The 144,179-nt window shown below is 41.5% G+C and overlaps 2 protein-coding genes and 1 long non-coding RNA gene across 4 annotated transcripts; 1 reads left to right on the top strand and 2 right to left on the bottom strand.

The window, feature by feature from the left end:
• Positions 1-2,942: 2,942 nt before the first annotated feature.
• Positions 2,943-23,598, bottom strand: ATAD1 (ATPase family AAA domain containing 1). Of its 2 annotated transcripts, none has more exons than XM_082222104.1 (10): positions 23,379-23,598; positions 16,358-16,533; positions 14,462-14,560; positions 13,772-13,892; positions 12,458-12,658; positions 11,160-11,266; positions 9,353-9,442; positions 8,825-8,875; positions 8,376-8,509; positions 2,943-7,447 (listed from the first exon to the last, which is right to left on the bottom strand). In XM_082222104.1, the coding sequence occupies exons 1-10, from the start codon at positions 23,389-23,391 to the stop codon at positions 7,327-7,329; spliced, it is 1,113 nt and encodes a 370-aa protein (XP_082078230.1). In that variant the 5' UTR covers positions 23,392-23,598; the 3' UTR covers positions 2,943-7,326. The 2 variants fall into 2 exon arrangements, with proteins under 2 accessions (XP_082078230.1, XP_082078229.1); XM_082222103.1 differs by lacking the exon at positions 23,379-23,598 and adding an exon at positions 20,216-20,372.
• A 10,369-nt stretch (positions 23,599-33,967) lies between these two features.
• Positions 33,968-90,746, top strand: PTEN (phosphatase and tensin homolog). Its single transcript, XM_082222098.1, has 9 exons — positions 33,968-34,762; positions 55,496-55,580; positions 58,333-58,377; positions 61,466-61,509; positions 62,403-62,641; positions 80,399-80,540; positions 82,131-82,297; positions 86,370-86,597; positions 87,914-90,746. Exons 1-9 carry the CDS (start codon positions 34,684-34,686, stop codon positions 88,097-88,099), a joined length of 1,215 nt encoding a protein of 404 aa, XP_082078224.1. The 5' UTR covers positions 33,968-34,683; the 3' UTR covers positions 88,100-90,746.
• LOC309532221 lies at positions 37,416-40,645 on the bottom strand. Its single transcript, XR_014219666.1, has 2 exons — positions 38,488-40,645; positions 37,416-37,618 (listed from the first exon to the last, which is right to left on the bottom strand). It is a non-coding gene; the product is annotated as an uncharacterized lncRNA (long non-coding RNA).
• Positions 90,747-144,179: the final 53,433 nt, after the last annotated feature.

The raw sequence follows: 144,179 nt of genomic DNA, 5'->3' as shown, positions 1-144,179 counted from the left end.
AAGATGCTGTGATGTCATGGAATGTTCTGTGTGGCACTGTGTCATGCTCAGTGTGAAGTTGCCAGCGGCAGAATGTTGTCAGAGTCCAACTTGGAAGAAAGCGAACTTCATTACATAGGCAGAAGAGCTATGTGCTGTTACTAGGAGGCAGGAACAAACAGGGTGTGCAGAGTGAAGGCCGAGAACAGAATAGGAGGCAATCACATGGCAAGCTTTTGCTAAAAAGCATGATGTTAAGTATTTTAAATCAAAAGGAGAGCTAATGGAGTCAGTAAGATGATTCCATGGAAATGTCTCAGAAGTACTGAGCAGAAGCACAGAGAGCTGAGGGAAAAAACCAAAGGCGAGACAGAAACCTCTGGCAGCTGATTTTCCCCTGCTGCTTCGTTATGGCAACACTATCACTGGAATGAAGTAACCTGGTTTTAACCTGGTTTGAAGGGGGAAGATGGCTATATGGAATGAGACTGGAACTTCAGGTAGGGAGGGCTCTGCACTGAGACTGGGTTACATGTTCTACAAACCCAACTCTTCTCCACTTATTCCCCACTTGTCTCACATTCAAACAACCAGTTTGCACATGACAGGTTGTGCTTGGGCAGCCCAAGAATGTGCAGAAGGGACTGGGCTTGAAGCACGCATGCAGCTATGTCCAGTCCCTATGCTCTGTCATCCACCACAGGCGGGTGAGGCATAGATGCATGGAAGGATGCACGTAAAAGTCCAATCCAGGCAGTAGGCTTTTGACATACGGTGAGGGGAGATGTGCTAACCTGAGCCCTGCTCTTGTGCCTTGCCATATCACACAGCAAATCAGCATGAAATGGTCCAAGACCTCTAGTGGCTTATATAATTCTTTTAAGGGAGAAAAACGAGCTCCTCTTTAATGAAAAATGAGATTAGGAAGGGGGGGGAGTGGAAGTTATTTTTCCATGTACACACTTCGGAGATTTAACTGCTCACGTGAAGGACAAGCACCTTTTGGACAAGTGTTTTAAGCTCTAGAGCTCTGTAATACAACAGATTTCTTTACAAGGGATGTCTAAGACCAGAAGTAGGTATGTTTGTGCACTTTACTCAGGTATCTGGCCTGGGTACCATCTGGCACTTACTACCATGAAGGAGAAAATGGGGGCTAAATTGAAGATTGTGCTCAAACAAGTTTATGCAAACATATCTCCCTTTCTAGGGTGTCCTCGTCTTGCAATACACTCAGAAGCAGTGTTAGAATGAAACAAGGAATATTCGGAACAGTGATACTGACTCCAACCTTCCTTTAGGACAGAGTATACAGGAAACTCTAGTACAGAGTGTGTTAAAAGAGGAGTGCCACTCAAGGTGACCTGATTTCTCAACAACACACAAGACCCCAAATTCCTTCCTGCTGGCATCGCTTGTGCACAGGCAGCAGGGTGTGGCAGCTGCCTGGCAAGCCCTAGAACACTCAAGTTCACTGAGATTCCAGAAATCACAAGGCAGTGCTGATAAGAACAGCATTTACTGGCACAAGGACATACATTATGCTTTTGGTCTCCATCCAGAGGAACTGATATTAGATCCTGCACTCTGAAAGCAGGATTTAAATAGCATTTGCATGTAATTAATATGCACCTAGGCAAAACTGCTGTGTTGGACCATAAATATAGGTAAGATTAGAGTTGGAGGAATCTTGTCAACTTCTTGCTGGAGCTGGAAAGTCCAGTTTAGAGCAGCCTCACCCAACTTGGTGCCCTCCACGTTCTTTGGACTACAACTGGACCACCGTCCTCAGCCATTAGTCACACTGGCTGGGGTTGATGGGAGTTGGTCCCAACACCATCTGAGAGCACCGGGCTGAGAAAAGCTGGTTTAGAACATCTCCCAAGAGATGGCTGTCCAGATGCAGCTTAAAGCCCTCTAGTGAGGCAGACTTCGCCATCCGTTTAGGCAACTGGTCTATTGTTGAACTGAGTTTACGGATAGGAGAACTTAATGGTCAACTGAAAGCTACCCTCCTGAACCTTAAGTCCATTAGATCTACTCTGCGCCCTCTAGTAGCAGAAACAAAGCCTCTTTTATGAGACAGCCCTTCAAGTATTTTTAAGAATGCCATCATGGTCTCCCTTAGTCCTCTCTGGGAAAACCACACTCAGTTCCTTCAGCCTTTCCTTATCAGACTCGTTTTCCATGCAGCTGACCATCTTTGTTGCCCTCCTGTCAATCCATTCCAGTTTGCTTACAAATTTCACAGTGTAACACTCGGAACAAGAGACAGTCCTCCAGCCTGAATGAAACACTATGAGCTTAAATAAAGGGTCAGAAATAAGTTGCAAAAGCAAACCAATAATTCTCCTGAATTTTGAAAAGACAAGCAAAGGCCTTTGGGGAGGTCAACATTACAACTTTCTACAAGGGTCGTGCAAATTATGCTCGGGCATTCAAGGAGGCAAACTTAATTCAAAACGGCATTAACTCAAATCCATCAACATTCTGCTTGCCATCACTCCAATGCAAGTTTCTTTTTATAAAAGGTATGGGACTTCCTAATTTGGATTATAACGGCAGCAGGGAGAGAGCCGTGTTAAACCAGATGCCGCTCTAGTCTTGGTAGCCACTGAGGGAAAAGCTTACTACTGAATAAAGCTGCACTGCAAAATCTTATTATGTTCAACCAACTTTACACCTTTGCAATGGCAGGGGAAACATGCAGGCTGAAGACTGTAATCCTGAACACACTAACAGCAGCAACTCAAGCAGGGGGATCTGGAGCAGAGCTCACAGCAACACAGACAGAACGGGGTAGACCTCTATCCCCCACCTCCACCCGAGGCCACCCACAACTTCTTTTACAAAATGAACATTACATTTGTGTGCAGTTTACCTCTTACTTGGGGGGGACGGGACCCATACCACACTAACGGAAGAATCTGCTTGGGAAATGAAACGGAACACAAAGACAGAGCTGGACTTTGAAAGGAGGCCAGATAAGAGTTTTATTTCTTTTCCCCTCATTTACATTTCACCATTAATACGTGTACTTTTGCTTGATCCTAAAAAACCATGTGGAAAATGTTTTTGCTGCGGCAGCACACAGAAAAAAAAAGCACAGTTGCAAATGTTTTGCTACAATCATCATCAAGCTTATTGCTTCGTCATCCATTTAAGCAGCGCCAAGGCCAGTCTCATTTGTCACAACATATTTTTTTTGGATTTGGGGGTTGGGACCGTACAGATAACAATTCTTGGTTAACGGTAGTAGCTGTATTGCTTTCTCCTGAGACCCGAGGAACTCTGCTTTGCATTCAGGTAGGAGCAGGTGTGCCTTAGAGACAAAGCACTTTGTTCGTTGCTTATATGTTAAGTACCGTATTTTTCTGTGTATAAGACTAGGTCCCCCCCCCCAAATGTCAAAAAATACGGGGCATCTTATACACGGATGTATCCTCCATTTTCTTAAATCTTATACATGAGGGTGTCTTATAGACGGAAAAATATGGTAACTCACCGAAGCAAAGCTTCCTCAAGCAAATGGGAGAAAGTAGTGAAAAGAAAGACAACTTTTCAGCTTTCAAAACGAGGAAGGATAAGCAATGGCAACCCACAAAAATACTGTTTGCAGGTCCACTTTAGACATCTTTGTGTGTTGGAGAAACAAGTATAGACTCCTTCCCTCCTCCTCCACACACACACACACACACACACACACTCACACACGGCAGGAGCTCCATGTACAGCTACATGGTACATGACATATACACCTGACCTTTTCTCTGTCTCTTTTCCAAGAGGTGCACACAATGAACCCCAACCTCACATGTTAAGTGCATGGTGCAGGGGAAAGGTGTTCAAACGTTCTTTCACTGTGCAAAAAAAAAGGTTGCTGAATCAATCTACAGTGTTCCAAGAAGTAGGGTAAGCCATGAAGCAGCATAACTTGACAATTCCACCACCGCCAACAACAACGACCAAAAATCCCAAGTGGGCTGAAAAGCTCCACAAAGATTTCTCCAGAATAAGTGACTGGATACTGGTTAAGACTGAGCCTTGAAAAACGTGGAGCAAACGAGCTGAGCATTAAGTTGAAATTAATGTAAGGAAGAGATAGCTTGGTTGCAGTGAAGGCAGTTGTTTCAGCAAAAAGGCAAAAAAACATTGTTAGGGTTTACTGGGGTATTTGAGGGAACAATAAAAAAACACACAATGTTATCACAGTAAAGACTTCAATCCAGAGAAAATGTGATTTGCCTGATTTTTAACTGAGAGAGAGAAGTGCCCAAAACTCAGACAGACACCTGCTGGACTGAGGCATCTCTCCTTTTTGAGGAAGTAACCAGAAACTTTAACCTGATCCTATGCAGTGAGAGAGGGTAGGGAAGGATGCTGCGAATAACAACTTAGTATAGCAACTTCAGAATCTACATGTATAGTGAAGAATTAAGTCATTGGCTGGAAAGCTAGAGACATACCAGCAGACAAGAGATAAACGTGCGGAACATGCAGTGACAAAGCAGGTAGAAATATAAGTATAAAAGAATTATTTGGAAGGATAAATGCCCGAAGAATTGTTCTGGGAATTATTATGGCAGAATGGTCCATTTTATGTTGCATTAGTAATTTAAAATCTTCGTATGGTTTACTGCCCTCAACCAGTCTAAATCATGCCCAGCAAACAAGCACTATGGGAGAAGGGGGGGGGGCACAGGACACAAACACTTTGAAATTTCCAAATAATGTATCACATATAGTGATATAGCTAGGTTTCTTGTTTCAAAGGCTCTATTGTTTGAAATCACAGGAATACTGAGCAGGATCCAAAGAAACTTGTATGCACACTTAGTATTTCTGTGCATGCAGAGTGACGCTGCTGAGTTTCCTGAGCTGCTACTACCTTTGGAGCCTAGCAATTGCAAACGAAATTTGATTTTCGTCCAGGAAAATTGGCAATTGTAAATAACTGGAAAAGGGATTCAATAAAGCCTTTCACTTTGTTGGGGGGGGGTAACCTTCCTGTTGAATGGCACACCTTCTATTATTTGGGGTTGCGGCTGCTTTGCACCTGAGTTAACAAAAGTGTAAATTAACATATTAGGTAGAATGCAAGCAGGAACAATACAACGACAACTTCTTATTTTTGCAGGAAATGGTCATAATTCTTTTTTTTTAAGGCACAAATTTTCTGATATGAACTCATTATTTGGAGGTTTAGCTCAATTTGTGACCTTTTTATTCACAAGCAATAGGAAATGGTAGAAAGAAACAGCACGCCTATGAGGTGCTCAGATAATTATACTGATTTTGAATTCTGTGCTTTTAATGAAATTCAGAAAAATTAAATGAAGGGCATGGACAGAAAAATGCTATTCACTCTCTCAAAATATACACTCATGATTATCAAAAGGAACTGACAGGTGACAGACTGTACAAAGCAGTACTTTTGCCATAATTCTACCTATGCACTCCAGTGTCCAAGGATTCAGTTTTGCAAAAGCAGCTCACATAAACCGCTCTTAAAAGGATTCAGTAACACAGATATATCGGTAGACACTAGCTGCAAGAACAAGTAACAACATTTCAGACAAAAAATGGCTGAAATCCAGAGGAGCACATAAATAAGCATCAGGATTTTCCTCTAGAAGTTGTTCCACAAAATCGTCCCCAATAACCATTTTGGGACTGGATGAAAGAGGTTTTGAAAGGCAAACAGAGTAAAAGAAATCACATACTGCAGCAATATTTCCCCTTAAAGAAGGAAATGCTTCATGCAAAACCTCAAACACCTATTCAATCTAACCCAAATAGTAAAACGGATCTGGGGATTTTCTTACAGGCTCCTTCTGGGAAGAAAAACTGAGAAAAAGTGATGTAAACACAGGTTATAAACCCACACCCACAAGCCCCTCTGGATCTTGACCTGAAACCTGCACTGCACTTGGTTTTATTTAGCCGCAAACCATTTGCTAACTTCCTTCCTTGAAAGAAAATGCAAGCCTATGAGCTGAGATGCAGGAACATTCTGCATTTTATATAAACGTGTTGTGCCCAAAATAGCACCTGCAAGAATAACCATAATCAAGTTATAAAATGAGTTGAGGGAAGTCTAGAATTAATCAATTAATCATTCCTTTCATCAGTTTTTTTACGCATCTTTTTCAACACTCATTTAAATTACTAAAAAAAAAAAAAAAAAAGCTTATGAAGGCTGTGACTGTTTTGGGTAACTGGCTACTTTGATTAGTGTGGATTCATATGACCATTGAACAGCTTTAAGGGTGAAATTTTTTTTACTCTTAATGCTGAAATGCCACCTCACCATTATTGAAGAATATCTGAATGTTATGTCATTCCCTCTATCCACCAGAAGACCTGTGGAGAGCTTCTCAATTGAGCAAAGGTAGGGGAGAAATGAAGCAAATGTTTAAGATCATTGTACTTAATGTTATAATGTTGTGACCACTTATAGATACCAGCAAGTGAGACAATATAGTCTTACAGTGATAAAGGAACTTCAGCAATAGGAGCCCTCTAGATCTTTGAAGTTCAGAAATTCAGAAATAGAAAAATAAATTTTGGTAATATGCAGTTACTGATGTACTGTAATGGTTATCATGTGACCATATAAAAAAAGTTATTAAAAAAAAAGTACTGGATTCATATAAAATCAAAAGGTTCACGAGGCATTATGTGCTTTTTCTACCTAAACTGATTGGCACCAGTGGATACCATAAGTTAAATGGAAGAAGTCAAATTTATCTGCGTTCCAGAAATTTATTTTCCTGAAGCAGGTTTTCTTCCTTCATATTAAGGTACTACACAAAAAAACAGATGTTTACTGAAAGATTTAAATCCCCTGACTTGGTTTGATCCTGAAAATGAGTTGTTTTTTTTTAAGGGAAAAGAGGGAAAAGAAAAAAAGAGAGAGAAGGCTTTTCATATGCAAGTTATCTACACATTATGTCTATATATAAAAACTGTGTGGATATATATATATATATATATATACATATCATACACACACTCATACATATATGTACATGAACTGAGTGTGCTCCTCCCCAAAGAAACAATGTGCCATACTTGAACCAACCAACAGGCTTTTAAGGCTGAAACCATGAAGCAAGACATTGTTTTCGAGCTAGACTACATTCTCCCATGTCATGATCTGTTACAGAGGCCATATCCAATTTTGCAATATTATCAGATTTCAATAACTTAAGATATCTGCATATAAAAAAAAAACCAATTCTGTCAACACTTATTAAAAGGATATTTCTGCTTCCAATTCATTTCCACTATCTAAATGACAAAAAACAGTCACCAAATGAGACCGTGTGAGGGCATTCCTTAGCCTTAATCTAAACTAACGTGCATTAGAACACTCTGATTTGTCGCATCCTTGGACTTCCTCATCTTCTCAATTGCCCGGTTCAGATCCCTCTGCTGCACGGGTCGAATTTCATCTTCTTCATTACTAAAAAAACCCAAAAAAGCGTAAAGAGGATTTAAATGCTGTGCAACACAAGTATGGTAGTTTAATCCTCAGTAAGGAAACACACAAAGAACATGGTACATATAAAAGGTGAGTGCTTTGAATGACTCTCACTTCCTGTTCTTTGAACTTCTCTGTAAAGTCCAATGTGGAATTAGTGAATATTCTACTGCCCATAGGCAGAGAGATGTGCACACTGTTCCTGCCTCAGATGCACACGGATCCCACCAGGGAAAGTGAAGGGATAGGAAGGATGTCATTCCCACTTTTGTTGTACTCTGTGTAAGGTAAAGGGACCCCTGACCATTAGGTCCAGTCGTGACTGACTCTGGGGTTGCGGCGCTCATCTCGCTTTATTGGCTGAGGGAGCCGGCGTACAGCTTCCAGGTCATGTGGCCAGCATGACTAAGCTGCTTCTGGCGAACCAGAGCAGCACACGGAAACACCGTTTACCTTCCCGCTGGAGCGGTACCTATTTATCTACTTGCACTTTGACGCTTTCGAACTGCTAGGTTGGCAGGAGCAGGGACCGAGCAACGGGAGCTCACCCCATCGCGGGGATTTGAGCTCACCCCGTCGCGCGTCCTAGGCTCTGTGGTTTAATCCACAGCGCCAGCAGTGTCCCTGTACTCTGCGTACATTTAACTAAATGTGAAGTTGTACTCTCCAATAAAACATCCTGAGATAGCTCAGTTGGTAGAGCATGAGGCTCTTAATCTCAGGATCATGGGTTCAAGCCCCAAGCTGGGCAAAAGATTCCTGCATTGCAGGGGGTTGGCCTAGATGACCCTTGGTACCCCCCTTCCCACTCTACAATGCTATGAGTCTATGCTTTCTGTTTTTAAAAAAACACTTTAAAGATAAGGTTAGAGATCATATTAAAAATCTCTGTAGTTTCAATAAAAGTTACCTGTCTTCATATGTTGAATTAACATATTCCCTGACGCAGAGCAGCGCGGCATCACGGCACATTTCCTTCAAGTCGCTTCCTGAGAACCCGTCTGTTTCCTTAGCAACTTCAAGGAGATCGACACGCCTGTCCACCTACCAGCAAACAAGCAGCAGCCTATGAATGCCTTGAAAATATTTTAACAAGTTCTAACAGCGGTTCAGATTGAAGGAGGATTAAGAAACGTTATCTGTTCCAACATGGACTTTAGCAAACAGCAGCAACAACAAAACGCTATGGGCACAATCCACAGCGAAAGCTATGCCCTTTCAGCTTAACTGGCATCCATTAGAGAAAATTAAGCACCATGACTGGGATGCAATAGCTGGCTGAAGCCATAACAGATTCTACAGCCCTTCCAATAATGCAAACCATTCCAAGTTCTGCTGCATAAGAAACAACCGACTTACATTCTCATTCTTCAAAATCAGCTTCAAGATTGCCTCTCTCTGCTTCAGTGCCTTGAAATTGAGAACAAAACATTTGTTACAAAGAACAGGGTGGCAGCATTCTCATTGATTTTGGATAAACAGAAATTGATGTGCTGTAATGGTACGGCATCACGTTTGTGTAATTCCCATTCGTGTCACTGGGCCTACAGAAGGACAGCAGAGTGGTAATGTATTCACAATCTTCAAAAGTAAGTGAAGACTACCCCTTGAAGCAATAGGCTTTTACTCTCCCCCCATTAGCAGCGCCCAAAGTTCCCTTCCCTCTTCAAGGAAGAACTAGGACTAGCTGGGACAATAAACACCAGGGAAAGGAACTTTAAACTTTTTTTAACTATTCGATTGTATTACATTTTTATCAGTATATTGTATACTGTCTTAGGGATCCTTTGGTCAGAAAAGTAGCTATAAATAATAAATAATAATGGTCAACAGATAACTGAGGAGTCAGGCCATACAATTCACGGCTGTGAATCTTCTATGACTTACAGGTTGATTGACATGAAATCGTGTGGGCATTCTTCTCATAATAGCTGAGTCAAGATCCTGAGGGCGATTGGTAGCTCCCATCACTATCACCTAAAAGAAGTCAAAAAACAAAGGAAGAGCAGAAAGGTTTTTTGTTGCAAGATGAATCAGAAGTCAATACAGGCCAGACAAGCTCAGGGAATATATAGCTCCCACGAGTATTTAAAACCAAAAGTGATTAGTGCCCAGGATTTGGGTGAAAAGTAGAGATACACTTCCTGTTTCGAAAAGACAAAAAAAGTTCACCACAGCTGAAGATGCAAATTTTGGCTTGACAATCGAGATTCTGAAAGGTTTGGCTCAGCTCAATGTACTTTATGAAGCAGTATGTTCCATAATATATTCCTCAATTCTCCTCAAGTACTAAAGTGCTTTGGTGTAATTGGTTTTCTACTGCCCAATATGAAGCAAAATAGGTCAATCTCAAAAACCTGAGGAAACAGGTTGATTAAAGATGCCATCAATAAATTGCTGGGGAATAGTCTTAGAAGCCTTCCACCCCAAAAGTTATCTGTTAGTAACAAAACTGGTACCTGGAGTCAATTGTCACATTTTCAAAGTTGCATGTGGTTTCAGAGATATAAAATAGTATCAGATCAAATGGGGGAAAGTTCTGATGTTCACCATCTACAACTGATGCAAAGTAATATTTAACGATTCTAGGTTATGTGTCTCCCAGCAACCATTTCCCAAACTAAATGAACTTGACCAAGCATAAATAGTGAGACTTTTTGTGGAGTGGGGGTTTCTTTTTAATTCATTTAGTTCGACATTCATCCTCAACTACTGCTTTCTCAGTCTTGTACCCTTGCCCTGCAAATGCCACTGGCTTAGATCTGTTCCAAGCATCATCACTTTTTGTACAACACCCACAATGAGACAAACACACATTTGTGCCACAGACAACCCTATACAGAGAAAAATGCAATGTGTAAAGGAGCCCTGCTTCGAAATATTGCTGTATTTCCTCTGAGAGGGAGAGAAAGAGAGAGAGAGAGACTGCCCTCTAGAGTTGAAAAGACAAACCATGCCAAAAGAATTCCCCTTTATGCAGAGGAGAAAGTGAGGTACTGGCCTGCCAACAGGACAACACTAGTCATTAGTAGTGGGAGCCAAAGATATCACCAGAGCCTCTGAGCATATGAGATCTCATTGAAATTTTGGAGGCTTCCTATTGTAAGCCTATATTGGACAGAGAGGCTTTATCTGTAACTTGCACACCAATTTCCCTCCTACAAAGTTGACTTGAGGCCTTGTCCCTCTCTGATCTCTGTGGCGGCAACCACAAAATTCTGTGGTTATGAGATCACCACCTCAAGTTTCTTAATCTGAGATGCTTCAGAGATACAGATCTCAACTGCCAGAGTCATCTACTCTTTTCCTGAATAAGGCAAGGCTTCCTTACGCACACAACCAAGCCAAGTAAGAGTGAATCCAATTAAATACCCAATATGACAATCATCTCAGGAAAGATCGGTGGCCGTCTACAGAACACTGAAGCCAAAGTCCCAGGAGCCTGCCTTGAGAGGGGCATTCCTGTCCAACCTTTTAAAACCTCCACATGGGAAAGTGAACCTTGGTGTTAATTCCTTGATCTCAAGGAAAAGAGAGCTCAAAGAACGGCAAAAGGGTAAAATAAAATACTAGTTTAGCTGCAGTTAGCAGAAACGGATGAATTTTGCATTTCCTTGCTCTTTAGCATTTAAATTGTCCTGGCCTTTTTATGCATATAAATTTCTGCCTTTTTCTCTTAAAAATTATTACTTACTTGGCAGTTATAGTCGGTGTCCAGGCCATCCCAGAGACTCATGAACTGGGCTTTCATCATAGCTGTGGCTTCATGATCGGAACTTGAACGACTTCGTAGAAAGGAATCTGAATTTTAAGAGAGCGTTTGAATTAAAGCTTGTGCTCATGGCTATTTTATCTTATCTATCTTATCTATTGTATTGAACATTATTGAAGAAACATGCACCAACTACATAACACTAGAAGATTCCCAGAAACCATACAACTAGTTCTATATACTTAAGGTGGGCATCTTGACTGGTGTTTCGCAAGCAAGAAGCCCATAGTTCCTCTCTTGCCATAGAGTAAACTACTTCTGATTGTGATATGGGAAGAATGGAGAGAAGACTGCAAGGAATGTCAAACTAAGTGGATTTTGTTCAGATCCTGCAATACAAGCTGCCTCACCTAATGCTGTTCATTTTGCTAGATGAAAAGGATTAGTCTCTCAGAGAACTGGATGTGCCATCATAAAAAAGAAGAATCTGTCATATCTACAAAGTAGCATCACCTCCAACCATTTCCCCTAAACAATACATTCATCTGCCAACACACAACTACTATTTTAAAAAGTAAATGAAAAAGTGCAAGTTCAACAAAGAATGAAGTATGCAAATGTACAGAACTGCTAAACCGATTAACACAAACTATTGTTGATTTCTTCTGGGCAAATAAATTGTATATGCTTGGTCCAGAATTCTCCCCCCTCTAGTATGCCTCCTGCCTCACTCTTGTAAGAATTAAGTGGCATACAACATATAATATTCACACCTAAGCGCAACATTAGGCAAACGTTACTTTAATTCCCCCCCACACCATATTTTAACTGTTCAGCTCCTGGAATAGCCAAATTGACAATATGTAAATAATAAATTAAGAGCTAAAAAATTAAAATATGCAAAAATTTAAAGAGGTTTAATTTTTACATTACTTTTGAAATTTGGAGTTTCATAGTGAATGTAAATGAAGGTTGAAGTGGGTGAGATAACTTGGTTACATCATCAATATCTACATCCAAATGAAAGCATTTTTCATTTCTTCCTGTAGTAAACACCAGATATTGAGTACACATATACTTGGCATTAGCAATATAGATCTTTGGCTACAACCAAGTTAAACTTGTGCTATCAAGCATTTCCTTATTTTCAGAGTGACTGCCTTCTTAACATTGATATTTTGCCAAATAAGGCGTGCATACTTGATGAGATTCATTTCATTTTTAAAACTTCAATGCAATTATATTTTCCTATGACTACATACAGAAAGTACATATTTTACCTATTTCATCAATAAAGATGATGGAAGGTTGAAGCTTCATAGCAAGAGAAAAAACAGCTGCAGCCAGCTTCTGAGACTCCCCATACCATTTGTCTGTCAGTGTTGAGGGTTGAAGATTAATAAATCGGCAACCTGCTTCCTTTGCTGTAGCTTTGGCAATCAAGGTTTTACCACAGCCTGGAGGGCCGTAGAGTAGTACTCCTAAAAAGCAACACATTGTTAACATTTTATTGCCGCTTCGTTTGACATACACAGCATGAACACCAACGGAGTCACATTTGCTATTAATAAGATTGCTCCTAAGTGCCTTTGGATACTCAAGATTTGCACCGCCATTCATATATGGCTCCCATACCCAATGAATCCTGAACATGTTACTTTGTTCAGGCTACAATCTTTCTGTTAAAAACAAAAGTGATCTCAATGGAAGAGAAAGGGAGCATCAGAGGCATAAACTGTCACTAAGATCTGTTCAGCTGAAAGTTAAAGAGTACTGGTCCCATACAGCTTAGCATTGAAAGGTGTATTTGGAAATAAATTCCACCGAGTTTACCGGAAGTTGCTCTCATGTAAATACACACAGCCTTGTGCCTTAGTTTCGCCAATATTCATAGGAAATGGTCGTAACGTTTCAATCTGCATTCTTCTGTTCACATAGGGTAATAGAGGATCCTGCGACTCTCCAGATATTGCTACACTGGAACTCTCATCAGCCCACGCCAGCATGGGGTGATGGGAAATGTAGTCTAGCAACACCTGGAGAAATACAGGTTCTGCAACTCTCGACATAAAGGGTTCTTGCTTTTTGCTAAGGAAACATCTTTTAAACCTTTTGATTACTACTAATTGAATATTTGAAATCTTAGCCCCTGCCTCTCCGGAAGAATAAGATGGCAAGGGGCAGGACAATCACTCCACCGGCCAGTGAAAGAGCGGCTGCTCTACTGCTTGCTTTCCTCTTCTCTTCCCCTTCTTTTTCCTTTTGTATGTCTACTGGATTACTAGATCCAATGTACAATCAGTACAATGTATATGCAGAATCAGTGTAAGTGTTAATCATAATAATGGCTTGGTAATCGTGGCTCATGCCAAAGCTATTAACCAGATTCCTGGTTCGGAAGAAAGAAAATTGTAGTTAAGAGAAGACTTCCCGATTCATTTTCTCACTTGCTCTGAAAATGGGCTCTGTGTGTGTGCTTGAAAAGGCTTGTTCATGTCTCCGTTTATTAAGATGAGATATAAGTGTCTGAATGCAGCTGAAATCTAGCATGGCCAGTTTCAAGAAAACATCCTTTATGACCTCTCCATACCTACCTTTCGGTGGCTGTAAGAGTCTGGAGTTCTGAAACAGATGTTTCTTCCTGATTGGCAAAATTACTGTGTCCTTCAGGTCTGTAATAACTTCGTCTAAACCTGCAATGTCATTCCATGTTACCTGAGGCACAAATACAATATTAAAGAGTCATCATCAAGTAAGAAAGCAGTCACATTCTCAGCTAAAGAAGTTTATGGCTATCTATAATTGTGTGTATTCAGATATAGCAGATAAGAGTGGAGCCACAGTAAGATTTGTGGTATTACTTTTTTGATTATCATGTTTTAAATCAATTTAAGATGCAATCCTAAATCATCTCATTGAATTAAGTGTGGCTTACTTCTGAGTAAACATGAACAGGATCACATTATCTGTATTGTACAGATCTGACTGCAATTATAATTAGTTTTGTGATATGCAAAGCAGATTATAGTTGGCCCTGAAGTAAAGTCTCCTGGCCCACTTCCTGTTCTGGAAAATATAGAAGATGATTTCCTGCTAGAAAATAGTCAGGCGCACTTGGAAGTTTCCTAAGTTAGGAAGACTCTTAATTTATTAGCGTGTAATCCCTGCATGAGTAACAGCAGCTGCATTTTACCAAGTTTTATCCCAAATATTACACTTTGCTGTCTCCCCGAAGCACCATTTTTCTAAATGAATAAGAAAAAGTGAGAAAGAGAGATGCTTACGTGCATGCTAAGAGGGTCTACGAGATGTGCAGCAATGCTCATTTCATACTCCGTAAGCTTCACATTTTTCACGCCTATTTGCTTCATTAACTTTTCTGCCTATAAAGAGTTTATTTAAAAAATAAGTTAACATTCAGTAACATTACACTGTTCACTTTTTAAAGTTAATAATTTGGAGGTGTGTTGTTACTTGAAAACATGGACAGCCAAAGAATTGAAATTTGAAGATCTTTACACAGAACTGTCAAATTTTTCACCTGTTTGAATGTAGCGTGACTTCACCCCCACCCCTTTTAGTTAAAATGTGACTCCTCTGTATTTGATAATTGTTCAACAGGTTAAGTAAACAGAACGAGGCCACTGTCTCAGGGTCTTCCTCTGTGATAAATGAAGGCAAGCCCAATTGCATTTTACTACTGTTAGAGTAAGGCAGCAGCACAACATCCTATCAAAACATAACAGATTGGGGCAGGAGGGGGGGAAGGGGGGGAACAGCTTTGATGCAAATTTCCTTTGCCCTGTTTACGAACAATATTCGAGGGAGATGCTGTGACAAAAAACTCAGCTGACTTTCATGCAGGAATTAAGACAGCAACATACACTATTGGGGGAAATAATATTTCCTCAGCAAAAAAAACACACCTGTGGTTTCAAAAAAGGAACAATGCAACACCCACGTAAGAAGACCAACTGATGCAGGGCAGACGTAAATCAACGCTTGGGGAAGGGATATAGCACAGTGGCAGAGCAAGGGCTTTGTGTGAAGAATGTCCTGGGTTCAATCCCTGGTATCTCCAGGTAGGACTGGGAAGACTCCTGTATGAAAGGACACTGCCAGTCAGCACACAATGCTAAGATAGATGGATCAAAGGTCTGACTCCTCTTCCTATATTTCTAACTAGCCCAGGAGCCGAGGACCATTTATAGCCCTAGGGCTTCACTCACTCATGGCTAGTTGGCCATCGGCCACACGTCCTTGGTGGGTGAAGCCACTTCACACTTACAGGTGAATGTACACACACCTCTTCCTGCTCCTCAGCTGATTTTTTTATCAGTTAGATGGTGTGTGTATGCAGGTTCGTGATTTTTTTTTGTGTGGATCAGAAAAAGAGGGAAGTGATTCATGGGAAAGCACATCAGGCTTCTAGCAAAGGCACTGTGTGTGTGTAAAACTGGCTTCTGCTTTTCCTTCCTTCTTCCGTCTTTAGTGATGCAAATCCAAAAAATGTAGCAAGTACTTTCCAGAAGCTTGAAGGGGGGAAGCAAATCAAATGTGCTCTTGCGTCTCAGACCATGCTGAGCAGCGGGCATAGCAAAAAGGGGCTTGACTGTCCTGGTAAAGGGGAGGGGAGCTGAATGCTTTGCCACCACTTGCTAAGGGCAAATTTGAGGAAATGCCCCATGAAAGTCAAGCTGGAAAGCAGGCAAGTGCCTTACTGCTTACCCTCTTCCTTTAAAAAATCCTAGGCCGGGGATGTGACAGGTGAGAGTAGGTCCAGGCTCCAAACCTCTCAGCTGACAGGTGCTGACTTCAAGCTTTGTGAGATCTAGCAAGAACTGGAGCGTAACACTGGCAGTCACTTTAAAGCCCTGTTTGTTTGGGCTTGGATTTTCCTTTCTAGCGTGGCTTAATTCACTACAGCACATAGGAAAATTGGTCACCTGACATCAGATGATTGACTAGTTCGTACCTCCCCTAAAAATGGCCCACCATTGACCAGATTCAGTTCCTCACTCCCAGTCTAAATATTAGCAGCCATTAATGACAACAATAATAATCTTATTTGGAAAACCTCCTTGAGCACCTGGCCTTCCCATTCATAAGCTTTTATGTTCCAAAATGTACATTCTGAATAATTGATATTTAGGAAGAAATATTTTATTATATGCTCCTACCTGTTTCTGAGCTTCTACTTTTTGCTTCCTTGTTGGATCAATTGCATCTACCATCCACTTAATAGTAAAATAGGTCACAGCACCAAATATTGTCAATCGGAAAATTAAACCTACAACTTCATTCCGGCTAAGAGGACGAGAGAAGGCCTCTGCATGTACCATTTTGCTTGTTTCACCTACAACAAAAGAAAGAGAAAGTTCTTATAAAAGGGTGTCTTCATATTGTGTTTAACTGGCAGAGCGGCAAGACTATTGACGTGTCCAGCTCATGTGTCTTTACTCCTACCTGCTATCAATGAACTGCAGTCATCTGAAGCACTGTTCCCAACTTAAGATAAACAATATTTAAAAACAGTCTATACCACTAAAGTCGTACCTTGTTTTGCGACCAGGATCCGTTCTGGAGCCCCGGACACTAGATGCGCACGGAACGGTTTGCGCTTCTGCGCATGTAGCAAACCCGGAAGTAACCTGTTCCGGTACTTCCGGGTTTGCTGCAGATGTTCAACAAAATGGACACTCGATGCGGCAGACTCAAAACGAGGTACCACTGTATGAAGCCTGCAGAATGTCCTCAGTCTTAGACGCACCAAGCAAGAATTACAGCTGCTAAGTTCTGGATACTAGAGGGAATTGCAAACTGCAAACATCACCTGAATTCATAGGCCTTGCACTGTGAAAATGCTGCTTTCTACTACTGCCTTTACAAATAGAGGTGGCAACTAATTTGCGTGAGGATTCCATTCCTGGCCCCTGCATGTCTTGGCCGAGCGTGCATAAGCCTGCTACGCCCCTTGTTCTACTCTTTTCTGGGTCCAAAAGGACTCGTGCATCAGTGGTTGTGTATCAGGAGCCAGATCTGATACATGGCCCCAGAACTACATAATTTTGGGGACCTGTGGGCATTGCCCTTAGAATGGATCCTCCAGATAAAACATGAGAATGCATTACCTTCATATATGATATTGATACAAAAATGTACTACACCACTGATGGGACAGAAGCAGTACAAAAAAGCCATACAACGTGGATGGAGTTCCAACCAAATCTCACATACATGGAAGGAGCTGAAGACCAAGAAAAACAAAGACCAAGAAAAACAAAGAAGGCACCTATTAAGAGCCATTGTTCTCACTTTCCACTCTGCTTCCATACAGCTTATGCTCCAACTACTGATTGCAATTAAAACACATCAAATTCAATGGCTTCAAGCCATAGGCCAACCTAGAGACTACTGCAACGGAAGAGGATAAGTGGAGAGAGGCACACGGCAATCAACTTGGTATTTGGGTCAAATTGATTATTTGCCCTGTGGATATATTATGCCTGCATTTCTTACAAGTACTTATTGATCAGAATTATTCATTTATTGTCACTTTACTTCATACCCTGCTCTATGGTCCCCCTTCCCTCCCTGCAAGCAACAAGACTGATAATTTTGCATTCTGAACTAATGCAAAGCAATTCCATAGAGACTGAATCCTGATGCCCAAACATATTTCCTAATCTTAATTCAAACTGAGATTTTGTGTCAACTAAACACAACCTTTTTATCTTTTTCTCATAGCATGCGTCATTTCCCCCCCTTTCAACAGTGCTTAATTTACTATAAGCAGAACTTCTGGTACTAAAAATAGCTTTTTCAGTGGAAAATGTTTTTTCCCCCCTGAAGAGCACCAAAGCCCACAACAAGGATATTTGAGAAGACAGAAGGAAATTTACATTATCTCAGTGTTTCGTCTTACATTCAAAACAACTGAGTTAACTTAGCTCTAAATGTTTGTCCATAACATAATGGGAATGTCAACAAACAGCTAATTGCCTCTCCTAGCTCTTCAGTGAAAAGGAGAATACTGTAGTTTCATTAAAGTTGAGCCAATTACATCACTCAATATTATATATTGACTTAAAGAGTTACATTTAAGTTTGCCACTCTTAAGTCTTCTCTTTTCTTAAATAGGAACATTTACATAGAAGCAAATATAAATCAAATGTAAGGCCAGTAGACTACAAGAGGTACTATTTATCTGCCAGGTAGTGGTCAAGTATCCATAGCTAGTATGCCACATACAGCCAAAAGCTGAAGCCCTCAAGCCATATACAGGATATTATTAATAAGTTGTGGCCTGTCAGGTGCATTGTAGTCACAATTCTTGTTGCCTGCTCAGAGTCGCAAAAATTGGATTCATCAAGAATGTGACAGACCTCACATATCACCAGCGTCCTATGCTGCCAGGCTACTTAGCTAAGATGTGCCAAGTGCATAGGCATTGTATGACATTCTCTACCTGCTTTCTGAGTTTCTTTATAAAGCTGAATTAAAAGAACCAAGACCACAGTACTATTAACCTGCGTTGTGATAGCTCCAACTTCAGTGAGAAGCATTAATATGATGAACAGCACGTTACAACATTTGTAGCACAATTCTAACCATATCTACTCAGAAGTCCCGCTGAATTCCATGGGACTTATTCCAGGTAAATGGGAGTTAGGACTGCAGCCTTGGACAACTATTTGGAAACTCAGAGAAGCAAGGCAGGGAGTGCTATTTGTAAAAAAAAAAAAAAAAAAAAAAAAAAAAAAAAAAAATTATATACCATTGTATCATAGAAATATCACAGTGGTTTACAACAATATAAAAATGTTAAACCATACAGTAAAATAATAAAAAAGGAAAATAATTAAAAACAAACTTCAGTAGACAATTATGGGGGATGTACTCTTAATTGCCTGCATAGGCCTGACAGAATAGAAAAGTTTTCAGCAGGCGTTTAAAAGTTGTTACAAAAGGCGCCCACTGAATTTCCATTGGCAGCATGTTCCACAGGGAGGAAGCAGCATGGCAAAGGCAAAACAACTTGAACCTGTGCCTAGAAAGCAGAGAACAAGCAGAAGTGTTAATGAGCCCTTGGTGGCTAGAAGACCTTTTACTAGCTGCAACTGGTAAACTACCACCAGAGTAGTTCTTGTATTAGCTAGTTCAAGCCTGGATTACTGCAATGCACTCTATACGGGACGTCCCTCGTGCTTGGACCAGAAGCTTCTATGACTGCAAAATGCTGCAGCAGGATTGCTGAAAGGAATGAGACCATGCATGCATGCATACAACACCTCTCTTCAGAAACCTGCACTGGTTGCCAATTTGGCTACCGGGCCCAGTTTAAGGTGTTGCTATCCGTATATAAATCCCCACAAAAGCTTGGAGCCCGTTTACCAGCATGGACGCCTTACCCCCCCCCCCAGCCTGCATGGCCAATGGTCAGGGAGGGTAGGAGTTGTAGCCCAAACTTTCTGGAGGGCACCAGGCTGGGGAAGGCTGCTTGCAAAGCAATGCATAGATGCCAAGTGCTCTGAGCGGTACTAACGACACCCGTACAGGCAGCTTTTGTGGAGGGATGCGGAGGGAGGAAATGGAGAAACCAATGCCTGGTGTGACCTTGGGTCAGCGGGAGGAGAGAGACTGGCCTTAAAGCGGGGTGGGTGGGCTTTGAGCCTGGCAAGCGCACAAAAGGGAAGGCAAGGGGGGAGGACACAATATATTAATAATCATAATAATTTATTATTGATACCCAGCCCACCTGGCTGCGTTTCCCAGAGACTCGCCTCCCCCGCCCCCCCTCCAAGTCACCCAGGGTCTGAGGCCTCTCGAAAGAGGTTGCACAGGAAGGCGCTTGACACGGTCCCGTGAAGGAATACGAAAGCGAAAGGAGCGGCCACCGCCGCCGGGCTCCCTCGCGGTGACCTTCCCGTCCCGCTTCCTTTCCCCTTGCAGCGCCTCCTCCTCGGCGCCGGGACAAAGGAGGAGCAGGGCGCGGTGCCCCCAAAGGGGATTGGGCTTGCAGCACGAGGGACACTCACCCCGACCGGCCAGCCAGCGACGAGAAAGGAAGCGGCTTCCAGCGGCACCGACAGAAGCAGCAGCAACAGCCGCCAGTGCCTCGTAGGCCTCGCCTCTTTCCCCGCCTGCGCCAGGGCCGGCTGCGAATTCCCTCCGCTTCTGCCCCGGAGCCTCGTCGCAAAGGTTCCGCTCGAGACGGAAGGGGGAAGAGCTGCCGCTGTGGCAACGGCGAACGGGAGTGGTTTCGTTACTAGGACTTCCCCTGCTCGCGCTGCGGGGTGGGGACGCGCATTCTTGAGGCAGGAAGTCAAGAGCCCAGGCTAATAATAATAATAGTGATGATTTTATTATTGGTACCCGGGGCCCATCTGACTGGGTCGCCCCCAGCCACTCTGGGCGGCTTTGCAAAGTGTGTGTGTGTGTGATATATAAACATTACGCGTTAAAAGGCTTCCCTATACAGGACTGTCTCTTCGGATGCAAAGGCAGCACAATCCCAAATATATTTATTGAGTCCTGATTTGAAAGTTGGCGGGTGCTTTCCCTGTAGCAAGTTCCTGAGCGTGCATAAAAAACAAAAAATCATTTTCATCCCGACTTTCCTCCAAGGAGGTCGAGGCTTCCCAAATGGTTCCCCCTTCTCTCCCTCGTTTCATTCTCACGATACATTGGCTTCGTGGCTGAATTTGGGATCACACCTGGGTTGCTTCAATCCTTAGTCTTCTAACCAGACCTTGTCTGTAACCACTACATCACCAACAAGCAGAATTCAGCAGGTGAAGTTCTGACTTTCACTGTACTTCCAAGTTGTGAAAAGCGGTCTCTTTCAGGCAGCTGATGGGAATCATTGGCATTATGGTGGGGACCTGCGGCAACTCTATGTAACCCACACATATTTTCTACTCTGCCTTTTATTAAACAGACAATTTGTTCTTATTATTTTAAAAAAAAACATTTTCTTTTAGAGTTTCGTCAGATTTTAAAAGTAGATTATTGGGGTGGGTTTGGTGTTCTTAGTTCATTTCTACATCCTCTAGATTTCAGTGGGATATTCTTAATAAATACAGGTCAGGTGATAAATTGAATGGAATGAGGGTATTTTAGAACGAGGCACGGGATCTGATTTCGTAGGAACTGTATGGCTATTGAGTTGCACTCTAGTTAAATGCTAATTATCAGGAAGTATTTATATTTTTAATAGGATAAGGGTGTGATCCTGTACATGCACACTACAATCTAAGGCTGCAGTTGTTTGTATGTTTTCTCAGAAGTCCTGTTGTGTCTGTGGAGATTACTCTCAGATAAGTGTACACAGGATTGCAACCTTAAATTCCTTTGGACATGTTGGAACTTACTCCTGAGTAATCATGCCTAGGATTCTACTATGAAGAGTGTTACATTATTTTATTGCTTGCCCTGAGAAAAAACCCCCACTTTGGTGAGGTTGGCTAATGTTACAAATCCCCACCCAAATTAAGGAACTGAGGTTGAAAGTGACTTATCTAAATGAGTCATTGTCTGAAATGAGATTAGGTCAAAATTTCCCAGGAGCAATACCAATACTTTACCAACTGGTCTCTAAAAGGAAGTAATTCATTCCTTTTAAGCTTTCGTGGTCTCTCACCCTGACAGTGTACATGATACAAAGATGTCACCCAGGGTGAGTGCTATGTGATTCCAGAAATCCCTATTTTACAGTTGGTTTGCTTTCAAAATATCACAGTTCCAGCAAACATGTTGGATGACCTTAATTACACAGTATATTGCACAGGCACGACGTTCCAAAATGGAATTGTATTTTTAACAATGTGGGGCCCAATAATGAATGAAATTATAAGGACTAATGACATGGATTGGGTTTCGTGAACGTTTCCCACCATTTCTCCACAATCATGAGAGAAAAATAGATTTTCTACAAGAGGTCCACACCATTTGCTGCATGTTTATATATGCAAATATATGGACATTTGTATTTGTAGTTGTTCTACTGTGAACTAGACTCTACCTGGCAATATTGTAGCCTACCTTAAATATATCTTAAGGAAAGATTACAACTACCCATCAGAATAAGATATTATAGAGAAATCTATTTTCATTGAGCTTGCCTAACTTGGTCCTGATTCTCATGGTACCCCACCATCAAAATCTACTTTCAGTCACCTCATTCTTGTCTTAATGTAAGGAGTCTGAGGTGTCACAAACAAATTAGATGAGGGGGGATAAGTATATTGTTTTGAGTTTGGGGTAGAGAAAGTAGGCTGTATGCACGATCCAGCAAGTGTTAAAATATAACCCAGGCTAGCTTCCTGTGTTAAGGTGATATACTGGGTGATGGGCCATTAAAAGAAACAAAGGAAAGCCGCTCTATGTGAGACAGCAAATGGGTGGGACCCCAGCTTGTGGTTAGTTAGAAGAAGGAAGCCAGATTTTGGAGTTGAGAGTTGCAGTGATGTGACCTAGAAGTAAAGCAGCAAGCTGGAGAAAGAGTCAGAGTAATGTTTGATCTCTGTTTGAATCCAAGGCTGCAGCTATGAGAGAAACAAGTCCCTGTTGGGATGCTAATGCTGTGAACCCCTCCATTATAGGCTCCAATTGTATATATGTGTAAATAAACCATGTATTTTAAAAGACACCACTGTCTCCACTATGCCTTTTTCCTGAAGGAAACATGAACCCTGGATAAGCCCCTGGAATCTCGCACTGCTCAGAGATTGGGGTTGGTGTACAACAATATTAAATGAATGCACTCATGGCAGTGCTTCTACAATCAAAGCGTTGTAGCCAACTAGCAGCAAAATCCGAATCATGTCTACTCAGAAGTCCTACTGAAACCAGTGGGGTTTAGGCAATCAGCGGGGTTCTGGGGGGGGGGGAGGTGCCGGTACTCACCATGAAGTTGTTACACTAAGTGCCACATTTTAAACCAGTGCTTTTCTTCCAGAAAAAAGGTGCAGGTACTGCGTACCCTTGAGTGTCCCCAGGAAAAAATCACTGGGTTTAGGATTGCGGCCTATGTCACATGCAGAATAGTCTCATTGAAATCAGTAGCTTTGACTAACTTAATCAGTGTGTCTAATCTCACTTACCTGGTTACAACTCAGAAAGATTGAACGGCTTTGCTGCCCATATGTACGTGATACAATAAAAGGGAAAAAACAATATTTCAGATATTTCTTGCCTTACCGAAAGATTCCATGTTTTTCTAAGTGGTATAATCACTTGCTGTCTTAACAGTTGAGAAAACTAACTAGTGAATCCCCTCTTCCACCTCCCATTTTCTTGTTTTGGCTCCTCATCCCATCCTTCTTCTTTATTTGAAAATTTAGATGGTTTATGTAGTCACAGTACATTATACCTAATCTACTTCAAGACATTTACACAGTGCATTGAACAGGTTTTAGAAAATCAGCAAGGCCATATGTTAAGGATGTGTGATCTGTACATGCATAATACAATGGTCTTGTGACTACCACACGCATAATAATACAGTAGGTATGGGAGCAGCACAGACATAAAACAGTAGTATTTTAAATATCTTTAAAGTTTGACTAATGTGTCAGTCTTCTACAGAGATACGTTGAGCTGAAGCTGATTCTGTTAGCCTTTAATCTGCAGTCTGTAAACTAAAATCATAACTTTGTTTCTAAGATGCATATGCCTCCCTTTAACATAAAGGTTGGTAATCAGCTACGTTTTACTCAGAGTACACCCATTGAAATGAATGAATATGGCTAAGTTAGGTCCATTAATTTTAATGGGTCTACTCTGAGTAAAACTTGGTTGAAAAGCACCCAAAGTATTCTCAGGGTGCCTCCCAAGTACAAACAGGCAATACAAGGTTGAAGAATGACCCACAGAATCAATAAGAAAAATTGAGCAGTGGGTAAATGTGGCATAAAATTTAACCATGGCATTCGTTATCGTCATAGGCCTCACCGCAGGAGAGAAAGGGAAGTTCTGTTGCGCAATAGGAAATCCTGACGGGACTTGTTAGAATACTGCCCCGTGACTTAATCAGTACTTTCTAGTATGAAAAAGACTGTCTACAGATTTGTGGGTGCTTTGTTTGCCCCCCACTTCACTGTCCTTATGGTACAGTATAAGTATTTTCCCTCCCAGATTTTTATCAAGTAGAACTACTGGGATCAGCTGCTACTGTACCCAATTTTGACACCGTATAGACAAACCCTTACATTCTGCAAACCTTTCGTTGGGAGATAACATTCTATGTAGCACCTTGACCTTGTTTTATTGGCCTAAGCTCCTGTTATGCAAGTAGTGGCTTGTGCCAGTGAAGGTGAATTCAATGCTGAGCGAGTTGAGACTGCCCTGCTTCTCTGGAAACTCCAGTCCCTGTGGCTGATGCAGGACTGTGCAGATCTCTACAGCTTCAATGAACCATAAAAGCCTGTAAGAGTAGATCCTGCCCTTCTCCAACGCTACATTGGTGAAATAGTGGGTTGGGATTGGGGATGAAGCAGTATATCAAATATATTTCCTATAGCTTGGCCAACCTGTTCCAGCATGACAAATAGTTCTTAATACAATACTTCCTCAATGTGTCTTCATTTTGGGGGGGTAGGGGGTGGGGGTAGAAATCTCAAATAATACAAGAGCTACACTGTATGACACCAAGCCTCTTAAGTTGTGCAGAAACTCTTAACTTTGAAATGACTCTTTAAAAAAACACTGCTGCATTTATCTGAAGGTATTCATGGGTTTTTTTTTGCCCCCCTGCTGTCACTGAGAAATATAAGCTTACTGAGATGTTTAAAAGACCTTTGGAGATGTGGAAATGTGGGGTTATATTGGAATATTTCTTACAGTCTCTGCTAACTTTATAACATATAAAATTTTATTGCAACTTTTAATTGAAAGACATTGGAAGGTAGTTACCCATGATCCTTCAATGTGACCTCTGCAGATGTCCATCCGCATTGCTTTGGGGTGAAGTAATGACCACAGTTCTGGGATATATCAGTCATGAAGCAATGATGTGTGGTTTGAAATGTTAATTCTCCAGTCCCATAAAGCAGATTGATAGATGAGGCATAAAATGGTTCCAGATGCTGTGTTTTCCTAACTGTTCAGCTGTGCTCGCTTTCCCTATCTCTATAACCCGGAGCTATGTTATTGTAAGTAGGCCACCTGCAACTTCTGATTTACCTGCATGTGGAAGAATGCCCTTGAATGTATTTGTAAAACAGTATGTCACCACTTCATTTTATTTCTGAGTGGTTGGAAAGCTATGGCAAACTGAACTAGGTAGTAATTATAGAATTATTGCAACACTCTTGCATTAATCATATTTATATATATTCTTTATTACTGTACAAGAAAATCAAGGTGGCATAGATATCTGTCTCCCCTCTCCAGTGTATCCGTACAACAACCCTGTGAGGTTAGTTAGGCTGAGAGACAATGGCTGGCCAAAGATCAAGCAGTGAAATTAACGGTTGAGTGGGAATTTGTACCCAGATACCCCCAGATCTGAATTTGACACTGTCTGACCACTACAATGTACCAGCTAGTTGCAAATTCATATGATATATGAATAGCAAACTCGTTCTCTGAGTGTTGATCCTTGACACCATCCAGGTACAAGAGAGAGGTATCAGCAGGCTTGTACAAGCCCCAAGATTTGCAGAAATATTCCCCCCCTTAGAAAAAAAGACCCTAAGGGGGCAGCCCCCCTACCCCAAATATACCAATTCAGTGAGCATGCTCAGTGGCTATGAAATGCCGGTTGTCTGTTGGGTGGGTGGGGAACAGGAAAAGCAGAAGTGTGGGTGGCGGAAGGCACAGCAGATGGGTTTCCTGAGTGGTTTGTGCCCTGACTAGGAGTACTATACACAACAACTTTTGTTGCAGATCCCCTTGTTAAAGCTATATATTATGATGTGAATATTATGTACAGTATGGCCACAATGCAGCCAAAGTTAAGTCCCATTTATTTAAATAGGAGATTTATAGAACGATCCTATGGGGCTAGTGAAGAGGGAGATCCATGAATGAAAACGTTTGTCCTTGGGAATCTCCCTCTTGCATGTTCAGAACTGCCCTTCACTCTTCTTGCTGTCATGCTAGTGGCAAAAAGAGGGAATGCTGGATCCCAAAGTCCTCTCAATCCTGAGAAGGGGAAACAGGGGGCGGAAGTAGCAGCTGATTTACTAATTTTCCCTCTCACTGGGACCATTGCAGGGAATATTTTGAGTAAAGGGGTCCCACGGATGCAAAGGGGGGGGGAGGAGGAAAAACACTGCCTGCTCCCAATTCTATTTCAGATTTGTTAGTGCATCCACCATAACTCTTTCCTCCCCAAACCAGGTAGGATTGCTTAACTCTGCCCTTGTAATCATGTGACCTGTCTTTTTTTTTACTGAACATATTGGAAGAAATTTGAAGAATCAGAAGGATGAACTGTTAGTTTACTTGAGCTGCAATAAGATGGAGCTTTCTATGGAGTCCACAGTGTGAACTAGGATAAGTACTAGTTAAGCAGCTTTACTAATGAGAGTTGGACCTTGGCCAACTTTTAGTCTCCTCTTTTCCTTCTGGGATAATTTATACACTGCAGTTTTGAGTCTTGTGAGAGACGTGGAATATATAAAATTTAATTCTGTAATAAGCTCCCACAACCTTCCCAAACCAGAGTAGGATATGAAAATCAAAATAAATAAACCTTTATGATTCTTCCATGTTTTAAAAACTCCAAACTAGTCACCCTTACCAAATTTTACGTGGAGCTGTCATTGAAAAGCATGAGGTCCAAAAGATTGCTGTCAGGTTTTTGTCTGGGGCTGTTTGGATAGAGCACATTACTATGCCCCTTTGTAATTTCCATTGATTTTCTGCTTGTTTGGGGGCTTAATTCAAGGTGTCTGGAAAAACACTGAATGGCCTAGGGACCATATTCTATACATTCATTCCTGAGAACTCAAGAGATCCTGCACTGGGTTCCACCATTGACTTTGTGAAAGAAGGCCATTTCATTTGCCATGTCAGGATTATGGAATACCCTTCTCAAGTAAGCCTTCCTGTTTTGTTCTGCTGTCTTGTTAAGATGTGGCTTTTAACAGGCAGGCTTTTTACTGTTTTTTTGGTGGAGACTGATAGATGTTGTTGGACTACCTACCATCTGACCAAGCCTACATACCACTGGTCTATATCTGCTAGACTACATCCAGAGGGCTACTCCATATTACTCTACTAATAATGAAAACGCTGGTTTAACTACAGTGGTCTTACTATTGTATGAAAATTGTGAGCCTTGCAGTTTGCAAATGGCAAGCTAATTTCCATTTAATATAGTTTATTATGTAATTCTTCACAGTCTTTAGTCTCTTTTGTTGACATTCCCGAAAAGAGAGTTGTGTGACTCATCTTGTCGTGTTCTGTAAAGTGGGTGGGGGAAAATGATGGGGGAGCTGTTACCAAACCAAACAAAAACTGGCTTGGAGGATTCTATTTCATCCCACTTGAGAGGCAAACAGTTCATTATAAAGCTCATACAGCTTTATTATTCCCGGACATTCCACTTTTACAGGACTTTAAATTTACACTGTGCTTTGCAAACACAGATTAAGATGTGTTCTTTACCCTGAAGAGCTTGCTATATAAATAGCTGCTGCTAAAGGTGACTTGTAAGAGAAAATCCTGAGTTGATACAATTTTGCCCCTAGCAAAGTTAAATTTTTTTAAAGGCAAGTATGTGTAGTAAGTCCCTACACTGTACATCTGATTTAATGTTTGTTCTACTGTTTCATGGTTTTGCAGCTAAGGTCCAGCACGGGCTGAGCTGTTGGATGATAATATATTTAAACTGAGACAAGTAGGCCTAGAAATTAAAGCCATTTGCTTTTGTTAATGTGGGTACTGAGACACATTTTCAAGTGGCGAGCTATATAGCCCATTATAGGTCTCTGAAGTATTTGCTTTCTCACTGTACCTCAGTTTTCTTAACTATCAGTTAACGGTCTTCAGCTGCTGGTTTGGAACATGCTACCTAGCATGGCTTGCACTGATAGCATTGTTCCATCATTTTTGTTTTGGGATTTAGTTTTTATATAGGGAAATAATTGGGAGGTAAAAAGCAGTGAATACAGGTGTACATAGCAATAATTGGGTTACATATTTTGGCTTAACAGTGATTTTGAAAAGGCTGAAAGGCTGAAGCAAGCGCTAGGAGGTTACTTAACTTTTACATCCTCACTGTAGATGTGCTGAGTTTTTGCAAAGAATGAAAAAAATGTAGCACTTATACAGATGAGCCAAGCACCTAGTATAGGCCAGTTTCATTCTATTGCAGTAATCATATACAACCATTGAGGAGGATGTGGAGTGCATTCCACCTCCTTCTGAAACCAGCTGGTTGTTTGGAGCTACGGTAGTTATAAATGATGTACCAGAACTGCCTTGCTTGAGCTGTGATGTCAACATGCAGTGTTGCTGCAAAGAAAATCAGACAGTATGGCTGTGAATAGGGGCTTCCCCTCTTCAAACACTTCAGAAATGTTTGTAGACAAAAATATGCAAATGGGACACCAGAGGCCTCATCTGTGACCAGCTTGTTCTGTTCTTGCCCCCTCCTTAGTTCCTGCCCCATAACGATTCCTTGTTACCAAGGTGAAGCAATCTCCCCCCTCCCAATCTTTTCTACCCTCGTGCAATCTGAGGCGTGCATTAAATGTGTCTCTCGAGGCTCCTAGATAGGAAATAACCTTGAAAATGCAAAACCATTTTTAATTAAAGCAGGTACAAATGATTTCAATGAATACACAATTGCACAATTCTCACAGTAAGCATCTGGAGGTAGAAAGGATGTAGGAGAACCAACGCCTCCCTAGGAATAGCTGAAGTTGCCTTAGAAAAAACAAAATGTATGTGAGCATGCAATTATTTCCAAAATGCATGGTGATGAAGTTTCCAATTATGTTATGTACGCACCACAGCAATTTCACATGATATGTTCCAAGGCACAGAAGCTGGAGTTGGATCTTCTCTTTGAACCTGTTATTACATGTAGCATCTACATGCAGTTCTCAAGAGCTTAAGTTCATGGGCTTTCCCAAAAAATATTCCTAGAACTCTACTTACAAGTCCAATAAAGTTGGACTGCGAGCGAACTCAAATGTTATTGTCTAAACAATTCCTTTATAGCAATGATGTTTTGACGACAGTAACAATGGACTTGGGGTATTAGTGCAATAATAAAGACTGGTGGACTGATACTTAGAATAGCTATTCTCCTCATGAGAGCATAATGCTATGAGTTTGTGGGTGCCAGACATCCATAATACATGGATCCAGGAAGTGTTAGAATTTAATCAGGGCTTGGGATTAAACTGGGTGCCAGACCTTTTAAATCCCTGTATCGAAAAGTGCTAAAAATATAAACCAGGCAAGCTTCAGGCAATCTCTTAATAATGGGCCATTAAGAAAAGAGCAAAGGAAAAGTGATAGGCCATTAAGAGAGCAAAGGAGAGGGGGGACTCTGTGCTAGACACCAAATGAGTAGGGCCCTTCCTCCAGTTTTTAAATAGCAAAAACAACAAGGTCAGAGTTGAGAGTTGGCTGTAATATGACCCAAAGAAAAAAAAGGTTGCTGGCTGATGAAGGCAGAGAGCGCTGTGGCTGAATGCAAGGCTGTAGCTATGGGAGAAACAAGACCCTTTTGAGGTGTTAATGCTGTGAACCTCTCCATTGCAGGCTTGGGCTGTATATATGTGTAAATAAACCACATACCGTATTTTTCATCCCATAGGATGCTCCGTCCCATAGGACACACCTAGTTTTTTTAGGGGGAAATAAAGGAAATTCCCCCCCTTTATTTCCCCCCCAAAAGCAGGTCGGGGAAACCGAACCAGGTCAAGGAACAGCGGGATGGCGGCGCTGCGCCTCCCTGCTGTCCCCCGAGCTTGTGGGGTTGGCCCATGTCTGCCCGGCGCGAGGGGCGCTCTGCATCAGGGCGCCAGGCCCGCTGGGCGGCAGGCTGCTATCCGCAGCGTGGGGAGCCTTGCGGGGAACTCCTGCAAGGGTCCCCATGCTGCGGATGTCTGCCGGGCACGGGGGGCGCTCTGCTTCAGGGCACCCCTCGCGCTGGGCAGCAGGCTGCTATCCGCAGCATGGGGAGCCTTGCGGGGAACTCCTGCAGGGCTCCCCACGCTGCGGGTGTCTGCTCGGCGCGGGGGGCGCTCTGCTTCAGGGTGCCCCTCGCGCTGGGTGGCAGGCTGCTATCCACAGCCTAGACATCCCTGCGGGACCTCCCGCAGGGCTGCCTAGGCTGCGGATGTCTTCCTGAAGCCTGGAGAGCGAGAGGGGTTGGTGCACACCGACCCCTCTCGCTCTACAAGCTTCAGCAAAAGCCTGCATTCGCCCCATAGGACGCACCCAGATTTCCCCTTCATTTTTGGAGGGGAAAAAGTGCGTCCTATAGGGCGAAAAATACGGTAACATAAAGACACCACAGTCTCCACTATGCCTCATTTCCAAAAGGAAACCTGTACCCCGTGTAAGCATGGAACCTGGAATCCTGCACCGTTCGGGGATTGGAGTGGCGTGCAGCATTATTGTTGTCGTACAAAGCAGTCTCATGGCATGGCATTCATAAATGGTGTAGCATCAACTTAAATATCTACTGTCCTAAAGGTTTCTCCCTCATTCTAAAGTGAACTATGTCTGTGAAAGTAGTTACAATGAGATAGCTGCTAATGTGCAAAATAAGGAAATAGATGCAATTCCACTTGTTTTGTTTAGGAAACCACTGTGCTCTCCCCCTTTTATCGGAGCCCCAAGTGGAGTGGATTCCATAAGCAAACTATTAGCTGGTAGGAAGTTGCAACCATTATTATAAATGAATAAAATACATTTCTACATCTTTTGAAGAAAGAGGAGAAATCACAATCTTCATTACACTCTGATGTGAGTTTAGTAATAAAAATGGTAGGATAGTAATCAGGGTTTAAAAATAGTGCATGTTCTCTAGAGTGTTCTGTGAACCCTTTTAGAATCACCTGAGCCTTTTTAAAATTCAAGTTAGTTTAAAAGCTTTTTAGGGATGTTTGATGAGGGAGTTCCTGGAAGGGAAGCAGGAAAACTAAAGTGTGCATATTAATGGTTCACAGCCACAGTTTATAACAGAATAACTAAAACGAGTAAAGTCCAAGTGCTCATACTTTCTCATGATAGAAAGATACATTAAAATTCACTAAAGGCAGGAAAATTACCAAAGAACTAGCCAGGCCACCAGAGCACCAAGGCATGAGACAACCACTTAAGACAGGAATGTTGCAGAAAAGCTAATGAATTCTCCCCATCTGTCCTCACAAAGGGAGATGGTGATGGACCATCAGCTGAAAAATGTTCATCAGCCTGAGGGGGGGGGGGAAGACTGTAAACTGATGCAAAGCAAAGTACTGCACAGTGCTGTAAAAGACACAAGATCTAGTTTGCTAAAAATTATCGGTTGGCAGCCCTAAATCTGCAGCATGTGCAAGATAAAATTCCACATAAGACCATGGAATCCTAAGGAACTGATAAATATTTTAATGCCTTCTCTAGCCCACATAATGGAGAACATTTTTTAAAGGTTGGGAAAGCAGAGGTGATCAGTTTTGCTTTTCGCTGTTGTTTGGCTTTGAGCATTTTCCCACCCCTTCTCTCTAAGGAGTAGCCCATGTATTTCTTTATTTTTTTGACGTGCAAGCACTGAAGCATAGCTTGGGCGCCCTAACGAGAGGTGGGTGGGGCCGACTGGGCCGGTGGCCCTGGGAATTTTGAGGAGCAGGACGGCGGCGGGGTGAGGGCGGGCGTTGTGGGCGCTCATTGCAACTGCGGTTTCCTCTTCCAAGGCAATAGGTGGCGCAGCAGCCCTGGCGACCGGTGCATCCGTTTCTTGCCATGCTTCGCTGTTAAAGACCAAGCTCAGACGGAAGCCATGGAGCGAAGGGTGGCTGCTGATAGTTCGCGCTGCATTGCAGCCACCTGGGGGCCACCGCATTCAGGGCTGCTCTTGGCACTTCCCTGTATTCGCCCCGCTGCTTTTGATCACTACTTGCTCTTGCACGATCGCCCCGACTCGCCTGGCCTGTCTCCTCTTTTCCTGCAGCCACTTGTGACCAGGGCGACTTTGCTGTCAGTTTTTTGAGCGCCGAGTGACATCAGCAACTAGGCACGCAAAGCCACGAAAGGCAACCCTTCCCTGTTAAAAGTTTACAGGTGTCTACAGGACTGAGAAAGAACACTTTTTTATTTTTTAAAGATCCAGCACCACGCAGGAGGCTAAGAGCCAAATTGTAAGGATCCAACGCTCACATAACGAGCCCCGGCTGAAAGGACGACGCAGCCACCCATTTCGCCCACCGCTTTCTATCGAATAATGCTGCTGAAGGAACCAGATTTCCAAGGCCCAATCTGTTAATTTTACCAACATTAAAGCACACACACACGTATCTGCAGACGTTATCAGGCGATAACCGTTGCAAACTTCCACCTGCCGATTTCTACAAAAACCAAACTGCTGCAAAAAGCGCAAGAGCAGGCGAGGTCAGGCTACCCCCCCCCCCGTCACTGGCTACCATATTTGCAAACGGCCCGGACTTCAGCGACAAGATTTGCAACGGCCAACGTCTAATATCTCCAGTCCCTGTTACTAAAGTACAAAAAATCTGACCACTTAAGTGGGGGGGGGGGAGCCCCGTCGCTGCATAGGAGCGCGGTCGAGGCTGGCAGCGGCGGTGGTTAGGAAGACAGGGAAGCGGGAAGTCCCCCCGCTCCTAGCGCTCGTCACGTGACTCCGCAGGGAATTAGCCCGTCATTGAAATGAGGCAATAGTCTATTGTATCCTTCCGCCACTCAGTACGTGTGTGTGTGTGTGTGTGTGTGCGTGTGTGTGCGCGCGCTCTCCCTGTTCCTCCCCCCCCCCTCTTTTGATCGGTTATGTCTCGGCCAGACCCTTCCGTGTGAGAAGAGCCAAACCTCCTCTCGTTAGGCGCTATAAGGAACCCGGACGGCGGCGGCGGCAGGGGGAGGGAGTTGCTACTTGGCCAGAGCGCGCAGCGAGCCCGCTGGAGCCGAGGAGGCGGTGATGTGGCGGTGGAGAACTAATTTTTTCGTACGCGGCGGCAGCAACGGCGGAAGGACCTAAGCGAGGAGTGGTTTCGTAGCTCCGATTCTCTCTTTCTCTCTCTCTCTGAGTCTCCCCCCCCCGCTTCTTTCTCCCTCTCTCGCTGCCGTTCCCTCTTCTCCCTTCCCCCCTCCCTGCTTCCCTTCCCTCATTCTCCTCCTCCTCCTCCTCCACCCCCCTCCTCTCGGAAACTGCAGCCATGATGGCAGTTTGAAGCTCAGGCGGTTGGCGCTGGGGCTCGGGAGCCACAGCCCAACGGCTGGGGAACGGTTGGACGAACTGACGGCAGTGACGCTCGTGGAAGCCGGGCGTGCGGCGGAGACGGCAGCAGCAGCAGCAGCGGCGACGACGACGCGGGAGCGGCGGTGTGAGGGGGGGGGGTGGCGCTTGCGCGCTCGCGGTGACAGAGATCTGGCGCTGAGGCGACGAGGGAGCGCGCTCGCCCCGATGGACTGAGGGAGAAGGAACTATAACGTCGGCGGCAGCAGAGAAAAGGAAAATGACACGGGGCAGCCTCCAGCCCCGCGCGCCCCTCAGGACCTGAGCTTGCTCTTTCCCCCTCCGCTTCCCTCCCTCCCTCCCTCCAGGCCCAGCCGCCTCCCCCTCCCTTTCCTTCCCCCCCTTTCCCCGCCTGCTGCCCCCCCCCCCCAACCACCGGAGGTGCGAGCCAAAGGAGCACCGAAACTTTCAAGCCGGCCGCCTTCCGCGGAAAAGCCTCAGCCTGCTCGCCTGCCCGCCCGCCCGGCCCCGGTTCTCGCGGGGTGCGGTGCTCGGCGGGGGGCGCGGAGAGAAGGAAGCCAGCCGGGGGCCCAGAGCCCCTCCGCGGCCGCGGAGCTGCTGTCACCGTTTGTGCTGGAGCGCCGCCGTTCGAGCGAGAGGGAAAGGGAGCGCGGCGGCGGCGGCGGCGGTTCCTCTTTCTCGCCAGGCAGCAGCAGCGCTAAGGAGACTCGGGGCCCCATTTCTCCCCCGCCGCCGCCGCGCTCAAGGTATAGCCTGCCTGAGCTGAGGGGAGCCGCGCCAGTGGCGGGAGCTGCAGCAGCGGCAGGAGGACTTTCCTTGCAGCAGCAGCCGCCGCCGCCGCCTTCTGGCCAGGGCCCTTGTGCTGCTGCGGGGCCTTCGCCTGAATTGCCGCCGCAACCAGCAGCAGCGGGCCCTGTCCGCGGTGCCGCCGTCCTCGCAGCGCCCGAAGAAGGAGCAGCAGCAGCAGCATCGCTTTCCAGCCGCCGCCGCGGCCGCCCTCTTCATCACCGGCGGCGGGGAGAGGTGGGGGAACAGCCTCCTCCGCCGAGGCTCCGAGCCATCTGCGCCCTGCAGCCGCCGCCGTGCCTATCCGCGCTGTTCCTGAGCGGCTCCCGGCTCCCAGACATGACCGCCATCATCAAAGAGATCGTCAGCAGGAACAAAAGGCGATACCAGGAGGATGGCTTCGATTTAGACCTGACCTGTATCCCAAATTTTGTGCAGGCCTGGCCTGGCTGGGCCGGGGACGCTTTTCATTTTTTCTTCTTCCTTAGGGGAGGTGGAACCCATATGTCTTAAATTCCCCCCACCCTCCCTTTACTCCCCACCCCCACACTCAGTCAAAGGGAGACCTGTGTCCCCCTGTCCCTCATCGCTTTCTCTCCCCCCCTTAGGTAATTCTTTCAAAAAAGCTGCTGTGATTCCCCCCTGCCTCGGCTCCCCTCCCCCCTCGCTGATTTGCAGCAGCTAGAATCTGGCAGGCTCAGGCCTAGGCCTGGCACTAAAAGGTAGAGATGAAATTCAAGTGGAAAGCAGTAGTGCACATACAGCTGTTGCATCAGAATTATGCAGCGATTATCTAGCATGTTTCTTTCAGTGTCTTTTGTATAATGCGATACATGGTGTAGTGCAATCTAGGATTGCAGCTTCATCTGTTTAAGACTTTACCAGTTACAGTGACAAAGATGTGGTTGGTTAGATTGTAATTCCTTTTGTCTTCTGGAAAATGCTCCTTTTTGGAGTATAGAAAATGCACACTGAGTCAATTTACAGTACTTAGTGTTGTTCCTTTTCTTGCCTGTAGAATGAGTAGATTGAGGGTTGTTCATAAGTTGCAATTTTTGTGTTTTATTATAGCTAGTAAAATAAGACTCCTAAATGATAATGCCACATAGATTAATGCATATTTATATGTTTAAAAGTATGATTGCAAAGAGTATTAGTGGTCATTTGGAATAAAATTATTGCGTGGCATTATTTAACATGCATTTAATGTGGGGTGTTACATCCTACTTAAAAGTACCTAATAAGCTTCAGACTATTACTGCAGTAACTATTTTCTGTTAAAGTGTTGGGGTGGTTGATGTACCCATGGTTGATGGCAGCATCACTTTAAATACATAGGGATGAGAAGACAATTTTCTATAACAGTCCTAAAATACTGCATTGATAATATGACTCCAAAGCAGTTAGAACTAGGAAGTTGGTTCTTAACAAAACTTTCATCCCAGTAGTTTATGTTGCATCTGCAAATGCCTACATTGTTTAACATTGTGAATTCTTTCACCTCCCCCAATAGAAACAGCATGTTACAGGGAAGTGATTCTGTGTTAAATTGTAGCCTAGTAAATTTGAGAAACAATGAAAGTGGGAACACTTTTTCAGTACAGTATACTAGCATTAGGCTAATATCTCTTCAGAAAGAATACTGATGAGATAGGTGGTTTTATGGGGCGGGAGGCTGTTAAATTTGTAAAGATTTTGTATTGAGAGGCTCTGTGGCCTTACTCTAGATTTCTCTAATTGGAATCTCAAGTGTTCAGAACTGCTTACCAAACAGTTTGTTACATCTGCTTAACCCTTTGGTGGTTTTTCTAATCTTTTGAATGTTAGGTATTCTTAATTGGTGAAAGATACATATTCTTATAAAATACTCGTTTAAGCAACAAAACTTAATTTTTTTTTGTTAGCTCAAATTACATTCCATCTTTCAATTAGTTTACCACATTTGCAGTACTTGTGTATGTTTCCTCAGAAGTATGACTATGTTCAGTGGGCTTACTGCCAGGTAAATGTGTATAGTATATTTGTGCTTCTGATATTGTAGCAAGCAATTCACACTGCGTGAAAGTGATAACTTAATTACTGATCATTTCACTGATCATTTTAAATATATGAATAATAGAGCTGCTTTTACATGGTAAGATTTTTGATCATAGAGCAAGAAAATTCAAATTATCTTGCCACTGGTGTTTCTGCTAACAGCATTAAAAAACATTTAAAAATGAAAACTTGTTAGTTCTTATTCCAATACATAATTGAAAGACAGCTCTTTTAACTCACAATTGGACAGTGTGTGTGAAGTTGCAGCACGGAGAATCTAAAGGTTAAATATTTGATACTGGAACAGTAAAGTGTCACCAGTGTATTGGAGAATCCTCCAGCCATTTAATAAGTTGAAATCTCTTCACACATCACAAGGTTAAAATGAATCTCTTAGGCCAGGCACAGGCAGAAGTTAGATCAGAATCTACTGATAGATATTCTTGATCTACTGCAATAATCCAAAGATCTGAGTCTCAAATTGTTTAACAATAAGAACAACAAAGTGCCCCCTCCTCAAATAAGTTGCTGACGTAAGCAAACCTTTGGGTAACCAAGAATAGATTTTTGTAGGAAGTAACTGAACTCATTTTTGGTTCTTTTGATCAGTAGCTGCTCAGAGACATCCTTTTCTTTAATTCTAAGTGAATGTCTTTTGTACCTGGCTCTAGTTGTTGGGTCTTGGAGTTAAGGTAAAAAATAAGTAGATTCTGCAAACCTGAGGTCTGCTCACCACTGTCTTAGGCTGCAATATTAGCAACATTTCTTAGAGCTTGAGGTTGCAAACTTATCCCTGGGAATAAGCTTCGCTGAACACAGATTGCTTCCAAGGAAATATGTATAGTGTTATGTTGCATGTCCCATTGAACTTAGATGGGCTTATTTCTGAGAAAACATACCTATGGCTGTGCTGTTAGACAAACAAAAATAATCCAAACCATTTGTTAAGCCAATAGATTTTAAATTAAATCAACTCATATATAGAAATAACCTATTGGTAAGCATAGAAATATTGTACAAGGAATTTCTTAGTCATATATACAAAAAGCAATAAATGAAAATACCTATTTCAGAATTACTCCTCTGGAATCAATTACGGTACCTAAGGATTGTAGTTGTGCTGTGGCATGGGTATTTCTTCCTCGGATGTAGCCTGGAAATATTTCACTTCTTCCATTTGTAGAAAATTGTACTTCCTACTTAACTTGATGAGACAAGTAATTATATGTCCTGTTCGCTAATATGAAAGACAGTGTACATGATCAAACAGAAGTTAGTTGCAGCTAATTGCAATCCTGTTCATACTTGGTTGAGCTTGTTTAAACTTCGGGAGACTTTACTTTTGAGTATACATGCTTAGAATTACGTATTGTAAATCCTCTTCCATTGCTTTCAGTGGAATGTAATACCTAATGTAATGGGGCTTACTCCCAGGTAAGTGGGCTTGGGAGACTTCAGTCCTAAACTCACGTACCTGTGAATAAGTCTCATTGAATTAAATAGAGCTTGCTTCAGAGTAGATATGATTAAGGCAGTGCTGTAGTTTGGATTTTGTAAATTTAGTTACCTAACTTTAATGAAAACAGAACGGGATGTCTTGATTTCTCATACATAACTTCGTATATTTTAAATTCTGTTTCTGTAGTATATCTGTCTTTTCATCCTCTCTTTTTAGGAGGGGCATTGTTATCAAAATCTAAATTGCTGTACACTTCAAATACCCGATAAACGGAGTAATTGTGGATATTTTCATGGAAGTAAGATCTTCTGTGTTCAATGCAGTTTACATGTTCATGTGTTTAGGACTGCAGCCTAATATAGGTAGAATTTCTAATCTGAAAGATTGTATGCTTTTTTAAAATTAGCTGTTACTCTGTATATGATTACAATGTAAGTCATAGTATGTGAATAAGAGTGGATATTTGATCCTGAAAGAGGTAGTAGAGTTTACCTTAATTTCCTTAAGATTTACATTTTATTTGCAAAAGGTGTAATTATTCTACTTTGCCAATTTGAAAGTCATTAAAATAGATAGTTAATAGATTCTCTTATTGTGTGTACGTCTGAGATCATATAATTTTGGTACATAGTGGTAAATTTAAATACCTGATTGATTCTTGTTGTAGTTCCTTTGAGTGTAGTTCCTTTCCTCAGTTCTTTCAAGTGATGTGGAATGGCATCCCCTTCAGCTGGAATTACTTAACTTGTGTTTTAGAAAGTTGTATATAGAATGTGCAGATTTGTAAAGTTATACAAGTTAAACATGAAGTTAACAATTAACAAGTGTTACTGTGTACACAGTTTTAAGTCTCAACTTTTGGTCCTCTTTTCGTCAGTAATAGTTGTAGTACAAGCAGTACCTATATGATCTGTGTTTTAGTAGAAACTTTGAAATGGTGAGTAACCTATACATTAATTTGCACTGAAAATGGCATTGTTTTTTTCCTGATTATGACTTTGTGAGTGTGTATAAGTTAGGCCATTGCTCTGCCTAGATTAATATTGCTTGTTTGGACTGGCAGTGGCACTCCATGACCTCAGGAAGGTGTTTCTCAGCCTTACTGTTGAATACACCTTTTAATTGGAGTTCTAGGTTTTGAACTTTGGGCCTTTATGAATGCAAAATGTGTTATATTCTGATGCTTGTGCATCCGTCTTTATAAACTTACTTCAAACTGCTTTTTAAAGTATCTCCTCCCATATTGAGGATAGATTAATCAGAGGCTTTATTTTAGACGTAGGAGACACAATGCATTTTTACAGCAATATTTTAAATCTCTTTAGATTCTGAACTGTGTTACAAATTACACATTTAATATCTGTAATTTACAAGTCAATCTGTGCACTCATAAGCATCTTCAGCATCTGTCAAGTAGCATGGAAAACACCACTTTCTGCCCTTCCTGGTGGGTAAGGAGTACACTTCCCATGTCCCACTGAAAATAATTTTTTGGCATCTACAGTTTATTTTCACTAATTCTGACACAAAACCACTATTTCATAGTAATGATACATATAATGGATACCTATAAATATCATGGTTTTTAGATATTGCATAGAAGTGCTTTAAAGCTGAGTCTTCCCCAGGATTTCCCTATACCCATATTCCTAAGAGTTTAGGAATAAAATAAACATTTTAGTTTGCAAATGTCCAGATTATGGTGTGCAGAAAGTAGAATGGCTTACTCTGTCAGTAGTGTCCCTTGTTAACACAAGTGTTTCAAAGATGGAAAATTCGTAGAAATTCAGGGTGTTAACTGCACATTTTCATTTGCTGTCTTGGGTCTCAAATAATGTTTTACCTGCTTTGAGGTGAGCCAAGTACCACACAAAGTAGATGGTAGTCTGCAATGGAGTGTACCTTGTCAGTTGGATTATATAACACAAACACATCATCTCTAGTAATAATCTTTTTCATACTTTTTTTTTTAATTTAGTGAATATAATGCAGGCTTCTGGGAGACTGTTTCTCTATCTGGACTTCTTTCTGCCTCTGGGAATGCTCAGTGGCTTACTGTAGTTTTCCAGAGAGATGGAACTCCCTTCACTTTGTCTCTGTTTTTTCAGCATAGGTTCAACAGGTAGTTACCTCCCCCCCCCCAAGTAGCAAAGCTCTCCCTTTGAATTGACTGTTGGTCATGCAGTCTTGATAGGTGCATTTTGAGTGGTTGATTCTCAGGTTTTTTTAGCCTTTAGAGACAGATCCTGCTTTTTGTCTTGGGAGTTTAGTTTCCCTCTGCATCATGAATGGTGTGGGTTTAGCCGGTTGCATCCTACCACAAAAGGCAAAATCAAAATGGCAACACTGCTGCTGTGCAGCTATGAACTGCCTTTTGGCTATATTTGGCTTGCTGATTCAATAGGATTTTGTTTAACTTCAATAGGATTGTTTAACTTTTGTATTTGTGAAAATCATGAAATATTATTCTTAGTATGTCAATTTTATCTTGCTTAAAGAGTTCAAAATATTGTAAATCAACCTATAAGTGTTGGTATTGTTGATTTAGGTTGGACCAGCCTAAAATGTAATTCCTGTGTAAAATGGATCCAGAAATAACCTGCCTTTTTATAGGACTGGCTAAATTGAATGCATTTTCTGTGCATACTTGGCTATACTTTAGCAGTATAGAGTAGTATATAATCTGAGATAGATTAGGCTGAGAGAAAGACTTGCCCAAGGTCACCTAGTGACTTTTTTGAGTGAGAGATCTGAAGCTATGTCTTCTCCCCTGTAAGTCAGATATCCTTGCCACTAACTATACCACAATGAGTGTATCTGAAGAAGTGTGCAAGCTCATACCAAGAACTAACTTAGTTGGTCTTTAAGGTGCTACTGGAAGGAATTTTTTTATTTTTACTATGGCAGACCAACACGGCTACCTATCTGTAACTGGAACAATGACTTTTGTGATTGTAGTATGTCTTTTCTGACAGATAGGGTGCTACACAATCTGTTCCAGAATGAAAGGCAGGGTTTGAATGGAAGCAGTGTTTGGAAGAGCTTTCCACTTTTGATGCTTATTTCCATGTATGCACTTGCACTTTCTTATGACAGGCACTTAAAATAGAAGACACAAGGTTGCAGCATGGAGTGCCTTCCATTCAGGGTGTCAGCCAACCAGCATGCTCTTTCTAGCCTACCGCTAGGATTTGTATTTCCCCCCTGCAACAGTCAGTCTGCACTCTATAGCTGCTGAGCATGCTCAGTCGTCCTGATTTTTGAGTACCCCCCACCTTAGGGATTTCCTAATTTGCTTTTACTTCTACACAACTTGGTTTTCCCCCAAGCCTGTTGATGCTTCTCTCTGGAGTGTGTATGATCCTGTTTTTGCTATGTAAGGATATTCACTTTGAGAACTGGATTCATTCTGTGTTTGTTTGTGCGCACAGAGATATACACATACATATATGTCTTAAAACAAAATGCTTCAGATTGTAGATTTTTAGCTGCTCCATTTGTAAGATATATCTAACTTAAAATACAGTGTTTGTCTCTGTCTCTGTCTCTGTCTCTGTGTGAGTGTGTATCAAGCAAGTATGTGATGTACATGAACAATATTGGTTCTGTAGACGAAGTTTCATTCAGAAGGGGTACACTGGTAAAGGCATTAGTTTTGTGGTGCCAAAGAAAATGGGGTGGGGAAGAAGAGTTCTGAATAGCAGAACCTTCCCATTTCTCCAGTGGTTGGGCAAACAAGGCTAAATAATGTTTCTAATCTGTACACTTCCTCTCAGAAAGGATGCGTCGTTTTCATAAAGTTCGACACTATGTACAATGTGCATTTACTCTTGGCAGCAAAGAAACCAGAAATAATTCTATTGTAAATCTGATATTTATCTGCATTTCCCACTAGTTCCTGAAAACTGCTGAATGCCTTTCCTATGGGCTTTGTGCTTAGCAACACTGGTCAGTGCAAATTAAGCACAGTTTCTCTTAATATTATGTGACTTGGCCCCCACTAACATGGTTCTTGCAGAAGAATGTCATGTAGTCTTCTAACTGTAAGCTAACATAGCTTACAGAAGCATTGTGTCCCTTGGTATTCCTGCAGTGTATGGGTCCTTTGCTCACATTTTTTGTTGTATATTGTTACTAATACCTAAAAAGAAGTGGGGTTAAATACTTTAAAAAGGTAGTTTCAGTGCTATTTGAACAAAATTGTTTAGTTTGTCAGCAGCTGCACTTTGGAACTCCTTGCCTATTGAGATAAAGCAGGCACCTTCACCATACTCTTTGGCACCTGCTAATAGCATTCCTATTTAGACAAGGCTACTAAAATGCTTAGAAAGTTGAGATAATTTTAGTCTGTTTTATTACTTTAACTTTTGTAGGTTTTAATGTAGGGTTGTAATTTTTTTCTTGATTTTACAGTTTTGTTTTTTTGTAAAGCGCTTTGAGATTTTTTACAATCATACGGTGTATAAATTTTTATGGAATGAATAAGTAAGTAAAATAAATAAATTGGTTCCTTTGGTGCAATGAATACAGTCATCCCATGCCATATATTGGTATGTGAAAGCTGTTACTCATTTTTTATGCTTCTAATTCTCCTGGATTTTTATGAATTTGGTAAAGTTCATATTACACAATATAACAAGTTTCACGTAAAATGGGAATTTTATTTTTCTGCCATAGAAAAACCATTATGGTGGGCCTGCTCCCTGGACAGGCTTTTTTGATGGGTAGATGCAGACTATGCAGTAAATGTTTTTTCTGCTATGAAATAAATTAAGTCGGGTCATAAATGTTCTGAAAGTTGCACCAGATGTTCATTGGGAAAAGAGCAATATTATAGTTTAAGACCATATATTTGACATCCTCAGTGGATTGAATTTTTTTGGATTTAAAAAAATGTGCCTGTACCTACCTATAGAATACAGTAATATTTTAATGCAGAAAAGTTTCCTTGTGGTAGTGCATATTTTTAGGGAAAGTAGTGATGACTCTGAAAAAAAATATGCAAAAGGAATAATGAGTTATAAAAAGTTCTGGTTTGGCTTAAAAAGTGTATTTTTCCTGGCAGGGATTTTTTTTTTTTGCGTGTGTGTTATGCACATATATATGAGTTATCAGTGGTTAATAACATCATACTGCTGCTTTGGTAAATATTCTAATGATACAGTTCAGTAGCTTTAAGAAGACTTGATTGAAAATTCAGAGAAATGCCATTTTTGCAGTAAGAATCCATTACTACTTTGCTGTTTGTTTTAACAGGCCATTTGTGTGTTCCCCAACTAAATGAAAATGAGTCCTTAGTCTCTAGCAAATTTAAAATCCTTACATTGATAGAGGGACAGTAGAATAAAAACACCTAAAAGGGTGTTTTATTATGTCTTATTCACATGATGTCTGCATAGAACTTTCCAACTGAGTGATTTTCAAAACAAGTAATGCCCAGACCTTTTTCCTCCCAGAAGTTGGTGTTTACATGCATGCACTAATGTTCTGGAATTTGATCTTTAAGGTTTTTTAGAACTTAGATTGAAATCTATACATGCACACTTGGGCATAAATATCAGTGAACTCAGTGAGGTTTACTGCCAAGTAAGTCTGCTGTAAGATGTATTAGTTCAGTTAGAAAGTGGTGGTTCCTAACTAGTGCTGTCATTCTAAATTTGAATATAATGTAGGAGGGCCCATGCTCTCCTACTTGCCTTTATCTCTTTACTTGGAAAATATTGCCATCAGAGTAAACTAATAAAGACTAGTTGCTGGGGGATGATGAACAGTGGGGGATGGCTGTTACCTGCATGACCTGGTAGTGTGCTTTCTGGATGTATCTGACTAGGCAGTGTTAGAAGCAGGATGCTAAACTAGATTGATCTTTGTTCTCATCCAGCAAAGCTGCTCTTATTATATTATCAATCTTTTGCAGTTTATCTACATTGTTGTTGACTTCTGTTGCCCAGAATTGAACACAAATGAGATCTTCATCAGTGCTGAATAGAATGCTATGGTTATTCATTTGTATTTTAAAGACAGTATTGCTCTTAATGTGGTCTATAATGGCATTGCTATTTTGTTCCACTGCATCACATTGACTTATCCAGTTTATTCCCTATAAGCTGAAGTTTTTAGAAGTGCAGTTGTTCACCCAGTTAAATTTTTTCTCCCTCGTCTTCCGTGCCCACAGTATTGTATGTACAGTTCTTTGTTTTAAATATACAACTTTTTTTGTTTTATCATATTGCTGTGCACCTTACTTTTCATAGATACATCTAACATTTTAGTGTTTGCAGTCCCTTTATTTTGGATCCAACATGGTGTATGGTCATCTTCAGCTGTGTTGATTAAGAAATTGAAGAGAGAACTACCAGCACGGCTGGAAATCTCTTTACAATTTGATACTGATCTATTTTATTTCTTTGTGCAGTTTTTCAACAAATTATATCCCTCTTGCGATAGTTTGTTGTTTGTTTGCTACCCTCCCAAATAACTTTTCTGGTGTGGTTGTCATGAAGACGGAGATCAGAAGCCTCGGCATAGCTAAGATATATCAGTGGGTTATTCTCTACCTAATCCAGTCTGGCTTCTTAAAAAAGCAACTTCGTTTGGCTCAGTACAATTTATAACCATTGAATGCTAGCCACTCATATTCTTCTCTGTGCTTCAGTATGTGCTCCAATTTTAAAATGCAGAAGCCAGAATAATTTTTCTGCTTTCCTTTTAAAATAAAAAAGATGCACTTTACTTTTGCTCTGTAGCCTTTTGGGACCATGCCATTTTCCATGAGTTCACACACATAATTACTAGTGGTTCTGAGAGACCAGCGTAACTCCCATGGGATCCTTGAGTGAATGTCATCAGGACCTGCTGACTTGAATATGCTTACATTCTCCAATATTTCTTTGATTTCCTCTTTGGTTATTTATATACCACTTGATGGTAAAAAAAACCCCTCAAAGCAGGGTGCAAAAAATAAAACAATAAAATTGAGAAAAATTCATAATCATACATAGAAAATTTAAATTACTAAAACAAATCAAAAATTACCTCAACTGTCTAAGTACAGTGGTGCCCCGCAAGACGAAATTAATTCGTTCCGCAATTTTTGTCGTCTAGCGAATTTTTCGTCTTGCAAAGCACGAAATCCCATAGGAATGCATTGAAAATCAATTAATGCGTTCCTATGGTCAAAAAAAGTCCAAACAAAGCCAAATTTGGTACAACAACAGTTTATTAATTGCTCTTTAAAGTCACACATACTGTAAAGAGCAGTTCAAAAATTTAAGGGAAAATAAATTAACTTTATAAACAAAACATGTCTTTGTTTTTAGTCAAAGAAAAAAAGTCGCGAGACGTTTTCGTCTTGCGAAGCAAGCCCATAGGGGAAATTCGTCTTGCGAGGCAAATCGCGAACGGAAAAAACTTTCGTCTAGCGAGTTTTTTGTATTGCGAGGCATTCGTCTTGCGGGGCACCACTGTATCTCAGTAGGCTTGTCTAGACAAGAGTGTTTTTAGCAGATGACAAAAAGAGTATGGTGAAGAGTTATTTATTTATTTCATATATATCTATATCTATCTGTCTATCTATCTGTCTATCTATCTATCTATCTATCTATCTATACTGTTTGATTGTTGAAAAAAACTTCAAAGCAGTTTTCAAAAAAGATAAAACAATGACATTATTACTAAAAAATTATTATCATAATTTAAAACATACAAAAAGTTAAAAGCACAATAGAACAGACTAAAACAAATTAAAACTCATGATCTGTGACCTTTCCTCTCCCTTGGTCCCCCTCCCCATTGTGAAATACCCTATGATTTATTATTTTTTATAAATAGCTTTCCTTACATAATTAAGTCACATTGCATTACATACCTTTTGTTTAATTCATATGACTTGGTACTTGGTTCTTTTGAACCGTTCCTTGGTACTTGGTTCATTTGAATCATTCCTAGGCATTTGAGCAATGCTTTCTAGAAATTTGCTGCTGCTAGATGAGTTCTTTAGTAATTTGCATTCTACTGGAGAAGAAACAATATGGGGGAAACTAGGCTTTTGATTTTATCAAACCATGAGATACTAAGGAGGCAGGTTTTTAAATTAATGGCTGTACAGAGATGGCTGGTCTCCTTCAACAAGATACCTTTGAGGGGGAAAAGCTGTTCCTTGGCCTGCTCCTAGATCAGCATTCTCAGAGGTTAAGTGCACACTGATAATAAATCCTTTGGTGTCTTTTTCTGAAGAATTCTAGGAAGAAAATATCATTGAATTCAATGGGAACTATTCTGAAATAGGTGTGGATAGGACGCAAGTTTGTGTTTTCTGCAGGCCCTATGCTGTACTGTGTAGCTTCAACATAAGAGTATTGGTTTTGTATGTTTTACTTGGGACACCTCCAGCCAGAATGGAACTATATCTTGCTGTCAACTGCAGAGAGGTGGAGTAAGATCTCTCCTAAAATGCCAGGTATTTAAAAGTATGCAATGGCTGAGGCCTTTTACAAATAGGTTTTTGCAGGGTTGATAAGTGCTGGAGAAAAAAATAGGGCATGTGACTAAGGGTGTGCACATATGATTTCTTCCTGGAGATTAATACTTGCATATTTAAGCTGGTCGGTCAGAACTTGTTGTTCCTGAAAGATGAGTTTATGTTTTCTGATGTCATGTTCCCCTCCTGCTCTGTTCATTGCTCTCCCATTCCATCACTTTGTACTAAAATGTTAGCAAAGAGGACATCAGGTAGAATAGCAAAACCAAATTCACTGCCAATAGCTAATCAGCCATAAGTCTTCAACTGTAGCTTGCTTCCACTTCTAAAACAAGTTTTTAACCTCTTTGCATTATAGCTGTACAGCATAAAAAAAATGTTAAGACACACTGAGGTTATGCAGTGACAACTATTTTTTCTTACTCTTCCTGGAGTGCTGATAAATTAATTATTTATTATATTAAACCTCCTAAAATTGATAGTAGTTTATTTGTAAATTGGAGATCAGTCCACATCTATAGGCTATATAAATCAGTGCTTCTCAAGCTATCTGATGTGGTGGACCTGTAAACCCTCCCCATTCAAATAAGCCAGGGACCAGTCCCTGAAGTGTCCCACCCAAACTGGGCTGTGGTAGAGTCATCAGGGACCAGTAGCTGATGGCTTGCAAATCGACACCAGTCTGCAGTCCACCACATTGAGTAGGGCATGCATAAATGATATATAATATTTGGCAGTTGCTGATGTTTAGAGTCTAGGCTTGGGGTTTCCAAACTATGGACCACCAATGGTCTGTGATCTTCATTCAGGTGGTCTGGTATGTCCACCATTAAATATTCATACCGATTTTTAATTGCATTTTTATTGCTTCTTTTAAAAGAAACAAAAATAATGGCAATAAAAAATTATACAGTATATCTCATACACTCTCTACAACAGGCAGAAAAACCATTAAACTGTCCACCAAGACCATCAGCTGTTTTCTAGTGTTCTTAGGGCGAGTGAGGGAGGTTGAGAACCACTGGTTTAGACTTCTTATTGCAAAGGTAAGTCTCTGGTAGAAAAGTACAATAGGTTGGAGTGATTCTTGGAAACCATCTACATTTTAGCTTCTTCTTCTTTTTTTTTTTTTGGTCCTTCCATTTTATACACAGCCCCACCTGGGGAAGAACAGCTGGGCAGCTCTTATGACTGAAAAAACTGAAAAAATCTCCTTCCTGCCCTTGTTGCATTTCTATCCCCCCCCCCCCCCGGAAATCAGCAGTGACTAGATTTCTGGACACTGGTTTGCTGCCATGATGTCTGGTTTGCTCCTTAGTCTATGTAAACATCTTAAGCAGCTTTGCAAATAATTACACAGGGAATGTTTGCCCGCCCTAACTAACCCTGTATACTTTGTGCTGCTGCTCCTTCATCCTTCCCCATCCTGCCTCTACCCCTACTATAAACGTGCTATCTTCTTCTTGCTGCGACACTTCACCATGAGCTTAAAAGTCAGGTTAATTGATAACTGGACTTCAGTATCAAATCTACATGGTTAGGATATCTGGATTCGTAAGTCTTTAACACTTGTGGTTGAAAGAGATGGGGGATAGAATGTTGAGGTAGAACTGACAGGTAATAGAGCACTGTGCTGCAGTTTTTCCTAACCAGGTGAAACAGTATAGAACTGTGGTTGTTAGTATGTTTGCATGCCTATGTTCTCTATTGCAGGCTTTTATATTAGTTGGCCCTTAAATATGAAAAAGGTAGAGAAGTGCAGCAATTAACTTTGACACCCGACTCCTAAAATAGCTTTTCAGGAATAGCAGCAATAGTGGATGGGTAGGGTGAGTAAGTATGATGCAACCTAAGACTGGGGACAGTGACTCGTTATCCCTCGCAAGTTGCAGACTGGATGGCTAGTTAAAGTTTTTTTTGACTGTAGCCTTTGCTTATCTGTGCTTCCTTGTTAATGCAATTTAGTAAAATTGTTTCACTGGTCTTTCTCCTCATACCCACAGGTATTAGCAGTTGTCTCTCGTGGTCATAACTGCACTTTATGTGTACCTATAGATATAATACTTTTGAGTTCTAGTCTTCAGAAGTGTTTGTGCTGCTCTTTCATGCATATACTCATTGGAAGCTACAATGCTACTGTTAATCTTTCCCCCCACAATTTTTTGGAAAGCTTGATAAGTAGAAATTGGAATAATCTCTAGGAGTGTAATAGATTTCACTGCTGAATATCTCATTGTGCAGAGGTGGTGAACACAAGGCATAGTGGGTTATGCTGCCCTCTTGTGCTGAAAGTCAGGAAACACATACCTTTGTCCATTAATAGCTCCCTTCCTCCTCTTGAGCAGTCTGTTTCCTGTCTTGACCAGGAGCAGAGGTGTGTGTGTACTCCTCAGTTGCCTACTCCTCAGACTTGTGGTTAGTGTTTTAAATGCATTTTGTCGGTGTGTGTGTGTGGTTGGTCTTTGTCTGATCTGCGTTTTGTATTGCTTGCCAGAAGTCCCCCACTCCAGGTTTTACCTTACTGGTGTTTTCCGACAACATCATTTTTCTTCAGCTTTTATTATCTGACTTTCACCATCAGGTCCGAAGGGTGGGTTACAACAGTTTAAAATTCAACATTAAAACAGTTAAAACAAATGGCACCTTTGATAGTACTTCGTTCTTGGTAGAATTTGAGTGACTTGGCTGAGGGTTTACACAGGATGGTAGATGCAAGCTGAGATACTATGTATATATGGACAGTACAGTAATAAAGTAAGTATAGTTTAAATGTAAGTTAAATTGGTTTTAATTGTTTCTTTGACAGATAGACTTCTGGATCGTTTTTGAAGATGTCAGTACTTTAGAATCAAAGACAAATAGATGAATCTTTCTATATTGTATAATTAAACCAAAAATAAGGCTTCTGGGTCTTATACTGCTCCTTTGTGTCCATTTAAATAGCAGTTTAAGATTAAGATTACTAGCACTGTGCAAGTTCTTATTGCGTGACAATATTCTGCCATTTCCTGGAGGTTTGAGAAGATACTACTTTCTTTCACTGACTTTAAAGTGGGGCTTTGTTACCTAAATTTTCTTTTGCCCATTAGTGGTTCTCTTCCTCCTCTGATTGCAGGATGCTGAGCAGATATATCTATTCCAGTATTCCAGTTGTAGTTCAGGTACTGAGCCAGAAATGTTTTGGAGTATTAATTCCATTTTCTTTGTTTAAGTATGTAAACACATGTGAAGCCTCAAGATAATAATAGAGGCTGTCAAGGAAGGGAACTCCCCACCGTTCGTGGATTCCATGAAGTGTGTTGTCTTTTCTGCCAATGCCAGAAGCTCCACAAGGAACTCTGATAGGTTTCTGAAGACAATTGCGCTAGAACATTACTTTCATTCAAGTGCTCAACTTTCAGAATTTCTTCCAGTGCTGATTGCTTATCTGACTCAAGACGTCATCTGTGCACTTTCACTTTTAGTTGCCTAAACAGTGCAGTTGGCTTATACTTTCAGTAGAATTCTGAAGTTTTCAGTTGACCCTGCAGTGCAGTGCTTAATGGGTTCTTCAGCAAGTAGTCAAATATCTGTCAGGTTCCATGCCTCTTTATCAGGGAGAGCTTAGTGCTGATTGCAAAGGGGTGAATCCTGTACAGGTGACTCAACTTACACGGGGGTTACATTCCAGGGATAGTGCATAAAGCCAAAATCTCATATAGTCAAAACACATTGGGGCAGGGTGGGGAAGTGGTGGGTGGGATTGCCAAAGTAATATTTTCCTGGACACCTGCCCTCTTTCTGCCTCCTTTTCAATTTTCTAAAAATAAAGAATTGCCTACTGTGTAAAGCTGAATGCATGCAAGTTAAATGCACGTAAGTTGTGGGTTACCTGTATAGTTAAGAAAACTTAACACTCTCTAGGCAGGCACCATTCTAGACCACTGCTCTGCACTCACCATAGCCATCAGGTCTCCTTTTCACTTTTCCACTAATGCCACTATTGAGAAGAACATGTCTCAAGGTATGCTTCTGCATTCCAGTCTGCCTTGGCTGAATGTCTCTGCCTGGAGGTTGAATAGAAGGCTCCAAAAGGCCACCCACCTAAAGTGGTAGGTACAGTTCTGTCATCCAGGTATCCTTCCATGCTCTGCATTTATCATTCTGCATGATCAATCTTCCTAGACAGTGTAAAGAGGGTCAACTGCGTTTAAAGAATGCTGGGATCACTGCAGCATCTTCATACTACCTTGTCAGCATTGCAGAAGCTGCCTTTTGAGTTGTTAAAATCTGTGTCTCTTTGTTGTTTCTCAGATTGGGTTTTTTAACCCCTAGTTGTCATCACTTCAGTCTGTCATGGTGGTTGTTCTTTGCACAAATTTGTCATTCATCTCATAAACATGCTTCCATTTTCAGCAGCAGTAGGAGCTTGTCCTTACAACCTGTTGCTTTCCAGCCTTGGAAAGGGCATGGTATTGTCTGGATGTGTGAAGAGCTTTGAGGTTTGCTTTGGGAACCAAACAGTTTAGGCAGTCAGAGGCTTTAACTTTTTAACCTTTTTTCAGCCAAAGTGGCAGGGGGAGTGTCCACCAGAGCAAGGTGAATAAAAGGCTATATTTTCCTTGCTTTCATATTCTCTGACATAGCCTTTCCCAACATTGAGTCCCCCAGATGTTGTTGGACTATGACTCCCATCAGCTTCATCCAGCATGGCCCAGTGGTCAGGGATGATGGGAATTGTAGTCTCAACAACATATGGGGACATAGGGTTGGGAAAGGTTACTCTAAATTACCTGTTCCATCTAACATTATGACTTACTCTGCAGATTGGTGATTGGTGGTAGTATCTGCAGTTTTTGCAAATAATACCCTACACAAAGTTTGTTGAATCTCCACATGGTCACATCCTAACCTTCTGAGAATGTTTGGCAGTCTCTTGATGTGTGCAAGACTTTTCGATATTAATTTATTGTTCCTAACCTTTCAGACAATCAGATTTCTTGTTTGTTTCGTTTCACTCAGCTTCTCTGAAGAGAAAGTTGTTTAGCTGTTCCCTGTCTCTCCTGCTTCTAGAGTTTAAGATGTATCAGCTCTCAGTAGCAAAACATTCAGGCAGGGTGGTTCTAAGGACATGCCTAAAATAAATTCAATTTTGCAGCAACAAGAAGAATTGATATTACCAAAGTTTTATCCCACTTCCCCGTGAGTAGGCTTGGCATTCTTTAGATGTGTGAAGAGCTATTAGAGCATACGTTAATAGAACAAACTACTGAGGCAAACAAACTCTCTCCACCCTAACACCTTGGGATAGAAAGTAAGAAGCTACACCTTAGTTAGGTGGATTAAAGCATGCATCACATTAGCTTATGAATCACTGAAGTTATTTGTGCCAGAACATCTCAGCATATTCAACCATGACAACTTCAGCAGCTTTTTTCAGCAAATGCGCCTTTTTGCAAGGTATGCAGAGTGGCTATGCAGGCTACACCAACAGCATTCATTAGGCATTACAGAATTGATAAATGTTCTTCAGCAAAGGCAGCTTTGGGGAGGAAGTCCTCCAGCAGGTTATTTAATAGGCAACTGTTGCATGGTTCCCACTGAGAGGTTTTTAGCTTTAGTGCATCTCACCATACCATATATTAGCACCTCTGGAGAAGGAACCCTTGCTCTCACTTGAAAGGGGTTTCTCAGAGGCATTGAACACATGGTAGGTCCTTGAATGTTGGGGATGACTGGCAGGCTGTATAAATGCTTAATTTTGTGAACTGCCCTGAGATCTTATAATGAAGCGTGTTATATAAATTGAATGAATGAATGAATGAATGAATGTAGGGAGAATTGTTCTGCTTTCACAGTTGGAGGCAATATGCTTCTGAATACTAGTTGCTGGAAACTACAAAAGGGGAGAATACTCTTGTGTTCAGGTCCAGCACAGGTTCTGGTTTTCCCCGGGCAACTGATTGGCTACCGTAAGAACAGGATGCTGGATTAGATGGGCCATTGGCCTGATTCAGGAGACTCTTCTTATGTTCTTAGGTTTTCTCCTGTGCTGCATTGCTTTGGTGATTTGTTCTGTATATGAGTAATGAAAGAGACTGGTCAAGAGATGGAGGAGCAAGGAACAGAGAAAGGTCTGTGTTTTGTGTCTTTGGGCAAAAATGGGTAGCATAGCCCACCATGCCATCTGAGAAACGTATTTCAGGCAAGAAAAATGGTTCCTTTCCTTTTAGTAGGCTTAAGTGCTTATGCAAAGGTAATTTGATAGAGTACAGTATATCAGGCTAAATATATGATACTTTGCTTCTTTATTACAGTACTTACTGACAATCTAATGCTAACGTGAGGCTTTTATTTGTTTGCTGAATTTTATGCTATTTCAATTCCTGGATGAGATGGATATAAAAAGATCCAGTTTGAGAACCTATAGAAAATTATCTGTAGTTTTACTTAAGAGGAATGTAGGCTGTGTATAGCTCGTGATGGTTGAAATTATGCAAATGCACCTGACTGGACTCTTGGCCTCATGTGCTTTCTCCACCCTCGCTTAATTTTTTAATATATATGTATATACTAAAATAAAATTCTCAATGTGTTGTAAACCCCCCCCCCCAACTTAAAAATTAGATTTTCTTTCCTAGTTAGTAGGGCAAGGGCAAACCATTGCTGGTTTGGATTAAATGGAACGTCATGGCTACCTTACATCAGGAGGGCAGAGAGGGATCTCCCCTGTCAGCAAGGCTAAGGCCCAGGCATGTTAATGTCAGAACGTAGCTTACCATTATTTTTGAACTATACCTGTACTTGGATCATGTAAATTGCTTCAGCGGAATTAAGATTTCACTTTCTTTTACGTAAGTTCCCAATGAAGTGCAGAAATCAGCGAAAGACTGATTTAAAATCATATTATGTATAATCTGGTGAAAAGTGTAGAATAGAAGAACTTACTCTCTTACTGGATGTCTTGCAAATTACTCCAACACAAAAGTTACTAGTATACAAGATAGTGTACAGGTTTTTTTTTAAAGATAAAATCAGATAATTCTGCATTTACCTTGAAACGAATCTCATTTCTATCAAGCATACAATATGAATTTCTGTGTAGAAGATTTTTTTAAAAAAAATATTTCTGAGGACAAGGTGTTTGTGTATTTGTTTATTTACATAACACAGTTTGTGTGTGTCTATATGAATTATTGTTGCAAATTTAAAAAAAATAGCATGATCAGCCAAACAACATGGATGCTTACCACTTGGATAAGCGCTATTTTGGTTTGTAATTACCTGTTTTGTTTACTTGCATGTGCAAGTGAAGGTTTTTGCTTTTGTTTGGTTAGACTTGACTATGATTTTGGGAAACAAGCCAACTTCAAAATATGGTTCACGATCTTGGCTTTGTTTCCTACCATGTATAATAATCACAATTATCTGATTGGGTGAAATGAGTTGCTGTCATCAGTTTAAAATGAGTGGCATGCATGGAAAAGTTTTTTTTTGTTTTGTTACATTTATATCCTGCCTTTACACCAACGAGCTCAAGGTGTCCTACACAGGTCTCTCCCTTTCTATTTTATCTTTGCAACAGCCCTATGCTGTGGGTTAGGCTGTGAGGTAGGTGAGACCATAACTGGCCCAAGGTAATCCAGTGAGCATCATGGCTCAATGGATATACTATACAGAAGGTTCTGGAGCTAACAGCTGGTATCTGTTGAGCAGGTGCATTTTGCTGCAGATGATGGAAAGGCAAGTGTCAGTCTAGTTTTGTAGTTATGAACAAATATTTATAACAAATTGTAAAACTTGGAGTACATAAAATAGTGTGAGCTGGATTTGAGTGCATTATTCTGGTGAGAGACAGGATGATGGCTTTTGGAGTAGAGACTAGATCTTAACAAATCAGAACATTTTCTTTTCCCTGTGTTTATATGCAGATTTATATGTACCTTCATGCATATAAAAGAGCTGAAGGACAGTTTTCAAGCCCCCAGGACTTGCATTCTGCTCCCCTGTGTTGTGTGTGAGAGGCTTGGAGCCATATGATGCTGTGGTACAGGAACAGGAGATGTTCTATATCTCTTGGCAGCATATGCAGCCACCCAGTCTCTGAATACTCAGAGCTTGCCGAAGTAGCCCAAATGGACAGACTACTTCTGTTTGTACTCCACAGATGGTCTGACTGGAGCAAGCTTGCAACTTTGGAGATTCTGGTGAAGGGAAGGAAGTGCCCTGGATGTGGAGATTCTGTACCTCTTCAGTAATCTGATCCTTGCAAGGCTGTGTCTTGGCAGCTAGGAAACACTAGAGAGCAACTAAGTCAAACTTAGTGGTCAGCTATGCATAAATAACTAGATCCATGGTGGCTGTTTTGATGATAGGGGCTGCACGGGTATGAAACAGTTTCTTGACCCTCAAGCTGAAGGGTAGACTGAATAAAATTGTGAGTTATATGACATATAATACTGTTAAAATAAAAAAAATCCCTTCCAGTAGCACCTTAAAGACCAACTAAGTTAGTTCTTGGTATGAGCTTTCGTGTGCATGCACACTTCTTCAGATACACTGAAACAGAATATAATAATACTGTTGTTACACTGCTTGATCTTTCAAAATGGTAGATATTAATTTCTCTTTATTGAAAACAAGAACATTCTGCTTCCAAGTAATTGTTAAGATTACATGTGAGCAATCCAAGGCCCTCAAAGACCTTCCCTATGGGTTGGCAAACCACCGCCTGTGCCCCTCTGTACTCCCAGTCCTGTTCTTCTTAGCCTGCCAAACAGTTGTTTCCCTGATGGTGGAATACTGGTGTGGTGTAGTGGTTAAGAGTGGTAGATTCGTAATCTGGGGAACCGGGTTCACTTCCCCGCTCCTCCACATGCAGCTGCTGGGTGACCTTGGGCTAGTCACACTTCTTTGAAGTCTCTCAGCCCCACTCACCTCACAGAGTGTTTGTTGTGGGGGAGGAAGGGAAAGGAGAATGTTAGCCGCTTTGAGACTCCTTAAAGGGAGTGAAAGGCGGGATATCAAATCCAAACTCCTCTTCTTCTTCTTCTTCTTCTTCTTCTTTTCTCTATAGAAAGTGTTTGAAATGGTTGCTTAAGTCCAGTCTCAATAGTTACTTACTTGAAATATTTAACACTTTATGTACTATTTCACAATGTTATTCTGTAAATATTTCTCTTAACTTGACTATTCAGATATTTATCCAAATATAATTGCAATGGGTTTTCCTGCAGAAAGACTTGAAGGAGTATACAGAAACAATATTGATGACGTTGTGAGGTAAGAATTTGTGTCTGTGCATCTTAATGTCATCTGGGAGTAAATGTATAAATATGAGATTTCTTGGGGACAAAATGTTACATCCCTGTCTGTATGTGCCCTTCCACAGGGTTCCCCATTTCTGAGATTATCACATATTTTATTCAAATGAGAACTAAAATAATGTTTTGGTATCTTTTACAATGCAGTGTGTTTTTCTCTGCCAAATCTGAAACAAAAGCAAATATTAAGATTTGAAGTTTTAAGGTAATTAACTGAAGTATTACTTTTTTACATGACAATATATCAGTATTATGTTTAATCTAGCTAGTGCATTCATCGTTACTATTTTTATTTTTTGTATAATTCTGCAGTTTGGTGTCAGTTCAGCAAATCTAGTACCTCTGAATTCATCTATGCACTTAATAGCCATATTGTGTAAGGCAGAAATTAGTTGACAAGTTTGGCTGTTAATTCTCCAGCTCTTCAATGAACGTTTGCCTCGCTAATTTCTAGGGTGACTATAACAATTTATTTTAGCATTATAATCTAAAAGCTGCAGGAAGGCAGCTACACAAAGTTCTGGTGATAGAGAAGTATCGTATTTTAGTGCTGAAAGGTGAAACTCATCTAAAACGAGGGTAAATAAGACCACTGATTTAATGAAAACATTATTTTAAAAGAAAACCCACTTTTCGGGGGGGGGGAATCATATTACATGTTAGACTAATATTAAATATGGATATAAGCATGTAAGTCCTATTACTAATCTTTAAGCTAAGTAGATGCTTCTACGAGATCAATTGAGTTAAAGGAGAATTTGATGATTTCTGAAATATGAATGTCCATGCTCTATCTCCAACATAGGCATTTCATTTTCACCTGTTAAAAATGGGGGGGGGGGTAGGGAAATGCAGTGCACTGTCATATGTATAAGCACTTGGAGCTCTTTGGATGTTGCAGTTGCATCTGTATATAAAATTACAACCTTTCACGAAGTAGTTCAGGTGTTTCCACCTTCATCCAATTTCTCATTACCTACCACAATCTCTAGCACATACCTCCTTCACATATCATATACACAAAATGTTCCTGCCCAATAAAGGTTAGGTGTTGATTGTGTGGTAAAAATGTATGGAGCAGAGCATCACGATAGCTTACTGAGCTTGCATGTCCTCATATTGGTGGCTACTATGCAGTTCCCTAGGTTTTTATTAGTTAGTTGTGGTTTGATATGCTGGTTATCTAATAGCTTTACAATGGAGCACTTCTGTATATTTAGAAAGGAATTACCACATATGAGTTAATTCTATTTAAAAACCATTCTAAATTTTTTTTTTACACAAAAAGTAAAGGTAAGAAAATTGCAAATATTAGCACAAAACACAAAATATTAACACCTTTAGTAGATCAACCAAAAAACATTTTGCAAGCTTTCAAGTTCTCCAGAAGTCTTCATCAGACTACTTGGTGAACAATGCAGTTGAGCGGGGCAGGGAGAAAATTTGGCTGCTATTGAAACCATAGAGTGAGTTTCTTGACATATTTTAAACATGAAATGGTCAAGGAAATAGCAGGTACTTAAGTGATATGCAGGTATCAGGGTTTTTAAAAAAGAGTTTGAGAGGTATTGATTCATAAAGGTAGGTGGTGTTTTTGCAAGATATACTTGTATCTATCTAAATAAGTTGGTGAATTCTATCAGGGATGTTGGTTTCAGTGGCCTTTATTACCCTGTAAGTGAAAGAGCCATATCAAAAGTGGCATAGTGCCAATAACTGTAATGCTTTCTGCTTAAGTTTTAGACCAGGGGTAAGGAAACTTTTTCAGCAGGAGGCCGGTCCACTGTCTCTCAGAACTTGTGGGGACCGAACTATATTTTTTTGGGGGGGAAATGAACGAATTCCTATGCCCCACAAATAACCCAGAGATGCATTTTAAATAAAAGCACACATTCTACTTATGTAGAAACACTAGGCAGGCCCTACAAATAACTCAGAGATCCATTTTAAATAAAAAGGCACATTCTTCTCATGTAGAAACATGCTGATTTCCGGGCCATCTGCAGGCTGGATTTAGAAGGCGATTGGGCTGGCTCTGGCCCCCGGGCCTTAGTTTGCCTACCCATGGTTTGGACCCTTGCTAAATTCTTGTTTGCTTCCTCACTGTGACCTTGCTTTGTTCCCTGTTTTGTGAGAGCAGAGTACTGGGGAATTGTGCAAAAGTGAAAGTGTGCATAGAACAATAGGCTGTGTTTTTTATTGGTTATGCAATGAGCAGGGATTGATTATATGAGATTAAGGTTTGCACTTTCTCAGTTGCATTTATTTTGCAAGTTATTTGAAATTGGGCAATTAATGTAGTCTGTGATTAACTTTCATTTAGCTGCTTTAGTTTTCCTCATCTAAATCAAGGTTGAATCCCTTATTCTGAGGCAGATTCTATGAAATCTAAAATTAAATGCCAGTATTAAAGAGTACTAATTCTTACCCTTGCATAGAACAATAAGGCCATCTTTAGAACAACATCTGCTTCAGTTTCTCAATAAAAATGTTTTGTGGAGTAAACTGCAATTTTAATTTCACACTTTCCCACATTAGTAATTGTGAGGAAACATTTGTGCAAATTAAGGGCAGCAGCAATAGTAGGCACTACATACACATCAAAATTGATATCAACATTTAGGTGGAGATAGATACGTTTTATCAAGCAACTATGTAAAATAATGATGTCAAATATATGTTTGCGTGACTTGTGTGTGTTTTTCTTTAAGGTTTTTGGATTCAAAACATAAAAACCATTACAAGATATACAATCTGTAAGTATACTTCTTACATATACTGACCCAAATATTTTTAACAGGGGAAGTTAAGTTCTTTTTTATTTGAGAGGTAGATCTCAAAGATATTCATCAGACTTAAACATGAAAAAATGTTGAATGTAAGCATTGTGAACTTATTTTGTAAGGGTGGTGGTATGGTGCAGTTGAATGTTACTTGGGCTGCTTTAAATAACATGGTAGAATGCCTACCTTGCAGCTTGTAACCTTATGATAAAATGAAATTATTCAGGCAGCTTTTGTTGATTTGATGACATCGTCACATTGAAGCAAAATTGTTATGTGTTTCATTAAACTTTTTGTGGAAAGCCTTAGTTTGCTATACTCAGGCTACATTTTATATATTGAATTCTTTCAGATTTTGCTATATAGTTAAATTTCATGTCAAGGATCCTAGGGCTTATAGTAAACTAGAAAGAAACAGATGTATGAGTAACATTTTTATCAATTGAAAAATATAATAAAGAAAAACATTATATAAGAATGACTATATCCACACATGATACTTATGTTCCAAATTTGATTTTTAATCAACTGAACAGTTGATTTTTTTTAAATCCAGAACAGTTTACCATTTTTTAAAAGTTATAATGTTTTTCAAGCTGTTAAATGTTTAGGATTTTTAATAAAAGAAATGATGTAACATTTCTTGATGTAACAGCTAGAGCAAAGAAAACCGATAAAAAGAGCAGCAGCCATCAGTTGCCCATTAAAAACAACAACATAAATTTACATTCATATGGGAGAAAGTGATCCCTGAAGTACCTAAGGTCAAAATCATTTGAATTGTGCCTGGGAACTCAGTAGGACCCAATAAAACTTTTTCAACCCAGATGTAATATGATCAGACCAACATGTCTCAGTCTTGTTATAATAGTGTCAAGTGGTTTCCATTTAAACAGCTGGTAAAATAGAGGGGGAAAGCTCAGTTTTAGCAGCAGTTTCAATGCAAACCACTCGGTGCTACAGGAGCAGCAGAGCTGCTTATGCTGCAGTTCTTAGGTGCCTGACAAACAGCTGGTTGTCGGGCACTTGAGAAGTACTATCCAGCCAAATTATGTGGGCATGACAACCTACCTGTCACCCATCTTTTGTCATAATGAGATCAGATTGACAGGTTGATTGTCATGCCCCTCCGTCAAAGTTAGCTGGCAGTTTGGGATCAGCTAAAGAGCTGGCCCATTGGGCCAAAAAGGTTTTCCACCCTATGTTACAGGAAGAAGCCTACACAAGTCTCAGACTTGTACTGTTCCTGTCTGTCTTCCTAGTTTGTGCATGCACAGAGAAAATTGAAAGCTTTCCCTCTAGAACTAATCACAGTGACATCCAAATTTTGCAAAATGATTGGCTTTAACTAAGAATATCAGTGGCAAAGCTTTCTTCCTTTTTTGTGTTACAGGTTCATGTTATGGTTCAAGTCTGTAATATCTGTTACTTCTCCAGAATGTTACTCATTAATAGTAATTCAATTTGGTGGAATAATCTGCTTGGTATTTTGATTTGCTGAGCTTCTTTTTGTTTTAACTTCACCTATTTCTACTGGCTTTAAATGTTTTACCTATGTGGTACTTAGGATTGTCACTTGGATACTGTACATGGTGAACTTTTAAATACCTTTTTAAAAACTCCATGGTAGATTCAGAATGTTGCATTTCATAGGCTTCCTTAAATGTAATTTCGTAAATTGGATAATATATACAACTTGCAATGGAAGCATTTTTTACAACTCCAACCATATTAGCTTTAGAAGAAATTGCACACTTTTCAGTAACTGGCTTCATGACAGCTGTGGTATTGATCTAGCACAGGGATCAGCAACCCAGTAGGTGTCCCAGACTCTGAGCTTTCATTTTTTTTTAAAAAAAATCTAGCCCTCCTAGAGGAAAAATTATGGAGCAAAATGTGCAGGTATCTTTAAAGTGATTAGTGTGGCTACCTCATCCCCACCCCCCGGTAGTGAGAAATGCTCCCTGTTACTAAACAGCAACAGCATCTCTCTCTTTCTTTATGTATGTGGTCTCCAGAGTCAGGAATCAGGACCAGTAGCATATAGCTAACTTCCCGTGATGAGCATGTCAGGGGTGGTGTTGTCTCTCTAATGTGTTATGCGATGCTCCTTCCATGACTGCCATAATTGGTTCTCCCAGCACTCTCAAAAATGTGCCTTTCACCAGGGCAGATTTCAATCTAAAATTCAGAAATAGCTTGCTGGCCAGTTGAGAATGTTACCATTATAAAGCAGTTTACCAACAGCCTGTTGATTGCGGTTGGAGGACGGAATACAGCATTTAGTTTTTGGGGACCAAATATATACATTGGGTTTTGTAAACCTATGGGGTACTATTAAATTCACAGTACCATTTGTAGTGATCTTAAGGAAACTGAAAAAGTTGTCTATCTTGAAAGTATTGTTTTTACCCTCTATGCTCCTCCTTTACAAGAAATTTAAAGAACTAGTTTTGTGCTAAGTATCTGTAGACATAATGAGTACCTAATACATTGCAGTCTGCAGGGTCACATAGACCCACAGGAACATCTGTGTATGGTTTTCAGTTTTCTCAGTCATTCCAGTAGGGATAGAATTGATCCCCAAAACTGTAGGAAAGAAAAAAAAGGAACATTTCACTAAATAAAGGAATCTTCTAAAATGTCATATGGCAATATAATAGAAAGGGAACCTCCATCTAAATCTGTCTTCATAACAACTTTTTGAAGTAGGCTTATTAGGCCAGGCGTTGGTGGTCTGACAGAGCGTGAAGGACACCCATTGAGCTTCATGAGAGCATGGAAATGTGGATTTGGTTCTCTCTGATCCGGGTCTGATGCCTCACTGTTACAGACTCACCCTCCCTTCCATATCTGTGGACTTACATGCACCACATATTTATTTATATGGCTTGAAGAACATCTGAAACTTCTGGCTAAACATATATATTAAGCTTAATGGAAGTATTGTTTCTAATATGGATATAGTATTCGTTAAAAATGTATTTGAAAATGATAAATTTTCTCCCTGGTGAGTAGTTTTGTTGAACTTGTAGTTAATGTATTGCAACTTTTATTTCAGATGTGCTGAAAGACATTATGACACCGCCAAATTTAACTGCAGAGGTATGCCTGTTCTTTCATATTATTTCTCCTAAACTAAGAAGCAAAATGGATTGCAAGTGATTAGAGAGGGATGTTGCTAATGTAGCAAGCCACAGATTTCCTGTTAATTTGATATCCAGTAATTTCTGTGTTGGCCCCAGACAGTAAATAATGATTAGGAAAGGAATTTATCTTTTCAGTGAATCAAATTTTCCTGTTCTATATCATTCAAAATTTATTCGGAAGAGACTTGTACTTGGCAAGGACTGACATTCCCATGTATGGATACTAAGTACAATGTCTGGTATGGATACTTAGTACAATGTCTGTCATTTGCATAAAGCACTGTGTTTTCTCAGGTGTCAGTCACCTGATGTCATTATGACATTAAACGATTACTTGTGGGTCCTGCCCACCTGTCAGGTTGACCCGCGGAATGGAGGAAGATAAAAATCTGGCATACCCAGCCAAAAAGGAGCCCCACCCCACCCCACCCTGTGTTAAACGGTAGCGAAGACTTTTTGGATATAACAGTATGGCTATAACAGGCTGCTCTACGTACTGCAGTCTCTTTACAAATTTTTGATAATATAAATTACTGATTTTTGGCTGGCTCTGTTTCATTCCACGACCAAATTATGACATACCAAACTCTGTGTAGGCCATGAACAGCATATAGTAGCCCACGTGTGACTTAATTTTTTGCTGCCTTACTGGGATTCCCAAACACTTGGCAGGTAAATGCCTGATGGACTGCATTTGCCATGGTATGTGACAAATTGCACAAGCCTGTTATAGATGATTGCTTATGTAATTTGTATACTGTAAATCCTATAATGATTAAAACATCTAATATTGATATGTTAGATTTAACAGTAATCTGACTCTTGACTAATCAGTAGTCTGTTTTATAGTTGCACAGTATCCTTTTGAAGACCATAATCCGCCGCAGCTGGAGCTTATCAAACCTTTTTGTGAAGATCTTGACCAATGGCTTAGTGAAGATGGCAGTCATGTTGCAGCAATCCACTGTAAAGCTGGAAAGGGACGAACTGGTGTAATGATTTGTGCATATTTGTTACATCGAGGAAGATTTCAGAAGGCACAAGAAGCCCTAGATTTCTATGGGGAAGTAAGGACCAGAGATAAAAAGGTAAGAAGCTTGATTTTACTACATATGCATTATTACCTTTATTTGTAAATCAGTTGTGTAGGATATCTTGTAACTGGTGGGTGGTGTGTTTTTTGTTTGCTTTTTTGACATGCTTATGTTTGTGCCATGAATGTACAGTAATTCTAAAAATGGTACCATTTTAAAGATTTTTTTTTCTTCCACAAATGTAGTCAGCAACCTTTGCCAATAAAAAAATAAATGTTTTAGCTTCTACCTCCACCACAATAGTGCATAGTATGAAGAATGCAAAAAACTAACTGACTTAGACTTGTATCCTGCTGTGTCCTAGGCACTTAGTGATTTACCCAAAAGCACAGATACTTATTCCTTAAGACCCACAACATAGGCACCTGTGTAATTAGAAGAATAATTGGGAAGTAAAAAGTCCTCCAACTCTGCTTTAGCTTGTTTGTATTCTAGATCTCCAAAGCTTAGAAGTTCCCATTTTCTAAACTGGAGATGGAGTATTTGTTGGTCTCCTGATGTTGTTTGACTCCCAACTCTCATTGGCCCTAGCTGGTGGTGAAGGATGATGGGAGTTGTAGTCAGACAACATCTTGGAGGGACACAGGTTTCCTGCACCTAAAAGTTCCTCACTCCTCTCTAATGATGATCAAAAAGGGAAAATATACATTATTGAGTTAGCACTAGGGCACCATCAGTTGGGCGTGTTCACTTGCTTGAAGAAGCAGAAAATGAAGCTCCAAACAGTATAATTTTGCTGATGCAGCTGTTGAGGACAGGCTGGGTCCAATTGGAAAGCAAGACACAGCACCATGTCTGCCCTGCCTCATTGGTTAATTATATCTAGGGTTGTCATTTACTTAAATGCATCCTAGTTGATTTATTCTACGAATTCTAATTGATAAAATCTACATCTGAAGAAGAAAGCAAACTTTCCATTGATTTTAAATTAAGTGTACTTGTGTTATATGTGTGTGCTTGTGTCTTAGTATGCACTATCTCAGAAGGGTAATTTCTTCCCACGAGAGAGAGGAGGAATGAATGCCTCTTTGTAGAAGGCAACTGACACCCATGCTTTTATAGGTACTTACATTCCAAATGCTTAAATTTTCAAAATATCTGCTACCCAATTTTTACACAGAACACTCAATCAAAATATCTTATTTGGCTAAATGTTGCATTCCTATTTGTAACAGTTTGTAATGCCATTATTTCAAAACCCCACTGTATGTTTGCGCAGTATTTTAAAAGAGATAGAGTGTTCTCAGTTGCATTCAACTAACTTCAAGTTGCCTTTCACTAACATTTGCCAACTGTTTGTTAGAAATGCTACAGGGAGAGACTGGGGGAGAGGAAACTCAGTCTTAGGTATGGGCAAAATAAAAAAAATTCCTTCCAGTAGCACTTTAGAGACCAACTAAGTTTGTTATTGGTATGAGCTTTCATGTTCATGCACACCTCTTCAGATACTTCTTCAGATACCTCCAGATAGTTGGTCTCTAAGGTGCTACTGGAAGGATTTTTTTATTATTATTTTTTATTTTCCTTGACTACGGCAGACCAACATGGCTACTACCTGTAATTAGGTATGGGCAATCATAGGCAGTCATGGGCAGTTCATACATGGGCAGCTCCCAATACCTCACCTACTCACGCACAAAACTGGTAAACATCGGGCTCACAAGAAAAATCGAGATAACTAGAGAGTTTCAAAGGTCCCACTGTATACCAAACTGCATAGTAAGACCTCCAGGATCTCTATGGATTGTCGACGGGAGGGGGAAGTGCCGAAAGAAGCGAAAGAGAAAAGAACGAAAGCAAAAACGCGGTTGCAGAGCTGGTCTGTTAACCCGGCTTCGAAAAAGACCCACGAGACCAGCACTGCCAAGCGTCTTCCTGACCAACACCAGATCTCTCGTCCACAAAATTTACAAACTACAGCTGCTGATGGCAGCAAACAAGCTTCTTCGTGAGAGCTGTGTGGTAATTATTACAGAAACTTGGCTACATTCAGCACATTGAGCTGATAAATCGAATAATTTATTGCTCTGATAGAAATAGTGATTCTGGTAAAGCTAGGGGCGGAGGAGTCTGTATTTACATATACAATGGTTGGTGCGTTAACAGCAAAGTAGCTTACAAGTATTGCTCCCCAGATCTAGAATTGATGGCAGCTACATGTCGGCCATTTTATTTGCCCAGAGAAGTAACTGTCATAATTATTATAGCTGTTTATATTCCATACGATGTTAATGTCAGTGTGGCACTTTCTAAGCTGTATGACGTCATCTCCGAGCAGCAGCATATCCACCCAAAGGGCGCCCTTGTTGTGGCAGGGGACTTCAATCAAGCCTGCCTAGAGACGGTTTTTTCCTAAGTGAAATTCCCCACTAGAGGACAGAATATTCTAGATCTCGCATATTTCAATTTGAAACAGGCATACAGGGCAATCCCCTTCCCCCACTTAGGCTCATCCAACCATTCTTCAGTTTTTCTATGTCTGAAGTACACCCCTCTCAGGAGAAGAATTCAGTCAGTTATAAAAACAGTTAGAATTTGGCCAGAGGGTGCTCTTAGTCAGCTCCAGGATTGTTTTGAGAGCACTGATTGGAGCGTGTTTGAACATCAAGATCTGCATAGATACACAGGTGCTATACTCTCCTATATTAAAGTGTGCATCGATAATGTAACATCGCAGAGATGCATTAGACTCTATGGCACCTGTAAACCATGGATGTCTGCTGAAGTAAGAGGACTCCTGAAAATCCGGGATTCTGCCTTTAAGACAGGGAATATAGACATATACAGAGAGGGGAGAATAAATCTCAAAAAAGGCATTAAGGCAGCAAAACAACAGTATAAGCTTAAGGTGGAAAATTACTTAGCTGATAACATCATGAAACAAGTGTGGCAACGACTGCAGCACCTAACCAACTACAAGGGCAATACAAGGAACATGGTTAAGACTGATGCCTCATTGGCAGAGGGACTGAACACCTTCTTTGCTCAGGGTGCGGTTGCTTGGGTTTTATCTTCTAGGCATAATTACCCTATCACTTTCACCTCTTCCCCATACCATTCTAACCCAAGAGTCCTGGCCCAGAGATGACTTGTTATTGAGGAGATCTTACCCCTCTATTGGGGAGGTTAGTATGGGGTCTGGGACTCCTACTATTGAAGGGCTAGGGAAGAATGGTGGTGGGGCTAAATATCACTATCGGCGAAGGGTTTTGAGATGCAGTGATGCTTGAACCCCTTCCAATCTACGCCCCGTCCCAAGGGACAAGGGTAGGGCGAGCAGGGATTACCAACCTCCGTCATTGGTGTTGTGGTACGGGAAGGCGAAGTAATCTCCCTACATGAGATAACACCTCCAGGTTTCTCTGTCCTCCATCAATCGCGGACTGTGGGTCGGGGGGGGAGGAGTAGCGTTATTAATCTGGGAGGATTGCTTTTTCAGGGCGCTTCCACCACCGGCGATCTCCAGCATTGAATGTGTTGGTCTCGTGTGGGGCACCAAGGAGAACTTGGCTGTCTGGCTGGTGTACCGACCACCTAGCGCACCGGCAGCCACCCTGTCAGACCTGCTGGAGGTGGCGGCAGGCTGGGCCTTGGAGTTTCCAAACATTTTGGTCCATGCCGATGCCACCCCCTCCTCACAGGCTCTGGACCTAGTGACTTCCATGGCAACACTGGGGCTCTCCCAGTTTGTTATGGGCCTGACCCATCAAGCAGGCCACACACTGGATTTGATCTTTGGTGCGCTCCCCCCTGTGGAAGTGCCATAGTCTGATCACTACGCTCTGAAAGCCATGATTGACTTCCAGCTCCTCTCCTGCTCAGGTGGCAAGCCTATTTGGGCTCGCCCGCGAAAACTGATGGATCCTGATAGATTCCGTCTGGCCTTGAGGGACCCTGCTCCTTGTGTGTGTGTGTGTGTTTCTTTCTGGCTGATTAGCTGTTTTCCCTGTGTAAAGGTCAGAGGGGGCAGGGTTTCTGTTGAGGCAGGGGATTAGCTGTGGGAGGAGCTTATCAGAGTTTGTAGGGCAGCGGCGCGCGCCTAGCGGCGCGCGCAGTTATACCCATCTTTTAGATTTAGGGGAGCTAATCTCAAACGTTTGTTGGGGGAGACCTAGGTTTTTTTTTTGTGGGGGAAGTTATTTGTCCTGTCTTCAAGCTTTTTATGATGGAGGACCTCTGTAGCCACCCCCAACAACACGATCTCATGATGGAAGGGGAGGGAACAGCTGCAGTCGCCTGCGATTCCTGCGCAATGTTTGCCATCTTGCCAAAGGTTGCAGGCAGCTTTACCTGCAGCAATTGCATGTTGATTGCCCTTTTAAAAGACAAAGTCCAGCAACTGGAGGAACGTGTAGCTACGCTCCAAAGAATTAGAGAGCTGGAGCTCTTCTTGGAAGCAACAGAGCACACCGTCCCCACCAAGGAGGAGACAGGGGACTCCCCTGAGAAGGAGGCTTGTTCACCAACACAGGAGCCAGATATATGGAGAAACGTGACTCAAAGAAGTAGGAGGCCCAGGGTTCACTCTGATTGTTTAGAAATACACAATCGCTTTGAGGTCCTCTCCCCTAGCATGGAAGACGAAGAGCAGACTCCATTTGAGGATCTCTCCCTCATTACAGTCGATCAGGTATATGAAGACGAGCAGCAAAGTCAGTCCTCAGGGAATGTGCAGGTGACCTTGGAACGGACAGCTCACGGAAGAACCCCGACCAAACCCAAGAGGAGGCGTGTAGTGGTGATAGGGGATTCCCTACTGAGGGGAACAGAAGCAGTGATCTGTGGGCCTGACAAGATGTCTCGGGAAGTGTGCTGTCTCCCCGGGGCTAAGATCCAAGATGTAACTGAACGACTGCAAGGAATCATAAAACCCACTGACAAATACCCCTTCCTCTTGGTTCATGTGGGAACCAATGACACTGCAAGCAATAGCCTCCAGAAGATCAAAAGAGACTACGAGGCTCTCGGCAGGAAATTGAAGCAACTAAATGCACAAATTGTCATCTCGTCTGTCCTCCCAGTTGAACGACGTGGCCCAGGGAGAGAGGGGAAAATAGTGGAAGTGAACAGCTGGCTTCGCAAATGGTGTAAACAGGAACGGTTTGGATTCTTAGATCACGGACTGCAGTTTCTTGAAGATGGACTTCTGGCAAGTGATGGGCTGCACCTCACAACGGTTGGGAGAAATGTTTTTGCCAAAAATCTCAGAAACCTCATCAGGAGGGCTTTAAACTGACTAATGTGGGGGAGGGAGACAGTGCTCCTGAAGGTAGGAGTCTATCAATTAATGAAGATGATCATCCAAATGTCATAGACCAAATGGAGCAAACAGCACACGGACCTAGTGGTGGGAGGAAAAAATCCTTAAATAAGAGACACGGGGGAATGATTAATGGACTTCAATGTCTCTACACTAATGCGCAAAGCATGGGAAATAAACAAGATGAGCTTGAGCTCTTGGTACAGCAAACTAAATATGACATAATAGGCATCACTGAAACCTGGTGGGATAAGTCCCACGATTGGAATGTAATAATGGGGGGATACAATCTATTTCAGAGAAACAGACCAGACAAGAAAGGAGGAGGAGTGGCGTTATATGTCAGGGATGTGTATACCTGTGAAGAGATCCAAGATTTAGAACCTCAAAGCCAAAGTGAGAGCATTTGGGTCAAAATTAAGGGAGAGACTAATAACAGAGACCTCATTGTGGGAGTTTACTATAGATCCCCAAGCCAAACGGAGGACATAGATGATGCCTTCCTGGAACAGATGGCCAAGCATGCAAAAGGAAGGGAGATAGTAGTAATGGGGGACTTCAATTACCCGGATATTTGTTGGACGTCAAACTCAGCCAAGAGCATAAGGTCAAACAGATTCCTCACTGGCCTTGCAGACAACTTCATTGTCCAGAAAGTGGGAGAAGCAACAAGAGGAACAGCCATTTTAGATCTGGTCCTAACCAATGTTGATGACCTGGTTAGTGGGGTAGATGTGGAAGGATCATTAGGCGCGAGTGATCATGCTCTTCTGAAGTTTACTATACAGCGGAAAGGAGCAGCCAAGCATACTAGGACTCAATTTCTTGACTTTAAGAAAGCCGACTTCATAAAACTTAGGGAAGTGCTGGGTGAGATCCCATGGACAGCAATACTAAAAGGAAAGGGAGTTCATGATGGCTGGGAGTTTGTTAAGAGGGAGATAGTAAAAGCACAACGACAGGCAATACCAATGAGACGGAAACGTGGAAGGTGCCTAAAGAAGCCAGGGTGGCTATCTAAAGAACTTTTAACTGAATTAAGATTAAAAAAGGATGTGTACAAAAAATGGAAAAGGGGGGAAACCACCAAAGAGGAATTCAAACAAATAGCCAGCACGTGTAGACACAAAGTCAGAAAAGCTAAAGCACAGAATGAACTCAGGCTTGCTAGAGAGGTTAAAAGCAACAAAAAAGGCTTTTATGGGTATGTTCGTAGCAAAAGGAAGAACAAAGAAACAGTGGGGTCACTCAGAGGAGAAGATGGTGAAATGCAAACAGGGGACACAGAAAGGGCTGAACTCCTCAATGCCTTCTTTGCCTCAGTCTTCTCCGATAAAGAAAACAATGCCCGACCTGAAGAATTTGGAGCAAATGATTCAGCAAGGGAAACACAGCCCAGAATAACTAAGGAGATAGTACAAGAATATTTGGCTAGTTTAGATGTATTCAAGTCTCCAGGGCCAGATGAACTGCATCCAAGAGTATTAAAAGAACTGGCAGATGTGATCTCAGAACCACTGGCAGTCATCTTTGAGAATTCCTGGAGAACAGGCGAAGTCCCGGCAGACTGGAGGAGGGCAAATGTTGTCCCTATTTTCAAAAAGGGGAAAAGAGAGGACCCAAATAATTACCGCCCAGTCAGTCTGACATCAATACCAGGGAAGATTCTGGAACAGATCATTAAGCAAACAGTCTGTGAGCACCTAGAAAGGAATGCTGTGATCACCAATAGTCAGCATGGATTTCTGAAAAATAAGTCATGTCAGACTAACCTGATCTCGTTTTTTGACAGAATTACAAGCCTGGTAGATGAAGGGAACGCAGTGGATGTAGCCTACCTTGATTTCAGCAAGGCATTTGACAAGGTGCCCCATGATATTCTTGTAAAGAAGCTGGTAAAATGTGGTCTTGACTATGCTACCACTCAGTGGATTTGTAACTGGCTGACTGCCCGAACCCAAAGGGTGCTCATCAATGGTTCCTCTTCATCCTGGAGAAGAGTGACTAGTGGGGTGCCACAGGGTTCTGTCTTGGGCCCGGTCTTATTCAACATCTTTATCAACGACTTGGATGATGGACTCAAGGGCATCCTGATCAAATTTGCAGATGACACCAAACTGGGAGGGGTGGCTAACACCCCAGAGGACAGGATCACACTTCAAAACGACCTTGACAGATTAGAGAACTGGGCCAAAACAAACAAGATGAATTTTAACAGGGAGAAATGTAAAGTATTGCACTTGGGCAAAAAAAATGAGAGGCACAAATACAAGATGGGTGACACCTGGCTTGAGAGCAGTACATGTGAAAAGGATCTAGGAGTCTTGGTTGACCACAAACTTGACATGAGCCAACAGTGTGACGCGGCAGCTAAAAAAGCCAATGCAATTCTGGGCTGCATCAATAGGAGTATAGCATCTAGATCAAGGGAAGTAATAGTGCCACTGTATTCTGCTCTGGTCAGACCACACCTGGAGTACTGTGTCCAGTTCTGGGCACCACAATTCAAGAAGGACACTGACAAACTGGAACGTGTCCAGAGGAGGGCAACCAAAATGGTCAAAGGCCTGGAAACGATGCCTTATGAGGAACGGCTAAGGGAGCTGGGCATGTTTAGCCTGGAGAAGAGGAGGTTAAGGGGTGATATGATAGCCATGTTCAAATATATAAAAGGATGTCACATAGAGGAGGGAGAAAGGTTGTTTTCTGCTGCTCCAGAGAAGCGGACACGGAGCAATGGATCCAAACTACAAGAAAGAAGATTCCACCTAAACATTCGGAAGAACTTCCTGACAGTAAGAGCTGTTCGACAGTGGAATTTGCTGCCAAGGAGTGTGGTGGAGTCTCCTACTTTGGAGGTCTTTAAGCAGAGGCTTGACAACTATATGTCAGGAGTGCTCTGATGGTGTTTCCTGCTTGGCAGGGGGTTGGTCTCGATGGCCCTTGTGGTCTCTTCCAACTCTATGATTCTATGATTCTATGATTCCTCCTGGTGACTCATTAGATGACCTTGTCGAGGACTGGAATAACTGGCTCTTGGTGGCCATCGATGAGATTGTGCCTAAGCGCCCTCTGCGACCCCGTCAAAACCAGGCCCTTGGTTTACCGAGGAGCTCCGGAAAATGAAGCGGGATCTCAGATGGCTAGAGCGAGTATGGCGACAGACTTGTGAGGGAGCTTCAAGAACATCTTATAGGACGCTTATGAAAGCCTATGAGATGGCTATGAAAGCTGCTAAGAAATCTCACTTCGCAGCTTCCATTGCATCCGCTAGCTCTCGCCCGGCACAACTTTTTAGAATAATTAGGTCGGTAACGTCCTTAGGAGGACAACCAAATTTAAGCACAAATTCAACCCACAGCTGTGAGGCATTTGCGAGCTTTTTTGCGGAGAAAGTCCTGTTGCCCCGCCGTGACCTCCCTGCCAATTTAGATACAGTGACAGAACTGGAGGCCCCTTGACTGTCTTCGGGTCCAGTGTTAGAACATTTCAATTGGATACTCCCTGCTGATGTGGATAGACTCCTCCAAGCTGGTAGGCCCACCACCTGCCTCCTCGATCCGTGCCCGGCTTGGCTGATTAGAGCGTGCCCAGATATCACGTGGACCCCCCTGGTTGAAATTATCAATTTGTCCCTTGACACAGGGATATTCCCAGGGGAGCTGAAGGAAGCAATGGTGTGTCCGCTCTTAAAGAAAACTTCACTAGATCCTTTAGATCTATCCAATCACCGCCCAGTTTCAAATCTCCCATATCTGGGTAAGGTAATTGAGAGAGCAGTTGCTGCACAGCTCAGTAGGTTTCTGGAGGAAACATCGGCTTTAGATCCATTTCAGTCCGGATTCCGTCCTGGTTTTGGGACCGAGACGGCTCTGGTCGCCCTAACAGATGATCTCTGCAGACAACTGGATCGAGGCGGGTCAGGACTGCTGATTCTCTTAGATTTGTCAGCAGCCTTTGACATGGTCGATCATGATCTTTTGGACCACTGCCTCGCCGATGTGGGGATACAGGGCATAGTCCATAAATGGCTGTGCTCTTTTATCTCTGGTTGGGGACAGAGGGTGGCACTAGGGAGGGAGTTGTTATCGCGCCACCCTTTGGTGTGTGGAGTGCCGCAGGGCGCAATCCTCTCCCCAAAGCTTTTTAACGTCTTTATGCGCCCCCTTGCCCAGATTATCCAGAGCTTTGGGCTGGGTTGTCACCAATATGCTGATGACACTTAGTTCTATCTGCTGATGGATGGCCATACTGACTCGATCCCTGACACACTGACCAGATGTTTGGAAGCTGTGGCTGGATGGTTTCATGGGAGCAGATTGAAGCTAAATCCTTCGAAGACAGAGGTCCTCTGGCTGGGTCGGGATGGTATGGGGATGAGGGACCAACTCCCTTCTCTTGTGGGGTCCCAATTAGTGCCATTGCCTTCCATTAAGAGTTTGGGTGTAATCCTTGACGCCTCCCTTTCCATGGAGGCGCAGGTTACAACAACAGCCAAGGCGACATTTTTCCACCTTCGCTGCATCAAGCAGTTGGTCCCTTACCTTTCCCGCCCTGACCTGGCCACAGTGATCCATGCAACGGTCACCTCCAGGCTTGACTACTGTAATTCGCTCTTTGCGGGGCTGCCCATGAAGCTGTCCCAGAAACTCCAACGGGTGCAGAATTCTGCAGCGAGGCTCCTCACAGGGTCTCTGCCATGGGAACATATTCACCCAGTACTTTTCCGGCTGCATTGGCTCCTGGTGGAGTACAGGGTCAGATTTAAGGTGCTGTTTTTGACTTTTAAAGCCCTTCATGGCCTAGGACCCTCGTACCTACGGGATTGCCTCTCCTAGTATGCCCCACGGAGAACCTTAAGGTCCATATATAGCAACACCCTAGAGGTCCTGGGCCCTATAGAAGTTAGATTAGCCTCAACCAGAGCCAGGGCCTTCTCAACACTGGCTCTGGCCTGGTGGAACACTCTGTCTCTCGAGACCAGGGCCCTGCGGGATCTGATCTCTTTCCGCAGGGCCTGTAAGACAGAGTTGTTCCACCTGGCCTTTGGCTCAGAATCAGTTTGATTCCCTTCCCCTTTTTCTTTTTCCTTTCTCCTCCTATGATGAGATTGCTCCTTAATTGTTTTAATATTGTATCTTAATCTTTTAAATTGTATTTTAATCAACTTGTTTTTATTATTGGTTGTTAGCCGCCCTGAGCCCAGTCTTGGCTGGGGAGGGCAGGGTATAAATAAAATTTATTATTATTATTATTATTATTATTATTATTATTATTGTTATTGTTATTGTTATTATTATTATTATTATTATAGCATCTGCACAGGTTCTGCCTAAAGGAGGTAGGTCTTCAGTTCACAGATGCCGAGCCTCTTCTTCCTTCCAACAGCAGCTCAAATGGTCAAATGGAGTGTAATATAATTAGTATATGATTGCTTATTTCAGAATATGAATTTGAGCATGAAGCATGAGAAATAAAGTAGTTGCTGGTGCCCATTGGGACTGGTAGGACAGAAGCCTGGCAGTCCCCACAGTAGGTGGAGCCAGAGCCAATGAAGGGCAGAGCCAACTAATTCTTCCCCACCCTCCTCCCAGCTGTGTTCTAGAAGGGCAACACTGAGAGTAAGGAGGAGGAAACTGACAGGCAGGGCCACCTTTCTGATTGGAGGCAAGTAAGCAGGTAGGCAGGACCAGGATAGGACCATTAGCCCTAATAGAGCAGTCTCCACTAGAGAAATATATAATAAAAACATTACAGATTTGACTACAATAATTTTAAGGGTGTTTTTGACATTCTACCTTTTTAAATTGTTACCCTATAGGTTCTGTCATACTATATTTTAATCCAAATACTAATTGGCTTTGTTCAGTCCTATATGTAGGAATACACCTGTACAGATTGCCATTGGAACCTAAAAAGCTCTCAAAAATTAGGAGCATTGCCTACCACTCATGCAGTAAACTCACTCTCTCATGGGGATCGGAGGCTGTGATTTCCGCTTTAGTTTCTTCCTGACCACACAGGAAATAGCATCAGAAAGGGACCTCTCTTTGGGAGCTCTGTAAGTCTGTTGTGGTGTTTGAATCTCTTAGTTCACCTTTTCATCAGCATAGTGGCTTTCATCTTGCTTCTGTAATAATTGAAACCTTACTTTAGAAATTATGTATTTTTTATTAACTGTTTTCATCGTTTATACCCTGCCATTTAGCCAAAAGGGCTCTCAAAGCAACTTACAAAATCAGTTCTAAGACATGCTGCAAATGCAGTAGTAAATTCTCAGAGTCATTTACATGGCATCTGCTTGGGAGAGGATCCTGTTGTTGACACAAGTAAGAATGGTCAAACTCACTCAGAAAGCTTAACTTGATTGGACAAATGCTTTTAGGCTATCATGTGGTTGCACTTTCTTTGTGTTCTGGCACTCTCTTCTGACGGTCACTCATTCTGTGTTGTTCATGCAAGCTACAGGGTCCACTTCTTCAAAGACTTATCATCTGTCCTCTAAGTTGTCATGCAAGCCTTCCACTTTTAAGATGATTAGCTTTAAATTTTTGGCATTGAGATATTTTACTTTTTATATCTTGTCATTGAGATATTTTTTTTTCTAGATCTGAAGCTATGGAACCTTCTTTGTTATTTCTAATTCCATGGCCGCTAAATCTCCCTTGATAGCAAATACAAGGTTACTTTCAAATGATTATGATTTGGGAAATGGCATCTGGCTCTACAGTAGTTGGTTGCATTGAGTTTGTAATTTTTTCTTTGAAGATATATCTCATCGAATAAAAACAACTTTATTTCTGTCCTATCAGGAACTTATGTTGGAATTTATGATTCTCCTCCTCCACGTGTTATCCTTATGACTGAGACATAGGCTGATAGTGAGTAGCCCAAGGTCACCCAGGGAGCTTCATAGTTGTGTGGTGATTTTAACGCTGGTCTCCTACATCCTAGTCCATTTATTATCCTTCCAGGTTCTGGAAAGGCAAAGAAGTGAATACATTGGGGTGGGGATTATATTATCAGTAGGGTTGAAAGTTTAGGGCGTGACCTTTTTTAGCAGTTCAGTTTGCCACCTTTAAACAGTTCAGGCTCTGGTCCTATCTGGGAACCATCCCCATGAAATTTAGTCGGTTTATTTCTGAGCATTGTATGGTTATTGTGACATTAACACACACTCAAAATTGTGACAGCAGGGATCCCTTCTAAATGAAGATTGGACACTTTTCAGTTTGGTTAGGCACTAAGTATGTAACTGCAATGCTTTAGTGTCCACACCTTTGCAAGAGAGGATGGGATAAAACCAAATGGCCCTGCCCATGTGACCTTATTGGCGTCACCTACATCACCTCTTTGGTCAGGTCATGTAACTATTGCAGTTAAGCACTTCTCTTTCAAGTCCATTATTTTCAATACACCTCTCACTTCTTATTTCTCCACCTTTCATGTTTGGTGGAGGGGAGTGTGGATATACTTATTAATGCTTGAAAACTTTCCACCCACAAGGTTTGCTTATCTAAGTGCAAACTGCTCTTTCTCTCTGGATTTCTTGATTATTTTCCTCCAAGGGTGCCTCTATGTATAGTACTTAGTAGTGAATCATCTTGGTCTTTGATCAAAGTACATGCACTGGCAGGTTGGGCTTCCCATTTGCCTCTGGACAAGATGCTGTGGTTGATATGCCATAGTGAAAAACTTTCTTGTCATATTTAATTTGAGTATCACACCTGGAGTTTGCTCTTCCATCAGTCATAAGTAAACTCTTGGAACCTATGGTTAAGATAGGGTACAAATTGTGACCCTAAAATATTGTTGCTTTGGCACTTACTTCAGCCAGTCATATTAGTGAATTTTCAGCTTTGCATGAAAATGGTAAAAGGACCCCTGACCATTAGGTCCAGTCGTGACTGACTCTGGGGTTGCGGCGCTCATCTCGCTTTATTGGTCGAGGGAGCCGGCATACAGCTTCCGGGTCATGTGGCCAGCATGACTAAACTGCTTCTGGTGAACCAGAGCAGTGCACGGAAACACCGTTTACCTTCCCGCCAGAGTGGCACCTAATTATCTACTTGCGCTTTGACGTGCTTTTGAACTGCTAGGTTGGGACAAGCAGGGACCGAGCAACGGATTCGAACCGCCGACCTTCTGATCAGCAAGTTGTAGGCTCTGTGGTTTAACCCACAGCGCCACCAGCATCCCATGTTTACTCTTATCTGCTTTTAATCCACTAATTTCATGATTTCCAGCAACAGTTACTCACAACGTTTTTCTTCCTCTAAGGTTTCTGGGGAAGAACATGCTGTTGTGCTTGAACTTGCAGAAAGTTTTAGCCATCAGTATTGATAGAATCAGATCCTCCCTTAAACTTCACTCCCTCTTTATTGCTTACGGCAATGGCAAAACTTAACACATTTGATTGTGAGTACCGTAGAGTTTGGAAACTAGCATATGTTCCTACTGTTAGGGATATCAGCTCAATTTTAACATCCAAAACTGCTTGTGCCACTAACATGCCTAATTGCTTATATCTGAAATATCTTTCCACTTGTTATTATCTTTTACTGGTTGATCAGCTTAATTTGGTTCTAGACAACATTTTTGCATCTTGATAGACCTGCCTGTACTGTATCTGATCAGTACAGAGGTAGTTGTAAGCATCTTTGAAGTTTGGGTGCTGCAGTACTTTGTTCTTAGAGCATAGAACTTGCATGGTTGCTTCTTGTATCAATTCGGTATTATTTGGACATGGTTACTTTCCATTAGCAAGTTGAGAGACCTAGGCTGGTAGGGCATGGTCTGGTGTGTGAAATAGCAGTGCTTGATCGTCATAGTATATCAATCTTTATAGAGCTGCTGAGAGGTGGAGAAGCAGTAACCCTATTCAGATTCACCTTGAAAAACATGAGGCATCATGGTGCTAGTGTTCTTGTACAAAGTCTTAATTGCATTAGCATTATAAAATCCAAGGAGCCGTATTTAATTACCCATGATCTCTGAGCAAGCAAAGGCTTCAGGAGGTAACTGCAGTTCTTTAACTTTCTCTTCTTCCATAGCATTGCAGCCTATGAAGAATATGGGCTTCTCCACTGCAATATATTTCGGAGGATAACAGGGTTAATCCTCCAAGCTACCTTTCTTAATAGGATGCATACCTGGAAGCTCTTTAATTCTCTCCACCTTCCCATCCCCTGGTAGCTCTGAACTTCATAACTATTTCTTTTCACTTGGGTCCAGCTACATTTTTATGGTTTCACTTAGGTCCCTGTTCTCTGTAGTGCTAGTTGAATACATTTCCTGTTGATCTTGCTCATAGGAGGGGAGGGGGGAATGTGATATCTATGTATTCGGTATTGTGACATAAGGAATTTATTGTAAATACAGTGTTTTGCTTGGAGCCTTGAGGTTTTTGCAGAATTGAGCTGCTTTTTAAAGCGCCTAAAAAGGTTCAGAATTAATCTTGCTTTAGTAGGCTGAACATCAAAACAAATGGAAAATCTCTGAATGTTACAGGTATCAATATTTTTCTCTTCATTTGAAATGCAGAATTGAGGGTACCTTGCTGGAGTTGGATTGTGTATATACCCTCAGAAGTGGATGATTAAGTCAGTGTTATCAGAGTTGAGTTGTCATTTTCAGTACATCAATGTACTGCTATTTAGTGGTTTTCTACAGGTGATATCCTTGGTTCAACATTCTGGCTTGAGGTTTTTTTTTGTCTGAAGTTTTAGTGTTGCATTTATGTTTGGGGACAACAACAATGACTTACAGCTTGAAAAAGAAATCAGTTACATGTGAAGAAGAATCTGGAGGATAGAAATGTTATGAACTGTGAAAGTTAATGAGAGAAATTTTCCAGTGATTTTTGTTTCATTTGGATGCAGTTTGGCAAGAGTGAGTCTGAACACTTTACGTAAACTATACCTGAATGTATTGATGCTCAGCACTGGTTAAGGTCAAAATGATTTTCTAAACGTTTATTGAATATCTGTAAAATAATTCTTTACAGCTGAAAACGCTGGCAGCATTAAGATAAATTCAACAGTGTAAATAAGTCTTGAAGGATGCAATAATGGAATACTGATTGGTATAGTTTTTGTAAAATATGCAGGGATTTAAGATATGTAAAATGAACCATGGAAAGAGAAGAATGGAAGTCATTGATATCTTAAGGATTTAAAATGAGTATTTGAAATTGTAAAACAGAAAATTTAATAAAAACAACATGATTTTCTAGTTTCTAATCTCAATAAATACCTTGTTTCATACCTTGTTTCATTTTGGGCTGAATAGAATCAACATTTGTTTTGAGTTGTACCATGTAAATGGCTTACATTATTGAACAAATATGGCATAGATTACGAGAACTACCCCTTGTTTAAAATAAATTGTTTTCAGTATACCAAAATATTTTGTATGTGCTGCAAAGTTCGGTCATTAATATATTTAGCTATATTCCAAACTTCTGAAAATGACTGGTCTAGAAACTGGAAAAGAACATGTCTGTGAATAGAAAATTCTGAAAAATAGTTACTTAAAAAGCCTCCATAGTTTACAATGCAGATGCTTTCATGTGCATTCAGATCAAAGTATAGTGAAGAATGGAAAAATAATGTACAGTCCTGGTTTTGAAAACAGTTTTACGATTCTCAGTATTGGTTTGCAAAGGAAAAGGATAGTGGTTATACTATAACTTTCAGCTCTCATGATCAGAATTGGACCTGTACAAATAATCCATCCTATTCTCTGTGTTGAATATATATGAATTTAGGCCTATATTCAGATAAACTATGACAACTCAGCTGTGATTTCCATGACTAAAACAGTTGACTGCACTTTTATTTGTTTTAAGGACTGGTACTTATTTCCATACAATAGCAGGAGCATGATGACTAGTGATAATTGGTGATGTGTAGTCTGTTTTGAACAACTGAACTGGAACTTAATCTTCTGTATTAGTATTTTTATACATGGTAAAGTAGACAAAAGCAGAAGATCAGTGGAGTCTAGTAGGATAAATTAGTGTTATCTTGATGCTTTCTGTGGATACTTCCTGCTACCATTTAAAATATCAGAACTACAGGGCCTGCTGAAATTTCTCCTTCTGCCTGTTTCTTCTTATATTTCTACTTCTTATAATGAACTACTTATGTATTTTTGCATGTAACTTTGCTGCAATGGAAGACAGGACCTGGATAATCCACTATTTAATTAACCCCACCCAATGGACTAGAATGTGGTCTAAATCTCCCTTTTAGTCCATCTCAGCCAAAAGAAGGGAACTCACCCTGAAACTCACCTACAGGTGGTACTTTACACTATGGAAACAGGTGCTGATATGCCCAGGAACCTCAACAAAATATTGGAGAGATTGCAGCTCCACAGGCACATTACCTCCACATGTGGTGGGAACGCCCCCAAATCCAACTCTTCTGGACAGCAGTCCTACAAGAAATATGCCAAATAACTAAACCAGTTTTAGAACTCAACCCAGAACTGGCACTACAGACCATAATGACCACAAACATTATACAGAGCTTATAACCCACCTACTCTCAGCAGCCAAAAGCCTCATAGCCAGACACTGGAGAGACCTGTTGGGGTGAACATGGACCAGTGGTACCAAATCATATGGGAAACAGTCTTGCTAGAAAAGCTAACCAATAAACTGGAACTGACACGGGGACAAATAGAAGAGGGCGCCTTCACCCCGATATGGCTCCACTTCATCACATACACAGCCCAGACAACAAGAACCCACCAACAGCAATACAAATCAACCTAGTTTACTTGACCCAGCAAGCTGCCCCCCATGCAAACACACTCCATTGCAACTAATCACAGACCCTGGGCCTCCAAAGTCTCTCACTACCAAGGAAAAGTAACAAGTGAATAGAAAGATAACCTATCTAGTTGATGCTTACACAAAACCCCGCACGTACACTGTAAAAAATTAGAAATTTCACCGCCACCCCTCTTCTCTCCGCTCTTCTTCCTGACCTTATACTGTTCTCAACACTAATATCTCATAACAAAGGTAAATGATTTGTAGAAAAGACTGTACAACTTGTAAAAAGAGACAAGACGTACTTTTGTAAACCAAGAAAATCTTTAATAATAAAAAATAACTATTGTAGGCAACCAGTCTTTTATGCAGCATCATGGAAGTGAGTGACAGAATATGGAATTAAACTGTTATAAAAGAAGTAGTTCAAGAAACATTGAATATATATAGAAAACCATTCCAAGATTTAATGGGAAAGCATTTACTGATAGCTTTTTTCTTTTCTTTTTGGTTACATTTAATTTTATAACATGCTACAGGCTTGCCAATGTCTAAGTACTGTCTTTGAAGTGTACATATTAAGGAACATAGGAATGAATTGAGAGATAAGATTCATATTCAGAAATCTATGAAAGTCAAGTAACAAAGCGTGGAAAATGGCATACATGATTAGCATTCTTGATCTTATAGATTTTTTTTATTTATTTAGGGAGTAACTATTCCCAGTCAGAGGCGCTATGTATATTACTATAGCTACCTGTTAAAGAATCATCTGGATTACAGACCAGTGGCCCTCCTGTTTCATAAGATGATGTTTGAAACTATTCCGATGTTTAGTGGCGGCACTTGCAGTAAGTATCTTTTTAAACATTTTTACTTTGAGAGGTTGTCTTCTAATATTTGTATTTACATCTGTTCACTGTTGCTCTCATTTCATAACCACTTTAATATTGGCAGAGTTAGCCATGTCTATAGACTAAGGGTCAGAGCCAACTAGCCTGGTGCACAGTGGCAGCTAGTGTAAGGACTTATACTAGCACAACAGGGCTTTCCCCCTCTGTGCCCCCCACCTCCCTCAGATCCTCTCTGGAGGGCCAGGAGACACCTAAAACAGCACATGGGAGGAGAGGGGAGGCCATTTGTCTGGCAAGTAAAAATGCTTGTGTTGATGGAACTATCGTATTAGTACAACGTTAAATTCCATTTTCTCTCTTCCCTCCCTGCCTGCTAAAGAAATTGGCTGGAGTATTCATTTGTTCACCTAAATGCTTCATTACATTTTTTTCCTTTCTAGTTTAGTTTGTAATTCAGAATGAATTATGAAATTCCCACTCTACATTCCATGTAAGAGGCACACAGTCTAATCATATGCATGTTTAAGCTGCTCGAAAATAAGTACCAATGAGTTGAATAGAGCTTATTTCCACATATGTATGCATAGGATTGTTGTCTTGGTCAGCAAGCTTATTTTGCTTTTGCTCAAATTCTTGGACAGGCAAGGTAAGACCTTTCCATACTAGCCTTTAGTTCAAGCCATAAATTCTCATTACTGTATTTTCTGGTTTTTAAAAAACTTAAGATCATATGATAATATACATAATTGGTGAGTAGCTTAAGAGGTGAGAAGATGGGCTCTCAAGAGAGAAGCTTGCAGCTGTTTTGTTACTCCCTGCTCCCTTTTGCTGCTGCACCAAGCCAGGAAATTGGCTTAGTGTGTCGTCTGACCCATGGCGTATAGTTAAACTCTGTCCTCAGTAAGCACAAGCTGTGTTAGAAGGGGAAAAGGAATGAGCTCCCCCGCCACATGGATACCTGGCAGCAAGAATACCTAATTTTTAAGAGATTCAGTATCTTTACACATTAATTTGACAAGAGCTTAATTTGTTTCGACTCTATTATATTAACTGTTTGCATTAATTAAAACTTGTATGTGATCAAGTATATAGAACAAACTTTCTTCCCAGTTTAGAAAAGCACAACTGATTCTTAACAATACTTTGCTGCTATGAGTCTGAAGTGAACAAACTAGTTTGGCCTTCACATAGTCCCAGTAAGCCATAGCTTTGCTTGCCATTATGCAAACCAGGCCATTATGTTAAATCTGTGGTTCTGTTGAGTAGTTCTGTTCCTTGGTTGGCTAGACGTGTTCTAGCTAATTCAGCTGATTAAATTGCCAGTCACTTGCGTTTTAGTTGAGGCTCACTGTGTAAACATTCTTCTATAGAAGGCTCTTAAGTAATCGAGTGCTAGATTGATGTATGTATTGAAAATGTCACTGTTCACAACAAACTTAACTTGGAAATGGTTGACTGCTTAGTATAACAACATTCATATTGATAGTCATGACTCAAACGCTTTGAAAATACTTGCTTCAGGTACGTGTCTTTCTAATTCTGGACTTTAAATTAATTTTAAACTGCTTGGCTATTTTTATCATGCAGATCCTCAGTTTGTGGTCTACCAACTTAAGGTAAAGATATTCACCTCCTCTTCAGGACCCCCAAGACGTGAAGACAAATACATGTACTTCGAATTCCCTCAGCCATTGCCAGTGTGTGGAGATATCAAGGTGGAATTCTTCCATAAGCAAAACAAGATGTTGAAAAAGGTGTGTTTGTTTTAATCTGAGAAAATATTGATTCCACCCCCCCCCAATTCCTTGCAGTTCAGTCTGCTATTGGTGGCTTTAGGCATTCTACCAAAGTGATAAGGAAGGAGATATGACTCACTTAGGCTTTTCTTGTCATTGCTTCTGGATATTGTGTGAAAGGGGACAATGTATATATGCCATCTGCCCACTTAGTATTGTATCAAATGTTATAAGAAGTCAGTGCAGATGACTGATTTCTGCTTTGTTTTCCATGACTTTACCTTAGAGATGTGGACTACCACATTTTGCACTATATGAAGTTTCCAAACCATCAGTTGCTGAAGTCTTTAGCTTATATATTCATGAATGGTGGTTGTTGAGCCCAAATCAGAAAGAATGGCAACTTGCTAATTAGGTGGTTAAATGTTTCTAAATGCTTCAGTGGACCCACAAGTGCTTCAAGTCTGAGGGTCAAATTGAATATTATGGCAGGCTGCTGCTCACATGTCTGCCCTATTTATGTGTAAAGAATTAGGGTAGGATAGGTCTAATCTTAGCATAAAAGGGAACATGTTGGTACAGTCTTATCTTCTTTTGCTGTTATCATCTGAGCAACCTTTTGTGAAAATAATGAGATTTGTCTGGCATGACTTGGTTTGAGAAACTGATGCTGGGTCTTAGTAATCACAGCATCCTTTTCTAAGTGCTCACAGACTGACCATTTAATTATTTGTTCTACAACATTTCCTAGTATTGATGTCAAGCTGACCGGTTGGTAGTTAGTTTTTCTGACTACCAGTCAGCATTTCTTAACAGAAATGAGCAAAAACACTGAAACATAATTTCGTAGGACGAGGTTGGCTCAACTGTACCCAGTTTTTCAGCCTGTGCTAATTGAGCTGCTTTGAACAAAAGTAACTTTTGTTTTTGAACTGGCTTCAGATGTATTGCATTAACAGAATGTGCTCTGGGATGGAAGCAGCCCAGTTGCACTAGGTCATTGGGAGCACTTTTGAACTGTGCTTTGGTACAGTCGTACCACCTGCAAAGGAAGCTTTCTTTGCTGCTGGTTTTTGCATGATGAGAGTATTTTTTAAAAAGATGTTGCTATAATCGGCTTCAGCACAAATAGAATACATTTGCATTTCTAGTAAGTTTCATTCCTATTTTTAGCAACCTATTGTATCCTATATCTTTCACCCAGATCATCAACAGTTATCCAAATCAGTAATTCCTAAATAATTCTGGAATCTAGTTATGTTGGTCTGCCTTTAGAGATTTGTGGACTTACCTGGCTTTATGCCCTGAAAGCACAGATGAGTGTGCATTTAAGACATTAGAAGGTTATGATCCTGACTATCACAATGGTGTCTTAATACACATAACTACTTGTAATGTAATCTGCCCTCTTGCGTACATGACTACCTTGTATATATACAGGTGAAACTCGGAAAATTAGAATATTGTGGAAAAGTTCATTTATTTCAGTAATTCAACTTAAAAGGTGAAACTAATATATGAGATAGATTCATGACATGCAAAGCTGGTGTTGGTCCACTGTGCTTCATTAAGTCCAGGGTCAACGAAGCCGTCTACCAGGAGATTTTGGAGCACTTCATGGTTCCTTCCGCAGACGAGCTTTATGGGGATGCTGATTTCATTTTCCAGCAGGACTTTATCACCTGCCCACACTGCCAAAAGTAGCAAAACCTGGTTCAATGCCCATGGGATTACTGTGCTTGATTGGTCAGCAAACTCGCCTGACCTGAACCCCATAGAAAATCTATGGGGCATTGCCAAGAGAAAGATGAGAGACATGAGACCGAGCAATGCAGAAGAGCTGAAGCTTCCTGGTCTTCCATAACACCTCAGCAGAGCCACAGGCTGATAGCATCCATGCCACGCCGCATTGAGGCAGTAATTGATGCAAAAGGGGCCCAAACCAAGTACTTGAGTACATGTGCATGCTTCTACTTCTCAGAGGTCCAATGTTGCTCTCTTTGCAGTCCTTGTTTTGCTGATTTCATTTAATCTAATTTTCTGAGATTGTTAATTTGGGGTTTTCATCAGCTGTATGCTATAAACATCACAATTATAACAAATAAAGGCTTGGCGTATCTCGCTTTGCATATCATGAATCTATCTCATATATTAGTTTCACCTTTTAAGTTGAATTACTGAAATAAACGAACTTTCCCACAATATTCTAATTTTTCGAGTTTCACCTGTAGAAAACCAGTACAAAAGACTTCTAAATCTTGCAGATACAATTTATTGAGCAGTTGTAGGTTGAGTAGGTGCTCGGTTTAGCAGTCTTTTCATAGAATCCCCAGACCAGGAAAGTAAATTTAGACGTGTGGAATCATTTCTGTTTTTTCTACGATCCTTTCAGTATAGAACTATGAAACATCTGACTAAAACTATCAGCACAAACTTTTTGGGAGGGACGGGATGGCAATAGCTTTCTAGTGGAGTGTAAGGCAACATCTTGTTCTTTATCTTCTTTAACATTACTGTAACAGCAAAGTTACTCCTTATAGAGACAATGTTTCTTTAATATGGCAACTTGTTATGCTTTCCTTGCACTGATGAAAAGCAGGTTGTCTCCTTTTTCAACTTAAAAGGCAGAATATACATGTGAGAAAACGAACAGTTTCTTATAGGAAGTATATCATGGAAAACATTTCTTGAAGGGAGTTTGACTGTAGCAATGGATAATTTTAGTATCCCCATTGTGGTTAATTTTATTCCTCGGTTAATGGGTACTTTCGTTTCTTACCAATTGCAGCTACCACTAGCAGTGTCTAATCTACCATACAGACTTTCATGGATGTTTAACATCAGTAGACACACATATCAGAGGTTGTGAATGTTTTGTTTTGTACTAGGCCTGTTTTAATTGTACTTGTACAGAGTGGTGGTCCTTAGTTGACGTGATCCTTAATTGTTGGAAAGGCCTCTAATGAATTGCCTCTGATGCTGCCACATCTTGTAACCTCCAGGCCTGGATTATGAACCCTGGTTTATAGTGCTCGCTTTTTAATAAGAGGATGAGCATTACAGTCACTGCATTCTTTTTTAGCTCATGGTTGAATATGAGTGAGAGAAGAACTCAAATCTTCCTCCTTCCCTTCCAACTGCCATCCATACCTTTTTCTGCACCTATCTATTCACTTGACGGTGGTGGCTGCTGCAGCAGCAATAGCAAAGGAAGATCTATCTCTTCCTGCTCCTCCAGTGACACTGGTGTCATGCTGTACCAGTAAACTATGTACCAGCACTTGTATAAAGTGGATATACAGCTTACCTTCTGCTGGAAAAATGAGGGAAGCTGAGGATGGATGTGACCCCATCACAACCTCATTGCAATCATCACAAGTTCAACTTATAATTACTCCTGAAATATGTCAAGCCACTTCTCAATTTTTAAGGAAGTGGGAGAGAAGAGGAAGAAAAAGTTCCGTTCCCCAGGCCAATAAAGAGTTGGGGTGGGGTTGTGTTAAAATTCTTGCCATGGTAGTTACAGTTAGGGGGACAGCATGCTCCTAATTCACATGTTTCATTTCATGATTTAGGCTGACCAGATTTCAGGATGTAACAGCTGTGTATACAGGTATACATAAATTCAGAGTGGGAAGAGCATGCAGCAAATTCTAACACATACAGCCTTCTCCCCAAGAATAGAATTAGGGGTAACCTCCCTAATTTTTCATATCCATTGTGTCATCTGCCCTCTTCTCAGAGAAGGCCCTATACGCAGCACTGATCATCTGGTCTTTGTGCCAGTTAGAAAGCTAATTATTGCAGTCGATTTCCAAGCGTTTAAAAAGAGGAGAAAAGATTTTTGAAATTAACCACTCAACAAAATTTGAATGAATAACCATGCTAGGCATTGGGGCAGCTCTACCAGAAAGGAGGGCAGTGGAGGTGTATGTGTCAGTGCAGAAATGAAGATGGGGGAAAACTCTCCCCACCATAAAACTTCTTGTGTATCTGTGTATGTGTTCGTGTAGCCAAATTTCAATAGAATATATTCACATTGTGCCATGTTTATGTTATGTTAAAACAAGTTTTTTCTTTTTGTCTCTAGGACAAAATGTTTCATTTCTGGGTAAATACATTCTTCATACCAGGACCAGAAGAAAATTCTGACAAAGTAGAAAACGGAAGTCTTCTTGGAGATCAGGAACTTGATGGGATTTTCAGTACAGAGCGTTCAGATAACGATAAGGAATATCTAATACTTACACTAACAAAAAATGATTTGGACAAGGCAAATAAAGACAAGGCAAATCGTTACTTTTCTCCAAACTTTAAGGTAGGTATATTCAAAGGGATCAAAGAAACTTGAAGTGTACTCCGAGAGATTGAAAGTATGCCATGCATAGTAAATCCGGGGTCTTGCTGTACAGTGGTACCTCTGGTTATGAACTTAATTTGTTGCAGAGGTCCGTTCTTAACCTGAAGCTGTTCTTAACATGAGGGGCGCTTTCGCTAATGGGGTTTTCCCGCTGTTGCCGTGCGACTTCCGCTCGCATCTTGGGGCAAAGTTCACAACCAGGAGGCATCTAATTCCAGGTTAGCAGAGCTTGTTACCCAAAGCGTTCGTAAGGAAGACGGTAAGCATCCCGAGGTTCCACTGTATACCTTAAGGGTAAATGTGTGACAACCCAGCAATGAATTTATTTATTTAAAATACTTTTAGCCCACTCTTCATCACAAGTGATCCCAGGGTATGGTACAAAAACACAACTTAAAAATAACACCCATCTGCCCAATAAATATAAAATGAGAGTGGCAGCTTCAGAATCAGTATCATAAGATTTCCAGCAGACTTCACTGCTTCCGGGTCATCTTCAAGGGCACCCCTATGTAAAGCGTATTATAGTAATCTAACTGGGAGTTACTAGAGCATGAATTACTTTGGCAATCTTACCGCTGAATATCAATAACAGGAAGATGTTCGAATTTGAGAGAATTTTGTGTTAAACTGTTTTACTTGTATGTTAAAACTACTATTACACTGACTTGTTTTCCTCTTTCATTTGTGTTATCCGTACCTGCATACAAATACAGCAAGAGCTGATTTTGGCAGAACCCAAGCTGAATTCTGTTAATTGATGTTTGGACTATAGTATGTGAGGTGGGGGGGGGGGAATAGCTTCCTTTTACAATTCTATTTCAGAAGCACACATTTAATAATTACTTTGTTAGGCTTTTCTTAAGGTTTCCAGGATCTTGCTAAAATCTTTTGATAGAGTAGATAGTGACCAGATCCTGAGTAGAATAACTGTTAGAATAACTACGAAGAAGCTAAAAATAGGGGCTTTGCCATATTAATAGAAGATTGGATCAGTCACTCTAGAAGAAATGAAAAATGTAAGATACTAATAAGCCTTGAAATTACTGGTGCTGCCTTAAAGATCCCCAGTTAGTCAGATAAAGTACGGTACTTGCTATTTGGGTTTCTGTCTAGTGTTAATGCCTAGGTTGTGATAATATTCTGCATTCACTTTTCTTGTTCATAACAGTGCTGTGCACAGATGACCACACAAAGAACTACAGATGCAGGGAGCAACCTATTCCTTCTTTTCCAAGCAAATATGGACTGATATCTTTTGTCTTTTTTTCTAGGTGAAGCTATTTTTCACAAAAACAGTAGAAGAGCCATCAAACCCAGAGGCTAGCAGCTCAACTTCAGTAACACCGGATGTTAGTGATAATGAACCTGATCATTATAGGTATTCTGACACCACTGACTCTGATCCAGAGAATGAACCTTTTGACGAAGATCAGCATACGCAAATTACAAAAGTCTGAATATTTTTTTTATTTGGGAAAAAATACCACAAAGAAGAAAACTTGAATAAACTGAATTATGGACCTTTTGAAATGGCAATAGGACATTGTGTCACAATTATCAGTTGTAGGAACAGTTCTTTTCCTGACCAATCTCATTTTGCCCTATGAAGTCTCTGGGCTTGACACTTCTTGTCCAGTTGAAAAAAAAGGTTACGTAGCTATGTTATGTATATACCTTTTCGTGTCAAGAGAACATTTAAACTTCAATTAGGAAAACACAAAGATGGCACTTTCCCATTTGATTCCAGTTTTATAAAAGTGGAGACAGATCTGATGTGTATACGTAGGGGATTTTCCTTTTGTGTTCTGTCACCAATTGAAGTGGCTGTAAAGCTCTTTCTAATACACAGGTTCACATCCTGCCCCTTTCTTTGCACTTATGTGGCAACAGATAAGTCTGCGGTTGGCTTGGAGAAGTAACGGGTTTTACTACATTCAAATGCATGTAATATGGGTAGGAGAGTGGAAAGAGAAGCTCAGAAAGGATTGTTTTGTGCTGGACCCTGGACTGTGTACCATTTCCAGCTTACTTACATGCACCTCTTTAGCATGCTACAGTAATAAATCCTGGACATTTGAGGAATTGCCGCTGTCACTGCTTGTTTGTGCATTTTATTTTTTTTAAAGCATAATGGTGCTAGAAAAGGCAGCTAGAGGGAGTGGTTCTGTATTAGGGGTACAGGAATGAACCTTCTACAGCATCTTAAAAGATCTACAAATGAAGGGATATGAAAATTTGGTTACATGTGAGACACCGTAACAATGACTTAACCATACAAATGTGGAGGCTGTCTACCAGAAATGGGCTTACACAGTTGTTTGTGTGTTACAGTTGCCATGCCCCCAGCTGTGGATGATAAATGTTGAAGTAATATTTTTTCTAAAAAAAGAAAATAAAAAAAAATCCTTGTCTTTCAAACATTTGGAACTGCTATTTCGAATTTCATGGTGTAAAATCCCATTGGTTTATTGGAGTTAAACTTGTTTATTATTGTCCCATTTGAGTAAAAGAATTTGGAATAATCCATTTTTCCTAGTCCGTTAGCATTGATAACAAGGGTATATATGGTAACTAGTCAAGGCAGAACTCAGGCTGAATACCGAACAAAGGGGCAGCATGCTGCTTCAACATTCATTGGCAAATTTGCTCCCTTTTCTAATCTGTGTAGTTGCGTACCTATAACTTCATATTATTTTTAGTGGAACTTGCGTGTAACTGCACAGGATCATAGCTTTCATCTATTACATAAACTTTTTTCAAAGCTAATGTTCAGATTTCCTCAGATTTGATCCAGTTCTACAATACCATAGATGGACCTTATTGGCGAGAGGTGACAACCGTGTCACCGTTGACTTTCTCCTGCAACTTACGTTGAGCCTGATTTATGTTAAGACAATTTGAAAGCCACATTAGCCAACTAAAAAGTTTGTGCTTTAAAATGTTTGGATGTTGACAGTGTTCGGTGTCTTGTACAGTTCTGCTGTGTAACATGGGAGGGTCAGATTGGAAATATTTCAGTGGCCTTTTGCACTGTTCTTCCTTTGGAATGTGAAGGTCTGAATGAGGGTTTGGATTTTGAATGTGTCAGTGGTTCTGAGAAGCCTTGCTTACGTTTTTATGGTATAGTCATTGGAAAAGGAAAATGGTATTATATATATATTATATATATAATATATATCATGCATACTCTCCTATACTTTATTTCAGCTACCATCCCCATAGAACATGGCAAGAATTACTATGACTGAAAGGTTTGAGTCCTAATTAAAACTTTATTTATGACAGTATTCATCATTTAGCTTGAAAATGCATTCTTGTAGGTAATTTCTTGAGTTTCTGGACTGTGTGCTTAAATTCTTGGATGTGCAGCAGCTTACATGTCTGAAATTACTTGAAGGCATCACTTTGACAGGAGCTTACTCTTAGGCCCTGTGCCATCCCTCATCATCTGTAGCCCCATTTAAAATAGTTTGTCACAGTAGTTAAAGGGCAGTTGTATAAAATAGCACCAAGGTTATATGCTGTGGCACAAATTGTAAACTGAAGGGATGTTTACATGCAGCATCAATTGTTTTCAGCTTTAAGGAAAAAGAGTTTGGGGTGCCAGTGTGCAGTTCCATGTTTAAAATTCTAGCAAACGTGCAATATGTTAACGATGCCTGTGGTTGCCACAAAGTGCCTCGTTTACCTTTTTAAAATACTGTTAAAATGTGTCATGCATGCAGATGGAAGGGGTGGAACTGTGCACTAAAAGGAGGCTTTAACTGCAATGTTTGGTAGAGCTGCCTCTTTACTCCGCCAGTTCAAAATTCTCAGTCTGTTTTCATATAGAATATTATATATATATATATACATATATATATACACTAAGAAAAAAAGTCTGTTAAGCAGCCTTATTCTGATTCAGCCTCTTCAGATACTATTGTGCTGTGCAACAGTGGCTCTGTGTGTAATGCTATGCACCGAGGATACACAAAACAAGAAAATGACATGTACAGGATAATGTCTCATACAAATCAGATGTCCGTTTGTTATTGTGTTTAACAGCCCTTTATCGTAGTGTTAAAACTCCACTTAAAACTGATTAAAGTCTCATTCTTGTCACTGTGTTGGGTGTATTATTATATGGAAGCACATGGAATAAAATCACTTATATTTCAGTAAAATAATGAAAAGCACATGTGATTAAAAGGATTGCTTAATAGAGACGAACACGTTCAAAAGTATACCCAAATTTCATTGGGGGGGGGAAATTGGTGGGGTTTTGACAATTTGTGATTAGACTAGTTAGGAATATGAATATGACTACATAATTTGGTTTTGTATTTTTGAATCTTCTGTAATAACTTCAGTATGGTGAACTTCTTTTTTCTGGTGCATGAAAGAGGGCATAGCTTAGTGGGGTAAAGCTCAAGCATTGCATAATAAAGTTCTAGGTTAATACAGAGCATATCCTCAATGGCTGTTTTTAGTACTGTAGTTGCAGGGACGAGAAAAACCTGTTTGAGACCTTAGAGCTAAGAAAGACAGTGCTCTGCTAAATAGGCCATTGGTCTAAAATGGTTATTTGGCAGCTCCTTTATATCTGTGCAGCTCTAGAGCAATTAAACTATTCCTGTTCATTCTAATATACATCTAGCACAGGACAATTTGCACACCTAGCTATTTTCATGGTAAACTGTCAGCCTGAATACATAAATGAAACTTGAACATCCGGGATGGGTTCATTTTGTAGCTCTAAAAATATTACCACCAGAAACAAGTATTTATATCAACCTGTTCCTATGTAAGAAATCAAATGCTTTGATGCATTGTTTCAGAGGTGACTGCTACTGAACAATCAATTTTTTTCCCATTGGTCCAGAAGGGTTTTTGTTGTTCTTTGTATTTAATGTGCTCAAAAGATAGCCTATTCAGATCTTAAAGTGGACACTATATATTGCTTTACCATTTTTTATAAAGCGTGAAGAAAGGAAACTATTATGCTTTTGTTAAATTAGGCAAGATTGTCTAATTTCTAGCGTTGCCATGTTAGTGTTCATTTAATACCTTAAGTTGTGAAAAGCTGTATGGGGCAAAGATTGCTCCTAATTGTCCTAGACCTTTGTACAATACTTTCAGAATAATACGAATGTATGTCTAAAACCACAGAATAGTGTTAATGGAGGATCAGAGCAGCCTTGTACTGTAACTGTTCCATGTTTACATGAAATGAAAACTGAAAAGTTGAGCCGTATGATACACTTACATTTCAGATTTTCTCCATTTTGTGATGCATAGTCCCCAAATCATGTTGGAGTGCTTGCTTATCTGTTGGTCAGTTCCTTCCTACAAGTAGTCAAGCTTTTGATAGTAACACTTGAAGAAGAGAGAAAAAAGACCCATGTATTGCTCATTATATATTACCTGATTTCCCCTTTCATCATATGGAAACATACTTTCTAAATTGAATGAGGACACAACTGTCCTTTTCAGACACTCTGCAAGTTCCACTTTTAAAGTCACACCTCTCCTGCTTCCACTGCCACTGTGAGGAATGTAATTCCCAGAGTATGGTCTGAAAGCGCATGAGCCTACCTTCTGCTAAAGCAAAGCAGGCCTTAGTCTGGATGGGTGACCGCCTGGAAGCCACATTTGGTTTGAATTTCATGACAGGAGAAGCGGGATATAAATGTAAGAAAAATTAACAACTTCAGAATGTTCTGTCAAGGTTCTAAACCCTGTAAGGAGCCTCCATCAGAAAAGATCCCCTGCTGCAGAAAGTATGCTTAGCACGGTGATGGGAGCAGGAGGAGGAACACAATTCTGGGGATCTGGGCTAAAAACTCTGCCATTTCCACCATGGTTTTCCTTCTACATGCACATAATGTGTGAAGAGGGCTACATTGATGACACATTTATCTGAAGTTCTTGCATATTTTTAAAAAATGTTTTTATTTGTTTTTCATGGTACAGGAAGTACATTTTGAGAAAACAATTGTTGCAACAGTAAACAAACAACTTGCCCCGATAAAATTACAGACTTTTCAAGTATAAAATACCGGTATGCAAAATATATGACATTAACTGGTAGTTAACCCAGTGTTGCTTGGCAGTGATAAGAAACCAAAACAACACAACAGCCTCCAAGATTTATTAATGGATTGTTTAATTTGTTGATTTCCGGGCTATACACAAAGCCCAGGTCCGGGGTGTTTCAGAGGGGAGGGATCATGGCAGACTGAAGGTTTCTCATCGGCTTCTTACTGATGGACATAGCAGTGTAGCCTCTGATGATAGCCAGACACACGTTTGTCAAAAGAAGTTGAAACGAAGGAATGGAACTGTTGCTTTAAAAAGTTTGTTCTTTGTGAGATAGGGAGATTGCAAATTTTCCTGCCTTGTGGTTTGAGTGACAGGAGGCCAAGGACTGTCATCTTGCCCAAACCATGCTGCAGTCCTATTATGGACACTGACCGCAAACACGTCCCTTTCTTAATTATCTTCGGAACAAGATAATTTACAACTCGGAAGCGTTTCTGCGTCTGCCAGTGAAAATCGGTATGTTAACTGCTTTCTGGAATAAAGGAGAAGGAAAAAGCTACTGCTTATAGCGTCAAGTAAAAATGACGAAAAGCTGGATTTATGGTGTGGAATAAGAAAGTTTTAACCTGACAAGGGGAATCTTTGCAGCTTGAAGTGGATTATTTTTTATTATTTTGGCGAATGTGTGTTTAGGAAATTGAAAGTTACTTTGCCAGCTGACACTATTCCTGGGAATGGAATATGTTGCTTTCAAAACGAGGCAGGTGCAAGCTGTGAAATTGTAGTGATGGAAGCTGTTTAGAGACAGAAGTAATATACCGTACTTTTCCGTGTATAAGACTAGGTTTTTTTAAACTTTAAAATAAGGTTAAAAATCTGGGGGCCTCTTATACACGGATAGTGCATATGCCCATTTTCTAAATTTGGGGTCCCCCAAAGTAGGGGGCATCTTATACATGGGGGTGTATTATACACAGAAAAATATGGGGTATATAAAAATGCAGGGAAAGCATTAAAATTCAGAATATCACAAGAATGAAAAGGAAAAAAGGAGGCAAAAGGAAAAATGGTGGAAGAAAAGAGATCTTCAGGGTCCCTTCTTACTGTGGATATTCTTAAGCAGATACCGACAGAGCAAACAAAGTCTCTTAATGCAAAAACTGAGGTTTTAGAGCGGGAAAATAGATAAAAATTTGACAAGATTAGAAGGAACAGTCAATGAAATGAGCAATGAAACTAAATCGGAGATGAATGAAATGGGAAAAGGGATCAGAAATGTTATAGATGCTCTAGATGATAAAGAACAGGTAGGACTGAGGGATGAAACTGGCAAAGCTAGAAGGATCAGGTGGAAGAACCCACTATACAAATGTATGGAGAAATGAAGAAACTAAATGATAAAGCTGAGATTCTGGAAAAGAAAAACGAAGTTAAAAATGGAGAGATATTTGGATAATCTGACATCTATGGAATTGAGGGAGTTTTACCTACAACTTGGGAGTGATCCCAGGGGATAAAGCTATTAAATCCCTGGTATTCTTTTTGGAAAAAGAATGGAAGAAATGCATATGGACACTGAAAAGAGAAGGCTGGAAAAACATGGTAAATACAACAGGAAGTGGAAATTGACGATACAGAACTGAGTGTGGACCAATGGATATGGAATATTGTCTCGTGTTCACAGCAGAGAGACTTATCAGCACAGAGCGGGAAAGATTTATCATAATTTAACATAGAGGCATGGTTGCTGAAATGGTTGGCGGCAAAATCGTTATGTTTAATTAGAAACGATTAGAGGGACATATCAATATTATTAATTGGGGACCCTTTTTGTGCAATATTTGGGTTTGAAGATTGGGAAAAGTGCAAAAGTTGGATGTTGTCATGGAGCAAATGTTTTGAATAATTCTTTTAATGTAACTGACAGATGGAGAATCAGAAGTCCCTTTTCTTTTCTCCTTTTTTCTCCCCCCCTTTTTATTTTGCTGTATCAAAAAAAAAGCTTTAATAAAAATTAGCATAATAATAATAATAATAATAATAATAATAATAATAATAATAAATAATAATAAAGCCCAGGTCCAGATCAGTTTGGGAATGGGGCTAATGTTTCATTAGGGATTGGGGGACAATGACACTGCAGCTTGTTTCCCCACTTCCTGATGAACCGCGGAGAGCATAATGGTTCAATCCTGCTGGATGCTGCAGGAACACATCAGCAAAGCAGTCCACTGCAGCCAACAATCCTGCATAATTGGTGGGTATCTCCTGCACTGCTGCTGCATAAGCTTGGCTCTTATGTTAGGTCTGCTTTCCCTCCCCTCTCTGCAACTAAGGTAGTTTCTTTTGTCAACCACAATTTTAGCAAATGCTGCAGTCCTTCCTCTGTCTTGAATAAACTTCATAATTTACTGACGTTGAGAATGTTCCATCAGACCTAATGAGAGATGTTGAGTTAGATAAGATGTAGTGAGTGAGTTCTAATGCCATTATTGTTTTACAGATAGCATTGTTTTACTATAGAATCCCTTCTGTCTCATCTCAAAAATTCCTTTCTTTAGGTAGGAGTCTTACCTTTATACAGTGAAATCCCACACATACCTCAGCATCTTCCAGCCAGGCATGCAAGGGGCATTGCCACAGATCAAGGACACATTCCAGCCAGAAAAAAGCACTTGAAGGTACAGAGTAGGACCATGAGGGGCAAAGTCTAGGGATAGAGGGCGTGGCCTGGAAAGAGTCCAGAGGGACATACTTCTGGGCCTGAAGTTCCCCACCACTCTGGTAAATGATCAACCTGAGTTGCTGTGCCCTCAGTTGATGCATTCAGTTGCATATGGAGGAGGCCATCTTGCCTCTTAAGGATTATCTAAGATGCTTTTCTTTTCTGTCCTTTTATAGCCCATTCAACTCTTCTCAGGCCAGAGGAAAAGGAAAACCTAGGCATCCTACCACCAGCTTTGGCAGAAAGCATGTTTGACGCTTTTCTTGTCTTTGTAGTTTTGCTTTATTCATATACTGTTCCTTTACTCCTGATATTTATTGTTGTTGGATTGGATAGTTTGTACAATCAGCTTTCGTTACTCATTTTAGAGGTTCACCATATTTGACAGATATTTGGGTGTATCTCTTGAGCGAAAGAACTGTCCACTCCAAGGTCCATAAATTCAGTCTGATTCAGTATACATACTTTCGCCCACCTAGCTCTTGAATTTGACCCCAGCATTAAAAGGGTTGAACAAAGCTGCATGAAATTGACTTAAATTCCTCTCATAAGTTGCAAAATATTTAATATGGGGGCGGGGGGGGGAATAGTGGAAAAAGAGACTAATTAGCTGTGCAAAATGAAAGTGATATAGAAGTGAGCAGAACTCCTTTTATTGTCTTCAAAATCTTTACTAGCTATAGCCTTCACCTTCATAAAAGTGATTTCTGAAAACACAAAGTTGGGCCGCTGCAGCAGCCGTAGAAACCTATGTAAACACATTTATTGCTATCTACCAGTAGCAAACTAAGGCTATGTATACCTTGCTACTTACACAGGTTTCAGCATGCTTCTGCCACTGGTGTTTGATGTAAAAAACACATGATGTACTTGGTCACAGTCCAAAGGTCATAGAACTGTAGAATTGGAAAGGACCCTGAGGCCCATCTACTCCCAAGCCCCTGCAATGCAGGAATCTCAACTAAAGCATCCATGGCAGGTGGCCATCCAACCTCTGCTTAAAAACCTCCAAGGAAGGAGAGTCCACCACCTTCGGCGGGAGTCTGTCCCACTGTCAAACAGCTCTTCTTGTCAGAAGGTTCTTCCTGGTGCTTAGTCAGAATCTGCTTTCTTGTAACTTGAAGCCATTGGATTGAGTCCTACCCTCCAAAGCAGGAGAAAACAAGCTTGCTCCATCTTCCATGTGACAGCCCTTTAGACATTTGAAGATGGCTATCATATTTCCTTTCAGCCTCCTCTTATCCAGGCTAAACATACCAAACTTCCTCAACCGTTCCTCATAAGGCTTGGTTTCCAGACCCTTGATCATCTTGGGCACACGTTCTAGCATATCAATTTAAATTGTGGGGCCCATAATTACACACACTGTTCCAGGTGATGTCTCACTGAGTCAGACTAGAACAGTACTATTACTTCCCTTGATTGGGACACTATACTTCTGTTGATGCAGCCAAGAATAGCATTAGGGTTGTTTTTGTGTGTTTTTGCTGCTGTATCGTGTTGTAGACTCATGTTAAGCTTGTGATCTACTAAGACCCCTAGATCTTTTACACATGTACTACTGGCAAGTCAGGCTTCCCCCGTCTTATATTTGTGCAGCTGGTTCTTCCTGTATAAATGTAAACCCTTACATTTGTCCCTATTGAAACTCATTTTGTTAGTTTGGGGGGGGTCACTTCTCCAACCTGTTAAGGTCATATTGAATCCTGATTCCACATTCTGTGGCAGTAGCTACCCCTCCTGTTTCCTGTCATCTAGCAATTGGATGAGCATTCCCCCAATTCCTTCATCCAAATGGTTTATAAAAGCGCTGAACAACAGGCCCAGGATAGAACCTTACAGCACCTCACTGGTCACTTTTCCCCAGGATGATGAGGAACCATTTGTGAACACTCGTCGGCCAATGAACCAGCTGCAAAACCACCTAACAGCAACTTTGTCCTGCCCACATTTTGCCATCTTCTCCACACAAATACCATGGGGGACTTTGTCAAAAAGCCTTACTGAAATCAAGATACACTATGTCCACAGCATTCCGCTGAATTGGAGTTCAGTGAGGGAAATAAATCAGGGCATAGGCATTGGGTGAAGGCCTCCCCACCTATGCTCTGGGGTGAACATCAGCATAAAAATGCAACTTGAAATGCAACGGGTGCCCTCGCTGCAGTTCAAGCTGCTAATGTGTACATAGTCAAACTCCTTCAAAGAGAAGCTGCGGAGAGAACAATATAATGCATTGTGGAACAATCATTTCCAATCCTCTGACTGCAAATGCACAAATGCCAGCTTACAGGTATTTTAGCATATCTCCCCTGTGGGCATAGTTTGGAGTTTCAAAGCTGTAAATGCTTTCCCCACCACATAAGCAGATAATTCAGAAAAGTAATCTGAAAGACCATAATCGTATTTCTGAGAATAATAAAATGATGAAAATTGCATCGCTTGAAGATCACATCTAGTTAGCAAGAGATCCTACTCTTTAACCTTATTTTTAAATCACTGCTTTTGCTATAGGAGTTGCAACCTTAAGGAGGTTGGGAAACGGTCCATGCTGAGTTAAGAGGGTTTGACATTTATTAACCCAGCTTTGTGCACATCTATTAGCAATTTGCTCCAAATAGCGTTTTTTGGGGGCAACTTTGTACCTTGCATATGCTGTAATTTCCAACCAGTACAAAAGCAAGGCAGTATAACTCTGGGCAATCTAGAAGAAACCTCAAATCTCATCATGGGACATGGTAGGTTCAAAAGCAGCCTCAAATAAATTTTGAATAGTTTCTTGCTTGGCAACATTAGTCCAGCCCCAAAAAGAGTTATGGTAGTGCTTTTTATGAGTGGCTAAACATGCTTTGGAAACTGAAAAGTGCTTTTATTTTACACTTCTCAAATGATTACATTGTCTCACAAGCTCTTATTATCAATTAGGAACATGCAAAAGAAGTGATAAACTTCTGTTTGTGGAGAGAGACTTTTATTTTAAAATATTTGAGTAGCTTTTTGACAGCATCTAAAATGGTTCACCAGCAGCAAAGTAAATCACAAATCAGTAAGAGGTATAGGAAGCCTAGGAAGCTATTCCAGAGTTGGGGTGCCATCAATAAAAGGCCCCTTCCCCACTTAATCTCCGAAAGAGGAAGGCCTTAGTGCACTGGGTTCTGCACTAGATGTGCTGCTCCTCAGACTGTATCACTTCAAGAAGACTGAGGTTGCATTTCCCCCCATGTTGACAGGAGGGAGAATTTCCTGAATAGCATGTGTTGATAGCTGATTTGGTTTTTGAGACAGGGCCAGCCCCTAACACTGGGCAGAGTAAAGTGCCATAAACTGGAGGGTGGGGATGCCAAAAGCTATATGTACCCCTTGGCCTTCCCTGCGCCCTGTAAGGTAGTGTCTCCCTCAGGTATGGTGGATGGTATCACTTCAACACCGCTAATGGAAAATTCAGCTGCCAGTCCAGATGTGGAATGGGAAAGGTGACATCTGTCCCTTTGCCTCAGGTGGCATAATGTATTTCTCTGAGGCCAAGTGTGTTGTGTAGGAGACTTTTCAATACCACATATACATTTTCTTTCTGGTTACTTCTCACAAGAGAGGAAAGGCACCAACCCTTTGAGAATATTGATGTATTTTAGCATTCAGGCAGGGTTTACGCTTGAGTTATAAGGGTTTTAAAAAACAATTTTTAAAAAGCCAAGAAAAATGGCAATGGCGGTGACCCTGACCTAACCCGCTCTAGTATCCCAGCTCACTCACTGAAGACACTTCATGGAATGCATCTGTTCCCAAGATCTTCCTTGTCCTTGTCCCTATTTTTGTTGCTGCTCAGAATAGATAATGTTCTGCTTCCTCAGTACTGTGAACTTGCTTGTCTGGCAAGAGGATTCAAGTATGGCAAGCTTTCCATAGTTTTAAATTAGCTGTTGTTTGTTTTGTTTTTTAGGTTGAAAGTGGTTATTTGAGATGGGCCTAGTGAATGTATGCAGGCAATTTCGGACAAGATATTAGAGTTACGACCTGTAAATTAGATTTAAGGGTGTGGGAGGGGAAAAGAGCAAAAATTGACTGGAATGAATGCTAGCAGGCAGGTTTTTATTGGAGGCAGATTGGGGTATGTGGGAAAATGCCTTTTTGACCAGGAAAGATGAAAACAAATGAATAAACAAAACAAATGCCTCAAAACCAAATAGTACACAGTAGATCAAAGGCACAGTCATTTAGGAATGCAAGTGAGTCCTTACCCAGCCTTTAATGGAGAGAGAAGTGCTGGCTTGAGATTGGTCAGCGTGGATTTCCCCAGATCTTCTTTGATGTTGTGCTTAGAGTGGGTTCAGCACTCCTAAGTCATTCTAAAACCATTCTTTATTATGAAGATATTTAGAAATATCCCCTTACTAGCCAACATATTTAAAGATCTCATTGATATGTACCAAGGGCAAATGTGCCTACATACACATACAGAGAAATCACAAATGCATGGAAATTAGATCAGAAAGATTAAAATATTTAAAAGCCAAGTAAATAAGGGAAAATAAAGTATACAGGTAGACATCATGATTTTGCTTCATCTATAAATGTACTAAATTTCTCTGTTAAGCTGTCTGTACACTGTGCATCTATTCTAAAATATGCAAGTTTATTTAAAAAAGACCCCAAGTATGAGTATGAAGTATGAGTAGTTCCGACCAATTTCCAGTGAGCACCAATGGGCTGTCTAGTTGAGATTAGCAAATCTGTAAACAGTTCTAAGCACTTCTGAGGCTGGGTCTTTTAAAAAGTCACATGAAGACAAGCCATTCTTGACCCTTGAAGAATTGCCCTTGTGTTTTGAGAACAGCATTGTTTACAAAGTTGGGCAATGCTATTAAAACAGGGTCCGCCAACCATTCTGGGCCCATGGTCACATTTGTGCACTGGAGAAACATTTGGGCATACTTCACGCACCACAAGCGACACTCATTGGCTACAACAGAATGTTTCTTTCAATTTCAGTCACATGGGTTGGAACCTCAAACCTTATATGGTAGGGTTGCTACCTGGGCACTGGATGCAAATCTTCCATTCTCTCTTGGATATTGTTTGCGGCTCTTTCCAAATACCTCATCTCCTGGCCCTGTAGTTTTATCATTCCCACAACAGTATGCAGAAGGTCCCTTCTTCAATCCCTGGCATCTCCACTTACAATGATTAGTTAGTAGGTTTATGGACCAAACAGTCAAACCTGGTATAAGGCAGCTTCTGATGCACCTACAGAAGTGAGGGGAATGTTGAGTATCTGGCAGGGGGAGACCCATAGCTAGCTGGGCGCATTTGTCCACAATGGCTCACAAATGGCGTGCGTTGCCCTCTTTGGAAATATACCTCATCAACTAAAAATATCTAAAGGGCAGACTCGAATGACCTTTCACCCCCTTTTCCTTTTTTGCTTTATGTCATGATTTTATTTCTCGTAAGAATATTGAGGCACAAGGTCTCTCAGTGTCACCATAATATTCAAACGCCTGGCTCGTCCAAGACTTAATGGAACATTTGCTCTCAATAATGATGTCACTCACAGGTGGAGGATACTTTTATTTTTACATAATTTTGTTACTTGTAAAGGGAATCTTTCTATGAATCAGACTATTTATTTGGAGCTGCCCTGTACCTTTCTACTTTTGTACTTCCAAGAATATTTTATTCTTTGTTTTTCTTCTTTTTGTTATGTTTACACTTCTTAACAAAATCGATAGAATGTTAAGTGGAAAACACAGGCACACAAGAGGTGTGTGTGTTACATTTGTGGGCATCCTTCACTGAATACAGCAGCCATGCATATTGTTTTCGTTAGGAAAGTGAATTGCTAAGGATTCCTTGTGGGAAAGTACCTTGTAAGACACTGTGAAACTTGCACACATGCAAGTAACGTGGTCTGATAAATTGTGGTGCCATTATTTGCAAGGCTGTGGTAGTGTGGTAAAAAGTAAAGAGTTTTGTTCTGCTGTCATGGAATCCAGAAGAGCTGACTGGCCGTTTGTCATGGCAGAAGTTTTTTTTGCAAACATACTATTTCCCCACCCCTGCCCAAGTAGGATAGAAAAATAAAGGCAACTCTGCCTTAAAGGAATGGAGTTTTCTCTGTTTTTGTCATACTCTTAATATGTACCGTTCTTTGTCTAATATTCTAATTAACTAGACCCATGTTTTTATTACTACATTTTGAGTCTTCCCTTGGGTAATGACTTATGTTGAGTTCAGGCCTTGTGGGCTGCAGTAAAATGAGTTGTTAGGATTGCATAATAACACACTTTGCACACTGTGTGTTCAGATCAGTTTACGTGGGAGGTGAGGAGAGAAGAATGGAGGGGAAAGTGGTGGAGTGAGGGAGAGGAAATAAGGTGATGGAGATAAAGGGAACGGCCTCCTCCCTTTGGGCTTTGGCCCCACCTACTTTTGGGTTAGGCCTGACTCACACCAGCACACAGCACATTACCCCCAGAGAGTGTGGGCCAGATGAGAAAAAAAGAAAGAAAGCCAAAAGAGAGTTTGCAAGAAGCAAAGCGAAGAATAAATTTGAGCAAAAGCAATTTTGTGGATTGAGATGCATTCATATAAATAAATTCTGGAGTGGTGCTTGTTCACTCCTCTGTTCAAGCCCAGCTATGGCCCTGTGTGTTCCATTGAACTTCCCTAAGACTTCCTGCATTTTGGAACCAACCCACAGACCTTCTGGGCAAACCTGGGATTTATAACAGTCATGTGGGGAAAACCATGACCTCAATCCACAGGATTATTGTATGGACAAATTTTCACACGTTGGAAGTATATTGTTTGAAATTGAATCCCATGGAAATGACTAAGATCTCTCAAATAACCTCTTTAGGATGGGAGTGTAAAGAGGGCCATAGCAATGGCTAGCAATGTATAGACGTGCTGGAAAAGAGCTAGGGAACGTGTGGCCCTCCAAATAGTGTTACACCCCATTGCTGATCAGGTCCAGCCGCCGTGACCAGTGATGATTAGGGATAATGAGAGCTGCAGTCTAACAATAACAGGAGGGCTGCATATTCCTCACCTCTGCGGTGGATGATGAATGCACAGGAGGTCCTCCTTCTAGGCACACCAACCAAGTTGGCATTGTTGTGCTTGCACTACAACTTTTTGCAGTATGTCCACTGACATTAGAGAGCCGAGCCTTCCATCCTTTCTAGTCATCCTATCTGATCATGCTTCACATCAAAGGACTCCTTGTACAAAGTACTACTTTTTTAAAAACAAAAACAAAACAAAGCAGGCTTCTCTGTTTTCTCCAAGCAGTTCTTGGCTCTTAGCCTGCCTAACTTTTGCAATGAGTTTAAGCAACATCTGCTCTGCCCATTAAAGTGATTTTTCCTTGCACTGGCCTCGAGCCTATGTCTTTGCTGCAACTCATTAACAGCAATTTCCTTCCCAAACTTAAGAGTTCACTGAACTCCAAATTGGATTGTAGTCCCACACATCTATATCATGAAATGCATGAGATTTCTGTATAACCAATCCCGGCTCCATGTTTCTATGTGCCTTGGCCAGCGGAGCATTAGGGGGCCCACATGACATGCCTGGCATTTGGCAAAGGCGCTGGTGCTTCAGAAGTGGTAGCAGGCAATTATGCAGCATGGACCTCTTCTCCTGTGGCACAGCTGGCATTAATTACTAGCGAAGGGACTGCCAGTCAGTGGGCTACATTTATGTTCTTCCATTTTTAAAAAAGGGTCATGTTTCTGGTGCCATTTGAAAAGGCCAGTGGGGTAACAGAGTCATCTAAGAGTGATGGATCATAGTGATGAATCAGCAGAGAGATTTCAAAGTCCCTCTTGTTGCCATTGGCTTAGCTGCTCTGATGTCACAGATGCATGGTAAGCTAGGTTGGAACCAAGCGGCTTGCTCTCTGGAGGGTGTTTGATGGGGACAGATGTTTCCGTGATTCTCCAAGTTAGTGTGTGCTGCATGCCAATTCCAGATTTAGGGCTAGTTTCCATGTGTGCGTGCTTGGTGTCCTAATTTCTCTGACACTTCTGAGCCTATACTGGCTATACTGACTCCTGTTAACATAGCAGGAGTGGACAGAAGACTGGCTACTACCAATTATCCAAGCATAGTGCTGCCTGACATTTTAAACTATGGAGCTAGAACAACAAGTGCCCAGCCTGTGTCCTGAACTCATGGATCATGGCAGGACCCCTAATTTAGAACCAGCCTTCAAGCTGTGGCTACCACACCACTGAATGTCCTGGTTTTGCTCATGCTGTCGTTATGTGCTGCTCACTTTCTATATTCTGGTATCTTAGGTTGATGGTACAGTCACAGAGGTGCAACTGGAATTTGCCAGCTACTGTAGGAGAAGATGAGTTTCTCTTAATAGTTTGCATGTGTGAGGCAGAACTCTACCCCAGAAGCTCCTTTGCCTCTCAGTATTCCCCCCACCAACTGAATATCTGGCTCTGGAGCACAGTTTTTAACTCGAAGCATTCTATGTTAACATCTCTTATGTCTGGGGCAATTTTTTTAGCATTGTGTCTCAATTGCTCGATCCTGGCGACAGCTCGTCCCGTGCTGACCACTTAAAAGTTCACCGAGAGGCAACTGGTATTGTAAGAGGAGCCAGTCATCAGCTGGAGGCTCCAGGCACAAAGTGGGTCAGATTTTACAAATTCCCCACTATCCTCCTTATCAGTTCATCAGTTTTACAGCTAACCACATGTGGTTGCAGTTACTTTGCAAGAAGCAACTGCAGGACAAATGCTCACATGAAACTGCCTTATAGTGAGTCAGAGTGTGCAGTCATTAAGCTCAGCACCATCTATTCTGATGGGAAGGAGGCCTGGTAAGTCTCTGGCCCTTTTAAGCAGAGATGCTGGATATGTAGACCAGATCCAGGCACTTTTGGAAGAAACTGATTTTCTGGATCCATTTCAATCGGGGTTTAGGTCTGGTTTTGGCACAAAAACTCCTTTGGTCGCCCTGTATGATGACCTCTGTTGAGAGAGAGAGACAAGAGAAACATGTCCCTGTTAATTCTCCTCAACCCTGTTAATTCTTCTCTGTACCATTGGCCATGATATCCTTCTGGAGTGACTGTCCAAACTAGGGGTGGGTGGCACCCCTTTGTGGTGGTTCCAGTCCTACTTGGTCGTTCACAGAGGGTGTTGCTTGGGGAATGCTTTTCAGGCCCGTGGAACCTTTAATGTTGAGCAGGGCTCAATCCTATCCCCCACATTGTGTAACAACTACATGAAACCGCTGGGTGGGGTTATCCAGAGGTATAAAGTATGTTGTCAGCAGTATGCTGATGACACTCAGCTCTATTTCTCCTTTACATCTGCAGGTGAGGCAGTGGAAGTGCTGGACCAGTGTCTTGCCTCGGTAATGGACTGAATGAGAGCCAACAAACTGAAACTCAATCCAGATAAGACTGAGACACTGTTAGTGGGCGGGAGAAGATGGGTGGGAGATCACCTGCTCTCGATGGGGTTACACTTCCTCTGAAGGTGCATGTTCGTAGCTTGAGGGTACTCCTGGATCCTTTGTTGTTGCTCAAGGCTCAGGTGGCCTCAGTGGCCTGGAGTGCCTTCCATCAGCTTTGGCTCGTGGCCCAGCTACACCCCTATCTGGCCAGGGATAGCCTAACTACTGTTGTCTATGCTCTGGTAACCTCAGGGTTAGATTACTGCAATGTGTTATTCATAGGGCTGCCTCTGAAGACGGTTTGGAATCTTCAGTGCAGAATTCAGTGGCCAGGTTGCTCACTGGAGCAAGACGGTTTGAGCATATTACACTGATCCTGGTCTGACTGCACTGGCTATCAATTAGATTCTGGGCCCAATTCAAAGTGCTGGTCTTGACCTATAAAGCTTTAAACAGCTCAGGACTGCAATACCTCAAGGACCACCTCTCTCCATATGAACCTACCCGGACCCTGAGATCACCTTCCTTCATTATGCACCTTTAGGTGCCAGGCAAAAACATTCCTTTTTAACCAGGTCTTTGGTTGATTTGACTGACATCCTATGCGCTTTTAAAATGTGGATTTTTTTTGGGGGGGAGTATTGTGTTGTTTTTATTTTGATTATGTATTTTGTGGTTTTATATTTTGATTTTATTCTGTGAACTGCCCTGAGACCTCTGGGTGTAGGGTGGTATATTATTATTATTATTATTATTATTATTATTATTATTATTATTATTTAAAAAAATAGACCCTGAGCTTTCTGCATACAAAGCATATGCTTTTCTATTAGTATTTGGGTCATCTCTGTTTAGCAAGCAGTGAAAAGTGAATAAAGAGCTGCAGCCGACAAGCCCCAGGTGATGAATCTGTTGTTGGGCTCTATGAGGCTTCAACCCAATTTAAAGAAGTGTTAATCAATCAGAAGAGGTTTAGTTGATTAACCTATTGAGTTAAATTTTGCATATGGGTATAAGTATTTCTGATGCATACTTCTTTCTTAGTTTGTAGCACCAGGTTAATTCAAAAGAGGCATTCCTTTTGGTCTACGAGAGATGTGCGAATAATGCCTCTTTCAACATGGAGTCACATTCTTGCCTTTGTACTTTTCAGGATCCAAAAAGGAGGCAAACCAACTGTAAAACCTTCTTAACTATTTACATTATTAACAAGGAGTCATTAATGAAGGTTAAAAATAGACAGGACTGCTGCAGGGGGTTGGACTAGATGACCCTCTGGGGTCCCTTCCAACTCTAAGATTCTATGATGTTTGATCACACAACTAAGGGGCTGCAAGTAAAATTACACAGCAATACTATTTAGGCACAGCCCTCTTAAAATGATAGTGTATTCACAGAGGCTATTAATTAAAAAACAAACAAACCAATTCATGAGGGACTCCTATTTTGTTAATTAAATGTTTTGGATCAACTGGATCTCAGCATTTAATTGATTAAGCTATGGTTCGCCACCCTTTTTTTTGGACAAGTGGATATATCTGGAATTTTGAGAAAGTGCTGTGGGTGCTAGTCACAAAATGGCTGCCATGGGGATGAGCCACAACATAAAATGTCTGCCATGGGGGGGGGGGAGAGGGGTGTCATAACCCTAAATGTCTGCTATGGGGGACAGCAGAACAACACAAAATGGCCGCCCCATTTCAAAAGAAAACAAAAAAGAGGAGAGACTCAAAAAGGTGTGAGTAATCGTGTCCTCTTCACTAAAACTGACCTCACTGTCTGTGTGGGTGGGATCGTTTGGATAGCCGCAACAACCTGATTGGGTCCCTCGGTTGCTGGGGTAATTCTGGCCAATAGGGTTGAGAGAATTGGCAGGCGGGGGGACCTATTTATACCACTGCACGTTGCGTCGAGCTTCCTCTTTTCACCTCGTGCATCGTATCACCCGCCCACCCTCCCTATATTTAGGGTTCATTATGACCTTGCTATGCCATTGTGGGCTGTTTGCTTTTGGGGCAGGGGCCCTGTAGGAATTTCCCCATTTGGCTGATTGGCTGGTGCCACTTGGGTTTCACCTGCCGCGTAGCAAATCGTCACAACTTTGTAAGGTTTGGCGGTTAGGCATTGGTTCAAGGTGTGGTGAGGGGAGGTTGTCACACCTGTCCCTCCCAATGTGTGACAGGGTATTCTGTTAAAGGAATCCAGGTGCTCGCCATGCTTTTGTCTGATCCCTTTCCAGGGGTTAGGGCCATGCCAGAGCACCTGGGAGCATTTTGAGGTGAGGTTGCTTCTGTGGCAGGACCAATGCTCCCCCAGTATGTTTACCCTTACTGACTTCTGCCAGTTGTCAGTGCTGCCCTGCTGGCAGTGTAGGTGCAGCTAGTCAAACCAATGCCTAACCCTAACCCTAACCCTAACCACTCACATTCTGTAATCAATAAAGTTGTGGACAAAATTATGCCAATAACCTTAAACTAATATTAGTGTCAACTGTGTCTTTCTTTGCGAGGTCTTGGGGGTCTTCATACGCAATGCATACACCCACCCATGTAAAAAAGGCATCTACGTCAGTCATCCCTATGCCCACTTGCAGAAAGAAGTTCTTTGCAACTCTCCGCTGTTCAGAACAGCAGGGAGAGTACCTGTCAAGTCCTGGCATCCAGTGAAATGTGGACATGCTTAAGGGGCACGTTTAATGAAAGAAAGGCCATGCCAGAACAAACAGGAAGTGAGCAGGAGGAGCAAACAGCCTCTCGTGCACTGCGGATTATTGAGGTGATAGTTACTGAGAACAGTGCTACGTTTCTAGGAAAAGAGGTGCCAGAAATCACCACGAACTCCTCCCTTGATGTCACGAACTGGCAGGACAATGGGGAGGAGGAAGAGAATCCCAGCCATGGGTGTAGCCAGGACTGGGACATGCTGGAGGAAGCTGGGGATGGGGAAGGAGAGGTTGGTGTAGGAAGCACAGGGTGATGGAGGACAATAAGGGGATGGGGGGGGTGTCAGTGCACAGGAACTGGAGCAGTAGGACCCATCACAAGAGCCAGAGGGGCTCTGAGGCATAGGGAGCAGCAGACAGGGCACTCCAGTAGATTGAGTCAGGCAAGGGCCCACAGCCCAGCTCCCTAGCTGGCCAGGTGGGTCTCGCTAGCTTTGGCAGCAGGTGAGAGATTCCTCAGTTGGAGTAGGCTTGGAACAGGTGAGGATCACCTGCCTCATCAAGCCCAGATACTGCAATCAGCAGGCAAAGTGCAAAAGGGAAGCAGAGCTGAGGTGCTGTGTCTGCTCAACTGCCCTTGTTGAAGGACTTTAGCTTGGGTGTGCCAGGATCTCTGCGGGACTTTGGACATGTGGATTTAACCCTGGACTGGACCTACTGACTTGCTGCCAGGTAGGCTAGAGGTTCTGGACACTTTTAGAATGGAAATGGAGCCTACCTGAGAGGTGGAAAAATAAGCCCTTTTGTGGGTACCATAGGACAGGGGTGGCCAAATTCCAAGAGACTGAGATCTACTCACAAAATTAAAAACTGGCAGTGATCTACCCCTGTTTTTTAGGGGTTCAGGTCAAAGTTGTTGAGCTTTTTAGGGGAGGGGAGGGGAAAAGACCCGTTTTTAGGAGGTTCGGGAGGCATACATTCCTTAGCCAAACAATGTGGTCCGAGGCTTTGCTGTTTCATACTGAATGTGAAGGACAGGCAGTTTGGATGTTCTTACAAAACTAGCACGATGGGGGAAGTTTCTAATGTAACTCTTTCCAGGCCATTGGGCAGAGTGAGACAGTTGCCTCAGGCAGAAGGAGTGAGGACTTGTGGGATAGAGCAGTCTGTACCCTTTAATTCAGCCTGCATCCCTCAAATGCAATGGAGGAGGACAGTCTCCCAGCACCAGATACAGGTGCCAAACTGGTCTCCTTCTAAAGGGGAAGGAGGAGGATCCCATCTTGCCCTTCTCCCCAGGCATCTTGGGTGAGCCTAGGTGGAAAGGATTTATGTGGGGGACAATTTACACTTGATCCTCCACCAGTGGCAGTATGAAATGACATGACTCAGCCAAGAAATATAACATGAAGCTTTTGCTTCTCGGTTTTTAGATCTTGGAGTCCGCAAAAAACCCAAGGTGCACAGAAGTCCATGCCTTTTATCCCCTCTCCCCCTCTGCTCTATAAAATCTTTCACATGTTATTTTGTTCTGCCCACGCTTTGCTTGTGGACAGGGATGTTTTCAAGCCTATTATGTGTTAATGTTTACGAACCTTCCAGTGCTGCAAGCTTTTGGCATGGGTTTGATAACAGGAATAAAACTTTGTTAAAGTGACAGTGTTCATCTTAAACCTTTTGCCCTGAGTTTCTAAAGGGTCGTGTATTTGCTCAACCATCTGCTGTTGGGATACTTACTTTGCAGTTTGTTTGTGGGGGGTGGGTGGGTTGGGGGAATTCATAATTATGAATGAGCTGGCAAGTCACCGTTTTGGAAGGACATATAAATGTTCTGAAGGCTCCTGCCATATTCACTGGAGAGGGTGGGGGGAATGGGAAGGAATAGACAATTCAGTAGGGCACAATAATCTGGACTCTTGGTAAGCTTGTGGAAGCCCCATGGGTAGGGCTGAAGCCACCCCAGCAGCCAGCTGTGGAGCCAAACAACAAGCATGGGAAGATGCCAAACAGATGCTGCTTTCAGAAAAATGCATGCCAGAATCTGACATCTGTTTGTGGTCTTGGTGGCTTGCTCTTGCGCTAGAACAGACCTGGTGAGGAAAAATTGAGGGCAGAATGTTCCTCCCGACAGCTTATAAGGCACCGTTGACTGTCGAATTGTGCCACTGGGTTTTAGGGGCATACTTCTCTGGGGTTCGATGCCAGTTTTTGCTGGGAGCTGCTGGAGTGGTTAGAGAAACACACAAGTTCTCGCTGCCCTTTCTCCCTCTCTCTCTCTGGATGCGGTGTGTTGTTTTTAGCTTTTGCAAAAAGAGGAACAGGGAAGGGAGGGAAAGATACGCATGATATAAATTAGGTAGGCTTTAAGGAGTGACTGGGGACTACATAAAACTTTGCAAATACTGTGCTATCCGTATCTTGGCCTAGTTGAGGAATAATCTTGCCAGCACACCTCGGCTGTGTGTTGAGGTCTCGGAGTCCTTTGCTGAACTTTCAAATGCTATCTTAAGCAATGAGTGTAAAAGAAATAAGAACAATGGGATTTTCACGCTGTGCAGTAGGGACCACATATTTATCTAAGACGGCTGTGAATGTGATGCCAAAGCAACAACTATTACCTGGTTGCCCTCTGTATGGAGGTGGCAGTGGAATGTGCTGCTCTACGCTGGCCACGCAAGGTCACTTCTGCCATTAAGACTATAAGCCACAGAGTGATTTACACACTCATTCACCATCCATTAAGGATTAGACTTGCACAAGCTGGATCTCCAAACGTGCTTGCATGTTTTATTATGTTTTTATTCTCTTTGCTTGTCTGTCAAAATCTGTTTGCTCATTTGTTTTTCCCCCTCCCCTCCCCCTTTTTGGCTATAACTTGAACTTGGTTGACCAATAAACTTTGGAATTGAGATCTTCAAATGCACAGCTGTGCACATGGAGTCCTCACCTCCTCACATTTACTCTTTTTTAAAAAATAAAATAAAAATAGAGTGTACTAAAGAGAACTTAACAAGTAGGAAAATTCCCAGGAAATAGAAAATATAGACTGTAAGACAGTATCTCCAATATTAAACAGATTTAGAGAAAAAGACTTATTTGCATATGTGGATCCAATTTATTCTTCACCTTTATAAAGTGAATGACATCCTGCAAAAAGTCTGTTTGCTTCTTATCATCTCTTAATAGCACAATCCTATATGTGTCTACTCAGAAGTAAGTCTTATTGAGTTCAGTAGGGCTTACTCCCAGGTAAGAACGTTGCCACATAAATTGTGTATATTTTATTACTTTTTCTACATTTTGGCAATGCACCGTGTTAAGGCTGAGCAATGTTTCAACCAAGGAAGTTATTTTATGTATTTTATTTCATTTAAAATACTCCTGAACCACCCCTCCATCAAAATATTCCAGAGCACAATACTTAAAAAGCTTCAAATAAATTTAATCCACACAATCAGAATTCGGCTTTTTACTAGCTATGGTGACCTTTGTGACAAATTCCAGACCATTTTAAGATGCTTGGAATACACAGATCCATGCGTATTGTCCCGAGCAAAAAATAAAGGATCTAGGACAGATAAATGGAACCTGTGGCCCTCCAGCTATTGTTGAACTACAAATCCCATCAGCCAATAGTTAGGGATTATGAGAGTTGCAACCCAACTATATCTGGGGCGGGGGGGGGGGTCAGAGGTTCCGAAACCTCCTCTGCTAGAAGCATTGAATTTCCTACCATTTGACTAACAATGAATAAAACCTTTCCCCCATCTGGATCATGTACACTAATGTGGAAAGTCTGTATTTGATCCACTGTCATTTACATTATTACTCTGATATTCATACATGATGCTGGTTTTGGCCTCTTTTGTCAAAATGCACTGCCAAACACTTTTAGGGATTAATATCTCTAATATTTCCACTCCCCTCACCCCCACCCTGGCCGCCATTTGAGTGTGAAATAGTTGTTATTACGGAGATGAATACTCTGCCTCTGCATTTAAATGATCCCAAAGGCAGTTTACAACAGATTATGCCATTCAATATAAAGCTATTAACTTGTCTTGATGGAGGACAGTTAAGGGAGATGGTGAAGGAACATGACATTAAAACTCCCCCACCAACCTTCTGCTGTTCCTGGCCTTATGGAGCTTTCTACAAGTCCAGGGCAAATGCCCGCAAACACACCCCGCCATAAAACAACCCGATGAATTAATCCCAAAGCACTGATATATGATGACAAGATATTTATATATTTTAGTGCACAGCCCCTTTCCTGTTTCTGTGTAAGATTCCAATTGTTTCAAAGCTGTCGGAGTCTCTTAAACACTTCACATGTAATGTTATGCAAGTGTTGCCTATAAAATGTCAGCTCTTCAGCAGGGCTGGATTAACCACATTGCTGAATAAACTATAGCTGAGGGCCCAAGTCTTCAGGAAGAGGCACATAAATTAGTATCCCTGGGAATTTAGCATTTGACTTTGCGGCTTGAAAGAAAAAGAAAGAGAAAATCCTCTGCACAATCTTAAAAACTACAAGCCCGATACTTTTAAAAGAAGGCTAGCATCCCCAGGGTGCTGAAGAAGAAGAAGAAGAAGAAGAGTTTGGATTTGATATCCCGCCTTTCACTCCCCTTCAGGAGTCTCAAAGCGGCTAACATTCTCCTTTCCCTTCCTCCCCCACAACAAACACTCTGTGAGGTGAGTGGGGCTGAGAGACTTCAGAGAAGTGTGACTAGCCCAAGGTCACCCAGCAGCTGCATGTGGAGGAGCGGGGACACGAACCCGGTTCCCCAGATTACGAGACTACCGCTCTTAACCACTACACCACACTGGCTGAAAGCGATGTCCAGTGCTGGCTGGTGCACTAGTGAGGTGCAGGTGCAGAATTACAGACCCCACGACCGCCTCAAGTGAGGATTGCTGTGGACAGCACAATTTCCCTTCTCACTCCTCATAATATGAACAACTCACTGCCGCAGCATATCCCACACCTTGCTTGTAACAATCATCCTGGTGGTCGCAATTCTCTCTTTGAATATTTATCTTATCACAATTAAAACTGTGCTCCAGCATTCTTTCTCTAGTGTCCTCAAAGGTACACAGATCAGTACTTTCATCTGCGGCATGACTAGGGAGTGCCCCATTGGGAGCATCTGTCCCCCCCCCAAAAAAAATAGTCACAGAGGTGGGGGGATTTGGACTGGGGCAATGGCATAAGGGAAAGGGGAGTCTAACTTTTATTCCCCACAGTCCAAACCTACCCCAAGTATTGCTATTAGCTGTGGAGGTGGGATGTATGAGCTGAAAAGCTGAAGGACTGTGCAAACAGCTTCACCTCCCATTTTTCACAATGAAGGAGGAGCCAATCATTACACACACAAAAAAAACAACAACAAAAAACAACAACAACACAAATATTATCCCACCCCCCTTCTCATTTGTACATCACCCTGAGAACCCTAGTTATGGAGCAACTCAGAAATGCCACAAATAAAAAAGGAAGCTGCAGAGTGTTTTGCATGAGACTGATGAAAAAAGGATAAGGTTGGGTAGTATCATCACACAATGGGAAACTCTCCCACAATTATGCCACAGCAGAAACTTGGATTGGGCTTGGGCCTTCCACTATAGCTTATTCAGCATTGTGGTTAATCCAACCCCTTTGAGGAGTAGACATTATGAAACACATCTTGCGTTTTCCTTAGCTGTGGGTTGCCAAGGCTCTAGTCACTACAAGCCCTAATCGCTTGGAACGGTCTACTTAATTATAATCAAGATCAAATGTAGCCCCTTCAAAATTACGTTTACTTACAGATTCAGTCATTTGGCAAGCATTTATTTGGTGTTAGATGAGCAGCGCGTGCGAATTAAACATGTTATTTGGGATAATAGATGCTGCATGGATGCAATAGACTAGGATTGTGTTTCTGCTGCAGCTATGTGCTTAGGCACGTAGTGTCTAAATTTACACTTGCAGAACTAGAGCCCAAATAAGCAATAAAATAAAATTTTCTGTTGTGGAAAGGAAATGGACATACTTGCGTAGATAATTCGAATGAAATCTGTGCTGTAATGGAGATGAATGGGCAATTTCAAACAGATGCAGAAGGATAGCAGAGGGTGGTTTTGTCTGTCATTGGCAACCAACTTATTCTGGATGACTCCTGCAGCTTTAGGATGAATGAATACCTTGTTTTGAAATGCTGATCCTAAAGCAGTGGCCATACACCTACGTATGCTCATGTTACACTAGAGGCAATGTCAGTTTGTCCCTAAGACAGTCTCACCTCTAGTGAATTACTGTAAGCCAGAAGTGTGTTCCAACAGCCACAATAGTCTTGGGTTGCAGTATTAAAGTAATTGAGTTGTGCCTTTTTCGACTAATTATTAATACAGCATCAGCTTTCATAGGTTATACTTTACCACTTCAGATGGAAAAGTTGAATAGCTGGCAGCAAACGGTACAGGGCAATTAATGGGATGTTAACTGTGAATAATCCGATTTTTAAAAGAACATATAATGGTTCAGCAAGGCTGCAATCCCCTACACACTTACTTGGCACTTACTCAGTAGGACTTACTTCTGAGTAGACAGTCTGAGTTGGATGGTGCTGCAAGTCTTTTTTAATGGGAGGAAAAAATGCAGTCCCATTTCAAGCCTGCCTTACACAGTCAAAAGTGGTTTCTGAACTACTTCTAGAGGTACATGCTGAAAGTGGAAGGAAAAGAATAGGGCACATGAAGAAAAAGACACAGAGATGAAGAGCAGGAGAAACCGGCAGAAAAGAGCAGTGTCACGAAATCCTATTGGTGTGAGAGGATGTGATTAATTTTTTAAAGAAGTTTTTAATATGTTGCTATTTAGGTACTTTCTAATAGTCTTTTGTTCCTCCTGACTTTGAAAATGATGGAGGATCAGGGCAAATGTCCTGTTCTCAGGGAGCACTTTAAACATACGCCAAGGAAGCCTGAGTATTACAGAGAACTTTGGTAAACACTGTAGGGCACACTCTGCAATTACACATGGCACAAGCCAGAAAGCGATACTATTGCCATGAACTGAGAGTTCACTCTAAAAGGCACAACACATTCTCTCGTGACTGTGCATCCCTGAGGAAGACAAGTAATGAGGGGCACTGGTCAAGCTGACGCTCAGGGCAGCTTTCTGCTGCTCTTGATCTTATCCTCAGGGGAACCTGAATAAGGTTCAGTGGCGCCCCAATGTTCCCTGAACTACTGCTGTGCGCATGACTTGCCCTTCAAGTTCGTGTTTTGGACGGCTTGAAGCCTACAGTTATTCTTGGCCACGATCCCTCAAAAGACTGTCTACACTGTGTGTCTTTCAAATAGTAGACCGGATCTGCTTGTGAATGATACTTCCCTTGTGTTTGTTGACATTTGTGCCAGATTTAGGTTGTGGTATCATACTATGTTCTTCTCAAATCCCCTCCTGCCTATATAGGTCAGCCAAATTATTATTCCATCCAAGGCAAGATCTGTTTTAGTTTTAAAGCTGCTTCTGCAGGTCATGGAAAGTTTGCAAAAAGATAAAAATAAGAATGATTTAAAATGTATTTTGATTTCCTTTGTGCTTTCATAGCACCTATTTTATTATGGCACTTCTCTTCCGTGTGCAGCTTTATATTATGGAATGGTATTGAAAACTTTAAAATCGCTAGGCTGCTTATAATGCTGTCGAGCAAAGATGAATTTTCTGATTTGGTTTTCCATTTGGAAATATACATACGTATATCATTTATCCTCATTTTTATCAGAGCAACTGATAAAGGTGAAAGCCAAAGCATTTTGCTATAAGATTTTAAAATTTGTTTGGTTAGTCACTGCAACAAATATATGGTTTTAGTGATCAACTGCATGCTACCAAGATGCAGAACAAACTTGTCTGACGCTTTCACCACTATCTATGTAGGAAAAGGAGGGGAGGTGACAGCATGGGTTGTAGTCTGCCTAGTAAGAAGGACAGGAGGCAAGCTAGCTAGCTAACCCAGGGATATCCCATGCGGTGGTGCCCTACGGATGTTTTGAACTATACCTTCCACTGGTCCCAGCCAGCATAGGCCATAGGGAGAGATTATGGGAATTGTGGTCCACCACATCGGAAGAGCACCATGTTGGCTACTGGAGAGCTAACCTAGCACCATCTATGATTCTCACTGGATGTCACCAACTGGATGTTGCTAGTTCTTGCATGCCTCCACTAAAGTCAGGAGGGGCAATAGGTTTCTATCTGCTAGTCTTCACTGGAAGGGAGGCACACCACCAGTGAATGGCTTTCTCTGCAGCAGAGACCCAAATAAGTGGTAAGCTTCCACTGGTGGTTCTCCCACTGGCAACAGAGTCCAGACAGTGTAGTCATCTGTTGCCCCACTGATTCTTCAAATGGTTTGATCCTTGGGCCCTTTGGCTATGCTAGCCTGGAGCTGGCACAGCAGATATTTTCTTAAGAAAACAGCAACACTGCCACTTTCCTCCCTGACTGATAGATGCAGTGCTGGTTCTGTCATTTGGTCCCTCCCAGGCCCCCGGTTTGGATTGCTATGCTTCTGTATTAGTGTGCTAAGACAATTAGGCTGAGAGGCTGAGGTGAAGAAAAAAAAAAAGGCGTCAGGCCAAGGGAAAACAAACCAAGTTTTTATTAAAGATTTTGAAAAGCAGCAATTAAACTGATTACTATTAAAGTTGCTGTTAAGATATTTCTGGGTGGGGAAGTCAAAAGCAATTCTAGCAATTAACCGTAAGCACAGTTGGGATATGGAAAAATGCATCCCCTGAAACCTGGGCTAGTGTTTTCATATTTAAGCCAAGGTTTAGCAATGTCAGCCCATCCCACTCCGCTGATATAGTGCAGCTTCCAGCTTCTTTTTGTTCCTGGAGTCCAGTTTTTCTGCAGCACTCACCATTTTGACATCTTCTGATTTCTAGTTCATTTTCTCTCCTGAATTCCCCAGCAACAGATTGGAGAACTGGGCCAAAACTAACAAAATGATTTCAGTAGGGACAGATATTAGGTTCTGTACTCAAGCAGGAATAACCAGTTGCACAAATGTAAGATGGGGGATACTTGGCTTTGCCAGCAGTCCACGTGAAAATGATATATATTTTAAAAATTATATATGACTTTATTACCAGCTGTCCATATGCACACTGTAGCAAGCAAATCGTAGCCTGGCTGAGAGGACAAGCTGACTTCTGTTCTGTCCAGGTTCTTCCTTCTGCCACAGAGAGAAGCACCACAAAGAACCTGCTGTTGACTGTTTTCCTCCAGAGATTCTTTTCTCCAGTTGCTCGTCTTTTACTTGACCTTTATTCTTCCTCTATTTTCCCTCCTTTTGAGTGTTTTAGTTGACCCTGTCCCTTCTCTCCTGTACATCTCTGATGCCGCCTGTTGCTGCAATTTCTATAATTCATTTTTGGGGATGGGTGGCAATTAAATGGATATAAAACTTTTATAAGTGTGGTGTAGATATGAGGTCTTAGATGTTCAGTCAGTGTAATGCTGTCTGTTCATCACAGCCACATGTACAGCTGCCTTCTCTCTCTTATCTCTTGCATTAAGATCCCACACACCTTGTCATCAAATCATGATGCTATTCAGTTGCTTCCAAGTTAGAAAACCACAAGACTGTGGACTTAATTGACAAACATTAATCTGATCTGTATCATAAACTTTAGCCAAACTAATTATTCTTGAATTGGGGATTTAAAGCCAAATAGGTACAATCAGAGGGACCATAAAGCAACCTTAATCAATTGAAGTAATAGTATGATCTGCATTATGGATGTTTTGAGTTTTGCCCTTGACTCCTTTTTTATTTTCCTTCTAATGTCCTAAAGCTCCCTAACCAGTAGTAGCTATAATCACATTTTCTACTGCTTACACCAGGGTTCCTACTGCTGCAGCTACTGCTCCCAAATCAGTGCCATTGGCCTCAGTCCCACCCGAAGGATGAAGGCAATGCTCTTGAATCCTCTAGCTGCCTGATGTGAGAAAAGCCCTGCTGGATCAGACCAAAGGTCTCTCTAGCCCACTATTCTGTTCTTGAAATGGTCAACCAGGTGCCTACTGGAAGCCAACAAGCGGTATATGTACACACTAATAACATAACAAGAGCCAATGGCCCATCTACTCCAGCATTCTGTTCTCACAGTGGTCAACTAGATGCTGGTGGGAAACCCATGAGCAGAATCTGAGCCCAAGAGCCCTCTCTCCTTCTATGGTCTCTAGCAACTGGTATTACTGTCTCCCCCTGTGAGGGCAGAGCGTAGCCCTTGTTGCCATGATGATTCTCATCATGACGAGTAGTCACTGACAGCTTTGTCCTCCATTTAATCTGTCTAATCCAGGCATAGGCAAACTCAGCCTTCCAGATGTTTTGGGACTACAACTCCCATCATCCCTAGCTAACAGGACCAGTGGTCAGGGATGATGGGAGTTGTAGTCCCAAAACATCTGGAGGGCTGAATTTGCCTATGTCTGGTCTAATCCCTTTCAGGCTGATGAATAATGAGTGGTCCAAGGTCACTAAGTGAGTTTCATGGCTATGTGGATATTTTAACCCAGGCTAGTCTGCTCATAGCTTAACAAACTAATCTCTAATTAAAGTAGTGCTGATGTTTTTTGTCCTTGCTATAAAAAGTAGCACTAGGAAAGCTTTGGGAGCTGCCATGTCTGGTTTCAGCTTCTCTCCAGTGCTGACCAGTCATGTCTCCATGTCTCCAGCTGCATGTCCAGTAATTAGTAGGTGTCAAAGTCTACAGAGATGGCATTCTCTAGCCATTAATGCCCATCTTTAGTTATTACCTAAACAAGGGCCTGATGATCTACTCTTCACTTGGCACTATGCAACAGGATTATCTTTACAATATTTTAGTCCTAGTTCCAAGTACAGCTAAGGCTCTAGTTCGAAATTAATATGTAATAGATGCATTGCTTCCAGAAGAAAAGCTGTTTTGCTTTAGGAGCATACAACAAGTTCTGTCATTGTAAGGATAAAAATTCTATAGATTATAGGAGTTGCATCTGTTGGGCTAATAACTTGAAACTTGGCAGACGTGACCCACCTGTTAAAATCTACAAAAGTGCCAATTTTCAAACCCAATCCAGCAAATCAAGTGCTGAAAATGACAACCTCTCCCCACAACCAAGTTTTTAAGAAAGTATATTCTGCATTTCTTTTCAATTTTGGTGAAAAAGCCCCAACATGAGATAGTTTCAACTCCGATTTTAAGCTAGGAGGTTCTTTTTTTAAAATCAACAAATAGAATATTCACACTTAATTTTTTTTAAAAAAGTTTGCAATTTGGGTGTGTATAGTGAGCTGCTCTCTCCCTGGAAAAGTTTTGAATCCAAAGGCTTATAGGTAAGAGGTTTTTTACCTGATGCATTCACCCCAGAGTCCTACTCTGCTCTTTCTCCATCACTCTGTTGGCTTTCTCTGTTGCAGTTCAGATATGCCCACACAAAGATCTAGTTTGTGGCCACGGCCGGGGTGGGTGTGGGTTGGGGGCTGGATTCAGAAACAGCAATTCAGTTCTTTGATTTTAAAAACACTAAGGAAGTGCTGATTCTAAAACCCCCAAAATATCATATGCTCTAGCTTGTTTAAAGACCTGCCAGGATGCTCAAGGGAGAACTATATATACAATACAGAGCATGCACACACCAATTAACTGCTTATCCAAGATACATCTGCATATACACTAAGGGCCCAGGCCCAGATTAGAATCTCTCACAGCTGCTTATGCAGAAGACAGGTTTGGTCTATTCTTTTTCCATTTGACAGTACATAATTTCTTGTGAGATTCCATCCAGCCGAGAACACTAGTGACTCCTTAGGCTATTTGAAAACCAATGTTTTGCATCAATGTTCAGATTGAGTTTGATGTTATCATTCCCACTGGATAGCTATGTACAACTCTTCATTTTTCAAACAGCTTGTCGCGATCAAATGCATGCAAAGGAAGGAGATGAAGAAACTGCAGAGTCTCCTCCCCTTCAAGCAAAAATTAGCAGAAATGAAATATTAGTGCTTTAAAAGAAACGGCAGAATCTCCTGCAAACAACAACAACAAAATGAGTAGAAATGAAATATTAGAGCTTTTAAAGCTCTTAAATCTGTTCTTTCTCTCTCTTTCTCAATAAACTTCAACTTAGTTGCACTGCATTGTAATACGTTAAGAGACCGAAACAAGCTGCATGTTGTGTCTCAAACAAATATATAAGAACAGGCCAACGCCACCTTGTCACTAGACAAGGTGTGGGGAACCACTGGCCCCCTAGAAGTGTTGGATTCCAACACCCATCATGCCCAGCCAAGAAGCCAGTGGACAGGATGATGGGAATTGCAGTCCAACTCCACGTGGAAGGCTTCCCATCGCTGCTATAGAACAACAAAATTTATTCAGGCTTCCAGTACTTACTTTTCAGCAGTGTGGAGTAACTATATCACTCTCTCTGGTATCCTGCAAGAACATATACATTGTGTGTTCTAGATAGTACACAACAGATACAGTGGTACCTCTGGTTACGTACTTAATTCATTCCAGAGGTCTGTTCTTAACCTGAAACTGTTCTTAACCTGAAGCACCACTTTAGCTAATGGGGCCTCCCGCTGCTGCCACGCTGCCGCCGCGCGATTTCTGTTCTCATCCTAAACAAAGTTCTTAACCCAAGGTAGTATTTCTGGGTTAGCGGAGTCTGTAACCTGAAGCGTATGTAACTTGAAGCGTATGTAACCCGAGGTACCACTGTAGTATATATGACTAAATCAAGAAATATATTTTCCCCTTATTGAATTGTTTTGAACATCCAGCTTGCGGAACAGTTTTGTGTAACCTAAAAGCTCACATTCAACATACTTTGATTTAAGAGCCAAAGCTGGAAACCCCCAATTTCAATGAGGAAAGATTGCGTCTCTCTCTCCCTTTGAAGCCAGTAGGAGCTAAATATGCTTATTTAACTTTATAATTAAAACACTGAACTTTGGGTTGTTCTAATAAATATATCATTTTACTATACCTTTTGTTGATCTGTATGAAAACTGAGACTTCTGGTGAACTGGAAATTTTCTTGAATGATAAAAGCACTTTAAAAACAACGACGAGTTAAGCAAAATAATTGATTTTAGTAGGATTATGCTGGATTAAACTGAAGCATCTCAGCTGAGTGTTTAGTTGGCTGGGCTGTGTCACACTTCAGTGTTAGGTTATCTTGACCTCTTCATTTTTGAATCTTAACTCTTTGGGCTTGATTATATATAAAAATAGCTAAATAGTGACTGGCGCCACAGTCCTGTGCAACTTCATTAGCAGATAGGCTTACAACCATCTGCTCGCAAGCTTGCAGCGATGTCGTAATAACAAGGAAAGTTTCCAGAGCAGAGAAATCTCATATCAGTTGCAAATATTTTTTTAAAAAAACATAATTTAATGTTGTGTTTGTATCTATTTCTATTGCGGCTATATACGTGTCTTAAATTATTAGTACTACTACTAGTAGTCCCGCTTTCGGGACACAGGAAGCTAGCTTATACCAAATCAGTGCATTGTTCTATCTAGTTCACTATTCCCCCCCCCCCACATTGACTGGCAGTGCCCCCTCCAGGGTTGCAGTCAGGGTTCTCTCCTAACCTTGGCTGGAGATGCTAGGGATTGAACCTGAGAGCTTTTGCATGCAAAGCAGATATTTGGCCACTGAGCCAATGCCTTTCCTAAAGGGAAGTCAGTCATTTGCACTGCATACTGGTTTCATGTTGTTCTCTCTCAACCACATGGGCTGAAGTGGCGTACTCAAGTGTAGCATGGGGGTTCAGAGCCCTTTTTTATATTTTATTTTTTAAAAGGTTGGTTCAGACACTCAGCCTGCAAGGAAACTAAAGGGGCAGGTGCCTCTCAGCTCTGCCTATAGGGTAGGATGGTGTGGGTATTTTGCATGTACATCTACACATGAGTAGTGCCAATTCAGGCAATCCTCTCCATCGTACAGGCAACTCTCAACTCATCCTGGGCTTACATTCTGGGAAGAGCGTGTAAAGCCAACATTGTGTATCGTCAAACATATCTGGTTCAATGGTGGGTGGGATTGCATTTTCTTGCACACACACATCTCCTTTCTGGACCCTTCTTAATTGTTTACTTTTTTCTTTTTCTTTTTTGCCAAGTGTGTAAAGCTGAATCCACACAAGTTGAATGTGTGTTAAGCTGCAAGTTACCTACGCTCCCAGAGTTTTGGTTCTTCCTGTGGAGGCATGGCTTTACAGGCTCCATACAGGAATCATAACTGATTGAAAAGCAATATATAATTGTAGAAATGGCTCAAAATAATTGAGTCTAACCTCCTGTTGCAATGTCAGGATATTTTGCACTTCAACAAGTGGAGCCTGCAGCGAAATGCTGCAGTGGGAATTGCCGTTCCAGCGTATTAGACAGTCCATCTACTCCAACATCCTAGAGTCCACCCCTTTTACTCCCTTCAAGGATCTTCTGAGAAATGGGCCACTTAATTTGACTTCTTAGCAAACCATAGCTCATGAGAAAGTCTGTTTAAGGAGGGTTCTTAAGGAGGGAAATGGTTAACTGACTAATCATGGTTGTTGTTTTACCACACAGAGCCTTTCAACACACTTGCAGGTAACATGTACTTAGTCCCTGAGTTAATATGGCCTCTATATTAGCTTTATGCTCCCCTTCCTCTCATCTGATGTAAGGCAGGAGATCACACAGGCTAGGTAGGGACTTTTCGGTGATTGCTCCCACACAGCCATGAGACCAAAGAAGATGTTCACTTAGGTATGTAGCATGAAGCTTCATATCTATCTGTTATTTAATAAGTGCCCTTGGAATGGAGAGAGCCATTGGCACCAGTGGGGAATCCCACTGGCAAGGCTCCTAGTCTCATGGTGTGCATGAGAAATCTCCAGTTCCCTTGAAATAAGGCTTCACCTCTATGCTGCCTTTCCAGTAAGAGTCACCCTCCATGCCAGCAATTAAGTAACAACACAAAACCTAGATATGTACTTACATGTTGCATATCTAAGAAATATCTAGTTTGTCCCTGAAACTCCCTTTTCCTGGAAAGGTTGTCTGGCTCTGTGACTCATCACTTAGTTCTTGGGTCTTGATGTGTCATGAAGATAATTCTGCCCCGCTGCCCCTGGGCATTTAGACTGAGTTATGAACTGAAAATACCCCGATGTTGCTTGATTTAATTTATCTGCTTATTCGAAGTACACACGCACCACTTTTCAGGTGCACAGCTTCCAAAACAGTCTAAAAACTGTGAAATGGTGTTGTCTCAAAGTACAACTAAACATAATTGCAACAGAAGACCATTTTAAAAGCCAGGTAAACCCATCCATCGTAATAAACACTCTGGGCAAATGAAGAAGGGTTTCAGCTTACTGCTGAAAAGATAACTTCATACCTCCAACATCTCTCCAATGAAAATAAGGACTCCTTAAGGAATAGCGGGGCATTCTCGGATCAAACCAGAAACCAGGATGTCTTCTATAAATCCAGGACTGTCCCTGGAAAATAGGGACACTTGGAGGTTCTGTAACCGAGGAGGTTCCAGTTGAACTTAGTTGGGGTGTAAGTTCCAAAGGTGGAGCCCCACATCAGAAAAGGCCTGACTTTGTATATAATTATCAAGATTTTGGCTGTATTTAGTATTACATTTGTGTTATGTTCTAGTTGTGGTGTTTCCCTCTATATATAGTAACCTTGAATATGTGTGTTGGTAAGCTTATATCCAGTTACCTGAAAATAACTCCATCAATATCAGTAGGACACACTTCGGAGTAGACGCATGTAGGCTTGCACTGTAAGTGATCAAAACTAGGATATAAAATTGTAAACAAAAAGCAATCCAGGGTGAGGATTGGACTGGGGACGGGACAGGTAGCCTGCCTAGTTTCATTTCCAAGGGAAGTACAGTCATCATGCCAGGGAGGAAAGCTATTTGTAAAACACTTTTTACTTGACTGAAGTGAAGACATAGGATAAACACGAAGGCCAACAAGTGGGTGTACTAATCAAAGTGGAAAAGGGATCAGGATGAGAAATGGTAGGGGCTTACACACTTCAATTCTCTGAGCAGTGAAAACTCCAGGGGTCCAGTGGGTGCTCAGGGTTTTGTTTCCCTTTGAAATAAGGTTGTGGAAGGTTTTTTGGCATTTTATGACACAGGATTGATTTACACACAAATATAGGCAGGTTTCACAATGCTAAGCCCCCAACATGTACTGTTGCTCCATCAGATTTCTAGGGGAAATGCTAGCCTTGTCATATTTATTACAGAGAGCAGCTCAGCTGTCTCTCTCCTTTCCTCTGCCTCAACTCAGTCTACCCCCCCAAACAACTGCAGGTTGCTTGCTTTGATCTTCCTCACAGGTATATCTCCTCTCCCTAGGACAGTGGGAAGGAGTTTTCTCCTTGTACCACCTATTTTGTATTCAGCTATCCTCTGGCTCTCTATAGTCTTTTGCCAGGCCTTGAGAGGTATTGTCTTAGAGATACCCACACTGAAATCAGAGAGTTGGAAGGGATCCCAAGGTATCGCCTAGAACAATCTTTTATGAACCGATATATACAACAAAGGGTGAATTTTTTACATGCTCTGAAGCAAGAGGACTTGGCAATGATCTGGTTGTTGGATGAAAGGAAGGAGAAGGAACTGAAGACTCTGAGAAAGATGAAATCTCTAATGGTGTGAGGAAGCATATTTATTTACAGACCTGAGATGAAGGCTGCAATCTGATGCACATCTACTTGGGTATAAGCTCCACTGAAATCCCCTAAACAGGAGTAGAGATTTCTACTGGAGAGCTCCCAGCACCTCACAAACCACTCTTGGGGACAAAGCCATGACAACTAAAACATGTATACTGGTTTAAGTTTTTGAGGGGCCAAGGATCTCCTAAGCTTCTGGGTGCCAGATCTTCCTCATAATTCCTGGATTTAGTAAAAGTTAGAGTTAATCAAGGTTTGATTAAACTGCACTAACCACTGAAATCCCTGGGCTCTGTTTATGCTAATGAGCAGGCCAGCCTGGTGGAGCTTGCTGAGTATGGATTGTTAGGAGGGCAAAAGAAGATGATGGTCAGTCATTAACCCATCAGTGAAAGCCATCAACAAAGCCAGAGACTCTCGGACACAGAGCGGGGAGACCCTGTCCTGAGACCTAGGTAATTAGCAAAAGATAATACCAGAGTTGGGAGAAGGAAGTTTCCAGAACTGCAGTGGGTGATAAAGTAAGCGAACAGGAAAAAAGAACCCCTTTTGCAAGCTGGAGGGAGGGGGGCAGAGCACAAGGCAATCAGTCAGTTTTATGCTTTGGGGAGGGTCAGACATGATGTTTGGGGACCTCTTGGAATCTGAGGCTGCAGCAACAGGAGAATCAGGACCCTCTTGGGATGTGAATGCTCCACACTCTCTCCATCTTGTTGTATATATGTGTAAATAAACCATATATTATAAAGATACCAAAGTTTCTGCTGGACCCCTGGAATCTCGCACTGCTGTGTAGATAGAGGTGGCATGTAACAATACAATTAATGCCGCTTTGTAGTGCAGCTACAAATGAGCGATTTGGGTTCAGAGGAAAAGTTCAAAGCCCCACATAGCCCCACATATCAAAACTTATGTGGGAACCTGATCATTCATTACTTACGTTCAGATCCCCAAACTATTCATTCTGGAATAGCCCCACTGAGATTCAGCCTGTTTGCTTTCTCCTGCCCCCCTACAATCCCTGCTTCTTTTGTTGAAAATATCTCTCACAAATGCAGCATTTGACTTCATTATGTCAAACTCGCTTTAATTTGGCCAGGGTGTAGGAGGCTGTAATGGTGGTTTTGGAAGGGCCAGGGGGCGTTTTCCTTGCCATCTGTTATTTTTAATCCACTTGTTTATTATTGTCAGGCTCATCTTTCTCCCCCTCTCCTTCTTTTCGCCACCACTTTTTTCCCTTATTTTTTTGTTCCCTCATGTATAAACTTTTAAATAAAAAACCCCCTCACACTATTAAAATGTGTTAATCTCTCACATTCTGAACTGAACACAAGCATCTGAAAGATTCACATCTTGTATCCAAAGGCATGCCCCCCCCATACTTTTCTCCAAAGCCCCTTGGCTAAACCTATCCTTGCAAAACCCAGAGCAAACTGCCTCTCGTGAGTTTGCAGAGCACTGTTCACATGCGGTTGTAGAAAAGTTTAGTCATGTGACTGTGCAAAAGGAATTTACACTTTAACCTTCAGATTTCTAGCTGGCATGTTTCGCCCTGACTCGTAAGGCACAAGAGCGCTTTTGTTTACCATGAAATTTCATGGATCTGCTTTAGCCGAAAGAAGGATATCCCTATGTTTGGGAGGCTGCAGGAAAGGCCAAATTCTATGTATAAAAGTCTACTCCAGTTGGGCTGTTGGGGACTTTAGAAGCCATTCTCATGACTCCAGAGGGCCATGAATTTAAATGTGCCGGGGGTGGGATCTCCTGCAGGTATTTCAGCTTTATTTATTTCTATTTCTATTATTATTATTATTATTATTATTATTATTATTATTATTATTATTATTATTTATTATTGCATTTATATCTCAACTTCCCACAAAGTCATGCATATGATTCTCTCCCGCACCATCATCTTCACAACCACCCTGTGAGGCGACTGGCTGAAAGCCACCCAGCAAGCTTCATGCCCTAGGCTCTAACCACTGCACCACACTGGCTCTCTGTTTTGATCTCTGTTATACATTTGAACTGGCATGCAGCCTTTTACCTCAATGTGCATTGCTGCTCTTTCCCTTGCTGCTGTGCCTGGGCAACAGAAGACATTCTGGACACTATGGGAACAGTGCCTCCTTATGCAGAAGCCACCTTTCACTAACTCAGATTACCACTCGCTTCTGAAATGAGCAGCTTTCGATGTTACTTCAGGCACAGGAAGGTGCAGTACATACCCTCCAACATTTCTCCGATAAAAATAGGGACGTCCTAAGGAAACACGGGATATTCTGGGATCAAATCAGAAACCAGGCTGGCTTCTGTAAATCTGGGACTGTCCCTGGAAAATGGGGATACTTGGAGGGTCTTGGCAGTGATGCTGCAACTCCTGTACACATGAAGTAACATATTTGAATCTGCAGTCACAATTCTCTTAGTAGATAATTACGTTGCATCCGCAATTCTGTAGTAATTACTAGTTTCACATATTTGTGTTATGCAATTAAAGCACTCTGTTTTGAACCAATCATTCCTGATAATTGATCATGCTGGCTGGGGCTGATGGGAGTTGTAGTCCAACAATATCTGAGGCCCTAAGGTTAGAAAAATCTGTTCTGGGCTATGCATAGATGAGTCCAACCAGCTCTTACAGAGAATTTTGTAAGGAAAAACACCAGTCTGCATGTATTTGTGAGCAAAGACAGTACTCTAAAATAAATCTCTTCAGACAACAACCATAGCTTTAGTCCTGGTTCTTATTTCTAAGAGTCTACCCACTCACCCCAGGCCTCTAAACAGCACAGCAGCAGGTCCTCTTTTTCAATTTCAGGTACGATAATGGGGTTCAACTCTCAGTTTACACATTGTGTCCTTGACACCACCATCCATTTGGGTGACACTAGCAGCCTTTGGGCTTATTGTCCAGTTGGCTTGCCTCTCACCAGTTTGGATCTTGGTTTACTCAGGGGCCTTTGTAACGATAGAAGTGTATCTGTCGACGTTTGACATTCCAGAGAGGAAAATTCCCATGACCTTGAGGTTGCTGCCATATATCAAACTCACCCCTCCCTGATCCATAACAGGATTATTGTAAGACTCACTAGGGTAATGTATATAAAACACTTCTACTATGTAAGTGCTATGTATTATTAGTATCTGTTGCCTCTGCACTTGTAAACTAAGCCATGAGCTCAATAAACAAGCTCTTCGGGCTGGAACCGTCCTTGTACTTTTCCTTTGCCACCACATTTTCTGTAGTTCTAATGAGCTCGCTCGCTATACTCAGTCAAATCCATCATTCTCGCATTTTCTTTTTCAAGCAGTGTAACACCGAGAAGTTCTACACATCACGTTTTGTGTGCGTATCGGTTTCATTATGGACTCTTTCTGCACTCTTTAGATTTCCTTTGCTTTCCAAACTGCACTCATCGTGAGCCAGTACTTGCCAAACCCTGCCAAGACTTTTGATGGTGTCAACTGTGACTAATGTATCTTCCTGCTGTTCCATGTAGTATCTTCCTCAAAGCATTTGCAACCAGCTTCTGATAGGTTATCAGTCTGCTGCATAGATAATCACTTGTAACATGGACATTTCATCTACCTTCCTGACCCCTCTCATCTGCTTGGCAGGGGGTTGGACTCGATGGCCCTTGTGGTCTCTTCCAACTCTATGATTCTATGATTCTAATACTTGTGCGTGAGTGTGTCTACCTATCTTTCTATCACGGCAACTCCAGAAATTCTGGATGGGGAAGGTTGCAGATAAGGGGAGTGAAAGGTTAGTAAATTCGGGGAGTAAGGATTTGCTCTGCACATTAAATATACATATGCCGTGACTCACACCTGGGAGGGCAAATTGGGTAATGGGAAATATTTGGGGGGTGGAGGGCTCAGTAACCCATTGTTACTTCTTGGTGTTCCCCCACTGATCTAAGTGCTGTTGAAGCCAATAATTACCTGCAGGATATCTGTAGGATTGCCCCTGCTCATAGTAATGTACATGCTCAGACCAACACCTGAGACCTTACTGTACCTGTGGCCCACCTCCCCAGGCCACTTATCATAACACGGGCGGGCAATAGTGAGATGTCCTTTTCAGCTGCTGCTTTCAATGGGGAGGTCCATTTTGACCTTTTCACTTCTCGCACTTTTCACATTAGGTAAGCACCTTCACAATACTGTTATAGATGCTTGCGGAAAACCTCTAGGTTTTAGCAGGCCTATCCAGACACATTTGGTTTCATCTGCTTTTACACTTCTTGTAATGTTTTATTGTTTGGAAATATTTTTAAGATTCTTTCAAATTCTTCCTAAATATGTGCTTACTGCCCTACACTCCTTTGGGAGGAAGAGCAAATACATTCAATATTCAATACAGTCTCAAGGGGACTTCCATACAAATTATTTTTCTACACAGGAGTAAGAAAACATGAATAAAAAATCAATAATTGGGCATCACCTTCCTTCTTGGGGACTACCCATCTCAGGGAATATATTTTTCATGTCATAATCCTTTCTTTTCGGAAAAAAAAAATCCAGTTGTTTTGAAAAATATCCAATTGTTTGCTGTTTGCGTGCTGAGATCCCCACTTTCCAGTAGACCTTGCACAAATAAAATACTATGTACTGAATGCTGTTGCCTCACATTCTTTCCATTCTTTCTTTTTCTTTCTTTTTGGGAGTGAGTCAGAGTGCAAAGATTCTTGGACAAGCTGAAAAGAAAGAGATCTGTCTAATTTCCATGGGCACACAGAGTACCCGCATCTGGACAAAGTTAGCAGCAGGCAGAAACTGCATGCAGCATTTAAATATCAGCACATGAAGTCTCCATTTCTTGACCATATGAGGCCTTTGGGTACTTGTGTCAGACCAAATTTTTAAAAACTTCAACTTATTATTAAAAGAGGCTCCTTGGCCACTAAAAGTCTAGTCACCCTCAGAGAGATTGATAAAAGAAAAAGAAGCAAAGGGTGGAATCCATTCACCTGGCAATTACAGTAGCTGGAGTTGTTGTTGTTGTTAAACTGACTTGCTCACATGTGGGCAATGAAGATTTGTCCAGTATATTCCAGGCCAGGTCTCCAGAAAGCAAGGAATTATTTCTCCCATTTTTTGGGAGAGACACTTTGGATCTGAGTGATTTATACAATTAGGTTATTTTTGGAAGTCCCGTATAGGACCGTTGCAAAGGGAAATGTATCACAGATGATATTCAAGTTTTTCCTTGACCGGTCTTAGGCTTCACTTTATGCAGCTAGATCAATAACATCCACCATTAAGAACCAGAACTGTGAGAAAGTGCCAGGTCCAGATGGATCCCCTGCAGAGAGGGATGAAAGATGTGGTTAAATTATTATTCCGTGCTGCTCCTCAACATATGTTGAAGCCCTGGCGTGTAAGCTCTTGCCACCTACACTTTGTGAAGTCTACATGCCAATGAATCACACTGAAGACCTCCCAGCCCTGCTTCTTACAGATCAATGTCCCTCTAGAAAAAGAAACTAATGAAAAGAAAGGCCATCTTATCTCTGGATGTTTCAAAACTGAGCAAGGGATCTTTAGGAATGGCCAGATTTGTGTTTCTATCACCCTTCCCGCCATTTTTAAACTGGGTGCACCATATGGAGATACACCGGGTGCCAAAGAGCTTGAGGAATACGTAGGATGTCGTTGCTTCTGGTGGGGGAGAATGCTAAGGTATGCTGCAAAAGCATTGCCAAAATGCCATTTCCCTACCACACAAAGACACCATTTGATTCCCTGGCAGGAAGTTCAGCAGTACCTTTAAGCAACTGGGAGGAGGAAATTCAGGGAAGCAGAGAAATGTGCAGGAGGGAGGGAGCTGAAGCAGGGTTTGTATGAATGGGGAGGATGGAGCTCTGAACCCAATTTCCTACCCAAGAGAATACTTCCTGCAGCGAGGAGAACTACAGAATTACAGGGTTATGAACTTAATTCGTTCCAGAGGTCTGTTCTTAGCTAAAACTGTTCTTAACCTGAGGTACCACTTCAGCTAATGGGGCCTCCCGCTGCCGCCGTGCCCCTAGCGCGTGATTTCTGTTCTCATCCTGGGGCAAATTTATTAACCTGAGGTACTACTTCCGGGTTAGCAGAGTCTGTAACTTGGAGTGTTTGTAACCCGAGGTACCGCTGTATCTCCTAGCAGTTGAAAGGTAAGGGGAATTGTCTGTGGCAGCCAATCCATTCTTCCAAGTCAAATCCCCCCCCAATAAGAGACTTCTCAGAGCCCCTACAACTAGGAACTTCTGGTTTGAGTAGAGAAGGTATAGGACCTTTTCTTTTCCTGTGAGTGCAGCAGCATTGGCACAATCGTAGCACATTAGTGGTGAATTTATACTGGACTGGCCACACCTCATTCCACTTTATGAGTTGTCCTGTTATGTTTTCCCAACGTTACTTCTTTATTGCCATCTGGAGGGGCACTCTTCCACTAAAACAGGGATATCTGTGGCGCAGAAAGCTACAGGATTTCAGCAGAAGGTTATAGGACATGCACCGACTGGAAACGAAGCAGCATCTCTGATACTTTCGCTCACACACAGAGTTTTGAAAGTGGGATCCCGTATGACTGCCCTGATTCTATGAAAATACAAATAATAATGAATACACCATAAAGATGACATCTGGGGCATGGCGGAGGGCTGTATTGATTTATTCTTGGAGCTGGTAGCACTGAGACATGAGCCTGGCTAAGAGGGTGGAGTGAAAGGTTGGAAGGATGGAAAATGCCTTCCTCTTTGCCCAGCACCTCTTTGCAAACCAGTAGCATTTTGGCAGCTGCTTAATGCTTGCTACTATCATTGCCGAGAAGCATATTCCAGTTCCCCCACCCACCCACCCACCCACCCAAGTAGTCACATGGGGATTTAGCCAATGGTTTTTATTAATTGGCGCCTACTTTGCACCAGCAGAAATAAACTCAGGAAAAGCATTTGTATACATACACCAGATCTTTTTTTTAAAAGTGAAAACAGAGTCAAAGTACGATTTGAGTAAACTTTCAAAGTGAAAGCCTATAGTCCTTGCTCCCATTAACTTCCATTTATGCAGCCGATTATCCTGTTTATAATAATGTATAAATAAAAAACCTCTTTGATTGCATTTCACTTTTCAAGCAGTATTAGAGGCAGGGATAGGCTTGAAAAGAGGCTAGTCCAGGTGGTTGAAAAGTTTTGTTTTGTTGCTTTAGTGGTTAAAACACATACGCACCCCAGCTCTTCACCAATGGATTAATAACTCCCGAGACCTGCTTTGCAGAAGAAAACTTCCTTAACCATCATTATTAGGATGTTAACATTTTGGATCCGCTTATGCAAGACATTTTTAACAGAGTTGGAGAGGAAGTTTATGTTAGAAGTTTATAGTGGAGGCATACTATTAAGGACACCCAGTCATTAATGTTATTACTTAAGCACTGACATAGGGGTTCAGTGCCTTGATCGGTTTTCTAGCCTGATAGAAGATGACAAAATGGCTGCCATCCTTCACCGAATCCATGGCAATCCAGGATCCTGGGAAGGACTTCTTCAGTCTGCAGTCTCCATTTTGGAACTGAGTCTACGAGTTGACTTTCTGGCTACAACATTATGTTTCTTACCTTGAACTCCCCCCCCCCCAATTTAATTAAATAAGACTAATAAAGGGCTGGTTCTCTTCTGGAAAACCCACTGGGACTCCCAGTCCTCTTATAGATGGCTTCTTGAGCAAGGCCTCCCCTTCAGAGCAGGACTGCAGAGCTGCTCCTTAGCATTTGGGACACTTCACCATAAGCACTCATGTAGGAGGCAAGGCAGAGAGTCCTCAAATGCATCCAGTCTTGTGAGATTCTAATCCGCTTCTCTGACTTTATCAGAACATTTTCTTGAGAGATACTTAACCTTTCTAAGAAACAGATCATAAAACGTCTGGTAAGTCTTGCTCAACTCTCCCTCTTTAAAATAGCCTTGGTACAAATCATAGCCTATAAAGAACACAGGAGATAAGAAGTGAACTGCAGAGGCTTCCAAGAAACTCAGCTGGTGAGATGTGAAAACATGAAGGGAGAATAGTTAAAGCAAGGGAATGAAAGATGTGTGTATTCAGAACAACCTTATTTTACCCTTTCGACCGTGCATTTAGTGCATGTCATGTTGGGACAGTGTCTGTTACCATTTGTGGAGCAGATTTGAGGTAGGATTAGCAGTACCCAGGAAGTGATTTGTAGAGCAGACTAATGAACATACAAGGAAAGAAGGGAGCCAAAGGAAGAAGGGGAAGCAGAGGGGAGAAAGAAACATTGCGCCTCATTGGCGTGATGTTCAGTATTGTTGCAGACCAGACTCAGAACATTAACATACAGCATCAAAATTGATTAGAAAGCTGGGCTTAGGAGCCTATATCAGGGCCTAGGTAAGCCCATAAAGGAAAGGGACATGTAAAGAAAAGGTTGCACCAGAATTTCTCCAATGGCCATTGGGAAGAGCAATGCAACCTCCATCCTTTATGCTGGGCTGTGGGAGGTAGGGTAGGTTAGTGAGGTCTCTTCACCCAACTGTACTGGGCTCCATTGGCCTCCAGCTGGCTGCCAGCTATGATGTGATATTTCCAGAAACGTTTCCAGCAGATTTTGACTGGTGGCATCCAGTAGAAAGCCCCCCTACCACCAAAAAACCCCAGGCTTTCTGGGGCCAGGGAGGAGAAATGATTGAGCTGCCCTAGTTCTCACAGGATCCCAAATTTGCCCCACTGCCATCTATTCAGGCCTGATCACTGCACCAGCTCCAGTCTGGCACAAAGAGCTGCCTGCTCCCAACTTTTGTCCCAGTTGCCATGTGCGAAGGGCCAGTGGCCTTGCCGCTTTGTAAAATCCCACTAAGCTGGTATGATAAATTAGGATTGCTCCCTCAAGCTTTACTACCGTGAACCTATTTTCTCTATATAAGCTAGCACCTGTCATTTTATTCTTTGGATATGTTGTCTTCCACTATTGGAAAAAAAAAAGGTCTTAAGCTGTCTCGATGAGAGCAGCAGGGACCGGTGGGGGCTAGAGCACTGTGTGCAACACATAGCCTGGCTGTGGTATCTAAGTAAGCCGCCTGCTTTCTGATGCTGTGGAGGATGCTGCTCCTGTAGCAGTGGTGGAGTAAAATCTGCTTGCCTGTCTAGTTGGCTTCTGTATGTGGAAATGGGAGGGGGCACCATGTTTGCTCTTCCTCTCTCTCACATGGCAAAATGCTTTCAGATGGCCATGGAGACCTAAGGTGCTGTGAGCTATTCAAGGAATTCAAAGTGTGAGAAACAAATAAATGAAGTTGTTTTTACACATTATTTATCATTTCATTTATGCATCTCTTCCTATGAAGCACCTCAATGCAATTTTCGAACACATTTAACGCGTACAAAAAAACACTTAAAACAATTATGCGTGCACACATAGAAAACAAATCCGGCACATATCCTGCTTGGGACACAAAAAATAAAATAAAATCTCATTTTAGAAGACTTGTTGGAAGAGGTAAGTCTTTAGCAGATGCCAGAAAAAAATACAACAGACATGGGGCTTGTCTGATATGTAATGGGGAAGAGTTCAAAAGGCTTAGGTAATGCTACACTCAAGACCCAATTCTGACATTGTGTGGGACGGAGCTCTCGAGAAGGTGGAATCTGCAGGGCACAGAGATTTGTTTCGTATTTAAGGGATAAGATAATATCATGTGGAACAAGTATAAGTTCAGCTCCTGAGCCACAATGTGAATTGAAGTCCTTAAAGAACAGTAATAATTCCACAAACACCCAGTAGAACAAGAGTTGAGAACTTCAGTTACACCCAGAGAAAGAATCTTCTGGTTCCTGCCTAGGCACAACTAACAACCGCACTAACAAACAGGCTTGAAACGTAAACTGAACTAAAGCAATTGCTTTGCCCTAAGGGGCCGTGTCAAAATTCCAAAAAGTATAGTTAAGGAATATCCCCAAATTCCAAATGCCAACAACAGATATTCCTCACATTGTGATGCAAGCAATCCCTGAATGGTCTTTTCCAAGTGGTGGTGTTTATCCAGAGATGAATAATTTCCTACAGGCTGCAGCCATTTGGCACAAGGTGCTCTCATTGACATGGGCTACTCTGAAAATCTGTGTCCAAAACAAGTTTATGAGTAAAATTCTCAAGCTGCTGCCACATCCTTTGTAGCGTCAGCTGTTTGAAATGCTGGGAAGGTGATGATGCCTTGCTTTATATGGTCCTATCCGTACTATGGAATAGGAATACTGTATTGTAAGCAAATGCTCCGTTATTACTTAATGGTGCCTACAGATAAAATTATTTTAGTTGATTAATTACCTGCCTTTTATTTCAGAGAATTGTTTCAAATCACATTTAAATAAATCACTGTACTATACAAATCTCAATATAGGTGATTTTTATGTAAAGAAAGTATGAGATCCTAAGCCTCTTTTATTAGAGGGAAAGGCAATCTCTAGTATTTTATTTTTCATCCCCTCTCATAATAAAACACCGGAGATAAATTAGCCTCTGATTTTAATAATAATAAAGTGCTCTTGGCTCCAGTTTAAAATTTGACCTCACCAAATAAACAAATAACAGCACAATCCTTTGCATGTTTATTTAGAAATAAGTTCCAGAGTATTCAGTGTGGTTGACTCCTAGGTAAGCATGATTAATCCAGCTTTACTTAATTAATCTACCAATTCCAATTGATTAACATTTGGGATTTCAAGCCCTCTTTTTTAAACATTAACTGGGATGTAGAAGAACACAGTTTCTTTTACAAAGGAGGTATACATAGGAGGCAGATAGGAACCATCTCTACTGTTAGAGAGCTTTGTTTTTCAACAAGCCTTTAAACCGATTTCCCCTGCCCCCACCAGACAGTATTTGTATTGGATTTGAAATTGTTGGTGTTTTTATTGTTAATTGCTTCAAGATTGCTTTCATGGGAAACAATGTGTGCTTGTGTGCACATGTGCGCACGCGCGCGCGCGCACACACACACACTGAAATCAAGCAACTCCCACAGGCTCAATAAAATATTTCACCAGATCTTTAACATTTTCATGAGAGGCCCTTCTCTACTTCCAGATATGGGGAGACATTTGTAATGTTATGAAACAAAAAGGGCCTCCTTTGTGGTGGCACCCCACTGTTTCTGAACTCCTTTCCCCTCTGTTGGCATTCGTTCTTTTTCCAGATCGAGATACATTTATCTGCTCAGGTCTTTGAGGACTGTTAACCTATGGAAACTGGTGCCATTGTGTAGTGTTGTGGAAAGGTTAGAGATTGTTTAATAAATGTTGTATCAGTGATGCTGTCACAGCCAGACCCTGGGTGAGCTTCCTGGCGACCCAGAAACCAATCAGGGCTGGGTGTAGTGTCATCGAATCAGAAGATGGTAGGGAGTTAAAAGTTAGAACCTGATAGTTCTTCTCTCAAGTAGGGCTTATTGATCAGTGAGTCTTTTCCAGGTTAGGGTTGATGGGGATCAGTTTTGAACATGGTTAGGGCTGAGTTAGGGCTTTGCTAGACTGGGCAACCCAGATTGTTTCTCTCAGGGGAAAGTAAAGACCCGAGAAGTGGCTGGGGGTGTTCTAATCGTAGTGTAAGACCAATAGCTATTCTAAGAAGAATTCATCTAATTAGAGACAGGTTTCAAGTGTGAATTTTAAGAAAGTTATTAGCTATCTCTGTAAAGAGTGTTTGCTTGAAATGAAGTGTTGTGCCTTTTCAATGTAACCATTAAGTTATAACCCTCTTGGAGTGTAAATAAGTGAAGTTCTAGTTTAGTTTCAAAAGTGCCAAAGCATAGCCTCTGAGTCAAGGATAAGTGGTCACAAGTTTCCCTTTCACACAATTGCCATACCTTGCTGCTGATTATCAAGAAATGTTGCCACATACAGTTAATAACAGACTTCTCAAGTGTTCTGACAGGGTCCAAGTTTTTAAAACCACACAAAAATCTATTACCTCACTCCCATCTTTGTGGAGGGAGGATGCCACAGAATCTCCTGTCCGTTGTAACTGATTTTTTTGTTTTATATTGTGATTTCATGCTGTTAAGCCCATGCTGGGATTGACAGCAATGAAGGGTAGGCTAGAAATTTATTAAATAACAAATAAACAAACAAACACATAACAGCCATGTTAGAGCTATAGAGCAAAAGCAAGAACTCTTAATAATAGGAATGCAATACAACCACATGAATACACACTGGCAACAGAAATGTAGTTATAAAATGCCATTAAACAGGAGGCATGAAAGAAAGTCAAATGCAAATTAATTCCAGGCAGTCAAAACATTATTATATAACTTCATCCCAATAAGGTCTTGAGAATCCAAATGTGGAATGCATTATATCAAGAAAGGAAATACTCCAAATATAACTCCAAGAGCACACTATCTAGCCAAAATCAGGCATTTTTGAAGTCCCATTGGCTTTGGTGGGAGACTTAAGCATTGAACACAGTTGACATTTGATTGGCTTGTGGGCCAGGATCACCCTCAGCATCATGCACAGAAACATGTGCCCATATCAGGCACTTAAAACAACAAGAAAAAATCCAGCAGGTGTCAAATACTAGGAAGTCATAGCTGAACATAATCCTTAAAACTTTCAGATGGCTGGTGACTTCTGACTCACACAAAATTAGTCAATTTTATCATCTCTACAATTTGCCAAATTCTTTTAAAGCAATCATAAAAATGATGGTATCATTTTACTTCTCTCTAGCTAGCTGAACTTGCCGTTCTGGTTGCACAACGTAGTTCAGATCATGTCATTCCAGGACAGTAACCTGGTTGAGTAGAAACCAATCAAAATTCTGTTTTTCATATGTATGTATTCTTGTTGATGTCTTCCCACCCCTAATTGCCCATTTATAAAATCATATTTCATGCTATATTGAAGTTTTCTATTTCTGACAGAAGCTCTTTCAAATACTTTTCAGGATGACACAAAAATTGCAGGTGACCCTGTGGTCCATTTAAGAAAAACAATAGCAATCTAAATGTGACCGAGGGTAATACCTTGATTATGACTATTCAAATATCTCAAATTAGCGAGCAAACTTTTGGTATGTTTTCACCCAGCATGATTTATTTAAGTTTGCATAACTCCTCTTGCATTCTAGCTTGAGATTGTTACAATTGTCCAAGAGGCTGATTCTGAAAAAGCTAGAAAGACAAAACAGGCTGAGATATGGATCGTTGGTCTCATTAAATGCAAATGTATCTATTGTGCACTTCCTGAAACCATATATGAACCAAAACATAGCTAGTCTCGGACTTCCGGGTTGGTGCCTCCGGCAATGGCGGAACTCCTCTGATCGGGAGGAATTTGCCCCGTGGGAATTTGGGTCTGTACCGCCACAGCGAAGACGGAGACCCATAAAAATCACAGGCGGGAGAAGCCTGTGAATGTGGGATTCGGCGGGCACCTTTTGCGCCTCCCCTACTTGCGGGGAAACCCAGTTTCGGGGATCCGGAGCAATGTGGGGTGAGCGGTGCGGTGCTTCGAATCGTCTGCTTCTTCCACGGAGCGAAGCCGCATAGCTGTTGCCGGAGAGCACTGACTTTTTCCTGTGGACAATTTGACTCTAAAGTAATTACCCGTGAGTAGAGCTGAAGTGGGAGAATTGGATTTTTAAACGTTTAATTTGGCATCGAAACGGGGAGGTTCAATACAGGAAGTCCTCCTCCCCTTTTGTAAATAAACTAAAGCAATGAGCCTGCAAGCTGAAGTCTTGGAAAACCTTTTGTAAAAAGACTAAATTTCCATCGGCAAAGAACTAAACCCCTCCTTTGGAGACAGGAGAAGAGGGGGGGAAGTGGTGGACTGAATATGCCTGTAGGAGAGAGTTAAGAGAGTTAAAATACTGCCGCTCAGACCCTGGAAACGGGCTGCTAGCAGGATCAATGTCTTTTGGAATGTTCATTGACAGCATTTAGAACGTTCATTGACAGGTAGCTAAACAAGAGAATACATTGTTTCTGGCTGTTTTGTTTTGTTTTTTAAAAAAGGAGTAAAAATAACTGAAAACTGAAACTAACTTTGGATTATTGGAACATTGTTTAAAAGAGGACAGTACTGACTAATACAAATAGAAACTGTTTTCCCCTAGTGGAAGCTTTTGAAATTGGTTGCTCTGCCAAGGAGTGTGGTGGAGTCTCCTTCTTTGGAGGTCTTTAAGCAGAGGCTTGATAACCATATGTCAGGAGTGCTCTGATGGTGTTTCCTGCTTGGCAGGGAGTTGGACTCGATGGCCCTTGTGGTCTCTTCCAACTCTATGATTCTATGATTCTACAGGAGCTGGGCTAGGGGAATTTCCAGCTGCAAGATAAAAAATTGTGAGACTCTGGGATTGACCTTGAATCTCTTAAGTGTTATGGCAAACGGAAAGGAAAAAACAGACGGAATGTCGACAGAAGAGGCCTTAGCGGTCGTATTAGTGAAAATAAACAATTCGCTGGAACAGCTTCACAAGAAAACAGACATGATAAATGTGAAAGTGGATGCTGCAAATATTAAAATAGACTTAATTGTAGAAAGTTTAAATAATCTGGGACAAAAGGTGAATACCAATACAGAAACCATCCAGAAATTGATACAGGAATCTACTCTGATACGGCAAACTGCGGATGAAGTCAAGGAGAAAACCCTTGCTGCTGAATGTAAAGCAATACAACTGGAGAGAGAGAGAGTCCCATCCATACAAGGACAACTTGATGAACATAAGCTGACATTTGTTATGATTGAACTTAAAGAGAAACAGATGAATTTGAGGATCAGAGCCCTACCTGAGGAAAAGGAAAGCTTGACAGAGTTTCAGGAGGAGACAGGACTAACATCGGTTGAGAAAGAGAGGTATTTGGGTGTTAGTATGACCGCCAGAAATGTGAATTTATTCAAGGATAACTGTGAAGGACGTTGGATTGAAGAGAAGGGGGATTTGGAAATATGGACAAATCTGAAGTTGTTATTGTTGGGCCGAGTTGCTGTGGTGGGGATGAGGGTTGCTGTGTTGTCGGGGATGTTGCTTTTGTTTCAAACATTGCAAGCTTTGGATGGGATGGATTGTTTCAGGAGGTGGCAGAGGGATGTCTCTAGATTTGTTTGGCAGGGCAGGAAGCCTCAAGTAAAATTTAAGATATTGACGGATGCCAAAGAAGGACTTGCCCTACCAGACCCCTAAACTTTGTTGTGAACCATCTGCTTTTTGCTGGCTGAGAGAATGGCTGCTTCTTGAAAGCACTGAAGTGTTGGATAATGGCAGATGAAGCTGATGGACTATATGGAATTGGCGGAAATGACTGGCAAGATCCGAGACCAGGGAGAAGAGTCGGGGGAAGAAGACTGGAAAAAGTTTAAAGACTATTTATAGAAATATTGTAAAATTAATGAATGTTAGAAGAATGTTGGAATGAAGTTATATGGCTTTAGTAGAAATGTTATAAGGAATTAAGCATAAATAGATTAATAGAAAATTAAAGGAAAAAATAAGAATGTGTTAAGATAATTATAGGATAGAAAACAGAGGAAGATGGAAAGGAATTGCTGAAACAATTAATAGAAGTGGAATACAAAAAGGGAGGTGTGAGGAGGTCGTTGGAAATAAGCGAATGAAAGATAAGATATTGAAAATGTTTGAGGTGTTTTTAAATTGTTTTTGTTTTGTTTTGTATGTAGTGTTTTTGTATTGTATTTGTATTGTTTTTTTTCCCTTTTTGTTTGTTTGTAGTGTTGTGTTGAAACTGTTCGAAAAGTAATAAATATCATTTTAAAAAACAAAAACATAACATAGCTAGTCTCTCAAATCCACATTTTCCCCAATTTTGCACCAAAAATAAAAAGTGTACAAAAAGTATGTTACAGAAAGGTCTGTACAAATATGCCCGTGTTAGTGAAAACAGCATGCAAAAATGCATTTTACTGAGGAAATTGCTTAAAAAATGTGTATATTAGAAGAAACGTACATAAAAATACTTACACATTTTAATGCAAACTTTAAGAAAAGTTTTCAAACTGCCGAGGGCAAGCTGAACTTAAGGATGAAAAAGTTAGAAATGGAGAGGAACCAAAACTGACAATTTTTTGTCAGGTCTTAGCTCTTGCAGTCAATGAGATACTGACTTACATGAAATGGGAGAAACTAGCTATATCTGAAGATACTTGGCAGGGCTTTCTTGACCTCTTCAGGAATTAAGAGGGTGTGTTGGTCTTCTGCTTACACTGCTAACAGAGAATATTAGACATTCCCTTCTCCCTTTTTTGGTGCTGTTACTATTATTTTATCATAATTACATTCTCTCTTCCCTCTTGCTTCTCTTTCACTATTTGTTTGCTAATTTAGTCAGTTGTGCCTTTTGAGGCTTGAGCATTCTAGGGATAGGACTTTCAGAGGGTGGAAGAATACTTAAAGGTCTTTACCGGGATAGCCAACATGGTCTCCTCCAGACATTTTGAACTACAACTTCCATCAACCTCTACTATTGGCCATGCTTGCTGAGGCTGATGGGAGTTGTAGTCCAAACATATGGAGGGCACCATGTTAGCTCTTCTCTAAAGAAGGCATGGGTGCACTTGGGGTGGGAAGAGTTGAAATTTCCATGTGGACCAAACACCTTTGGAATTGAAGTTATTTTATTGTACTGCTACATTTCAGATAATAAAAAGGCCATAGTTGATGGGAAGCTTCGTGTGGAAAGATGTGGTCTTTAGATTTCCTGGCCCAAGTTGTTTAACATCCTGCCTAAAGAAGCATTATCGGGAACTTCAAAACTTGCTCAGTACATTAAGACACTTATTTGGCCCTGATTTAGGTACCTTTGGATATGGGCGTCATATGTTAACAAGTTTCTGCTAGTCCCAGGGAAATTATGCTTGGACAATGATGTTCAGTCAGATTGCGTGACACTTGAAATCCATATAGAAGCCAGGAGCTCTGCTACTATTGGATTTGAAGTAGGTTGAATTATGTGTCTCCACTAATTATCAACTGAAGCATCTTTACTTACATATTTTGCACACTTGGTCTGATTTCAACAAATCTTCCTTTTTAACATTTGTTTCTTGGAGGAAAATAAAAGTGGGTTTCCCTATGATTGGTAAATAGGCCACATTTTAGTTAGCCCAATTATGTTAATCTCTTACGGGAAGCAATTCGTTTGAAGCTGTGGTTTGAAACTTGTAAGATTGCATTAGATAATATCAAATGCCCTTTAAAAAGCATGTGCCCTGCTTTGACTTGTAATCCTGAAGATGAGCAAGCAAACTCAACAGTGTGGGCATGAAATGCAAATAATAGGGTTGCTGCTTCCCTGCCAAAGGAGCTGGCTGGGAGTATGGTGCCTGCCAATCTGTGGCTCACAAACAACATGTAGCTTATGGTCCTTCTGATGCAACTTACACTCCCTTGACTTTGAATTTGAGCTGGTGCTTTTTGGAAATTGGTGCCAGTCCCATGGAGAAAGGACTAGTGGTTTTCTGAGTCTGCAAAGAGGCAAACTGGAAGAGGGCAATACTTATTGTTTGTATTTAGACAGGAATGTGTGCTTGCTTTCTTGGTCCTAGGCAGTACTTGGAAAGTTCTTTTTAAAAAGGAAGTAGTTCCATTTCCAGTTCACCTTCTTCAAAAAGGAATTAGTTCCACTTTAACTCACCTCCTCCAAAAGGGAACTAGTTAAATTCACAGTCTTGGTGCTTGGCAATCTTTGTCAGCCATCAGAATTTTACAAATTGCCCTGCTAAAGTATAAAAAATACAGGAAGAAGAAGATACTGACACACACAGTGTTAGGTGAATAATTGGGCCCCACAGTGGTTTAGGGGTGTGTTGCTGAGTTTGGAATAAGAGGTATTGCTGGTGTCCAAATTTTCTTCCAGACTCCAGATACAGGCCACTAGTTATTTATTTGTGGTCTTTAAATCCCACCCTTTTCCTCCAAGGAGCTCAGGATGGTGTATGTGGCTATCCCTTTCCATATTTAATCCCAACCACAACTCTGTAAGGGAGGTTAGGCTGAGCAGCAGTGACTGGGCCAAGATCCCCCACTGAGCTCCATGGCCTTGTGGGGATTTGAACCCTGGTCTCCCAGGTCCTAGTCTGACACTCCAACCACTACACCACGCTGGATCTCTTCCTGCAACGGGTGGGCGGTTTGTGACCTATCTATGCAAGTAGCACCGCCATTCGCTGCTGCTTGAACTCACTGGTGCACTGCCACTCTCTGCTCAGCTACAATTTCCACGCATGAAACAATAACAACAATAAAAAATTCCCACCCACATGGCATACAGGCACAGGCTTGCTGGCCTTGCCACCTATTGCTGATCAGTTGCCTCACCACCATATGTATCCTCCCTGCTGCTGCTGCTTCTGTGAGCTTCAAGTTGCTGCAGGCAGCAGATGCAATAGGATGCGCCTCCTTCAGGCCTGGTGCTTATCTCACCAATATCACACCCCCTTCATTCCAAGTACTGGAGACCATTCCACAAACAGGGAGCCACTGCTGAAAAGGCCCATTTTCCCCATAGCTACCCTCTGCACTTCATTTGGAGCGACCATTCAGAGCAAGGCCTCCAAAGATGACCTAAGGGCACAGTTAGAGATACATATGGGAAGAGGTGTTCCTTTAGATAGGAATGGCTAACTTATGGTGCTCCAGATGTTGTTGAACTCCCATCTTCCCTGAATGTTGACTATGCTATCTGGGGCTGATGGGTGTTAGAAGAATAAGAGGGGATAACTGTTATTGTGGATGGTTGCATCTCCAGTGACAATGATGGATCCATGAGCTGAAGACCCCCAGACCATGAACATGATCCTTTAAGGTGGGTGAATAGATCCAACTGGCAGGTTGGATCTTTTTCTTGCCCTGCCCTAAATAGGTGAAGTTTGACAGATGGGTGGAGTCATCCACCTGTCAGTCACTGGTGTCACAATGACATGAGGTGACCTGTTTTTGGACATGTGGCCACTGAGCTGAAGCTGGTGGAGGAAGCAACTACCCCATCTGGGTGGAGGAGCCCCTCCTAATAGTGCCTTTGTCTTATATGGATTGAGCTTCAGTTTGCACATCATGGCATCTGTGTACAAGATCAAAATTAAACAAAATACCCCCCCAATCTAAAGAACTATTTAAACCATTTCTAGAGATTTACAGTGCTATGCCATAAATGGTTGGATCGCACCTTCGTCTAGTCCCGTGACCTCAGCCAGGCACTAGTCTAGCAGTTTCTTCCACTTCACCAGAACCAGATGAATAAGAGAAATAGAATTGCTTCCATGCCATCTGCATGCTGATGGCAAAGCACTTCAAACCCCGGAGAACCTCACTCAGCAATTTCCAGTAGATATTGTACAGCACAGGGTAGAGCACCCAACCCTACAGAATCCCAAAGCACAAATCCCACCTCCTCCTGACTATTCACAGCAAAGAATAACAACTCCACATTTTAAAGAGCTCTGTTATTCCTATTTTTTAAAATTCATTTAATAACAAAGGCTTCTTCTGTTAAACCTGAAAGACGTTCTCCTCTGCTTTGCATAAGCCCCCAGAATGACCCAGACCTTGCTTTCAAGTTGCCAGCATCACACTGAATTTTGACACCAGTTCCACCCAGTTGTGCAAGAGGGCCCCCCCTTCTGTGTGTGTGAAGTCAAAAGTGGCTTGGAAACATTCATGGGAAAGTCTATTGACTCTATATTTCGGAATAATGAATCCTTGGAGGCAACACCAAAAAAGAAGAAAGGAAAAAATCCCCAGCAGACTTCATGTCCTTGGCTACATGACTGCAAGCAAGCTGTAATAAAGCTAAACAAACAAACAATACTACATGGGATGATCCAAAGGCAGCGTTCTTGACTGAATGGCAGATTAGTACTGTAGTTGGCTTTTGGAACTCCTATTTGCGTTCTTATTGGATTAATTGCATTAGTGCTTCTTGAA

The sequence above is a fragment of the Podarcis vaucheri genome, assembly GCF_965113315.1.
Source record: "Podarcis vaucheri genome assembly, chromosome: 5".
Taxonomy (NCBI): Eukaryota; Metazoa; Chordata; class Lepidosauria; order Squamata; family Lacertidae; genus Podarcis; species Podarcis vaucheri.
The sequence above is the reverse complement of the archived record's forward strand: the minus strand, read 5'-3'. Positions and strand labels throughout refer to the sequence as shown.

Excerpts from the sequence above, each read along its gene's own strand:
- ATAD1 (XM_082222104.1), bottom strand. Across the intron at positions 9,443-11,159 it reads ACACCGACTATAACTGCCAA|GTGATAGTGATGGGAGCTAC; the intron begins GTAAGTAATAAT and ends GACTTCTTTTAG. Across the intron at positions 8,876-9,352 it reads GATTTCATGTCAATCAACCT|GCACTGAAGCAGAGAGAGGC; the intron begins GTAAGTCATAGA and ends CTCAATTTCAAG.
- PTEN (XM_082222098.1), top strand. The coding sequence starts at position 34,684 with ATGACCGCCATCATCAAAGAGATCGTCAGCAGGAACAAAAGGCGATAC. Across the intron at positions 82,298-86,369 it reads AAAACAAGATGTTGAAAAAG|GACAAAATGTTTCATTTCTG; the intron begins GTGTGTTTGTTT and ends TTTTGTCTCTAG. Across the intron at positions 86,598-87,913 it reads ACTTTTCTCCAAACTTTAAG|GTGAAGCTATTTTTCACAAA; the intron begins GTAGGTATATTC and ends CTTTTTTTCTAG.